Genomic DNA, 144,179 nt, shown 5'->3' with positions numbered 1-144,179 from the left:
CGGTGTTGGAGAATGTGCCTGCTTTTGTAAGGCTGTGGGGGTGTGAGAGGAATCTCGGCGGTGGTGACTTCGTCGGGACACTGAGATTCTCGGGCTGGTCTTTTTTGACGACAGCGACGGAGGTGGCAGGTCAAGTGGATGCTGTGGTGAGGGAGACTGCTGTGGCGAGGGGGACTGTGGCAGTGGACGGACTGGATGCTGTGGTGAGGGAGACTGCTGCACTCTTCTCCGTGGCAGCCCTCCGGGCCTAATAGCCAGACGGGTACCGCGGAAGGGATTTCGGTGGGGATCCCAGACGAAGTCGTCCTCATCAAAGGACTCCCAGTCCTCATCGTCGAGGGTCTCCCAGTCTGAGTCGCTGTAAGGGGGTTGATCCAGGGTCTGATGCTGGCGGCGGTTTCGGCGTCTGAGGCGTGGTGTGGGCTGTAGATCCTGTGGCGCCTGATAGTAAGGGCTTCCTAGGAGATGCCCTCCAAAATGCACCATGGGGACGTACGTAGAGGGGTCATCCATGGAATTGTCTGACGAGTATTCGCTGTCTAGGGGGTCCTCTAACCAGGACCCTATGGCGTATCGCGGCACATGCTTCTGCACTTGGTCGGTGAACCAGGTGAGGATGTCGACCTGGTCAGAGGCTTGGGCACGATGCTGTGGTGTATATGGCGAGGTGGGAAAGGGACTGGTAAACATGGTTCCCACTCTCAAACAATCCATGGCTGAGGCTAGTGGGGGACAAGAGCGAAGCTGTTGAATAACCTCTCTCTGGTTTCGCCTGAGGCGTCGAGAGGACATGGTGGCAAATAACAAAAATCTTGGGTTGTCTGTGGTAAACACTGTAGGCAAAGCAACAAAAAAAAAAATGACTGGGCACGGTTTGTACCAGGGAGGTGGAAAAAATGGGAGTGGTCCGTTTGCTTCTTTTTTAGTTTGGCTAGATCATGCTGTCAGGGTTGGTGCTGAGGGGGTTAGAAATCGGATCAAGGATTGCCCACTCTGGTACTCAAGGTTAAAACGAAACTTTATTTAGACAGAACTCAAAGAAAGCCAAAACATGAACACAGGAAACTAAAGGGACATAGGTACATAGGCCAAGGATCAAGACAACACGAGTCAAGGGGACGAGACGGGAGGGTCAAGGTCACAGACACCAAGGGGTCACTCACACCTCGGGGACACACCAGACTTACACAAACAGCCAAGGACACGGACTACAGAGACAAGCAGAAGACACACGACCAGACTAAGACATGCACAAAGAAACCAAACATGAATGAGGCAAACATGAACACTAGGATAACAAGACACGAACAAGGGAACTAAACATGAACACCAGGGAGCTAAGCAGGAACACGAGACATGGTGAAAAGCACATACAAAACAGAGGCAGATAACTTAACTTAAACTTGGGAGAACGAAAACCAGTCCATGATCAAAATCCCAAAAAGGGAAAAGGCAAGGCAACTCTGGGCAGTTAGTAGTTAAACGAAATGTCTGGCAGGAGTCGCAAACAAAAGCATGTTGAGCAGATGATCTAGCAAAGAACTGTGACTGAACAAAGGTATAAGAAGGGAAGAACACAAACGAGGCATGGGTGCAAACAATCAACTAATTGGGTCAAAGTAAAGTGGAAAAAGACAGAACAAAACCAAATCCTAAAGGAACCTACAAAATAAAAGCACAAAACAGGAACTCAAAACACGGATCCTGACACAGTATGTATATAGCTCAATATGAAAATTATGTTACAAGGTGAATCTAATGCAATTCTGGTTGTTATAAGTATGAGATAAAATACTAAATGTGTTAAGTGACAATGTTTGGGCCAACTTCAAACAGGATGCAAATCTGCCACGCCATGTAGATTTACTGTGCTTATGAATTATCCATAAATGATCTGTAATTAGCAGAGAGATTATTCATGAAAAAAATAACGTATTTTTATTATCACATGATCCTTTCCTCTGGATAGAAAATGAAAGCACTCTGTCAGATATTGTCAGATTTCAAAGAAAGAGGCTCTTATCATTTGATGTAAACACATCTTCAGGGGCTACACAAGAGAATGAAACATTCAAAAGGAAGATCTTGAAGTGTTTACTTGTTTTCTATTGAGCAGTCAATCAAGTGATAACTTGGCTAAACTGTCCGTGGGTTTAGAGAGTGAATTGGTCTATTACTATGTAAATCCTGCCAAATTACCATACATCCCCAACACTGCTGTCCAGCTGGGACCTGCACCAATATGTCTGTGCATGCTGCCTGTGCAGTATATTATTTTTATGCTTTTTTTAATATGTCCATGGTGTTTTAGGTTTATGGCTGCATTGAAATATGGACATGGTTTTAATGACTCTCTCTCACTAAGCATTGTGTTAACACAGATAAACAGTCAGCCAAACTCCTTTTCAACAGTCAGGAGAGGGAGCATGCTTGTTTTTTAAGAGTTGACTTTGTGTCTCTTTAACAGGTAAAACTTGTTCCAGGCAAAACAGCTACTATACTTTAGTTATTGATATAAGGAGATTCCAATTGGCCTTATTTACAAATTCTTAGTAATCTGATATTTTGGGAGATACTTTCCTGCAGAGAGTTAGATGATGATAAATACCAACCTCCTCCCTATAAATCAGAAGCTACAGCAGCTGTCAGGCCATCTCTAAACATGTGTAACTGTGGAAGTCATTTTTTGAAAATCACAGTTGTTAAGACTTGACATTGGTTGACTGCAAATATACACAGATGACTCAGACTGGACCAGAGCTAATATTCAGTAATAATCTAACTCTGGGCCAAATACTTCAGTCTGACTGTAGGCTATAACTTGTTCAGCTCCACACACAGTATCAGAGAGTACCAACAACTCACATGATCACGCTAAACATTCCCATGTGACACTGAGCAAGAGGCGCAGCTGTCACAGGGCCCACTGGGACTCAACTGCAAACTCTGACAGTTGAAAATTAAAGATGAATTAGTCAAGATTTGCACTTAAATAAGGCTGGTGTTATTTATGGTCTCTGGTGGCACTCCGAGCTCACAATGAAATAAGTGATTAAAAGTTTTATTTCTATTATTAGATTTTCAAATCAATCTCTTGCAATGATGCAGCAATGATTAACAAGCTGAGACATGATGAGAAAGAGACATCTTGTACAGAAATAGTTTGAGGGATCGCTGTGTCTCATTAATGCACATAATGAACTGACAAAATGCAGGATGTAAACACTACAGACTGTTGCTTTCCACTGTGATCAGTGAAAATCTTGCATTCAGTATGCAGACATGTACATGTTACCATGGGTATCAAACAACACAGCATATTGCTTATATAGATCAAATATATGATCCCTTGCTGAATAATTCATAAAGAGCAGATTAGTTTTTGAATTCATAATAAAACCACATATCTGTCCTACATACTGTACTGGGACTGAAAGTTTCAAGTCATATGGATTGAGAGAAATGTGAAAAGTGAAATAATTTTAATGCCACATTATTTTTAATTGTCAGTGAGCAAAATAAATTAATACAATAAATATATTATAACAGGAGTAAAAGTTGGATGCAAGTACTGTACAGTAGAGATCCATATATATTGAAATAATGGGGGCTCCTGTTTCTGGGAGCTACTTTTACTGAAATGATTCAGGTAAAAAATATTTTACACCTTTCTTCATTTCACCAAATCATTACAATCAAAGTCACAAGAGGAAAGTAAAAAGCAAGAAGCTTTTTCGTGCCCATCTGCATGTACATGAAAGAACAGTGCTAATGGCTTATTGCAACATGCACCATACAAATCCTCAGCCCTCCAAATACTACAAAACCCATTCAGGACTAAAGATGAACCTCTTTGCAGTCTAAGCTCATAAAATGTGGCTTCAAACTTGTAATGTGTCTGAGCTACGTGTAGCCTCCAGCACGTTACATTACAGTCAGAGTGCCCTAGTGATCGCAATGTAGGAAAACCTTGTAACCATGTAAGATTAAACTTTATTATTCCCTGAAGGGAAATTTAGGTAAATATGTCTGTGTGTTATTGTGTGCGTGTTATTGCCAACTGTATCTACTCCTCAATAATAGGCATCTCAACTCCGCCTTCCAGCACAATCAATCAAAAACATATTGTCTTATATTGTGACAGATAAAGCAAATGTCTGCAAAAAAGTGTCAGTCTTCTGTGAGGCTTGGCTCACCTGTATTGGACACATTGGTACGTGTTATGATCTTGAATTCGCCACAGTAACATTACCTGTGAAGTTATCTCGATGCTGTTTGGTCAGGTAGCTAGCTTTGTAACGCTAACAAGAGCCCAGCTGATAACTAAGCTCTTATTGCTCTGAGCCAAAGAAAAACATGCAGTGTGCAGTCACCTCAGACCTACTTGAAAAGCATCACCAGTTGCCATTTTTTCTTGGATTTTAATTACTGACATTAATTTTTCACCAATATTGAAATGACATTTTACATGAGTCTATTCTGCCTAAATACATGGACCTGGGGTCATTTCAAGTGCATATTTTTAATCTACGAAGAATTCCTTATCAATACATTTTAAACACTATCACAATGCTACAATGTACATCAAATTTGACATGCTAAGTCTGCACACTTGTGATGTGAAAATTTTAATTATTTAATTTTAAAAACATGTTATGGTGCCTCCTAGTGTTAGTGACACTTCACCATCAAGTAAAGTCATGTAAATGGAAGAAAATGAATGAGTAACACTGTGCAATGTAATTGTTGATAGTCGGCTCCAGAGAATCATCACTTTGTCCCGGGGTCAAAACACAGACTAGTGTGAAAAAGCTGTTTTGCATATTTTGCTCATTTGTAGGAAAAACAAAACAGGCCGATGGACATGGCCCATACCATGAGGGTATGCACAACCACTTTCAATGCTTGGACACCTAAAAAAAAGCCATTTGCAACATGCTTGGATCACTGCTGGAACATAAACACTTAAAACTATCTAACATTTAAAAAACTAAGTAAGGGTTACAAAGAAAAAGGAACAACTAAGTAATAAAACAGAGCTATGAGTTTTTTCCTAGTGACAGTTCAGCTAAGGTAGGATCTGATGGAGTCAGAGAATATACAGGTGACTTAGCACATTAACTGAGTTTCCTGTAGACAACCGTGCCTTGTCTCCACATGTCTAATGTGTAAGGGGTACATCTGGCAGTGTGGCAACACGTACATAAACATGTGCTGAAGCCAGGGGGATTCATAACTTCAGCTGTGCAGTGACCTATACCTACCTGTGTGACCCGCTTTGCCTGAAGTAAAGAAATGGTGAACACAAAAGCCACGGAGCAGTGAAGACGGTATAGTACAATAATAAATCATTTCTCTAGTGGTGAGTGGTAGATGTGCAGGGTGATGACTGCAATGCTAAGTATATGGCTTTCTTCATTTGTATGGTGGAACACTGTGGCTCAACCAAACGCATCATATTCTGAAAATAATATGGAGTCATTTAATTGTCTGTGGGATATATGCTTTTGGGTCAGTTTACGTCACATAATGAACGTGGACATTGGAGTACTGCAGTTTGGCCATGATGTCAAAATCATTCAACAGCCCATCATCATTACTTGGGGCTCTGGCAACCGTCACTGCCTTTTAGTATTCTCTGCCGACAGTATAGCCACATTGAAAAGCAGCACCACAAACTGGCATGTGTGGATGAATATACAGGGTGATAAGGTCAGTTGCCCCACATCTCTCAGTAAGATAGCATTATCACTGTGGGTATGTTAGCCTCACCGAGCTGCTAGCATGACTGGTGCTTATTAACATTCACCTTTAATCTTATCTGACCAACGATAGTTACTTCAGAGTCAGTCCCCTTTTCCTCTATAATCTCCCCTACAACTATAATCCTTGATACACAGTATATCTTATTCCAGTTACCTTTATTTGGTAGGTCAGTGAAATATGCATATTCCATGTGTATTGTACTATATAATTTGTTAGCCAGTGGGTTCCAAGTGTTAAATGGTGATTAATGGGAGAGTAATGAATAACTTTCTGTACTTTTCTAAAATACACATTATAGTAAGATGAAAAAAGTCTGGCTCTTTTAGTTATTTAAATGATATTGCTCTCGGTTGGATGCTAACAACTCAGAGCTGTTCTGTAAAAAGTCATATGCTAAGACTGTTGCGAACCCCTGATAACCTCTATAGTTCTGTATTTCAATTATGGTCATATGATATTCTTTATTGTAAAGGTTTACTAGGAATTAGTAACTACTAGCTGCAAGTGTGAAAGAGTAAAAAAGCACAATATTTGCCTTTGAAAGTAGCACAAAATGAACTCACTCAAAGTATCTCAGAACTATTCAGGTACAGTTCTTGAATAAATGTACTTTTGGCCATTGGATATGAAGACACCGTGAGGCCATACCATACATTCCATAGGCTAGTTTTGTGAGATCAGCATTTGTTTTTTTGTTTGATTGTTTTGTTTTGTTTTTTAAATATTCCTTCTGTAAGCACTAGGTCAATTGTGCTGCAAGTTTCTATCAAAGCCAACTGATCAATAACGGCAGTCAACAAATACAAAAAATTCCGGCTGTCATCTTTATTTTTGAAGAGACCATTTTGTGCTCTGCATCTCTACTGCTTCCTCTTAGCTTTCTTCGATGACTTCGTGTTTTGCTGGGATTCAATTAGTTTAAGGCTGCTTTGTTTCATCTCCTCACGGGACAGACAAGAGTCCTCTTCTTCCTCATCGCTTTGTGGGGGAGTGTCTGTGAATGATGTACACATACATATATATATATATATATATATATATATATATATATATATTAAGGCTGTCAATCGATTCAAATATTTAATCGTGATTAATCATATGATTGTCATGAGATGACTCGTGATTAATCACAACTTAATCACATATTTCTATCTGTTCTAAATGTAAATCTGAAAATCTAATTTAAATTCATACTTTTCAAGTTTTTAATACCCTAATCAACATGGGCATGGACAAACATGGATGCTTTATGCAAATTTCTGTTGCTGCTGCACTCTTTACTGTCTATGGTTGCATTTTCAACTTCTCCTACTATGGGCTAGGCCACGGGTCAAACAGGAAATACGCTCTGTGTTAATTGCGCGTTAATAAAATGAGTGCCGTTAAATTGAGTTTGCGTTAACGCATTACTATGATAGCCCTAACAGACACACACACACACACACAGATATATATGTGCATATATATATATATGCTGCTCCTCACTTGGAGCAGTTGGCCTCTTGCTGTTCCTTGAATCCATTGTGTTGAATTTGTCCAACAAACTCAAAAACTAACAATGAAGAAGACACAGAGGTTAAGGTTGTGCAGATTAACAGATTAACTAGAAGCAACAGAACCATAATTTACTAGATAACTTGAATCTTTCCCCAAAAGAGTGACCTTGATGCTAAACAGTGATTAGCATGTCAACATTTTAGGTTACCAGTAAAAAAACTTTTTAAATTATTTTTTTAATGGAAAATGGATATGGAATTTAGACCACATAAACAGCAGAAATATACTATACTCACAAAATAATAGATACACTGTGGAACTTGCCACAACCACACCTTAATGAATGTTGTCTATCAGTCCTCATACAGAAAACATGTTTTCTCCTCGAACTGTTAGTGTACGCCTTTGATAGTTACATAAAATTGATAGTTGGCAGACTGAATTGTAACACCTTCTCCTGGTCCAGGCCACTGATCTCAGGTTTCTGCTTTGATGCTCTTTGGAGTAATGTTGGCAGACGGGCACTGATGTCCCTCAGTTTGTCCAGGCTGTCAGTTCTGGGATTACTGGGCAACCCCTGGCAATGAGGAAAAACATGTTGAATATATAATCAGTTAGTTAGGGTTATTGTCCATATGTGATGACAAATCAAAATGGCCAAAATGCCTGGTGTGAAGAGTGCTCAGCTTTGGGTTGGCAAGATTTATTTAGAAGGACAAGCTCTGACAGAAGAATAAAATGCAATACTCATTCAGTAAATACGCCAGGTAATAAAATTAAATGAGACACATATGCATACTCAACATGGTCAGTGCACTGTCTCTCAATGGAAATTATTCTACTACAATGCAATGTAGCTACAGGGGTCGGTGCCCTGTAGCTACATTGCACAGGCATCTGGGTTGGATGCTTTGCAAACAAGTGCTGTTAGAGTAAAACAGGAAACAACATTCACTTTTTGTATAGTGTTAATATAGTATGCCACTGTATTTTGTATAACATACTGATTTCACATGTAGTGGGTATTTGGGTATGTGAATGTGGCTATAGTGTCATCTGCTTTTAAGGAAGTAGTAAACAAATACATACTGTAAAGATAAGAAATAGTACAGAGAGCAGTGTTTTAGATCCACACCTCCACAGGGACACAACTCATCCTGAAGTAGATATTGCTGACACCTTGTTCAACAGTCTCCAGTAGATCCTGACCCTGCTTCAGCTTGGCCTGCAGTTGTTCAACCCGATTCAATGTCATATCCAGCTTTGTTTGTATTTGTTCCTTCGTTTTGCCACACCTTAAAACAAACAGATGCATTTTAAGCCAATCACCCACATTATAAAAGCAGCCCATAAACAGCATTAAAGTGTCTCATTCTGTAGTTTACATAACACTTTTAATGGCCTTATTTGAAGATGACCCAAAATTCCTCCTCATTTTGTTCTTTTCAGGATAAATCTTTTCTGTTTCCATTTGTTTTCCAGGAGAAAGTGATAAATACAACAATGTGATCAGATATTGATTGTCATAGCACAAGAATGACCCAAGGTGAAGGGAAGGGGACATGCTGTTAGAGATTTACTCACAGTGCCAGTACATGAGCAATGTATGAGGGCTGCTAGCACCAAAGTGCTTTTTAATAGCACACAGCTACAGGCATTAAACTATGGCCTACCAAGTGAGTACAAAGAAGCAGTACGGCAGATTGATGGCTCATTGCATGTGACAGTTTAGCATCCTGAATAGACTGGGTATAGTATAATGAAAATACAGAAAACTCAATTTTCATATCATTTCTAAAAACCACTTTAAATATTTCCTCCCTTACATTTCATACAGTTTCCAAACTGCACTTTCCAGTGTACCATGGGGTTTTTATGTACATTACCAAAAAAAAAAAAAAAAATATGAGTGCATCAGGAAGATGGCCCAGAGTGATGGGGAGCTTAAGCAGAGGCCCGAGGAGGAGAAAGAGGAGCAAGAACCATCATGGCAGGACAAACCCCTGCACGGCATGTACCACCGACAGATCCAAGAAGTGGCTGATATCGAAAAGTCCTACCGGTGGCTGGAAAAAGCTGGACTGAAAGACAACACAGAGGCACTAATCATAGCAGCACAAAAACAGGCCCTGAGCACAAGATCAATAGAGGCTGGGGTCTACCACACCAGGCAGGACCCCAGGTGCAGGCTGTGCAAAGATGAGCACAGAAGTTTAGAAGAGCACAGTGCTAGGAACAGCTAAGATAGGACCCGAGATTGAAGGAAAAACACACACATCTATTTATCTCTCTCTCTCTCTGTCTCTCTCTTTATACATATACTGTATATATATATATATATATATATATATATATATACACACATAGAGATACATAGATAGACAGATAGATAGATAGATAGATAGATAGATAGATAGATAGATAGATAGATAGATAGATAGATAGATAGATAGATAGATAGATAGATAGACAGATAGATAACCCCAGCTATTGTACATTTGTAAAAAACTGAATATGAATTAATATAAATGAGACCCTGTAAATTCAGTTTGGGCTTGGAATTATACGCTGTTCTCATTACTGATTAATGAGAGTAAGCATCTGGTCTATAAAATGTCAGAAAACAGTGAAAAAATACCTTTCTTGTGGAGTAACTAGCACAAAAAAGGTTCTTATATTGTCATAAAGCACATTGGTGTTAGGCAGGAAAATAAAAGTACTGTCACCCATTGTGTCTGAATTTGACTACAGCTGGTCCTCATTGGCAACAAGAAGACAACTATCATCAACTATCACTTTGATTTATAGAGGTTGTGCGCAAAAACTACCTCACTTTTCAGTTTAAAACTACTGCTCACCAGACCAGATTTCAGTATGTTTATTGTTACCCCTTGGGTAAATACTTTATCTGGGAAGATTGCCTTTCACGACTTTGCAGCTGATAAATGGAATGAATTACAGAAGCTTTTATAACTTTTATGTCTCATCCCACTGGCTGATTTTGAATTTTTAACTTCAAATCTATTCAGGAAAGTCTGTGGCTGTCTCAGTATGTGCTTTTGTTGTGTATGGATGCAGGAAAATGTAAGTGAAGCCTCTGGAATAACCTGGTTTTCTGCAATAATGGATTGTAAAATAGGATCTGACCTTATCTAAGTCACAAGTACAAACACAGTGTGCTTATTCTAGGAATACCTAAAGAATTATAAGCATTTGTGTCTTTGTACAATATACCAGTTAAAAATTTACGCTGCTTAGGGAAAAAGTCAGTGAAGCCTTGGATTGAATAACTGGTGGAACCTCTTTTGGCAGCAGCAATTTCAAACAAGGACTTCCTTAAGATTTGCACAGTCTGAGAGACAGTACTTCACTCTACTTTTGGATATTTTTGTTTTAGTAGTATGAAACAACCTTTTTACACCATGAGTAGTTCTGCATGTTCTTCCCAAACAATTCAATCTACTCATGTGTCCACAAAACATATTCCCAGTAGGATTTGGAATGTCAGGGTGGTCTTTGGAAAACAACACATCATGATTTTTGTTTGACGACTTCATGAACAGAAATGTTAACCAGCTCCAGTGATTCCATTAAGCCTTTAGATGTTAGTCTGTGCATCTTTTTTACCCCACTGAACAGTCTATGTTGTGCCTTCAAATTCATCTTAGCTGGGTGTTCAATTCCAGGGACAGCAACCACTGTAGGAAATCACCATTTAAAGAGAGCAGAAGCTTTTTCTGAATAGCAAGCTCAAAATATTGTGTGTCATAGCACCTCTAACACACACCTCCAGTAGGGCTTGATGATGTTTGTTGATGTTGTTAGCCTGAGGGTTCACATACTTTGAATATCTGTATCATCATCATCCTAACATACTGTAGATGTGACCATATAGTAAGAGAAATATAAAGTCAAACATAAATAAATGTAAATCTACATAAATGCATGAAATCTAAAAAGGGATCACTTACTTTTCATTGCTGCTGTGTCATAGCAACTTGTAACAGTTTAAAACTCAAAGATTTGGTTTACTAACAGAGAAGACTATGGAAACCAGCAAATATAGCACACTTTATATTAACATGGATATTCATAAAATCTGTTGTAAACTGTGACCAGAGAACGTGTAATGTGACGCTTGAGGAAGGAGAGGAATAGGACATAAGTGCAGACAACTTAGTTTTTATTCTCCATACAAAATGAAACTTGGCTCAAGATCAGGAAAACCAGGAACACAGGAACTCACTCAGGTACAACTTAGTGCAACTCAACACTAACATGTGCCTCTTGAATGCAATCTTACACAAACTAATGCAACTAACAATAACCTCCAGCAGAGAACAAAAGCCCCAGACAGGTATAAATACATGGGAAACAAAAGGCTAACAGAACACAGGTGTAATCAATCAGGATAATGAAACGTGAAGCTACCTAGAACAAAACCGGACGAGGCAGGAAACGAGAACCAAAATAAAAGTTCCACACAGGAAGTCAAAATACCAGTCCATAACAGAACTTATAGTATTTTTGCTTTAAGCAGTAGGCTACTTAAACAGTCATTCCATATTGAATGTAGATTGATTGTCACTCAGTTAATATTTTCACTCCAACTTTAGATATAGATTTTGAATAAAATGCAGTGGGCCATATTCAAGTAGGCAGGTATTTTAGGTGGCCATCTGAACTTACCCCTCTCTCTACAACTACCACATATTTATGCCTTTGCACTGGCAATAGTTACAGCAGGTGGGATTATGTTTTCAGTTATCGGTTCATCCATAAGCGTGTCCCATTCTTGCGAACACAATACCGCAGGAACACCTTAAGGGTTAATTGCTTCAAATGTGGGGTCTCACAGTCAGTAATGTTGTATCGTCTAACATGCATGTAAAGTGTAACCTGGCTGGTCGGTGGAGGTGGAGGCAACCAGTGTGTTACTATTTAAAATTGGTGACAAGTAAAGATTGAATATGACACACTGAATAGGCAGTGTAGCAGACTTTCAATGACAATACCTTGTAGTTGCAGGTCTCTCACTGAACCTGAGCACGTCATACTGGAGCTCCCGATCACACAGGGTTTTTTTCTTCTCCTCAATCAGTTCCTCATAGCGGGAAATCTCATTGAGAAGCTTCATCTTGGTGGTCCACTGTAACACCACTTTGTGAACTAGGTCCTAGACAGGTAGACACAATATGATAGGCTCTACAGTTACATAATATACCAGTATTATTATATAACCATATAATAGCAGTGAGCATGACTTAATATCAATTAAGCCACAGAGGGATCTGTAGTCATTTCCTGTGGCATAAACACCAATACTGTATTTTACCTATTTGATTTTTCTCTTTGTATCCTTGCTGTTCATTTTGTATATCTGTATTGAGCATGGAGAAAACTGTATTGAATTCAGAACCTGCACAGTAGCACAGCCAAGAGCCTTTCTCAGAGCCTCCATATCTTCCACCAGTTTCATCTCAGACTCTGAAGCACCACAGATGTCATAAGGGTGATGATCTGCAGAAGCACACAGAGCACATTCCAACACTATTTCATTACATAACATTAAATGACTTTTATTGTACGGCTATTAGACAGATGAGCCTTAGTTGTTACACTGAGGAACTAGTGATAGTATTGTAGTGATAATGTATTTTTATGTTAATTTGAAGATGAAAAATTTTCTGTGGTACATAAAATTATTCTAACTACTCTTTTTGTGAGTACTTCACTTTTACATTAGAAATAGAAAAAGAAAATAAGGCCCATGGTCATCAAAATTCACTGTAAAATAAAGCTGTAGAAAGTGAAGAATAACATATTTTACCAAGTATCTGGTTCTCAATGTAAAAGTAACTTTTGAGAGAATACAAATTTTCATTTTTAGCAGTTTGATAAATGTGGGCCCATGGTTACAAGGTGCTTCAAATGTGCACACTAAATACAACACCTTGAAACACTGTACAATAGGATTTCTTGGAATGGTTCATACCAACAAAACAATAGTTATAACAAAATCTTTGTTGCAATACCATTGACAGGAACTGAGTGACCTTCTGTTTCAAATTCCTGCATGTGAAAAAAAGAAGCAACAACAATAAATAAACCTTAGTTAGTTATTTACAAATGGATTCACCAAAATCTCAATTTAGCTCCTTTTCCATTTTTACCTGGCCTTTCAGTCTGCTCTGCCCTGCAAGCCCACCAATTGTTTCCATTTGGCTGTTCAGCTCACACTCACTGTTCATTTCTCTTCTCTTTTCCATTGTCTCATTTTTCATCTGAGCCAGCTTGCTCTGATTAGTTGGATTAAAAGAAAACAACATTTAATCTTTAAAATACTTGACGTAGCTTTGAGAATCCCTTCTATTTAAGACATTTTAGATGATCAAGTCCAAATACAATACACATATTTGTTTAATAACATTTTGTTCTGTATGGAGCTCTCAAGTGGGAGAACCTTGTTCCAGAAATGCCATTCATTTTTTTCATTGATTATGTTGTGTGACTCACTGTTGGAGCTACAATACAATATGAGTTGGATGAGCATAGAACTGTCTAGTCATTACAAAAGATTTAAAAATAAGTTTGAAAATATCCAGTGTTGTAATAACAAATTTAAGATAAACCATTCATTCATTCACCCTTCATCTATAGACCTTATTTAGGGTCCCAGGGATCAGCCGGAGCCTATCCCAGCTCTCTTTGGGTGAAAGACAGGGGTACACCCTGGACAGGTCACCAGTCCATCACAGGGCCACATAGAGACAAACAACCTCACACACTCACACTCACTCCTATGGGCAATTTAGAGTCACCAGTCAACCTGACATACATGTTTTTGGACTGTGGGAGGAAACCAGAGTACCTGGAGAAAACCACACAAGCACAGGGAGAACATGCAAACTCCACACAGAGAGGTCCCTGCTGGGTTGTGAACTCAGGCCCTTCTTGCTGTGAGGCAACAGTGCTAACCACTAAGCACTAAGTCACAAATGTTGACTACTACTCCATCAGTGCATTAATGGGGCAGTGTGGGACATTGTGCATTAATTACACAAGAAAGCCTGCACCTCTAATATATATATAGCATGTTTTAAAGGTTACGATGGCTCGTATTACTACTGTGACTGCGCACAAGAAAGGAAAATTCTGAAGACCTTATTTTATCTCTAGACTGCTTTTCCTAGACATCTGTTTTAAAACCAGTGTCTGCCATACTAAGACCTTAAGATGTTCCAGATTTTATCTCACACCTTCTGAAATATTTCAGCTCTTGAAATTCTGAGAGCAAGACAAGACAATCTTAAGGTGAACTCATACAAATTGAAGGGGAGTCAGGGGCCTTTCTTTGCACTTTAGATAATGTGTGATAATATAACAAGAAAGTATCTAAAATAGTAAAAAGGAAGTTTGATATTCTGGAGAGTATTCAAATGAGATAATATATAATTGTGCTAGTAAAAGTGTTTATTATTATATGTAAATATGAGCTTGTTATTGTTCTAATCACTTCTTAGGGCCACAAACACTTATTTGAAAAGGTGTAGTAGATATCAGTTGATACAGTTGTTTCCAGTGGAACCTCTGAACGTTGCCTGTAAGTCTCTAAACACCACTCTGAAATCCACATCACACCTTTTATCTGTAGTCAGGTGAAACTATCTTGGTGGAGGTGAGGTCTTACCAGCGCGCTCGCTGTTGCAGCTTCTGCTGATTGGAGCCTTTTTTGAGCTTTGTTTACCTCTACAGTTCCAAGGGCAACTGCACGTTCTTTCAGGTCCAGGGTCCGGTACATACAAGAGACCTCCTAATTGCAGCACAAATACAAATCATTAGCCAAATCCATAATGACAATATAACCAAGGACCAGTAGTAGTCTACACACCACTAATGGCTGTGCTTATGGCAGTTTACAAATTGATATTTTCTTTTCATTCACATACTTTCTTTATTTTGTTGAGCTTGGTTTTATGAAACACCTCAATATTTAAAAAATAAAAAAACATAAATAACCTAATCAGGAAATTATGTAGCATTGATAAGAATACATTTATACCCTGTGAAACAATGAAATTATTAATACAGCTCATTACTATGAAATGTTTTATTTCATCAATTTTATTTCTCTTTAGACAATTTTATTTTAATTTTAAAATGCTCCTTTACAAAAGTCTCTTTATATTATCACATAGCTTACTTTCTGCAGGTGTTCATAGATGAGCTGATAGGCCATCTGGATTTTCTTAGCACCTGTGATCTTCATCTTCATCTTTTCTCGGCCGTTCTCCAGCTGCCGTATTCGCTGATATTGGAAAATGTGCCATATTTTACTGTAAATAACTACATTCAAATGTTTGTCATTCTACAGTGGCACTACATACAGTGGGTACGGAAAGTATTCAGACCCCTTTAAATTTTTCACTCTTTGTGTCATTGCAGCCATTTGCCAAAATCAAAAAAGTTCATTTTATTTCTCATTAATGTTCACTCAGCACCCCATCTTGACAGAAAAAAACAGAAATGTAGAAATTTCTGCAAATTTATTAAAAAAGAAAAACTGAAATATCACATGGTCATAAGTATTCAGACCCTTTGCAGTGACACTCATATTTAACTCACATGCTGTCCATTTCTTCTGATCCTCCTTGAGATGGTTCTGCTCCTTCATTGGAGTCCAGCTGTGTTTAATTAAACTGACTGGACTTGATTAGGAAAGGCACACACCTGTCTATATAAGACCTTACAGCTCACAGTGCATGTCAGAGCAAATGAGAATCATGAGGTCGAAGGAACTGCCCAAGGAGCTCAGAGACAGAATTGTGGCAAGGCACAGATCTGGCCAAGGTTACAAAAGAATTTCTGCAGCACTCAAGGTTCCTAAGAGCACAGTGGCCTCCATAATCCTCAAATGGAAAAAGTTTGGGACGACCGGAACTCTTCCTAGACCTGGCCGTCCAGCCAAACTGAGCAATCATGGGAGAAGAGCCTTGGTGAGAGAGGTAAAGAAGAACCCAAAGATCACTGTGGCTGAGCTCCAGAGATGCAGTAGGGAGATGGGAGAAAGTTCCACAAGTCAACTATCACTGCAGCCCTCCACCAGTCGGGGCTTTATGGCAGAGTGGCCCGACGGAAGCCTCTCCTCAGTGCAAGACACATGAAAGCCTGCATAGAGTTTGCCAAAAAACACATGAAGGACTCCCAGACTATGAGAAATAAGATTCTCTGGTCTGATGAGACCAAGATTGAACTTTTTGGCGTTAATTCTAAGCGGTATGTGTGGAGAAAACCAGGCACTGCTCATCACCTGCCCAATACAATCCCTACAGTGAAACATGGTGGTGGGAGCATCATGTTGTGGGGGTGTTTTTCAGCTGCAGGGACAGGACGACTGGTTGCAATTGAAGGAAAGATGAATGCGGCCAAGTACAGAGATATCCTGGAAGAAAACCTCTTCCAGAGTGCTCAGGACCTCAGACTGGGCCGAAGGTTCACCTTTCAACAGGACAATGACCCTAAGCACACAGCTAAAATAACAAAGGAGTGGCTTCGGAACAACTCTGTGACCGTTCTTGACTGGCCCAGCCAGAGCCCTGACCTAAACCCAATTGAGCATCTCTGGAGAGACCTGAAAATGGCTGTCCACCAACGTTCACCATCCAACCTGACACAACTGGAGAGATTCTGCAAGGAAGAATAGCAGAGGATCCCCAAATCCAGGTGTGAAAAACTTGTTGCATCATTCCCAAGAAGACTCATGGCTGTACTAGCTCAAAAGGGTGCTTCTACTCAATACTGAGCACAGGGTCTGAATACTTATGACCATGTGATATTTCAGTTTTTCTTTTTTAATAAATTTGCAAAAATTTCTACATTTCTGTTTTTTTCTGTCAAGATGGGGTGCTGAGTGTACATTAATGAGAAATAAAATGAACTTTTTTGATTTTGGCAAATGGCTGCAATGACACAAAGAGTGAAAAATTTAAAGGGGTCTGAATACTTTCTGTACCCACTGTAGATTGAACATGATTCAACATGTGGACCTGTGGCCAGCATCCTTAATGTTTATATTTTATATGTCTTTATGTCGCCTTACTGTAAAAACAATTTGTTCTTATGGGACATCAGGGTTATGACCTGAGCTTGTGTGAAAATCCTACACAAGTTAAAGTAAAATTTGCCTGAGCCACAGTTGAACAGCCAAACTGTGATGCAACTCAAGCTTCAGATGGAGTGGGTGCTTGTGCAGGCACTGTACGTTAATAGTAGGTCAACCTTAGTACATCATTAGGTTAGTCTTATCTGACTTTCAAGTTCAAGCACTCTCATGATGTGTGCATGAGAGTGCTTGAACAACGTATAAACTCTAGTTTATACGTTGTGATGTTTGCACTAACCAAAATAATAATATTGTTCTGCTGTCCCTAAATGACTGCTATTTTAAATATTTGAAAGTTTAGTTGCAGATTTGTTGTTTTTTGGGGGAGGTGATTACAGTGAGTGAGGCTCAGAAATGCCAGGAAAGGTTCATGAGTGCAAATTCACCTGATTCAATGTATCTTCAATGATGTCATTTACAGTCTGAAGTTTCATTTCCTTCAGTGACTTCTGGAGCTCTTTTAACTTAGTTTCTTTTTCCTTCACAGCATGTTTGAGTCTGTTGTGCTCCTTGATCAGCACATACTGCCTCTGCCTCTCTAGATTGTTAATTTTCTGAATGACGGGAAAATAATTACAGTTCATTGAATGTTGAAACACTAAATTCCTCATTCAGTCAGAAAGTTTCATAAGTTAAAAACACTTCAAATATTATGGATTCATGTCTAAAGGACACAAGCAGGTAGCGTTACCTCCGGAGATAGTCGCTTGGACAGCGTCTTAAGTGTTGTATTATGTTTGTCCTGTTTATCCTCTGCTCCAGTTGGTTTCACTGAAAATGAAAATGGAGCTTTATTGATACAGTGGGTACGGAAAGTATTCAGACCCCTTTAAATTTTTCACTCTTTGTGTCATTGCAGCCATTTGCCAAAATCAAAAAAGTTCATTTTATTTCTCATTAATGTACACTCAGCACCCCATCTTGACAGAAAAAAACAGAAATGTAGAAATTTTTGCAAATTTATTAAAAAAGAAAAACTGAAATATCACATGGTCATAAGTATTCAGACCTTGTCCTCAGTATTGAGTAGAAGCACCCTTTTGAGCTAGTACAGCCATGAGTCTTCTTGGGAATGATGCAACAAGTTTTTCACACCTGGATTTGGGGATCCTCTGCCATTCTTCCTTGTAGATCCTCTCCAGTTGTGTCAGGTTGGATGGTGAACGTTGGTGGACAGCCATTTTCAGGTCTCTGCAGAGAAGCTCAATTGGGTTTAGGTCTGGGCTCTGGCTGGGCCAGTCAAGAACGGTCACAGAGTTGTTCTGAAGCCACTCCTTTGTTATTTTAGCTGTGTGCTTAGGGTCATTGTCCTGTTGAAAGATGAACCTTCGGCCCAGTCTGAGGTCCTGAGCACTCTGGAAGAGGTTTTCTTCCAGGATATCTCTGTACTTGGCCGCATTCATCTTTCCTTCAATTGCAACCAGTCGTCCTGTCCCTGCAGCTGAAAAACACCCCCACAACATGATGCTCCCACCACCATGTTTCACTGTAGGGATTGTATTGGGCAGGTGATGAGCAGTGCCTGGTTTTCTCCACACATACCGCTTAGGATTAATGCCAAAAAGTTCAATCTTGGTCTCATCAGACCAGAGAATCTTATTTCTCATAGTCTGGGAGTCCTTCATGTGTTTTTTGGCAAACTCTATGCAGGCTTTCATGTGTCTTGCACTGAGGAGAGGCTTCCGTCGGGCCACTCTGCCATAAAGCCCTGACTGGTGGAGGGCTGCAGTGATAGTTGACTTTGTGGAACTTTCTCCCATCTCCCTACAGCATCTCTGGAGCTCAGCCACAGTGATCTTTGGGTTCTTCTTTACCTCTCTCACCAAGGCTCTTCTCCCACGATTGCTCAGTTTGGCTGGACGGCCAGGTCTAGGAAGAGATCTGGTCGTCCCAAACTTTTTCCATTTGAGGATTATGGAGGCCACTGTGCTCTTAGGAACCTTGAGTGCTGCAGAAATTCTTTTGTAACCTTGGCCAGATCTGTGCCTTGCCACAGTTCTGTCTCTGAGCTCCTTGGGCAGTTCCTTCGACCTCATGATTCTCATTTGCTCTGACATGCACTGTGAGCTGTAAGGTCTTATATAGACAGGTGTGTGCCTTTCCTAATCAAGTCCAATCAGTTTAATTAAACACAGCTGGACTCCAGTGAAGGAGCAGAACCATCTCAAGGAGGATCAGAAGAAATGGACAACATCTGAGTTAAATATGAGTGTCACTGCAAAGGGTCTGAATACTTATGACCATGTGATATTTCAGTTTTTCTTTTTTAATAAATTTGCAAAAATTTCTACATTTCTGTTTTTTTCTGTCAAGATGGGGTGCTGAGTGTACATTAATGAGAAATAAAATGAACTTTTTTGATTTTGGCAAATGGCTGCAATGACACAAGGAATGAAAAATGTAAAGGGGTCTGAATACTTTCCGTACCCACTGTATATTCAGTAATGTAGCTACTCATAAAATCTAGCCTTTGAGTATTCCTACAACTTTTCATTTGCACTAGATTTACTACAGTAGGCTTAAAGGTGATTATAAGATGGACATTATTTTACACAACAGTTTTTTTGATGGCAGAGGTAGACTTACACATTAGCAATAGTGTAATGTATTTTCTGTAACAATTGACCATAACAGAAATTAGATAGCGAACAATTTACATATGTATGTAGCTAACGTTAGCTCAAGAATTGCTCACCTACAATATGTAACAGTAGTGTTACAGTAACTTACAATGTTCCTAGATACATAACAACTGATTTGAGCATGTGTAATTTGAGTTTAGTTGGAGATTTGTTTATACATATGTATAAATATGTATTTCCCAGTGGATTGTTCCTCTTGTTCCAGACTAAAGGTTGAAAACACCCAGGTGGTTATCCATGCTAACTATCTTCATTAATGACAAATGTTGAAATACCTGAGGTTTTGCTCTGACAGAAAAATTGAGTCCTTGCAACTTTCTTCTTTGTTGAGGAATTAAAATCCATTTTACTTTTGATTGTACTAACACGCTGGTACTTGCTACTTCAATTTGTGTTTTGTTCTTTCTAATGTTCTGTGTGTTTTCAAATCATTCAGTTTCAAATGATGCTCACTCTCCCCTGCACACCTTGGATACTGTTGCTACGCCTGTCAAGCTTTCCATTTTACACTGTGACAAATGACCATAAAATTTTAAAACAATGAATCCCTCATTTCAGACTAGCTATTTCTACTGAGTGACAATCAGTTTTATATGTGCAAATGAGAACCAATTTATTTCTCAAATGCAACCACTTGGCTAAACAGGCCCATGCAGGAGTGGTTTCTGGATCAGACTTTTTCTATCATAGGAGGGATTGGTCAAGCCCAAATATACTCAAGTAGAAAACAATATATACTAATCTGGTAACAATGAGATTAATAATAATTATTATATTATAATTATTATAATAATTAGATAAAGATGAACAGAGTGGTATAAATAAATGTAAGGTGAGGTTGGGTGGAATCCATGTTTGGTAACAGTTTATCAATACACTGCTTAGTTATGTAAAATCACAGTGGATCCTGCTGCCTTGGCATTATCACTGGTGTTGACTATCTGTCTGATTCTTGCACTCCCTCTCTCTGCCAACTCCAACCTGCTCTCTCTCCTTCTCTCCCTCTGTCAACCAAAGGAAACATAAACAAAGAGACCATTTCTACTCTAATAAGAGGAATAAATTGATCCATATCAATTTATGACATTACTGTAGCTGAACATTGGACTGCTGTGGGTAATGCAATCAGGAAATAGTACTTGGACCTTATTCTCTACCCTGAACTTTCTTCTTTTTCTTTGGGAAAACATCACGTCCAGTGACTGAGGGTTTGTTCCAATGCTTCAATCCATAAATGTACTGTAAATATACCATAAAGCTGGTAAAAAGGGGAAAACCCACTGACCTCACTATGGGTACAGTTAAAAGCATGACCTATTCTCTCCAGTGACTTTTTCCAGTCTTCCTTTTCTGTGTCTGTGAGTGTCTGCAACATGGACAGCAGTGTTCTGTTAAAGAGCTCCACCTGTCCATTACCTTGTTAGTGATAGCAGGTAGTGTGAGATGCTCACACACCACAACACTTTTGCAGCTGGTACATGAACTGGTTCTCGAATTCCTTACCCATACCATGGTGAATCTTTTCTTGGAATCGGAAACGTAGAGCAAAATCATTAAAAATCTTGTCCACCACTTCTTGGCTGCTTTGTTTTTAGTGGCTTATGCAAAACGAGTATAATGATCAATGATGACCAATATGTACTTGTACCTTCCCTTGCATGTTTCTACGTGTAAAAAGTCTATGGACACTAGCTCAAACATCTGTGTGGTGACAACTGAAACAAGAGGACCTCTCGTGGCCTTGTGAGGTTTCTTTCACATTAAATATTCACATTCATTGGCAATGAAATGCTCTGTGTTACATTGCATACAGGCCCAGTAAAACCGATCACGAATCAAATTCACCATCTTCTCTGATCCTAAGTGTCCCATTTCTTTATGAAGCTCATTGAAGACAGTCAGGTGATACTCTTTTGGCAACACAAGCTGATCTCTTCCAACAGCTTTCCTGTTCAGTATGCCATGATCATTGATATACCATGTCTATGTAGATTCTCGGTCATCCAGGGGAGGTTATCTAGAGGTTGAGTCATGGCAACTGGACTTTCTGTTCATTAAACCTGAAACGTTTCGCCACCCATCCAAGTGGCTTCATCAGTCTGAGAGAGGCTGGACTGGATCCTCCAAATTTATTTCCTAGGTAGTTTCATCCCTTGTCCCATAGGCTCACTAAGTGGGCTAAGCAAATCAGGTGAGAGTCGTTAGACCCACGCCCCTGAGTTGATTTCACTTCACACCTAGTCACTCATTAAGTGACCAAAGGAGTGAGCTCAGGTGAGGGTCGTTAGGATCTACTGGTGGACTCCTTCTGATTCCCCAACTGTCTTCAGAGTCTGTCCTTCCTGAGAAACATAGGATTTCTTCCTTAATTTGCTGGGAACAGATGAAAGGGCAGCCTGGTATATTGAGGATAGATTATGTCTTAGTCCTCCACCCCTGTTGAGAGAGGGTTTCTCCACTTGGACATATATAGCTTCTCTGGCTCCTCTTTCAAACCATCTATCTTCCCTGTCCAAAATGTGTACCTCACTGTCTTCAAAAGAGTCCTGTAGGGTGAACCAGGCTCTGTCTCAGTGTGTTGGTGGGTTTGAAGTGAACTGGTATCTGATCAACAAGGTAACATCCACATCGGGCAGAAAAACAAGAGACACAGCTGAGCCTCAAGCTCCACAGAGGAAGAACCTGGTCATTCCATATGTAGCAGGGGTTTCTTTAAGCTCTGTTTGTCTGCATTTGACCTGTGTTTGCTTGTATTTCCCCTTTTCTGGAGTCGTCATACCTAACTTTGGCTAGTGGTCAGCAGAAATAGCTCTGTCACTAAGGCCCAGCAGCAATCAATCTTCAGTCATCCACTATTGGCACACCAGTAAATTCTCTGTCAGCAGGCAAACTCCAATTACAGAAAACAGTAATGTACAACTGTATTTACACCTAGTGAAAGCAGGAGGAGCACTGTTTGAAAATACTGATTAAGCTCTAGACTGGTGACCTGTCCAGGGTGTACCCCTGCCTTTCACCGAAAGAGAGCTGGAATAGGCTCCAGCAGATCTCCATGACACTGAATAGTCATAAGTGGGTATAAACAATGGATGGATGGATGACTAAGCTCTTGCGAGAGTCACAGGTTGTAGCAGTATGAGTCAGGCATGTCGTCTGTCTTGTTTGTACTTCCAGGAATGGAATGTTCTTTACCTTTCCCTATGTTGCTGTAGACATCATAGGTATCTCCTTCCAAGTATCAATTAAAGGCACACCTTCACAGCCAGGCACATTCATTCTGCCTTTCTCAGCACTTTAAGGGTCAGTAATTAGCAGGAGATAAATGAATACTGCAGGTCCTTGTGGGAGTCCCTGAGCCATAAATTGAATAGCTGGACTGCTGAGCGCTTAATGCCAATGACTCTTCCCCAGGATGTTCATATGACCCTGGAAAAATCTTACGTTAAGGAGTTTATACGCAACGATCATGTACATTATCTTTAATGCAGATGTGTGTGGACTGAGACACAGTATAAAATACTTCTACAGATGCTGTATGTGATTTTGCAAAGCCTATACATTAAAAGCCATATTTGGTTTATTGATTTTAATTAAACGTAATAAGGATGCACTGATAAGACTTTTAATCCTGTTATATAGTCTCCAACACCCAACATCAGTGTATTGGCATACAGAGTGCTCTTTTATTCTAAAATGCACACCATTATACAAATAATTTTATCTTGTCTTGTTTAGGAGGTCATTTCATCAGTACAAAATGCTCCAGCTTCATTAAGACACTGCATCTGCCATAATAAGCAATGATCGGAGTCGATCCTATGCTCACTGTCACTCCATGTCCACATGGAAGACTTCTTTGTGTGATCCTATTTGTCCTCAGACAAAAACTGCTCTGACAAGCAATGCGACCCCTGGAATAGTATTTTTAACTTTACTAGTTCTAAAAGTACTAAAAGTGTATTGATGACATGTAACATCAAAACTAATTTGATGAGTGGTTTTCCTTTGTTAAACATGGTAAAATGTACTTCATTCTTGCTATGATTCAAAGCAACCTCTCATCAAAAAGGGCAGAAAAATGTTTAACGGCATATTTTCTGCATTGTTTCATGGTTAGTTTTAGTTATTTTCATGTTGGAAGTAACAAATTTAGCGAATTTATATTTTATCTTAGTTGTACAAAATGTCCTGTACTGTACAGTACAGTACAAAAATATAGCTTGCCATAAAGGCAAATGAGGAGAGAGGACCCAAGTGCAGACACATAAGGCAGAACAGGCTGTCACATGCAGTTGAGCAGTTTGTCTGAAATACAAGAGAAAACAAGGCTTACACTGAGTTGAGGCAAACAGAAATATGCAATCAGTGCAAACTGAGCAACGAGCTCAGGGGGGAACAGATGACAGTGCAGGCAGAGTCCACAAATGGGTAAGTAATAAGAAAACAAGGACACAGAAACGGGTCGGGAACACTCGCTGTGGTGAGCACAAAACACAGTCTGGCAAAGCACAAAAGAGAAAACAGGTATCAGGTAAGTGTGTTAACATGTTTTTTATCGTATAGGGTATGTAGCATAAAGCAGTTGTAGATCCAGTGACAACAAAGATAGTGCTGCTAAATGTATACTTGGTAGCCTGGAGAGATTCCAAATAGGATTTCACATCCCTGTGAGTCTGGAGGTTTGGAAACATGAGTCTGTGCTTGGCACTTGCCAATTTAGATGGATAAGGAGTTGGCTCCCATAGTGGACTGGTTGTCTGTTGTCAGCAGGCTTTAAGGTGACACAAAAATGCACACACTGCTGGTCTGTTAGCCGCCTCAGACTGATACAAATGCCCTTCCAAAAATCCATCCTCCAAAATTGATTGTGTTCCATTCTTCAATATAAGGTCACCTTTGTAGTCCTCTTCTGCAGACCAGACAGTCTTCTCTTGGCCCACTTTTCAGACAACCACACACAGAAAATCATGACTCTTGACTTTGACTTGAAAACAAAAATGAACCTATTTATCAGAAATATTTCATAATTCTATTAAGTTCAATTTATTTGTATATCCCCAAATCATAATAGAATCATCTTTATGTCATCAGTTACTTTACAAAAAAACCCAACAAATCCCTTATGAACAGCACTTGGTGACAGTGGAAAGGAAAAACTCCATTTAATAGAAGAAACCTCCAGCAGAACCAGGCTCAGTTTGGGCGGCCATCTGCCTCGGCCGGTTGGTTACCCCTTGTGTTTTTGTTACTTAGAGAAACTCGCCATGTTTAGTTTAGTTACCTGTTTTCTGGTGTCACCACCACCAATAAAACCTCATGAAAGTGTCTTATCTCTCTTTTTTGTTGTGTGTCGCATTGGGTTCATTATTTAAAACACTCCCATAACAGCAGGTTGCAGTAACATGGTGTTGGGGGTGGGTTCTTCCTGCTTCTTTGAATTTTTTTTTCCACCTGTGATGTGCCATCCCTCCACAACACTATTTAGCCTTTTAAGACTAATTAGTGTAGGAAAATTGAGTATTTATTATTTCTATCTAGATTTGTTCAACCACTTTTCCTTGCACCAATGTGCATTTATGTGCTTTGGAAAAGACTGCAAACAGGCATAACCTCAACATAGTCAGTCACCTCCTACCTTCTAGCTGCAGCACAGCAGTGATCACATATATACAGTATACACAGTGTCCTTTGCAGTCAGTATAAACCTACCTAAATCACCCATCCCTCCCCTACACACTCCCATTATCACCTCAATTCTACACACAACATTAAACTAGAAGACATTCAATCAAGCCTGCAGTGATTACTGCACTGATAACATCCAAGGAAATGAAGATACAAAAAAAAAAAAAAAAAACAGTGCCTTTAATACTGCAATTTAACTTCAGATCTTTATGATACACATTAACAAACATATACATGCAAGCGGTCCCTCCAGGAACAGAAAAGCCTGCACCTGAAGGAATATGAATACACACCATACACATATACAGGCATGCATGCGCATGCAGTATAATATACACACTGAAACAAACAGTACACGCTGTACCCAATCACTAAGCTACACATTTGCTCAGGTTACACAAGCCCACATATCTTCACAAACATTCTCTCAAAAATATACACAGAGGTCCTCTTCGTCTTCACACAGTAGGATCACAGGATTCCTATGGCTTTCTACAGGGTCTCATCGAGACAGAAGAGAGTTCATCTTTATAGTCTCACCCACAAGTCCACAAACTCATTATTTTGCCAGGTGTGGGCTAATCACATTTCAAATCTATGTATTGAGGAGGCATTGCAAACATATCTACAGTATACATATACCTGAACCCACACACACACAAACCTTTACAACTCATTACAACCTCAAACACCCAACTGGGGCAAACCCAGCTGCATACTATAGCGAAGACAGATATCATAAAGGCTAAATAAGAGGACTGTTTATGTATGCACACACAAACTAAACACACCTCAATAAAACTGGTAGTTATCAGCAAATGTGAAATAAAGACAACTGAAAGCCTGTGATACCAAAAAAGGCCTTAATGTTTCACCTTTTGAAAGGAATCATTCATGTGGCTTTTTATAGTACCTAAAAATACATTTTAAGTAAGTGATATTACTGAGGAACTGATATTTAGGCCACTTTGTTGTGACTTGCAGCAGGAATAGGTTATGAACAGTGAGATACACATTAACAGGGCAGTTTATCTGCTAAAGAGCTAGTTCTATGCTACCGTTTGTTTATTGACCTTAGTGCAACATTTTGTCTGTATGTGGCCCTGTGATAGACTGGTGACCTGTCCAGGGTGTACCCCTGCCTTTCACCCAAAGAGAGCTAGGATAGGCTCCAGAAGATCCCTGTGACCCAAAGTAGGAATAAGCGAGTATAGATAATGGATGGATGGATGGATGGATGGATGGACGGACTATCACTGCTCTCACATTTCTGTCCCAGCAGCCTCATAACACAGCGAGTCAAGTTGTGGAGTAAGGGGTAAAGGGAGTCTTAAGCAAACACTGCCATTCTGTGGAGAGTCAGGGTAATGTCTATGAACAATATACTTGCTTCATCAGACTTCAACCTCTGAATGTACACTGTAACAACCTGACTGTACAATTTACAGTAAATACCTGGCAAAAAAAGTTGAGAATAAAGTTTTGTAAAATTTGCTTTTAATCACTGTAAAAAGAATTACAATATATTACAGGATACCTTTTACTGGATTTTGTTGTATGTAAATTACAGCAATGTATTGTTTTTACAGGAAAACAATTAATTTTAATCCAGTTTACAACATTATCTTGTATTTCTGTTTTTTTACATTAACAGCTTGAGAAATTATACATATTGTGAAGTGTTTTGAATGAGACCTGGCTTGCCGAGTACAGCAAGGTTAACAAACTTAGCTTACTTGAGCTAAGGAAGCTGCTAAATTAGCATAGAGCTCATTCTGAATGTCACAGAAAACAATTACACACTCAGACGCAATCACATAAATGGCAAATATTCTCACCTCAAAATCTTCTTCAGCGATGTGTGTTGGTGATCAAGCATGTGGTTTCCCTCTACACTAGCTAAACGATACAAAAGTTGCACAACACTCGTTAGCCTCACATTCGCTTACCAATTAGATGGGGCAAATTTACAAGTTCATGTCTGTTTATGAGTCGAAAGTAATCAGAAATGATCTTTTATAAGTAGACATTTACAGCAAAACTCGGCTCCCTAACAATGTTACCTGTCCTGCTGTTCGGCGGGCTAATGCATGCAGCTAGCTTTAGTTAGCTTCACTTAAACTCGTTTTAGTTAGCTAATGTTTGCAAAAAAAAAAAAAAAAAAAAAACACTGCAGACTGTACTTGTGCTGAGCCCATGTCTAGGGATCTGTTTAAGTTCCTGACATGGCTTAGCTAAGATAAATACACACAAATAACATAATATTGTTCTTGTCACACCGCCTTTTGACTGTTATAGCATCATCTACAATCACAACACAGTTTGCCTGTAATTTTGCAACATGTTACTGTAGAAAAATGCTGTTAGCTACTGTAATTATTTTGGACCCATGATGCATTGCGATATACCGTTAAACTGTAAAATGACAAGAGTTGCTGTAAAATTTTACTGTAGAAATTACAGCAATTTGTTACAGTGTAGGGCTGTGCAATTAATCGAATTTTAATTATTTCGATTTAGATTTTGATCTTAACGATCACAAAAACGATGTAATCGAGAAAAAACAAATATTCCATTTTATCAAATTATTTTGGCCTGTGCTCTTAATGTCGCGCATGCGCACTCTCGCCCCTCAGGAAGCCTGAGCTCTTAGGTTCTGCTAGTGATTCTCAAACTGTGGGGCGTGACGCCGTGACAGGTAGGGCGCAGCGAACGGGAGTAAATTAGTCTAATTTTGTGTATATCCTAATTCATAATTTTCTTTACTGACAAACACCATACACGCAAAATAGAACAACCACATACAAAGAAACGTGTCATTAAAAAACACAAAGAGGGAAACAAGAGGAACCATGGTGTGGAAAATAAATGTTTAACGTCGGGATTTAATTGTAGCGGAACAATAAGCAAACCTTCACGCAGCGACGCAATGATTAGTGGGCATAACAATGGATAAATTTGTTACACGGACACCTAAAAGAGGAGGCGACTCCACGCCAGCAGACAAAAACACGACACAGTAAGGTAAATCAAGCAAAAAGCTGATTTACAAAAAAGAAAATACGATGAAGCCTACCTGGGTCTTGGATTCACAACTCTGTATTACTCATTTTTGAATAAATTTGAAAAATTTAAGTTTAAAATAAGTTTGTCATTTTTTGGGGTGAAGTGGGGCTTGAAACTTTATGCTCAGCTTTAAGTGGGGAATGGCAGAAAAAGTTTTGAGAACCACTGTGCTGCCCCTCGCAACACGTTCCCTATGTTGTAAGACAGCCAGCGAACAGGTAGAAAAGAAGACTCCACACAAGGCGTACGTTTCTTGCTTTTACTGAAGTCTGTTCTCGTTTCTTTTCTTTCAATGTTTTCTTTTTTTGTAACTGAAACAAACAGTCCAAAGAGAAAAAACACATCACCAACCGAAATAAACGGCCTGTATGCTACATTAGCTTAGCTCGATTAGCCAACATACCGAATACAAGCTAAAAACTTAAAACGAAAATACTTCCACCATAAATGCAGTGCTTTGGAACACCCCAATACTCACAAAGACAAAGATTCTCTAAGGCACAAGATTTTGTGAAGTACAGAGCACGTGAGCCGCTTAAGTCCGCTAACGCTAGCTTCGTACATGAAGAAAAGGCGTCGAAGATCCCTAACATGGTGTGAGCACTCACTCTATCACATCCACGATCTCCGAAAAAATGTCATACACAGACCTCTCACTCTGTTCTTTTTTGTTTGTTTTTTACTACCAACATTTTTAAACTAATCCCAACATGAATTCACCCATATATGTAATTATTTGTCTTTAACCCAAAGACATTACAACCACTGTATTAAAGGGAGTTTTTCCTCTCCACTTTCACCAAGTGCTGCTCATATGGGATTTGTTGGGTTTTTTTTAAAGTGCCTTGAGGTGATTGTATTCTGATTTGTTGCTATTCAAATAAAATTGAAATTAATTGAATACAAATCACATTTCAGCCATTTGTACTTGATAATAAAATGATGTAGTCACAAATGTCAGTCAATACAGAATATACAAGACCCCGTCTGACAAGGTAGAATCACATCCTCTAAGCTTCTTAAGACGAGAAGAGGGAGAAGCCTGCATATTCAGATAGGGCTGTTCAATTATGGAAAAATATCATAATCACGATTATTTTGGTCATTATTGAGATCACGATTATTTTACACAATTACTCATTGACTTTGGAAATATGCTGCATTTAAAATATATTCAAATGTGCAAATATCAGTGCCGACACCATCATGTAGCAAATCTTTTACATTGTATGTTTGTGATCCACGTCTGCTTCTTGATTCTACCTCTTGTTGACCAAAGACTTCTGTGGCTGCTCTCTTTCTGCCATCTTCACTCGCGCTGTTGATTAGAAGAATGATTTACTGCAGATTAAAGAATGATTAGAAGTTTCTATAACTCGCGCTGTTGTTATAGAAGGTAGGTATACCTCAATGGCGGCTCCTGACAAATCTCTCAGTGGGGGCAGCTGTTGCCATGATGGCTAGGGTGACCCATTAAATGGGTAAATGAACAGCCATCAAACTACACATTGTCACACTACATTGAACAATTTGTTTTTTTCTGACCCCTGCATATATGAATACAACCAGAGTAACCGCTAGATGGAATCAACCCAAAATGTTCTCCATCAGCTACACAGTCTACAGTATTTTGTAGACAGCTACATCCTGGAGTTCATTGACAGTGTCTTGAATAATAATTCGGCTCTACAACGAATGAACATACCAGTGATCATCAGCAGTGGGTTGCCATTTATTGGTTCACCCTCAGAGACATGTTTGGATGTAAAAGCAACACACACCTGTCGTTGTCTGTGTGTTGTCAGTGCCAGTGCCTCCATCAGGATGAAACAGAATGCAGGGGTAGCAAAACAAAGCGTTAGCTAACGTTACTTCACAGCCCGCTAGCCCTGTTTTCCGCTCATACCAGCTCCGCTGTGGTTTACCCGATTATACCCCCTCCCCTCCTTTGTAGATACTTGTTTTATGTTTAAATTTGGTCTGGGTGATCCTGATTCTTTAGTTGCCAATTTATCCTGATTACTATCGTGTTGCTCTAATGTAATGTAATGTAATGTTAGCCATGTTGACCGTGAATCCCGCTAGCTTGCTAATCCCGCGAATTGTAACACCAGGTTACGTATGACGAAAGCACGTCAGTGCAAGCCCTTCCGGAATCCATACAGAATACATTGCAGCGTCTACAGTTTGAAAATAATAATAATAATAATAAATATAGCCGCAAGCGGCGATGATCGGCCCTCGCCTCGAGCGGACCGCCTCCCCCGGCGCGCCGCCCCCCGCGAGCGAACCGCGTCCCCCAGCGAGCCGCGTCCACGAAGGAACCGCCTCCCCCAGCGAACGGCCTCCCCGAACGAAACGCCTCCCCAAACGCCCCCGCACTCCGAATCGACCGTCCCCCAAAAATCGGCGGCCCCCCCAAAACCCCTCCCCCGAGGAGACCGCACCTCCCCAAGTGGACCACGTCATCCAGTGGACCCCCACGGAGGTCTGTGTCAAATTTGGTACAGTTCTGACAAAGTAAGTGCAAGTACATAGGGGGCGCCATCCGGCCCCCCCACAGCCCCCCCAAATAGACCAAGTGCTTCAGTGGACCCCCACGGAGGTCTGTGCCAAATTTGATACAGTTCTGACAAAGTAAGTGCAACTGCATAGGGGGCGCTATCCGCCCCCCCCACACTCCCCCCCAAGTAGACCATGTGCTTTACTGGACCTCCACGGATGTCTGTGCCAAATCTGGTACCGTTCTGACAAAAGCTGGACAAAGTAAGTGCAACTGCATAGGGGGCGCTATCCGCCCCCCCCACACCCCCCCAAGTAGACCATGTCCTTTACTGGACCCCCACGGAGGTCTGTGCCAAATCTGGTACCGTTCTGACAAAAGCTGGACATTTTGCAAAATTCCCATAGGAAACGAATGGCGAGATCTGGTCACCGCCAAGGCAACCACATGCAAAATAGGGCACGGGTCTGATCGGCTTTTAGGATCAGGACGCCCTAAAGGACATGTGTGCCAAATCTGGTACAATTCTGACAAAGTAAATGGTTTGGTTTGAATGGCAATTTTCAAATCGTTATACAGGGGGCGCTATAGGGCCTATTTCGATTCAGTTTAATCAGATGGGTCCAGGGCGGCGGGGACTACAATTCATCAATTGGTCCGATTCCAATCCGACCATGCGTGTGAGAGTTATTACATGTTGAAGAACTGGCGGCGAGCCAAAAGCCTAGGCCAAATTGCCGCGCCCGCCAATGGAAAACCGTAATACTTATTCAAAGAATTTGGATAACTTTTGCAGCCCCATGGGTCTAGGTGACGCCGGCCAAAGATGAGCTCGATCGGTCAAAAGCCCAAGGAGGAGTTCGAAAGAATACGAGGTCAGCAAAATCAATGAACTCAATGACCTCGAGATAAACCCCCAGCTGGTGGACTTCCTGTCGGTCACACGACCTGGACACGATAAGCTTTCTTGCTTGGCCTATCATGAAGAATAAACATGCCAAAGCTGGTGACTGTACAATGAAAAAAGTGTCACATGACCTCCCATAGGCCCAATGTATCTCGACCTCTGTCGGGGGCGCCGCAGAGCCATTCTTTTGAGGTCGTTTATGAAACCCATAAAATATCAAATTTTCACGCGATTCTGAGGGGCCTGCAAATTTTGGTGAGTTTTCACACACGTTCAGGGGGTCAAATTTGAGGTTGAATCGGTAAAAATAGAATAATAAAAAAAAAAAAAAAAAAAAAAAAATAATAATCCTAACGATTTCCAGGCCCACGGCCGCGCGGCAGCGACACACTATACATTTTCGGAAAGGTCTAACACCCAGTAACGTCATGGTGGGGTGTGGGGAGACAGTAGAGGAAGCCAGAAACCGCCCCCCCCGCTTATTCGTCCCTTGCCCATTGAGCAATTATAATAGTCCCTGCGCTGGGACCTCGGTCCTTGCTCGGGCCTAATAATCCTAACGATTTCCAGGCCCACGGCCGCGCGGCAGCGACACACTATACATTTTCGGAAAGGTCTAACACCCAGTAACGTCATGGTGGGGTGTGGGGAGACAGTAGAGGAAGCCAGAAACCGCCCCCCCCGCTTATTCGTCCCTTGCCCATTGAGCAATTATAATAGTCCCTGCGCTGGGACCTCGGTCCTTGCTCGGGCCTAATAATATGACAGTATGAAAACCATCTGGGCGATTTTCACCCAGACTGAAATCGGCCCAAATGGGGCGGGAGCAGCACTCCACGGAACAAGCCTTGACGCTGATTGGACCATATTCAGAGACAGGCAGGATTAACTGCCTACAACAGTGACAGATAATGTTAATGTGATTAAAAATCTTCATATAATTTTTTTTTTTAAATCCTCTCTTTAACCCTTTGGTGGTGCGTCGCCCAATCGCCCTTAGGAGCAAACCGCCCATGGTATACCTACCTTCTATAACCACCTACGCGTTGCAAGACGATTCATCGCCACCCGCCTCCAGCTGACATACAACACAAGCCACTGCACTTCTAAGGAAGAGCTATCGCGCATGCTTAGAATAGCAAAGAGAATACGAAAAATAAATAATTTTTAAAAATCGAATCTTTTTTTTTAATCGACATGTCTTGCATTTCTTCAATAAATTTTGATAGTTTGATATAAAGCCAACTTTAATTTTTAGAGATGGAAAGATTCAGAATTTCATCAGATTTATTGCCAAGTATTTCTGGACTATAAGTTGCACTTTATTTTACTCCTTGGCTCAACTGAAGATAATACTGTAATGCCGAAAAAGTAACTGCATACACTGTGGTTGTGGCGGAGCATCTGTGTGTCCTCTATGCTGAGTGTGTTCTCAGCCATTCCTGGACCTGTTTCCCTGAATAAAGAACTGTGTTTTGGTCTTGCATTTGGTTCCTACGCCTCTCCTTCACTCACCACCAAACACAACAGGTATAGTATTCTGAGTATTCTGTGGCACCATCCAAAGGGGAGAAGTTTGAACATTGTGTGTCCAGGATGGCAGGAGTCTACAGAAATCTTCTCTGATGTCCTTCTGACCCATGAGGTGTACAGGTCCATGATAGAGGGCAGCTTGGCACTGATGATTCTTTCTGCAGCCTGAACTGTCTTTTGGAGTCTGTTTCTGTCATTTTTGGACGCTGAACCAAATCACACAGTGATGACAAAGCAGAGAAAGGACTCGATGATTCCCCTGTAGACCTGTACCAGCAACTCCTGGGGCAAGTTGAATTTCCTAGACAAAGCAGGAGGTGCATCCTCTGCTGTGCCTTCTTGATGAAGGGGCTGATTTTGGATGATATTAACCTTTATATTCAGTGGAGGTTCATACCATTCTTTAATGCACTCAAAACACTATTTTGTAGATTTTTCTCTATAAATCTGGATTTTCTGGATAACTATAACAACCCCCACAGACTCACCGCTGTCTGAATGCAATGAACACAGACTGCAAAATAATATCTTGAGCCAATTTTACCTTCTTCACTGTTCCTGCAAGGGTTCTGTCAGTGGTCAAAGATTTCTCACAGTGCTAACTGTCACGAATGCGGGTGGTGTGGTGAGAAGGAGGAGAGATGAGGACCCAAGTGCAGGCAACAAACACGCTTTATTTTCCAGGGTTCAGGCAGGAAACTCAAAACTCCGCTGTGCGGCGGGCAGGCAGACAAACACGAATAGAAACACTTACACTAGGCGCTGTAGACACAACTAATGATCCGGCAAGGAACAAAGGAAACCAGAGAACTTAAATACTGAACACAAGACACAGGTGAAAGCAATCTACAACTGATAACGTAAAGTCACCTGGAACAAAACAGAACAGAAACAGGAAACTAACCAAAATAAAACGTCAGGCAGGGCTAAGGACCGGAAACCCGGTTCAGATCCTGACACTAACAGGAGCTGTTTCTTGGGCATTTTTATTTGCACTGCAAAAGCTGAGCTGAATAGTGAAGGACACTGTTGTTGTTTTTTCGTGCAAAATAAGCTCAAAGTAGTCAGAAAACATTACTGTTTTACATTATTGTTACATTACATTACATCATTGTTTTCTAAGTCCACACACTTTAGCAGTGATGTGCAGTAGATTTCATTTAAAACTTCCCCTTCTTCTTGCCCTGTCTGACATTACTCAGTCAAAGAGCTAAATTATTATTACCTGTATTAGACCAAAAACAGATCAGTGTCTGCATAATTCCGTCTCATCAAGCCTATTCTTTCTATTCTGATGTTGTGGGAGAAGTAGAGGGCAGACAGAGCATGCTGTCAAAACCCTGAATGTAGCTACTGAACCTTTCATGATCTTTTGATGTTGCTTGTGCAGTGCTTTTATGTCAGGTAGGCATTGGGGCTGATGAATGTATCTGTGTGTGGGGGGGGGAGGAGTGAAGGAGGCTGAACAGTATTAAAAAGCAGGAGAAAACTTGAAGAACTGGGTGCTTCATAATGGCTCAAAGGGAAGCCTCGCTTTGGTCCATTAATTGGAATTTTTTCTATTATATTTCCACACTCATTATGCTAAAAAGCTTTGCTTCAAAGACACATAATTAACATGGTCCACACCCCCCAGGAAGGTGCTAAGAACTCCAGTAGCCGAACATGAAAGCATCTAGCCCATAGCCACAGCAAGATGTTTGTTAGATCCTAACCTAGAAAAATGAGAAAATTTACAATGGTGGTTTGTTAATTAGACCTGTGATGGACTGGTGACCTGTCCAGGGTGTACCCCTGCCTTTCACCCAAAGAGAGCTGGGATAGGCTCCAGCAGATCCTGTGACCCTGAATAGGAATAAGCGGGTATAGATGATGGATGGATGGATTGTTTGTTAATTATGTGATTGAGAACTTTAAAAGTAAATTAGTTTCAGCAACGATTTGTCACGTAAACAAATAGTTGTTTAAACAGCAAAGATGAGTAAGCAGCATTATGGTGGCAGTACCGTAGCCTCACAGCAAAAAGGTACTGATTTCAAACCTTGGGCCTTTCTGTGTAGGGCTGGTCTGTTCTGTGTGGGTTGTCTCTATGTGCCAGCCCTGTGATAGACTGGTGATCTGTCAGGTTAAACCTCACCTCTCATCCTGTGTGGATTTATAAGCCTCCTTTGGCATAAAAAAAATCCAATATTTTAGTACCACCCATATAGTGCAGGTCATATACTGGGTGAATGTGGGCAGAGTGGAGGACTGAGACACATGGCTGAAGTCTCCATGGAAAATAAGGAGGGCCTGTGGGTGCTGTGTCTGTAGTCTGCTCACAGCTGAGTGCAGGACATCACAGGCAACATCTGCTTTAGCAGAATGGAGGACATGCACAGCCATTACGATAACGCCATTGTTCCGTCCGGCATATGAGGTGGCCATCCAAAGCATCCTGGACAGTGGCTCTGATGCTCACTAGTCCTTGACCCCCTTCCTTCTGTTTATTGCACAGTCTCAGGATGCTGGATTTGGGGTGAAACCCTGTGTGCATTGCGTGAGGAGCTTCCTTTTCTTGATATCAGTGTCCTCTATCTCCTCTTTTTGCCAGTTTATTCTGCCACGTTTCTTCTTCTCAGTTGCTGCTGTCCTTGTAGCCTGTTTATGGTTCCCATATGCCTGTGCAGAGCAGCAGCAGGGACAGTGCATCTTGGTAGATACTGCAGTACTTTACACTACAGTCAGTACAGTGACTTGTGTGAAGTTGGCCTCTAGGTTTGTTTGTTTCCACTAGCCACTGAACATTGTTGTTATTGTGGTAATACCAAGGGGGAAGATGGATACAAGAGTGGGAAAGGATTGGCATAAACCAGTGGTATTCAACTAAAATTTACAGAGGTCCAGTTAGAGACAATTTCTTGAAGCAAAGGTCTGGAAGATCACAATGTCTAACTATTTAGTGTGATATATATTTAAGTAACCTAGTAGTTGTATCAACATCTGCATGTAATCAATACCTGTTAATTCAAATGAATTCAGTACAACTGTCATGATTCCCCTTTGGGACTTCCTGCCGGGGAACCTTTACTTTGTAAAGACTTCCTTTTTCCCCTTGTACTGGTCCCACTTCATGTTAGTTATTTGTGTTCATTAGTTTCACCTGTGGTCTATTATGTTCATGCCGTTCACCTGTGTGTAGTTATCTTTGTGTTTCTCCCTGTATATACCTCCTCACTTCCTTTGTTCCCTGCCGATGCGTTAGTCAAGTGACAGAGTGGTTTGTAGTAGAGTGGGTTTTTGTGATGACCGTCTCACCCGGTCTCTCGTAGTTTTTACCGTCTCATCTGGTTCCCTTGGTTTTTTTGTATCTTATTTTGCCCTGGAGTTCCGAGGAGGAAATAAAGCTTTTGTTGTCCTGCAATTGGGTCCTACCTTCTCACCCACACTTCCACTCCGACACCAGCTCATGACAACAACTTTTTGACAGTATTTATTGTCACGTAACATAGAACATATATTTATGACTGCTGGTATGTATAATGTTCTCTCATTTACTAAATAAAAGTAGGACTGCATTTCAAGATAAATAAAATGTCCATGTTCAAATAAAGTGCTTAATTTCAGAAAAGTAAAATAAAGGGAGGAGCTTGAACTTCCCTTTTTCTGTTTCACATGTTGACCCAACAGTCAACCAATTTAACAGATAACTCTCAACACATCTTAACAATTGTATTTATCAATTTGTAATTTGATTTTAGAGGCTCACTTTCTTCCCCTCTTATGCTCAACTCCCCCACTTTTTTGCTCAGTGAGAGAATTGAACTCTAGCTTTTCCTGCCAGGATTTAAACCTGGATGGAGTCAGAGCCATTCTCATACACATGTGGAGGTGGTCATTGGTGAGCCTGGAATGATATTTAATTTTGATTATGTTCATTGTCGAGAAAGCTGCCTTGCAGTTGTGGAGCCAAACATGGTCAAGATGTATAGGGATACTTTCCTCAGACCTGGGAAAGCTGTTTCAGGCTTCCTTTGGAAACCACCTGACATCTGTTATGAGAAAGGGGTTGTGAATGAAGATGACGAGCTGCTGTCGAAAGCTGAAGCTGTCACAACGGTTGCTGAAATTCAAAATCAGCTTATCAATAAAGTCAACAAAAGAAGACACATCTCCATGTCCCTGAACCTGTTCCTGCACTGCTGGGACAGGGACAGACCTCGGACAGACCTGCAGGTCTTCCTTGAACACCTCTGGTTTCCTCTGAAATAAGCTGAAAGCTGTCAACTGTTTACAAATTTAAGAAACTGTGTTGCCTTCTGACATCTCAGCTCTGCCAAAAACAATGCTACTTTTATTATTGAAAGTTACTGAAAATACTTTTTTTGGATCTATTCCTCTATTTGTTAACATCGCCTTAAAGGCCAAGTAGATGTCTTCTCAGTTGAGCACTATCACACATCAGTGCACTCATCCACAGCTAAGCCCACCCATGGTGCTTTATGCACGGCTTCATCTAGCTGCGTTAGCATGTCCTGAGTGAATATTTCACTTTTCTTTGTGGCAGATGATGCTGACAAGGGTATTTGCTATATTTTATCACAACGCTCTTGTTTTTGTTTTTCTCTAAAGTAGTGTTTCAGCTTCTGCACTCATGCACCCTGCATTCTTGACAACCTCTCCATCAGTAAACGGCTTTTTGTGTTGACCTAAAATCCAAGCAACTCTGAGGGAACATTCATAAGCATGTTGTTGGGAAGTGAATGGGATCCTGGTGGATTGGTCATACTGGGCTCTAAGACTATTTATTTTCTGTGACTTCAGATTTGAGTGGGTGTGTCTTGTCTCATAATGGCATTTCACATTGAAAATTAGTCTGTCCATTCTGGAATAAAGGCTCTATTTTTGCTTTCAATTTTTCCTTTTTTAAGAGAACACATTCGTTTCTTATTTTTGTCTCTCTTTCTTCGTCTCACCCATCTTTTTCTCAGGTTTCTCCGGCTCAATCGTCTGTATCTCTATGAGGTGAGAATAGGGTCACAATCAGCAACACTGAAAACTGGGTCTTGAATGTTTGAAAATACATTTTGAATGTGGAAATTTTGGTTTCAGAACTGAAAGCTATGATTCAAACCTTTGATAATAAAATTTAAATAGCTGCAAAAATACTTCATTCTTTCCAGTGTTACAAATCAGTCTCTTCATGTTTTTTAAACTTGCTTTGCAAACATTCAACTCTGTCCTTTCAGACATTCAACTCTTTTTTTTTTTCAGAGTTTCAGATCTGTTCATTCTGACCCTGTCTCAGCAGGTAAAATGATCTGAAACTTAAAAAAAAGGTCCACACATACAAAATGGTTTTAAAACTTTAAACTGTTGGAAAGTATGATTTGAATGTCTGAAAATGTGGCTTTATTCTTTTCAGTGTTACAATTCTGTGCCAAAAAAACGGTTTGAAACATGTTCTGAAAACATTCATCTCTGTTCTTTCAGTGTTTCAACTCATTATTTTTGCAGAGTGTCAGATCACATTTCTGACCCTGTTTTCACGGGCAACAGATCTGAAACTTTGCAGAAGACTGGGGTGTGAGCTCACAGATGCTCTGCCAATCACAAAGCTTCTAACAAAATAAGCCAATCAGCTAACAGGGATAGTCTACAGGGTTTGATTAGTCCCACTGGTAGTCAAAACAGTCTTAGTTTCAGTACCTACTCTACCTTCTCTGACACATGTATCTCTCCCTCTGTTTGTGTATGTATTCTGCTGAGGCAACAAGGTGATGAGCCACACCTGATGGAATTAGGAGGACCTGGCATATAAGTCAGTTTTCCAATATCTTGTTGCCATATTGTATAGTAATTTTTGCTCATCCCGGTCATCTTGCCGCTCTGCATTTCCCAGATGTTTCTGCTGTCCCTTGTAGGACTGAGCAGACTGTCTGAGGATTCTCCATCAGTGCACTGAGCTCCTCTCTCCTCTCTCTCCCTCTCTGCTCTTTTTTCTATCCTTCTCTCATTTCCTGTTCTTCCTCCATTATGACGTAGCACAGGCCTCTGGCACATGTAGACATCATTTGGTGGACTTCCTGTTTCAAACTCAAATTATTTTTATTTTAATAATTTAGTGGGGAAAATTAATTTATCTCATCTCAAATGTTTTCTTAAGAAGAAGAACTTAAAAGGTGTAACTTCTGTCCAAAATTTTCAGCCTCAATCTGTTATTTATATTGTGTCAAGAATTTGCATGTATTTTTCCATTTCATGTGTACATTCTTACTTGCTTTTCTTTTGTGAAATATATTTCAGCATCTATGCTCTAATAAAATTAAAATTTAATTCATTCGAAATTGTGGTTATTTATGCTGTATGCTACTGTATTAATTTCCACGCTACTCCATTTTTTTCATCCACGCAATGCATGGCAGTCTATTCTGATCGCTCTGCATTTAATCCATCCCAAAGTGCACACACACAGCAGTGAACACACACACCGTGAACACAAACCTGGAGCAGTGGACAGCCATGGCTGCAGTGCCCAGGGAGCAGCTGGGGGTCCGGTGCCTTGCTCAAGGGTCTCACCTCAGTCATGGTATTGAAAGTGGACAGAGCGCTGGCTATTCACTCAGCCCCAATGACAATTCCTGTCGGTCCTGAGAACCCGCAACTTTCAGGTTACAAGTCCAATTTCCGGGTTCCAAGTTCGACTCCCTATCCATTAGTCCACGACTGCCCCTGGCAATATATCCATGTATAGAATATGAATGTGTTTATTATGTCTGCTGTATGAATTATGAATGTCAGAAACCATCTTCATAATTTCAGGGCACCAGATCCTTTGATGGCAGATCAACCAGTTGAGATTTATTCAACTATTCACATGGTAGATACATACTGTTGGATCTGACTGCTGCTTTTGACACAGTGGACCATGTGATCCTGTTACAAAGGTTAGAGGACTGAATAGGGATCTCTGATACTGCCCTTAAATGGTTCAAGTTCTATCTTGAAGACAGGAAGTACTTTTTTGAAATTGGTAACTGTCTCAGACCAACTGGCTCGATATGTGGGGTCCCCCAAGGGTCCATCTTGGGATCACTATTGTTCAATCTTTACATGTTTCCTTTAGGCCAGTTAATACGCAGAAATAATGTGACCTACCGTAACTATGCAGATGACACTCAGATTTACATATTACTCACAGCAGGTGAATATGGACCAGTCAATTCACTGTGTCATTGCACTGAACAGATCACTGTGTGGATGCCAAACAACTTTCTCCAAATAAACAGAGACAAGACTGAAATAATCATCTTTGGGTCACAGAAGCAAAGCGAAAGTGTCAGCAGTCACCTCGAGTCTCTGTCTCTAAAATCTAAAAATCAGATTAGAAATTTTAGGTGTAATCACAGACTCAGACTTGAATTTTAATAGCCACATTAAATCTATAACATTGTCAGCATTTTACCACCCATGTGCTCCACCCTTGGTTGATTGGTTCACAGTCCCCTGACTGTAATGGTGCGGTCTCACTGGTCTGTGTGATGTGACAGATCAATCTTTCTTTTAACTGTTGTTTTTAAGAATGTTTTCTAAAATGGGAACAATATGTTTTTTTTCCACAGACAACACACTTAGCAACTAATCAGAGTCAATTCCTGACAGTGATGTTGTGCATAAGTCTGGTGATATATGTTACATACTTAGCAATCAAAGCAAACAACCAACAATTTTGTCCACATGTGTATATATATAGTATTTAGGGTGAAGTACGTGTTATGTGATATGAACAGTGATATGAAAAACTATTTGTCCCACATTGGAGTATTTTCAAGCATGAACGGCCTGTTTAAGGTCGTGCCACAGCAAATCTCAATCAGATTTAAGTCCAAACTTTGACTAGGCCACTCCAAAATCTTAATTTTGTGGGGTTTTTTTCTTTTTTGAGCCATTCACTGGTGGACCTACTGCTGTGTTTTGAATCATTGTCCTGCTGCATTACCAATATGCACTTAAGCTTGAGGTCACAACCTGATGGCGGGACATTCTCCTTCAGGATTTTCTAGTAGAGCAGAATTCTGGTGGTTCCATCAGTTATGGAAAGTTGTTCAGGTCCTGAAGCTGAAAGCAGCCCCATACCATCACACTACCAGCACGTTTGGCTTTGTATGATCTTTTTATGAAGTGCTGTGTTTTAGGCCACATAAAACAGGCCACACGTACCTTCCAAAAAGTTCAACTTTTGTCTCATCAGTTCACAGAGTATTTGCCCAAAAGTCTTATGAATAATCAATCAATCAGGATAATCATTATTTTTGCAGTCTGTTTCTTATTGTTGAATCATGAACACTGACCTTAAGTAAGACAAGTGATATTCTGGGTTCTTTGAGCTCCTGGATGAGTTGTCGTTGTGCTCTTGGAGTAATTTTGGTGGGACGGCCACTCCTGGGAAACTGTTCCAAGTTTTCTCCACTTATGGGTAATGGCTCTCATTGTGGTTCACTGGAGTCCTATAGCCTTAGAAATGGCGTTGTAACCCATTTCAGATTGATACATGTCAGTTCCTTTGTTTCTCATCTGTTCTTGAATTTCTTTGAGTTGTGGCATGATGTGTTACTTTTTGAGATCTTTTAGTGTGCTTTACCTTGTCAGACAGGTGCTATTTAAGTGATTTCTTTATTCAACAGGTCTGGCAGTAATCGGGCCTGGCTGTGGCAAGTGAAATTTAACTCAGCTTTCCAAAAACGTGGTTAATCACAGGCATTCATGATTTAGCAAGGGGGACAATTACTTTTTCACATAGGGCCAGGCAGGTTTGGACACCCTTAATAAATGAACTGCATTTTGTATTTACTTAGGTTATATTTGTGTAATATTAAAATTTGTTTTATAATCTGAAATGTTTTAGTGACAAATATGTAAAAATATTTTTTAAAAATCAGGAAGTGGGCAAATAGTTTTTCACAGCACTGTATTTACATGCACATTCTCCACACAAAGTAACTCCCTAAACCCAAAAATAACAGCAATATCTGTATGCTGACAAGGATCGCTTTCTGTGATTTTTATTGTACGATAAATGTAGGGTACTCCAAAGCAAAATCCACTGGATAGTTCAAAAAGTCATATACTTGCATGGAAATAATAGTTTCAATTGAAACCAAGATTAAAAATGACCATGAATATGAACTGCGAACCAGAACACATAGCAAATTTAAGTGTGACTTCTTCAAAACAACTTAAAATTTCTTCAATTCCTGTTTCCTTAGTCCTGCATTTGTTGTGTTAGAAGTGATGTGCTGTGGGTTATTTTGCCCCAGCAGAGACACACAATTTGCCCTCAGTCAACAAATGTCCTTTACTGTTGCCGAAGGACCAAATCAGAGTCCAGGCCTGCAGAACTAGAAGGGGCAGGCGAGCAGACAGATAAGGCAGAAAATACATAATACAACAGGCTAATTTATCTGTCTCATTGGTTACAAAACAAACTTTTCATAAAGAACAAGAAAAACAGGAAGAAAGGGTAACATTTTAGTCAAGTAAGACATGCGGCTAACTACAGTAGTCTTCATATGTACACAAAACGTGTCAAAGCCAAGTGTCCATGAGTAATCAGGACAGTTTCCATGGCTGATTGCAAACACATCTACTGTAATACCACTAATCCTGTGTACCACCTCAGTGAAATCTAGTTCCACCAGGGTCAGATGCTAGGCAGTGGAGGAGAGTGATGCCAAACATGGTTGAACATCTGACCAGGTCTTTTATTTTATTATTATTATATTACTGTTGTTATTTTTTCTGCTCAGGTGCAATCAACTTTCCTGTCCAGGCAGTGACAAATGATTCCAGGCCTTCTGCTCCTGATGCTGGATACATGGGCTTTCCAAGTGAATCACTCAGCTTGTGCTCAGATCAGGTGTGGGTGGTGGCTCCAGGCTCTCAGCGACCTCTCCCAGCTCGTCCAACACCTCTGTGAATGCTGGCCGTCTGAATGACTCCACCTTAGTTTGAACAGAAGAGAGTAGCTCTGATAGGCTATGTCTGGAGGAATTCTGGTATTTTTATTATTACTTATGTCTAGTGATGTCTTCATTGCAAGGAAAGAACAATTCTTCACTCTTGTATTGTGTTACTGTGAACTGTGTAAACTTTTCTGCCTACATACCATACAGCAGCTGGCTGCCAACTCCAGGAGACGCTGTGGACAGTCAGTCACCAGCCCCTTGAATGAATTCACGTCCAGACCATAGTCCTGAAATATATTAACAGCCACTGCAGTTACAGTGCACATTGTACTAGATGCTTTCATAAGGCACATCAATCTTAACTCATCTAAACAATGAACATTTGACTCCTTTTCACAGCTTGGTATGATATTTGGTATGGTATTCAGATAACATATACTGCTCTTTACATGCTGTACTGAGGAAAAACATTAATTTGTATTTGCTCATACATTAAGTATGAGTTGACTGTGTTTTAGGTGAAAACATAAAACTAAAAATAATGTTATTTAATATACATACATGATACTATAGTATTTCCATGTCCTAAAATTGTAAATCTATATTTTTTTTAAAGCAGTAGTTTGACATTTTAGTTAATAAAAGGTGGACACAGAAGACATTTAGCACCAACATTATGTGTACTGTATATAGAAGCAAGGTCTACACAGCGGGCCTGGTTCTTGGCAAACTTAAACTCTACACTTGCCAACCCCTTCAAGAGTCACTAACACACTGAACACACTGTCTGTTTATCAGCACAGAAACACACATGAACAGCATTGGGTCATTAAATTTTCTTTACACTTGTTTGAAAAAAGATTAAACCAACCAGGCACATTGTGTTAATTATTAAACTTGAATTGTGTTTTCTAATTTTGAACTCCAGCTGCTTCTCTGTGCTACCAATCCATATGCTAAGATAACTGCCCACTGGCTTTAGTCTCGTTCATAACTGATGGACTTCTGTGTGAAAACAATCTTTCCACCTTTGTCTTAGCATGACAACAAATGCATCCTTGGACAACAACGATCAACCCTCTGTTACAGATTTTAATAAAACAAATGGCCGCATGATGGTGGCAGAAAGCATTAAATAAAATGTATTCCTACTTAAAGGAAGGGTATCATCTGCTACTGATAAATGATTTAAATGATTTACACCTACAACTATAGTTAGAACAACTGGTCTAGGATAAAGTATAGTCAAGGTTCCTTACTGTGGGGAGCTTTAGACCATAACATTACTATACAATTAAAATGTACAGCACATAAAGAAAGTTTCATTTGCTGATGAGAGCCATGACAAATTATAAAAACCTCTGTTAGGAAAAAATGTGTGTTAACTTACTCAGAATTTAACTTATTGCTGGTCCCAGCATCTAACATCTAACAAGGGGCAGTTTTGTTGTTTAACTTGACTGTTTAAGTTTTTAAATGGAACAATTTTGGAGACATTACATTAACAGTAGCACCTATAAACTTAATTTCATCACATATTTGTTAATTATGGTAAGAGCTATTAGTATGCCATAATCCTTAGTTCCTCTTTACCAATGGGTTAATATCATGTAAGGTTAATATCGTGAGTTTCTGACTGAGGTCCACCTGTGATCTGGGTAGTATCTCTGGGTCAGCGGGAATCCTGGCCAGTATTTCACAGAGCACAATACCAAAGGAGAAAACATCCACCTGGAAGATAGGATGCAATCATCACTGATACTGAACTAACTACAAATACATTGGTTGCTGGAAAGCAACAAGCTGTCCGAAAATATAGAATAATGTGTCTAATAATACATGTAACTCTTAGACAATCAATCAGCCATTTTATTTATTTAATTTTTTTTTTTTGCAGAAGTGCCAGACATTCTGTCTAGCTTCTCACCTGTGAAAATTTTAAATTTTAAAATCACTCAAACTCAAATCACTTTGAGTTTTAGACTGTTGGTTGGAAAAACAAGCATTGATACCACTATAGGCTTCAGGAAATTGTAACATGCATTTTACAATATCTTCTGACATTTTACAGACCAAGCCATTACTAAATGAACTGAGACAATAATTCATAAATTATTACTAAAAATAATCATTATTGTTAACATACAGTAAATCTATATCCTAAACAGTTTTTCCACTACCTTACGGTCATATGGCTCCCCTCGGAGCATTTCAGGGGCCATCCAAAAGGCTGAGCCCACTAATGAGAGTTTCCTGCCGGGGTCTTTAACTGGCAGCTCCACCACCTCCCTGGCCAGGCCAAAGTCTGTCACCAGAGCCTCCCGTCCTCGAGACGTCACCCGGATCAGACAGTTCTGGAGAAACACAAACAGGAATGCTACTGTCATGTGATAATGTGTCAGCAGATGGCAGTGTAAGGCTACTGTTTGCAGACAGCATCATCAGTTCCTTTCATCCACATTGGTTTTAATTTGAAAAGACTTTGAATCTTTGAATGTGCTTCCAATGGACTGTATATGTGCTCTGTGGAACAAAGTGCCAGACAAAGAGTCTCTTTAGTCGGTCCACTTATCAACAGGCTCAATAGGATCTGCTGTAGCTTCTTTCCAGCACTCTAAATAATTCCCCCACCTAACATGTGAGATGCACAACAGACTCAGTCTGTTTGCCTGTGTGATGTAGTAGTCTTAAGCACACTGACTGGCAGGCTGATATCTAATTAAAAAGGTAAACATCATAAATTGTGAGAAAAAGGCAAATCATGGTTCACTGAGTTAGCAGGCTGAGAGCTGTAGGTGTGATGCACTGTGTGGCAGTGGTAGTTGCATAACAACAGTGGGTGGCCTGAAGTATGTGTATCAGTGTCTGTGTGTAACATGCAACCTTTCTGTAAGAGTCTGTGTGTGTGTGGGTGTGTGTGTGTGTGTGTGTGTGAGATTGGGTGTGTATGGAAGTGAAGAGACGTCCCACTGCACCAAAAATCATTTCCTTCAAGTAGCCTGTAATTATGAGGCTGTCCTTGGAAAAAACATTTGACCCAAACTTCACTACTAAATTAAGCACTGGTCCGTCCCCTCGCTGCAAAGGAAAGCAACAGTTTGGCAACAAAAATGGAAAGCTCTTGCAAACACAATGCAGCAGATGCAGCTTTTAAGCCCTAATGAAAAGAGGCTTTAACCTTCCAGGAGCGTCAACTGTGATTCAAGCTAACTTTCTAAGGCATGTTCACAATGACTGCATTAGTTCAGGGGGTTTTGGAATGTAATTTGCCTTTTGGATGTCCTCACACACTGACGTCAGAAGCTTTATATGTCCAGTGGACAGTGGTTTGACTTAATCCCACTAAACCTTCCCCACATTTTCAAGTTTTTAGGCAGGAGATAAATGACTTGATCTTTAAAGGAAACAAAAGTACACATTCCTTCTTTTCAAAGGAGAGCTCTGGTTATGTTTGTGAACAACTTTGGGGACCACTTTGTCACACTACATCAGATGATCCCAATCCACAGACAAACAGGCCCCAGGAAAATATGCCCAGTGAGGCTTTTGGCTTTTTTTAGTCATGGAAACTTGAATTGGTGTTTATTTTTCCACCACAGATGCTTTCATCAAAGTAGAAAGACTTTTATATTTTCACTAAGAAGGATCTGTGGTCATGGCAGAACATTTGTACTAGCTGCTATTCCACTAGCCTTTGTAAATCAGACGTCACGCAGGATGGCGACTGTGGATGTAATGGAATTTGTTTTGCACGCTGCAGATATTACGCTAGGGCTATAGAAAATCATCTCCTGAAATTTGATACAAAAGATGAAAAGAAATGGACTAAAGAACAATTAATGTTGGACACTGAACCAGAGGGATATTTTCACGGTCTGCGTACACCTAAAACTTTATGCCAAAGGGATGAAACAGTTTCTGATACAGATATTCTTTAGGTTATCTGTGAGTTGAAGAAGGTTTCTGTTTTTGAGCAGAACTAAAAAGTAAGCAGATATCAGTTTGGTAAAATGGATAGTTTTTCTGGTGAAGGAGACAGAAGATAAAAATGAAAGAGACTTGGAAACAATGGCTAAGATTTCAGGTTTTAAATGAATAATTACAGACACTGTTTATACAGTGAATTTCACAGATGGTCACAGATGTTTTGTTTACTCAGTGGAAACACACTGACTCCAGCTAGAATCAAGCAGTAGTGGCAGGCTTATAGAGAATGGAGATAGTGTTTTGTCAGATTGCACAGTACAATTGTCAGGACTGCCAGATGGAAACAGGAGTTTTAAATCAAGGGGCAGAATCACTCGTGTTAATGTTGACTGGAAAAATAAAAACAAAAATATTGCCAATTGAGTCTTGCAAAGATTGCTGCAAGTCTGATCAAGACAAGTCTTGCCTGTGCTAAAAAAAAAACAAACAAACAAAAAATACACCTGGGCAGTAAGAATACTTAGGTTGCATTTCAGGTCTTGTGAATAATGTCTCATGCTCATGTCTCTGTCTCATGCTGCTTTAAAAAAAATCTAATCTAATATGTTGAAAAAAAAGTGCAGTTTCAACTGCACATAAATAATACCATAGTTACTAGGGCAACTATGTAGATGAATAACTTAAAAAATAATATAACAAAGAACTTTGCCAAAGGTTCAAAAACATAACCTGGATATACCAATTATGCTGATAAACAAAATGTTATGGCATCAACTTTAAAGCAATATGGCTAATGAGCAAAGCTCCAAAGACAAGATGGAAAAACCAAAACAATTAGCTTAAAGAGGCTAAAATGTTCTGTAAAGCTTAGAGGATAACTGTCAGGGGGTCTTGTCACTATAAACATCTGTTTTATACATAATCTTTGATGTATTGATGATATACATTTATTGATTAGTGCAAATTTAGTTTTATCTGCAAATTAATTTTTACCATTCAGTCTAGCTCAGTCCAGTTCCTGCGGCCAGAGAGTGACATAAATCAGCTATGGCCTCCATGTGAATTGGGACAAACCCAAATGAGTTGCCTGAGGAAGATGTGCATGGAGCGACGGTTTGGGATACAGGGGAGAGAGCTAGTTATATACGTAGCAACAGTACTTGCTTAGCAACAATCTATTAGCATGACAATAATGACTTTCATGTTGCCGTGTCCCTTTGCATTACTGACTGTTTGCTCTATGAAGCCTGGCAACCAGGAGAGACAGACAGCACCTGCATAGCTCTCTCTCTCTCTCACACACACACACACACACGCACACACACGCGCACACACACACACACACGCACACACGCACACACACACACACACACACAAGCATCACACCCAAATACACACAGAAACAACCATATTCACTTATATAAGTGTCTTGCACTACAGTGTGATTCATAATAACAAACAAGATGGAGATTAGCCAAACTACAAGACAAAAACCTGATAAAGACGTGAAACGTTTAACACGACTATTGGGCAACAGAAAATCAGTGTGTAAAAGGCACATTCAGAACATGGAGATCACAAAGACAGTCTATTTAAGGGAAAAATATAAGTCATTAAGATTTTCCTATGGACAAGCCCAAAGCATGTGGCAGTTAAAGACACTACAAACAAACCACAAATTACTATTGTGGGAAAAATATGTTCTGGGAAGAACCAGGCCAGAGACCTGAGAACTTGGTCACTTTAGTTATCTTCAAAAAGATAATTTGTTGGGTAAAGAGAGGCTCAGTTTATTTTTAGGTGACTGGTTAGTCCACAATATAGTACCAATGTTTGGATCATATCTGATGCTTTTTTGGGGTTGCCTCTTTGGAGGATAAAGATTTTAGAATGAATACATAATATATTGATATTTAGAACTTCAACATGATCAGTGTGTCCTTTGAGAATTAAGCAACCCAGTGTTGCACCTTAACCCCTAGGCCAGCAGGGGACAATTTATATAAATTCCAAGATATAAAGGCTCTAACGGAACATTGAAAGATATTGAAATGTTCCCAAGTTATCAATCAGTCCTGGTTTTTAGGTGTAGAGCTGTGATGGACAAGTATAAACCACTGTACATCCCCCTGTGAGATCACTGTGGTGGCAGACTAAGTAGCTATGATAGCAGATGTTGAAAGACGAGATGAAAGTTTAATGAACCCCCTGGGGACACTGGACTGTTGCAGCAGCTAAATAACAGTAGGACAGAGACTGAATGTCTTACCTTGGAGTTTAGATCTCTGTGGTAGATGTTCTTGTAGTGCAGGTAGATCATTCCCCTGCTTATGTCACAGGCCAGGTCCACCTTCTCTCTCCAGCACAAGGGAACATCTTTCCTGGCCAGAAGCTCCTCTAGACAACCACCATTCACATACTGAAACAGCCGACAAACACCAGGTTACTGTAAAAATAAAAACTTAACAAAATAGATGCAATAGACACTGGAATGATAAATAGTTGGTGCTGGTAGGCCATATAAAGTAAACCTGTAATGTAAAAGTGTAATGTCTTATTATGCATGCTAAGACTGACTTAACCCGGTCACCATTTCATTATCACAATTGCCTCCCATCAGTGTTATCTGTTTCGTTTTACCACACACAGACCACAGCCAGCCTGTGAACATACACTAAGTGACTCATAAGTAGCAAGCAAAACGACAGAAACAGAGCAGTACTCACCTCTAAGATTGGATAGAGTTTGTCTTCTTTTACACAGATTCCCAGATATCTTGAATAAGAAGAAAATATGGTGTTATTAATTGTTCCTTAATAGTAAAGTTGAGTTTAAACATAACAAGCTATGGTAATTTTTGTTTTCAAAGGTAAAGTCTGATAAGTGTATTTTGGTCCTCCTCTCAGCGCTTTCAAACCTTCCTACCCTCACAACCCCAAGTCAATTCAATCCAGTTTATTTGAGTATTCCTGACAGCATGGCAATGTGTATGGGATTGGCAGGTCGAAACAATTACAATGTTTTTTGTCATTTTACATTATATTCTTCAGTTAAAAAGGGCAAATATTGTAACTGTATGTTTATATCAAGAAAAATAGTGGCATAAATACTGTTGTGGTCATACACTGTTCTCTGCTATAATGGTGGCCATAATAATTAACAACAGTTAATTATTAAAGTACTGGGTAACCCACCCCTTTTCAATTTTAGAATTTTCAAATCCATGTGTTAACTGTATATTCTTCAGGAAACATTTTACATCTGATAACAGATTATTATGAAGCTGACATTTTAAGGAAGAACAATTGAGTACTAAGTACAAAGAACAATGGCTTAAACAAATATCACTTACACTCAGTGTGTGCTTGGTTTAGGCCTACATACAGTGTGAGCAGGTTGTGTGTATCAGGTACTGACATCATGGCCTCAGCAGATACAGTGAACTAATCTGGAGAACACAATGCTGTGACCTTGCTAAATGGCTAAAATAATATTGCTAAGGCAAACATTATGTCTGCCTGGTTTCATACCTTACGCAACTGCTGGTGGTGACAGCGTCGGTGTTAAATTGCACCAAGGTCTCATTTTATTTGTGTTGATTGCCACTCAAAGCAAGGCTGTGCTTCAGTTATGTGACAAGTACAGAAAGTAATGTCATACATGCAAGTTATCTGATTACTGGTAACAGTTTCTCTGAGTTTATCTGAAATGTTTCTGTTATTTTTTTATATAAATATATATTAACCAACTGTTCACTAATTGCAGTCACTATATTGAATAATAAAGTCCTTAGAATGTTGTATTTACTCTCATTCCACTGCCACCATGTGGCCAAAAAAAATCCATAAATATATCAAATATGTTGGATTGGCATATCTAATATATTTTTCCTACCATTCCAGGCAGCCTTTTTATTCAGGTTTTTTATTAATAATAGTAGTAATTTTTATTCAGGCAGGTTTTTATTCATTTCCATATGGCATTAAAATCAAATGGCAAAAACTTGTATCTATCACAGTAAATTTCATGTCTGTGCTGAGTTACAGCTGTAGAGTACAGCAGTAAAAACTTCAAATCAATCATTATGGTGGAACAATTAACTTTAACAAAATCCATATAGACTTACTGCAGTATATTGTTAATTATTGTTAATGGATAACAGGCTCAAGAAAGTCTAAGAGTCTCCTAAAGGGAACATGCAAAACCAAATATGGTCATTATAGAGATTGATATGTGGCTGTAAAGCTCGAATATATATACGGTATATTTAAAATATTATCTTTCACTTAATTATAGTGTGCGTAGATAGAGCAGAAATATGTGTTTTACCTTCTTTTTTCAGTAATCATCGACAAAATAGCATGGTATTCCCATTTTACTGCTCTGTATCTGTGTTGCCATAAATACTGCTACCACATTACAGATTGTGAGATTGAGACATAGACAGTTAAAGTGGCAGTTAAAGTGTGATGTGTGGGAGGGTGTAGAGCCTGTAGAGACACAGAATAAAGACACACAAGGATTCCCCTAAAAGCAAATTCAGTTTCTTTTGCTGCATAAGAATTTAACCTCTTAGAGAAAAGAAAGTTCAGTATGAAGTGGGCTACTACCTGACGATGTTGGGGTGGGAGAGTTTCTGCAACAGGCTGATTTCACGTACAATGCTGTCTTGGTCCACGTCATTTTTGTAGATCTTCACCACCATCACTTTCCGACTGGTGCTATGCATCACCTAAAAGGCACACTTGTTTCTGTTAGTAGAAGAGACATTTGAAGTATTAACAGTAATATCAGAGGTAGTTGTAGTAAGGGTGGAGGAGTGCCAGTTGACATAAGAAGCCAATCTGCCAAAACTCTGACCTCCCCAATCACTCACCCATTCTGTGGCCTCTTTCTAGCTCATCTAGCTCATTTCATCATGGAAAAAAGATAAATGTGTGAAAACCTGCTCTGCCTGTGGCTCTGCTCTAGCTCTGCTTTCACATTAGGAGTTATGTAAGGTCTCAGCTGGGAATGCGTATTGTGCCCCCATGGTCTCCAAAACTGGTGGGCCAATCAAAGAATGGCAAAAATGTCCCAGTTAGCTGAAACAAAGCAAGCTTTGATGGCAGCTCATACATGATGGCAACAAGGCAAAAGGGGAGGGGTGTTGGTTGGGGGGAGGACAGAAAGAATACCTTATAGACTTTGGAGAAGAAGCCACTTCCAATTAGCTCAGCAGTAAAGTTTTCCCAGAACTCGAGTTTGCGGACAGCAGTACGGAGCTTCTGCCAGCGGTCCACATGATAGTACTTGTCTGAAGACTCACCATATAGGGTGGGACTGGTGGGTTCTGAGGACACATCCACATCACACATCCTGGAGATATCCACTGGCAAAGTAGAAACACATAATAAATATAAACTTTTAGTATAAAATGTGTATAGCACCTCTAAAATAACATAAGTAGATTTAAAAGAAAAGTAAAAGAAAAATATGTTTTACTTAAAAAATAGGTTCGATAAAATCCAGAATTCCAAATAATTACACTAAATGGAAATGTGAGTTTTTCTCCAGGTACTCTGGTTTCCTCCCACAGTCCAAAAACATGTATGTCAGGTTAATTGGTGACTCTAAATTGCCCATAGGAGTGAGTGTGAGCGTGTGAGGTTGTTTGTCTCTATGTGGCCCTGTGATGGACTGGTGACCTGTCCAGGGTGTATCCCTGCTTTTCACCCAAAGAGAGCTGGGATAGGCTCCAGCAGATCCCTGTGACCCTGGTTAAGGAATAAGCAGGTATAGATAATGGATGGATGGAAAATGAGTCTTTACATGCTTATTAAAACTAACTAGAGAAGTTTTGTAATGTACATTAACAGGAAAGGGTTGTGTTGACAGTTCTGGTCAATAGTAAAAGAACAGTCCCTCCATGCCTCTTTGTTTTTGTGTTGTTAATACATTTAATGCTGTAGTATTCAATGTCCCACGGCAACGAGGGATGTGTGTAAGAAAAGACAGTTAGCTAAGATTGAGGTGGAAGTAACTTGTTTTTATCAAGTTACTTGTTACAAGTTTTATCAAAACTCTGGCAGCTGCATTGTGTACAAGCTGAAATCTAGACACTGGTTTATCATTTTTGAAATATGTCTCATGTATCCTTAATTCATGTCAAATACACATCCAATGTAAGATATTTAGGGCATTCTGTCATATAATATAAACTGATCAGAGTACCTGCTGCTAACAGTCAAGCATTCAGTAAATGAAAGCATGGACTGAAATAATGGAAAAAGTTGTGCACCACGTAATGAACCTTGTGGAGCACCCCATGGAATGTAGGTCAGTGGCAAGAAAAAGTATGTGAACCCCTTGGAAGTAGCTTTTTAAAAAAAATTGCCATAAAATGTGATCTGGGCCCATTTTCCATATGTGGCTTAACAGATCATCAAATGAGTAATGCTTAATAATCTAATCATGGATCAGGATATTCAGTTATGTTGGTTCCTTAAACATGCACCTAAGACGTAGATTACGAAGAAGAAATTCATACACAACGTAATTCTGCAAAAGCCGCAGAATGCAGAAAGATGGATGCCAAAAATTGGCTGACAAATTAAATAACTACCTTTTCAGTTCAACCCTTTCTGTTGCCACAACTGCACTTCATGTCCTCTGCACTGACATGACAGTAGATCTATAATTTATATTTATCTGCATTCAAGAGAGTAGTAGTGAAAGTAAAATATACGAATAAATTAAATGAATTAAAGGTTACATTAAAGTTTTCTTTAAAGCAAATAGAAAGAAGTTAGGCAGAAATTGACATGTCCCCGCTAATGCTTTTATTTTAAACCTGTGTACATTCCAATGGTCCTGTCACATTAGGAAAAAGTTTAAGTCTGGTGCTAATTTGCATACATACAATTGATGCCCACACATGTATATTACCTGCAGTGGTAAGGGCAAAAAGCCTTCTTTGAGTAGTGCACACAATGAAAATGATGAAAAACAGGAAAAATGTTTATGTAAAGTTTTATTATTGTGAACACTTTTCCCTACATGTTTTGCATTTGGCTGATTGTATAAAAGAAACTGCTACTTGCTAAGAAGCGCAGTGTAATACACACTGAATTGATTTCTTTTACAGCATTTCTTTTACTACTTTGTAGTAACACAGATCACATATAAACACTTTTGAAGTTGGAGATGGACAGCCAACATGTCATATCAACCACTTCTTTTCTAGTATAGCCCTAGCCTGAGTTTGTTTCAACTTGATTTATTTTGAAAAGCTGACAGTCCTAGTGGGTAGAGTCCCACTAGAGGTGAAAAAACATTTTTTGCCTTTAAAAGTAAGAAATCATCCCTGGAGGAATTAAAAGCTCACAAAATGTGAAATTTCACTCTCCCACTTATTAGCTGGAATGGATTAGTAAAGTGACCCCAGTTTACAGACTGAAACAAAGATAGTGATCAGTGTTGAAATAGAGGCTGGAGTAATGCTTAACAACACTGGTCACTGTAATGTTTGTTCTCAAGATATGAAGGTGCAATCTCACTGCTGAATAGGGCACAGAGTTTGTGTATTAACTGAAAGAGACTGATAGCAAAGGTACACTGAAGACAGACTTTTGTATGGACATGATAACTTTTTAATTATTTGTATATTAATTCTAATTTCTCTTTGTATTGCATTACTTTTCCTATCATACACATACATACATACACAACTTTTGCTCCCCCAACAGTCCCTGTCCCTTCGCTGTCACAGATCATGCGGCAATCTGTCTTTCACAGCCAATACCAACTAGAAGCCTCGGGATGACAGGAGTAAGAGACGAGAAGCACATTCAGACACTGATTAACAGCAGTGAGGTTGCACCCTCGGCTTCAGCCTTCTCTGACTGGTTTGAAGGGTTAGGCTCACTGCATTTCTACCAGCCTGGTCAGTGAGTGAGTCACAGTGGCCCTGCACATTACCACATGTTTTGGAGCATATTTCAGCTATAAAAACTAAAACTAAAAAATAAACTGAAATAATAATAATCTTTAAATAATAGATTCGGCTCCTTTGCCAAATAATTTTTAAGTAGAATTAACAGGCTTCTTGTGAAGACCTACGACCTGTTGGGTTGCTTTAATTGAGGCAGAGCAGCATTTACGTATAATAGAGGACTGGTGTAACAACATTGAAGGTGCGTGTTCATTTTTCTCCTTATCAGCCTCTCTTGCACAGCATACACTGATACGCTAACACAATTGGCTGGATTTTGTCAATCAAGTTGGGGGAAACAGCCCCAACAGCAAAGAAAAAAAAAACAAACTGACAGACATTAAATCCAGTAAGTACACCAGTTTGTGCAAAGCTGAGTGACTTGACACACCTCTTGTCTCTAAATGCAACTGACATAAATACAACCTAAATCTTTATGCTTCTACTGCCATTTAAAACAAAATGATAAAGATGTTAGCAAACAGTTATCATCTTTCTGTCTCTTTAGCTGCTGAATAGCCCACTGTGTTCACCTATCTTGTTGCTACATTTGTCTGCACAGTGGGGTCTTAGAGCTTTTTCACTAAACTGTTTCTGCTGAAGACAGACACCTACTGCAGTTTGTGCCTCCCTTCCTCCCTCTCACTCCATTTCCCACTTTGTCTGCTTTTCTTGGCTGTTCTGTTATCAGCTCTGACTCAGAAATACTGCAAGCTAGCCAAGACATGATACTTCACCAGCTCAGTCACTGTGTTTTTTTCACACATGGGATTATAAGGTTACACAGATAACATGCAGGAAATATGTCTGCCTGCAGTGAAGGGCGACACACTGTGAGTTTGACCTATGTCTGACCACACACCGCATCAACAGGAATATCAGGGCTAGCCATCGCCACACTGACGTCCTCTCAGTTGATATGGAGTGCCACACATGAGTGTTTCACAGTAAACATCAGATCGCACCAAAGTGAGAGTTTTCCTCACAGCTCCATCACACACAAGGATTTTATCTGAGGAATTTCCCCCCAAAAAATCATACTGGGATGTGAAGTTAGCTCAAAGCAGAGAGAAAGCATGTGTGAGTGTGTTTATGCACTATAATCAATGACTTTTGAACAGCCATGAATGACCATGTCACCTTCATACCAACAGGGATTAACGTCACTAGTTGACGTCAAGCCAGGTACTCACTCTTGGGTTCACACTTGAAGCCTGATATAGCCATATCATGTGAACCAGAAAACAGCTTACTTACCCTTTTTTCCCCACTCAGCAATTAATGAATCCAATGGCACATTAACTTCCACATACACTGCCTGACACCACTTCAAATATCCAAGCACACACACTAATGTTTGTAATTTACAGGTGCACATCAGTGAGGATTTTTTTAATAAAAGCTATGGTGAAAATGAAAAACAAGGCAAAAACTAAATTAAGCTACTTTTGAGGCCAAAAAGTACAACAAAATTATTACATTTTTAATTAACAAATAAAAACTGATTTGGAAAGATGAATAAATGCCCATGAAGTATTTCTTGTCTTTTCAACAGGCTGCATGCATCTGTGGTATCACACACTCCTGATAACAAACGTGTCCTTCACCACCCAAAATACATTATCTTAGCTGGCTGATTTATTGGCTTGACCACTTGGATTACCATCTATAAGAAGCAGCTGACATCACCTGATGTTACTGATTCTTGGAAGAGATGGCTTTGAAAACTAAATAATCTACATACAATACACTGAGAATTAGACAAAAAGACATATAGGATGCCTGAGATTAACTATTGAAATCCACACAGCATACTGACATTTCTAATTTAACAGTAAGTGATGCAAATAAAATGCTAACTTTGCTTCCAGAGGAAGCGATGCTATTAAAAGGAATGAGTAAGTTCTAGGATTAATGTCGATGGACACTGTGTAAATTGTCCTCTAAAGAAAGCTCCTTTAAAGTTGACTGACAGTTTAGCTTCTCCGTTCAAGCTGAACCCAGTGAACAGGATTTCAGTCACAACCGTGACTGAATCGAGTTTTTGCATCACCAATTTTCCAATAACCTTGCTGTAGACAATAACATCTGTAACAGTGGTAATTGCACACAACAAATATGGCAACAGCTGGATCATCAAAATACTGAAAAGACGTATATACTAAAAAAGCAGGACAAAAAGGAGATTAAAATGGTACTGACAAACTAAGTAGGTGCCAAAATTAAGATTGCACTTCATACCACACTTGGAAATTAATTAATGCTAAGTCTAGAATTCTAATTCTAGACAGAGGTTGGGTGCAGAACAGCATCCTTAGAGGCCTAATGATTTCAGTCATAAAGTATGTATGTGCAACTGCACCACCACAGCATATTATTCTACCTTAAACTGTCCTCTAGTCACCACGTTTTTGGCTACAGCCTGACTTAATAAAGTCAAGCACATAAACTGTCCTGAGCCAAACCACAATAGCTAATTGCCATGTAGATTTTCCAAGGTAAAGCAATGCTCACTTTAGAGCCACAGCATCCTCTGAGTTCTGCCTCTATCTGCAGGTTTTTGAAAGCAGAGATTACAGGGAGGGATCAGTGACATGTCAAATAGGTTGACATCAGATGAGTAAGACAGCCAGAGCTAGACCACACATAGCTGTGGTTCCCCATTCCCATGCACCACTGCCATGGTGGATGCAAAAATCATGAGTAATGCCACTGTTGCACAACATAAAACATGTATTGACACACTGGGCACAAACAATACGTGCATGTTTAAATAAGCATTTCCTTTAGCTTTACATCTCTAAAAAGAAAAATAGAAAAAATGCACTATTAACACTATTCCCATCTGAACACATCTGCATGTCAAGTATTTGGTGCAATGAATATAGACTGTATATGAAAAATATGCAGGTGATGTACTGTAACGTTAAATAATCTTAATTGATTTAAAGAATATACACAAACTAAAGTAGCTAATAAGCAGCTGAAGTTCATGTTTCCATTTTAGACAACTTTGTGTAGTGATTTGGAAGTGAACTCTGGGTGCCAGGACACTGGGGTATCACTGCCGGGCAAGGTTACACTTGCAACATCAAATTTGTGACCAAAACGACCAAACCGACCAGTGACTCTGTGTGGTCAGAGGTAAAGAAAAGCCTGTGACACATTGCTTTTCAACCTGATATTGATGTTGTTATTAAAGCTTAATTGATTTTTTTTTCTTACTTAGGGACAACAAAACAACCTGAAAATAACAGCACTGACGCTTTATTGCCACACTATTTGTTATAACATAACACATTAGAAAACAATCACATATTTACACATCCAGCAAACCTGAATAAATATAGTCATTTACTGTAAGTCATGTTTTTATCAACCTGATCAATATAACTCCATTATTCACTTTTCAATTCAATTTTTATTCAAAGATCTGGCCCTTAATCTGCTAAATGCTCCAATATGTTCATCACCTAGTCCCTTTTTTGGAGGTTTTTTTTTTATTACTGACAACAGCTTCCTGCTGCAGCCAGAAACAACGTGATGACAGTGAACCAAAACTGTCCTTACACTGGCCTATCATCAGTATGTCTGTCTGAACTGACATGAGTATGGACGTGGTGGAACAGGCTATGCACTGACGACACACCGCATAATGCAGGTGAAGCTTGATTATGCTAGACCTTCATGCTGATGTCATCTAAATATCATACTGCATTTCTAGTTTAGCTGACAGCTTTAAAAATAGAAATCCTCATGCTCTGTGCTATATGCCTGAGGCTGGGTCCTGTAGATCAATCACTTTAAATCCATTTTCAACTAGTGCAATATTGACTTGGTAATGACAACTTTGGCATGATGACTCCAGTCTAATATGTACATGACATCAATCCACCATTTCTCTACTTCTACAGAACTGGAGTTAGATGAATGTGCTGTAAATTAGACCTGTTGAAGCAAGCCTTAATTTTAGATCAGTCATCAGTTAACAGCTCTGCTCCTCTCTTAACCCAAGCATCCAAAACATACAGCTGCATGCTCACAATCTGTCTTTATCTTGAGGTGTTCTGGTACCAGGAACACTTAGATACCTAAGTGGTTGGTTGCTTGCACCACAGGGGAATAGCACCATGTAACATGTTTTTCAGGTTGTGCCGGGCCTGGCCTAGGCTCTAGGGGCTCGCCACCATGCTCCCCTCTCAAATCTGGCTCCAAAATAGGGCCCCACTTAACTCCGTGAGGTGATGCCACTAACGTCACTCACTCATTCACAGAGCTCAACCTCCCATTATTTTGTTTGTTTTTTTCTTACCCGGAAACTATTTTTGCAGTGAATGCATGAGCCACATCATCTAACTCACATCTGTCACTGTTTTGTCTCCAAATAATGCCACCTTTAAGTGTCAAACAAAGCAAAGAGGATAATTTAAGAGTATAAATGGTAAACACTGGTAATTGATTCAACTGCACAGCAGTTACATCATAACCATCATGAGGATGGAAATTCTCATACATAACAGAAAGCAGCCAAGCTGGTTTTGGCTGTAATGTGCTCTGCCTGTGGTACACCTCCTAATACCATGTTGAAGTGGTAATGTGGTTACTGTTGCAGTCCTAGCATGGAGGAAAAAGACAGTTGTAGACTCACTGACTAAACGGTGATTGCTTGTAAGTCTTGTTCTAAGTGACTAAAAAAAAAAAAATCAGTAGGGTTAGGAGTCAAAAGTGGGAGAGTATCTTAATGACTTTGGTGATCTTACTTTTTCAGGTAGTTCCCCACCATGTGGACCTCTGGTGCATAACCACAATTAGCCTTAACTGGATATGATAAGTGAAATCACCTGCTGAGGTGATCTGAGGTAAACTGACTTTTGCTGCACTGGTCACATGTTTGGGTTTTTTTTTTTCTGTGTAAAAAGACACACAACAGCACAGCAAACTGATTCAGACCAGAGCATATCAACAGCCTGTGTTCTAGGTTAAAAATACCCCTAACACATGGTACTGTATGTGTAACTTTGATGAGTGTGGTTTCTAACAGGAAGGAACTGCTAAATTACAGCATATTGTCAACCATCGCTCTACCAAGGATAGGGTTACATCCAAAGCCCTCATGGAAAATACTGAGCACGCACAGTGCACAGTGAGACAGCCTCAATATGCTAAGATGTGAAGTTCACAGGATGAAGTTCAACACTTGTCAATGATCAGGGTGATCCCTGCATTAACATTAAAAGCGGGAGAAAAGGTGTATAGGGGAGTCAGCGGGATTCCCCCTCTATCCATCCCTGCATACATGCACACGCTTCCACAGCACATCTGCATTTACATCCAACCTGTCCAGTATGGAATAATTTTAGCAGTAAAGTAAAGTGTGCTAGAAAACAATTTTGTTTTTGTAATCTTAGTTTTGTAAACTTTGACATTTTCAGTTGTAAACCTAGTGTGGTAACCTTGTACATTATGCTTCTGCCTGTAAACTCTGTGAAAAACTCACAGGTGTCCATGTTCGCAGACACTTGGCAGGAACACATGCAAGTTTTGTAACCAGAGCTGTGTAAAAGAAGTGCTCAGTCTGTAAGAAGGACAGGGTAAAACGTTTAGCTACTGGCCAATCAGTGTCTTTGGAGCCACTGCAGCTAATGTAATTGGCTTCATTCTTCAGTCAGCCATGAACTGGGCAGTGAAACCCCTAGTCTTTACCCAGATAATATGACCTGTACTTCTGTGTATTCTGTGTCACTCCACTGTGCTGGGGTTAACTGATGAGTTTAACCTCACTTCCCTCTTTTCAGAGCAAATCAGTTTTAATGATTTGAAAGTAAGCTGCCTCATACGTGGAAGCCTACTGTTTTATATTCATTTAGCATTCCATTGTCAGGCCAGATGTGTAGGCCAGAGCTGTATGTTACTACAATTATTTTTGATCATTTATGTAGTCTGTACTATTTTTCACAAATGCCTAGAAATACCCAATATTAGCTCAGCCCTGTCAATCCTGAGTTACATAATCGATGTAAGGACAGCTGGAAGGCCCATCAGGATCTCTGTTCCCTCCTTACAGGACACGGACTAAATGAGATCTTTACAAAAACACCCGAATTATCAAAAATGACTCTGCCCAAGTTATTTTCTTTAACTTAATGTTTTCATATCAGTGTTGGTGCAGAGAGGAGCAATGTAGATTTCTGTATTGAGCAAACTGACAAAATGAGGTTTGTGGGTACAATCCTAAATGTACAAGCTTGCAACTAAGGTTACAGCTACATAACTATACACTATTTTCAAGCATGTTTCTGTAAATGAAGCAATATTACACCATCCTCAGTAGGGGGGAGATGTAGGTGACACAAATGTCTTGCTAAGGGCTGCTGCAGCCTACAGATCCAGTGCAAATATGCATCTTAGGTAGCCATGTCTGCAGGGCATGGCACAGGCACTAACAGGAATCTGCTAAGTTGTGTTATTTACATTTACTTGATATTGCTTACTATTATATATCATTTGAATGTACTTCAGAAAATAAACACAAGTAGACAAGCCAGTGGTCACTAAAAACACACATCTAGCTATATGTAGTTGTTTGTTTTGGCCTGGGATCAGCACAATCTGATACAGTTTGTACTGCTGTGGTTGTATTTCTACACCAAACCGCAAACAAGGACAATCTCTGGAGCTCAGGAAAACTTCTTTCCTATGTGTAGCATCTGAGTGCTCGACTGAAAATAAATAATGAAATAATAATTTGTCATACGTATAAGCTGTCCAAAATAAAATGTGAAGTGTAAAATATCTAAATCAAACAACAATTCATTAATTCCAAATAATTCCCCCTTTCAGCCTTTCTTCTCTGAAGAAGAGAGAAAGAACACAAACCTGAAGGCTGTGTTAAGCTGGAGAGCAGGTGACGGAAAAGTCAGAGAAGTCTTGATACACCGTCTTTGCACACATTTAGAAAGGATGCTGAGCAAAGGTCTTTCTATTTCAGAACAAAGCAGAGCTACACACAATTACTGCATGGCAGATTCTCCTTCTTAAGGCTCCAGTTCATCAGAGTAACATACAGGTGACACAATGTTTTAACTTCTGTCATGGATGTGAGACACAAGCAATGCAGCGCAGCACCTACAAAGATTGAGACAAGTGACAAAGTTGTGGTTTCACAGCTCAGTGGGACATACTGTAACTTTACTTTGGGTAAATCTGTCGCTGACATTCACATAGATGGTGTCAGAATCGTCCTCCTGGTAACACATGATGCATGAAATGTACCGTGAGAAATGCAGAAAAAGTATCTGAATCATTTACTTACTCCATTGATTTAATAAGCTATTCATATGCATCCTGTTGCTGATGGGACAAATCTGAGGTCTCTGTGAGGTGCAGAAACTGGGAAGGAACCACATACATGCAACAACAAATGAGGGAAAACAGACAGAGGACAACACATATAGACTGTCAAGCAAGCAACATTGACACTGGCACGAAGGCTGACTGGCAGACAAGAGACAATGTTTACAGCTGTTTTTGACTATGTCCCACATTTATTTATTTCCTGGTGACAGTTATAAGGCTTTGGCCAGGACACTTTCTTTCCAAGCTTTCTAATTACGCACGTCTTTAAAAGACAGACACTGCAGACCTACAAACTGATCGCCTCCTATATATCTACAGTGACTATATGACAGTGGTTCCCAACTTTGCCATAGTTGAGGTTTGTGACCCCAAATGTGTTCCCTCACCCATTTCTGCCCAGTATTTCAAGTGTTTCTACCATACTCTGGTATTTTACTATATTCTCAGAAATCCAGTATGGACCAGTGTAACCACAGTTAGTTAATACCAATATAGGCCTGGACACTTTATCGTAATGCAACATAATTTTTTTCAGGGTATGCACTAATACATAACATTATAAGATTTCATTATTAAAGGAGCTCTATTGAAAATCTATGTATCCACAGTGGATGACAGCTCCACAGCCTTTTGGTGCCTTTAGCCCATTGTTTTGGTTTTATAGTCTGCAGCTTTAATGTTTTGATTGACTCTCCCTCGTCATCAGCATTAGTCCTAGCTCAACACTGTGTGTGTGTGTGTGTGCGTGTGTGCGTGTGTGGGTCCCAGCTGGACCCTGATACCTATACTGATGTTGTCCTGAGCCCTGTGTTGGGAACCACTGTAGCACTGTGTCACCATGATATTGGTACAGTAAGCTTGTACTGACTCTACTAAGCTTTTTGTGCCTGGGGTTAGTTGTAACATTTCTGTGACATGGTGAATATGCTTCATCTATGTCACTAAGCCGGTACATGCAGCATACTTTAAAGTATAACAACATTTGGGCCACCTGCTGTGGAACAATAGCCTGTATCTAAACAGGCTTCAGCTACTGCTCTGTCATGGAACAACTGACCGTATGTTTCCATAAAGGCTCAAACTTTCTACAAACGCGGAACAAACACAAGCAGACTACTTACATAAATTGAGTCCCAGCGTGGTGCGGCTACAGCTCAGGCTTATTGTGTGGATCAGGTGTCATCATTATATATCCGCTATACTTTAGTTTTTCTGTGCAAGAAGTTGCGGTTGTCTCAGCACAGTTCCTCTCGGCACGGTGCGTCTTTGTTCGTGCAGCTTCCCGCGGCTCACTCACGGCGCTGAAACACGCCTCGCTAATGCAAATGCATTTTTCTGGGTTGTCTTAGGAACAAGCTTCAGCAGCAGCACGTCGGTGGATGTAACTCCACCCACGGCGAGCTGAGCAGCCGGTACCGGCCTGAACAGCTACGCTGTGAATGGTTGGGGTGATTTGGAGCTGCACGGTTTGTGCTCTAACAGATGTTGCTGCGTGTGGACCGTCTGAATCTTTGATGCTAGTCCCTGTAGCACTAACAGCACTGAGTCTAAAACGATAACAGCTGACAGTGACTGAAATGATGCAGTCCCTTGTGAAAGCTGTTTGTGCTGAGCAGAAGTGTCTGGATGCAGCACAGCAAAGAGGTGGGAGTGTGGAGAACAATGTAGAGCTCTGGCCCAGAGCGAGAGCTCCCACTCAGTCAGTGTGGGACATGAATGCCAGACAAACAGTTGGAAAATGGGCAAAACAGCAGTACAGGCTAGTCTGAGCCTCAGACTCCAGGTTTACACCACTTTAATATGTAAATCAGAAAATGCAGGCATGCATGTGAGAACTCCTGAGCATGATGGAGCTGTTTTGCATTACGTTGCCATCGGATAACACCATGCATTTCACAATGTGACTCTGTAAAATGATGCCTACCTGTGAGGCTTCAATTCTGACATCACATGTGACATAACAAGTCAGGTTGGCACATTGTCATCTGTGGCTAAGGGAGCTTTGTCGTACATACAGTAGCAAATAGCTTTGCTGTTACTGTAAATAATCTCATCTTGGACTTCAAATCCTTGAATTTGCAACAAAACGCTTGTAATCCAAACTGTGTATGGAGTTAAAGAGACGTAAGTGTTTTGTTGTCATGGGAGTCTACAATTAAAAGGCCTTACTGAGTTCCAAGGAGAAATGCTGTATCAGCTTTTTTGGAGAAAGACTGATATTAGAAACTAAATTTCAAGGATGTCTGATGGACCTTGTGTTTTGCTCCACTTTATGGAAGTACAAGCTAACTCCATGGACTACTCTTAACATATTCTGATCAGGGATCAGTCATATCATGCTCATTCTAAAAGAAAAAGGGCTTTGTTTCTTACTTGTCTTTGCTGGACTCTGCTAGTTATTGCACAATGGTGGAGAACTGGCTGTTCTCAGAGTATGTCACTGATGTAGGTCAGTTCAGTAACTTTGCAGTAGTAAAACTGAACAATACTAGTTATAAACTACCAGAGCCTGCTTTATAAGTCAATACATCAGTGTTGTTTATAGTTTATTCTGCTGCCATCAGTTGGACAAAAATTATTTTGAACTACTTTTTCTCAGATTTCACCTTTTTACAAAGGTTTGGGTATAGCAATATGAAGAATGTGACATATAATGATAAAATCAGACAAAAACACACGTTACAAGTTTTTCTTGTTGCTCAAGAATGAAGCAACGTTAAGCCTAACAAAAAAGGTGTGTTGTATTTCTAAAAGGGTTTGATTAGAATTTTGATAAACGGCCAACACTGACACAACATACAGTATCAGTCTTCGCCTCCCTCTTCTATTAAAGACACAGAAGCTGCCATCTGCTGACACTCAGTCTCACTGCTGAATCATGAAGCAATAGCCAACTATTTCTGAGCCCAGCACGCTGGTCGTCACATAACATCTATTGCTATTACCCCCTGCTGTCACCAGTTCATCATCATCCAGTCTGCTGATTTCAAATGCAACATGCCTTTTCAAAATGTATGTATTACATGTTATGTAAAATCTACATAATGCAAAGTAGCCATCATTACTGCAGTGATACCAGTGCTGCAGCATAACAGGAAAACTGCAACAGCAATCTAAAAACTGTGAAAAAGAAAACAGTGAATTACCTGTTTCATAAAAATATAACAAATTAAGCCGACAAATTAAGACAATCATTATCAAATACATTTTGATAAATGTTTGATAAATATTTTCAGTGAAAAAAATATAAAAAAAGAAAGCAAACTACAGAGTAGAGGTATGTATCTCTGTGGCATTGTGCTGTACAGTACATCATTCAGCAGTGTCAGACCTTTTAAAGCTTAGTAAAAGGGAAAAGACATTATTAAGGTTTTTCTGAGGACATGATGTATTTATTTCTTACTTGTTCATAGAACTGTACACAGGTCGGTCATTCCACATTTGCACATTGAGTGGAACCTCTTGTCAGATACTGCCACCCGTTGGTCATCATGTATAGTACATTCAGAAAGTATTCAGACCTCTTCACTTTTATCAATTTTGCTATGTTGCAGCCTGACACTACAATTGTTTAAATTCATTTTTTCTTATTAATCGACACTCAGTGCCACATAATGACACATAGTGAAAACAGACAGAAATATAGCATTTACATAAACCTTCAGCCTCTTTGCAACAACACGAAAAAATTAGCTCAGGAGCGTCCCATTTCTATTGATCTTTGCTGAGATGTTTCTACACCTTGACTGGAGTCAACTTGTGTAAATTAAATGGATTGGACATGATTTAGAAAGACACACACCTCTCTATAGAAGGCAACCACAATCTGAATACATTCCAGAGACGTAGGTAAAACCATCACCGTCATACATTGTTTTGCTGATGACCTAAATAGTTAACTAACCTGTTTCAGGGCTACATTCTTTCATTTTGCTTTCAAATGAAGGTTAGATTCCCTGATCTTCAACAGATGTAATTTCCCATCTAGCTGTTTTGCACATCTCTCCATAAATTCTTCTGTTTGCTAATACAGCTAAACCCAACAGCCCCATCCCATGGCTGTGTGTGTTTGATGGCTTTCTTTCCTTTGCAGCAGGCTACTAATTGATTATGCTTTACCATGGTTCAAGTTCTGTCAGCAGCTAGTATGGCCTTTGGAGAAGTCCTTCCAAACTTGCAACAGCATTGACGGCTTAAATCCATTAACTATGATGAGTTTAGCAAAGGTGCACCTGTTGTACTCCAACTTTCCTATTTCAAACAGATTCCTGAGCATTGGCAGGCTGCGAGAATACACAGGCTGGACCCCCAGCACACGCAGACACAACCCCACATACACATCCTCCAGAGGGATCATCCAGACAAACCTGGAAGCCCAGGAAATCCTACCAGCCAGGTCTGCAGAGAACACATACCCAGCTCCAGACACATAAGGGGGGAAGCTGTCCTCAGGGTACAGCTCCTCTGGTATGTGCCATTTGCTGTGACTGTCCCTCCTCGGCCTGCCGTCACGTATCACTGACCCTGTGATGAAGCCTTGCTGTGGGGAGCTCCTCAGCTGACTGATGAGGTACAACACATTCACAAAGATGTCAGAGTCCACCTTCATGACGTAGGAGGCATTTGGACAGTGGGTCGCCACCCAGTTCATCATCATCATGGTCTTGATTGTCAGATTCTGGTAGGTGTCCTGAAAGTTCATCTGAATAATGTCTGCATGTTTCCTCTTTTCTTCATCCAGCTGTTCCTGGAGGCTGGACAACTGCCCCCCCTCAGGGAGCCCGAGGAAAAACAGGGTGAGGGTGTCCTGTCCTGGAGCACCCCATGTCCTCCTGATGGCCTCCCTTGCTACAGCCTCCTGAGGGGCAACTGCGACCATAAAAAGCAGGAAGGGGCTTGTGTCCCAGCAGGCTGCAGGCTGGTTTCTGAGGTACTGATACGTGTCGGGAGATAAGACTCTGTAGTCCTCGACAGGAACAGCACTGGGCTTTGGGAGTTGTTTACTCACCGCACTCAGCAAAACTTGAGCAGACAGGACCAGCCCAGCTGAGACGAAGAGTAACTTAACTATCCTCCAAGACAAAGTTGCCCTCATTGTACTCAGGGAGCAGCTGCCTGATTTTCCCAGCGCGTTTCGATGACAGGTCCAGGAAATGCCAGGAAATCGGAGCGGGGCAGACCCGGAAAAGGATATATAAGCAGGCTCAGCCGATGTTGTGGTGACGTGTGTAACCTGAGCCCCACCCGGGGTCTGCTCGCTGTTTATTATGGACTAGGAGCCTCATTACTGAATGACGTTAAAAACGAACGTTATTTATAACCTGGGCCGGCTGGATAATTATTCTGCAGTGAGGAAGTCAGGCTACCAGTAGCCTAACGACAGTGAGCTTTTTATTTGTTGGAAGACTACTGCTACTACTACCGTGCCACTACTACTGCTGCTGCTAATACTACTGCCAGGCCTGCTACTACTACTGATGATGATGATGATGATGATGGTCTTTGTTCCTCTAAAAGGACTTGTCTTGGGAGCCCACTGTGTTTCAGTAACTACACTTAGAGCCTATATAATGCTGAGAATGTAACGTGGATGTGGGTCTGAGTGTCAATACAATGATTGAGAGACTTTTTAAAAATCCAGCTGTCTCTGGTTTGTTTTTACAGACCTCACTGTACAGATAATCATGACCTGTCAGTCCGAAGTGTCAGGTGTGGCCTTCATATCCCACTGTGACTTGAACATGCTGTGTCACAGCTGAGTGGACTGTCAGTGGAGGAAGACCATGAGTTTGGTCAAAAGCCCATGAAAAACTAGTGCACTGACCTTTAGGATTTTTTTTGTCAACTGTTCTTTAAAATATAAAAGTACTGAAGAAATGTCATTTTAAACAAAGTGTTTTATTGTAATACAGTTTACAAAGAAACACCTGTTGGACACCCAGTTATAAACAAACAAAACAATAAAAACAGACTTAATTTACACAGGCATTCCTTTGAAGGTCAGTGGTTTAGTGTCCTGCTGTTGCAGGGGATGGGGAACTGGGGAATAAAAACAGTAACTAGTTTTGTCATGGCCAAACACTATTTTCATCAACATAACCATTGAGACCTCACCATGTCAACTGGAATTCAATTGGAATAGCTTATTTTTATGTTTCGAGCATCAATATCACATAACATTTTGTTGTTCCACATGTACTGTATTCACATTTTACAAAAAAAATGTCACCACTGCATTTCATTTTATACTGAGTACTAGGTCCTGCCTCGAATTCATAAGGGGAACAAATCAAAACACTTTCATTTTTAAAACACAATACTGTCATTTTAGCATGATGCCTTCAGGGGGCTCACATAATGAATAGAAACACTGATGGATACTTTTCAATATTTTTTTTCTCGTTTCACTTCCATCTCCATCACTTCAGTTGTTGGCTTGTGCTGAGGGAAATGAGGGAACTTGGGAAGGATAAAGTGACACACACACGTTAAGTCACACAAAGACAAACAAGTGGCAAGTTATATGAAGATATCTGACATCTGAGGAATATCCCTTTTTAAAATGTTTAACTCAGATTTATACATGTACAGTATTGTACAATGAGTAGAATTTCTGTGATACTCCATTTGAATTTGAATTATCACTGTATTATTGTATTGTATTGAGACCCTGAACCTAAACCAGACCACACTGTACTGCAAACAGCTTGTCCTTTCTGAAATACCCCAAAAGTGGCTTGGGTGTGAAAGAGGGAAGTGTATTAATTACTGTATATAACATAATGGCCAAGCTGCACTCACGCCTCTCCACACACGCTGCAACACAAGAAAAAGAGTCAGAATCAGGTGAGATGGAGTTGTTTTTCTCTCTTTGGTGTGGGAGTAGAATCTGTGTGGGCTTGATTTAAGTCCAGTTTGTAACATGCGCATTATTTCAGCACTGCCAGCATTTCCACAACCATATCACAGGGGAATGGGGGTATGGAGTCGAGGCTCGTCTGAGAGCAAATGGGAGGGAGGAAGGTATGTTGGTTTTGCGTGGAGGCAGCAAGGCTCTTGGCAGTAGCTTTGGTTGCTGCTGGGTGGGTGGGTTGTGGGAGATGAGGTGGTAAATGGGGTCCAGACAGAGTAGTAGCACTGCTGTTGGTGGTGGTGGTGGTAATGGAGCTCTGCAAAACATTTATGATCGTTTCCTCCTTCCCTCCAGGTTTCTGAAGTTGGAAGGCCTGATCTTCATCTCTGCAAACTCAATAGAGTGCTCATGGCCTTTCCAGTGGAACCAGTTCACACCCTGGAGGAGAGAAGGTACATAAATGATGTTGATGAAAACATGTGCCATAGTGTCGATTTTGATTTAGAATTCAGCATCTGATTTGTCTCACTGACAATACCTATGCAATATATACATCATTTACTTGATACAGAGCATTGGTGGGCTATGCACATAGTTGTTTACAGCACCAGTCCTCTCCAAACCATCTGCAGGACTCAACAGGGCCTCTATTAAGCAAACTGCTCTCTGAGTTCTGCTGGAAACAGCCATACTGTACCTTGCTGTGGCTGTTGTCTCCATATCGTCCCATGAGGTTGACACGGTGGCAGTTTTTATACCAGAAGGCTCCCTTATAGGACAGGGCACAGTTGGTGACAGCAATGTCATTGTCATGGTCATAAGTGGAGAATGGACGATTATGGTGGTAGGTCATGGAGTCACCTACAAAGACACACAACAGAGATAAAGTTAACAAAATGGACAGTGCTACAGTTTCTGAAGGAGGAAGGAGAAATGGATGAATTGCAACAGCACAGTGTGTACTTGCTGCTGTCAACCTAACTAGGATAGTGCTACTGAAAATAACTTAACTAATTCAAGACAAAAAGTAAAATGTGCTTTAATTTGACTACAATGCTTAAGGGCCTTAAGAGAATACTGGCAGCTGTCTACATTTTCTTTTTGTTGTATATTTTCTCAATACACAATATTGTGTGTGTTTGTATCTAAAATGTATTCAAACACAGCAGTGAGCCACACTGGGTGACAGTGTGCTTCATTTACTTTGATTCAGTCCTACACACAGTATACCATCCTTCTACTGGAAATGCTCAACAGAGCAGCAAATATGGAAACTAAATAGAGTATTTGTGAGTCCTGGGGCGACAGAAGTCAGCTTTACCTGCTGTTCCACTGTATCCTCCTACATGGACTTTGTAGCGGGTTCGAGGTTCAGACACAGAGAACTTGTCGTACTGGGCATAGGCTGTTTCTCCCTTATCTCTCAGGTCAACTCGTAGCTCATACTGACCTCCAGCTGTAATCTTATGTAGGTTGGACAGCCCTGAATCAGAGAGGAGATTTTCTATGAGCTAGACCTACAGCAATCATGAACAGCTTTGATAATGATGGCTTTGATAAAATATTATCACATAAATATATATTTTTTATTTAGATAACAAAAAATATATTGTGGCTAAATAATATTTAAAGTTTAATTATTGATTATATGTACAGTTTTATGCATTTCAGTCTTACATAGAATATTTTAAATTGATCAGTGAACCCAGTAACCTAGTAACACTTCTTATACCTATCCACACATCTATAGGGACATGTATGTATTTTGCAATAAACAGACAGATAAAATATATCTTATCAACAATGCATGACACAGGAAAAACTGAATACTATTCATTTTGTATAAATCTCCTTAATCATTGGATAAACTCAGCGGTGTGTCCATATGTGTTATGGAAGGCTGTGGTGTTTGCTAGAAATTACCCAGCCAGAATTCATCATTCATGTCTCCAAAGCCGGCTGTATAATTCTTCCAGTTGCGGAAAAACTCCAGTTTACCACTTTGACGTCTGAGGAAAACCTGCAAAGAAAAAACAATACTGTAGGTGAATAATGTGTGATTCTGCAGTCCCAGTCCTAATTATGTGTACGTGAAACATCTAGCAACTACATCCTTTTACAAACAACTTGAAAATACTCCACTACGCCTGGGACAAAAGAGTGTCTTTATTTGGTAAATGTTCCACGCTTGTCACCACCTTTGTCAGAGCTTTTTAGCTTGAAACAGCTGCCTACTGTTACTGGATACATGGTTGATAGGAGCAGTGATTAATCAAAACAGTAAAGTTGTAAAACCAAAACAATGAGCTGTAAGATGTGAAAATGCTCAGTGGTGCTGCAGAGAACTGCAGATTAAGGTGACTGAGTCTGAGCAACACCTTTCGCTTTACACATACACATTTAACCCTGCATTAATATAGAAATATTGATTCATGCATATTTGAATATTGAATTTTACATTACAACTCTGCTAGCCAGTGACTTACAATCCATCCACCCCCATCAGTGCTCATGTCACAGTGGACCTGGATGGCCTGGCTTTCATCTCCTCCCAGATAGATAGTGTACAGGCCTGATGAGGTGTCACCATTCAGCAGTGCCTGAGAACAGTCCCTGGGGTGTCTGTACAGCACACCAGCTACGAACACACACAATAATAATAAATTGGACCACACAGGCTGAGACTTTGAGTGACTGCCAGAAATACAGACCACCTGGGGTGAAGGTTCTCCACAGTGTGCACATGAATCTACTCACTGGTGGTGAAGGTTGTAGTGATGACTCTGCTTCTCTTGGGACCAGCAATAGCCTGCAGCTTGACTGAATATTCTGTGGAGGCGCTGAGCTGAGCCATGTTGTATGATACAGCGGTGGGACTCAGGACCACATCCTGTTGAAAAAAAAAACTTATTTCTTATTCTCTTATTTCTTTATTTTCTTGTTTTTTTTTTAGATAGTTTCTATATGTCCTACTGAGCAGATAGACCATTATCAGAGGAGCCCTGGTTTCTACTCACCCGGATGGTGCCATCCGCAGACTCAAAGCTGAGGATGTAACCAGTGATATCGGCACGTGGTGGCTTCCAGGTCAACATAGCGTTCTCTGTTTGAATGTTACTAGCAGCTAGATCATGAGGGGCGTCCACGTCTAAATACACAAAAACACGTCATTTAAAATGATCTAATACCATAGACTAGTTTCACATCACACGTATTTGTCCATTCAACTAGACTAGACAGTTACTTTGAGTGTAATGTAGTTTGAATCAGTAAAGCTAGAAAAGAAACAGATCAACTTTTAGCTAGCTCACCAGTGATAAACTCAGTTGTAGTGGCTGCACTCTTGGCCAAGTCCCTCACAGCATACACCTTCACAGTGTAGTGTGTCGCTGGCGTCAGTGAACTCATCTCAAACTCCACCACATTTCCTGAGACACGCTCCATCACTGGAGCCACTGACATGACACAGACAGGTAGCCTTCAGTTAGATCACAGACAAACTTGCAGGGTAAGCCAAAGCAAACATGGTTTAGATTTGTTCTCAATAAAAACGGCTGTACTGTAGGATGTAAACACTTTCTCCTTACTTTTCAATGTACACTATTTGTGTTTATCCGTATAGTTGCATGTTCATATACTATATACCTGAGTCTGCACTGTAGGTGATAACATAGCCATCTACAGTAGCAATGGCGGGCTGCCAGAGCAGCAGAGCTTCAGTGTCTGTGATGTTCACTGCAGTCAGGCCACGGGGCTTATCTAGAGCTGTAACACACAAACACACATACAAAATATCTGATTTAAATATCTCCCTGTGGACAGAGCTGTGGTGTTTGGCTATTTTAGAAGCAAATGAAACCTCTACACTTTTAAAACACTAATTACCATACATGTATTTAATGAGAGTGCTTGAATAAAACATTGCTGCTTAGCTAACTGATTGCTTATGTTCTTTGGTAGACACCACAGTGAAGCCTTCTTACTGGATGTTCAAGCTCATCAGTACTGCATGCAAAGCATTATTTGAATTCAATTTGAAGCTTTACTGATTGTAAATTTTATTAAGCAGGCGTTATAAAAGCAAACCAATATGCATTTTACATCTGTTACAATGTGCCTTAAAATAACAAATCAAGTTATAATGCAAGTTTTCCATGAGCTTTACTGTACCGGTGGTGACGCTGTCTGACCCAGGCTTGCTCTCCCTTTCGCCCTTGACTGCAACAATAGCGACCTCATAGATGACTCCAGGTGTCAGGTTGGGCAGCACAGTGTGAGACTCAGACCCATCCACTGTCAGTGTCTTAGCATTACCTGGCAGTCAAAGCAACACACAGGTGTGAGGTTCTCCTAAACATCACCTTTTCTGAGTGAGCTGTAAGCTGATCCTCCAGACCAGATTTTTTTCCACTTCTAACAATTTAAGTTTCTTCTCTCATATAGAGAGTAGGGAAAATCAACAGTTTTTGTAAATGTTTTTATTATGTGTTGTGCATGTCCATAACAATAAACTTTATATCAAGCTAGTGTAGATAATCTTCTGATTATTTTCTGTACACCTCTCCAGCCCTCATTCAGGGGAAATAGCTACAGTGAGGCACTAGGGGGCAGAATCAATCCACTGCTGGAAACGAGTCACCCTGCAAATGATGTAGGATTAAAATGAATGACAGAAGACAGACAGCACTGAGAACTTTCATAGTGGCTACAAAATCATTAACCTTAATCCTGAGCTGATTTCAAAATTATTTACTGCAAAATCTCTCTATTTGAGGATGCTTAAGCATTAAATCTTAAAATCTACACTGCGGTTCAACTTTCAGAGTTATTCACTCATGGACTCTAACCTCCATGAGCAGGCACGTAAGTGACTTTGTAGTTGTCCACTCGAGCTCTTGGAACCACCCAATGAACAGTGGCGGACGTGTCAGTGACATCAGAGAAGCGGATGCCCTTGGGAGAGCCCATGTCTGCCATGAACATCACAGAAACAGGTTAGAGAAAAAACAACAGTTAATAGTCCATATGTGTACAAACCCTCACAGCGTAGTGAGGAGTGGAAAACAACATACAGTATAAAATGCACAGTGTAGACATATTATAGTGAGTAATTTCTGTTTTAGAATTAAGCAACAGACAGAAAAAAACACACACATATTCTGTTTTAGTAGCCAGAGCAGATCTACCACTGAAAGGCACTAGTTTGAGTTAACATAGCAATAGAGAGAGTGTGTGTAAAGAGAGTGAGGTAGACAGACAAAGGGGGCCTGGGGAGGCTCAGGCTCATGGAGAGACATTTCCCAGCTAACAGCGATCCACAGTATCTTGCGTGACAGACCTGAGGAGATTAACTTGCCCCCATTTCATGGAAACACAAAAGTGAAACATGTACCACGCAACTCAAGAGTAAAGCCTTACCCCCAGGCCCAGGGAGGACATGGGACACAGCCATACACACACATTATATGAGACACAGACAATCCCCCATCCCTTCTTCCGATCCCACCCCAACTCCTTTGCAAAAAAGACACTGACACATGGGCCAAGGCAAAGACATTTGGGAGGAGGACCGAACAGACACGACTCAGAGTAAAAAGCTGAGTAAATGTCCTGAGTGGGGGTAGACTGACGTGAACCTTTGAAAGGCCTTTTCTTCAGTTTTGGGTTGACGCTTCAAAGCCAATACACAAATGTTCTGAAAGTATCTTGGACCCTTTTTATCCAGAAATCTACTCATTACAGGGTGAATAGGCATCTGAAACTGCATTTAGAACATCATGGGATACTTTTTGCAGTTTTGCACTAAAACACTAAAAAATGCAATTAAAATAGTACAGTAATTATGCATTGAATCCATATTATCAGACTGGCCAGGACCCATTATAGTCGAAGGTTTGTATCAGTAAACCTGTGTAAAGGTCTAATACTGATCAAGCAGCAGTCTGCAGCCCTGAGATCAACAACCAATAAGCTGTCACATGGTCCACTGGACCCCAGGGTCTGTGTTCTCTGCTACTGCTGTACATTTCAGTTGTGATGGGAGGTCCACTACTTTCTGCTCAGGAGCACAGACAGACAAGTTGAAACATGAATTACCCCAACATATAACTGCAGACACAAGGAACACCATGCAGCTGCATCCAGGCACCATCCAAAACATCTGCTTTAAAACGGAGGCAATCTTTTTTCCATTTTTTCAAACTGCAAAACTAAGTACCTTAAACACAGAACTTTCGTTAATCAAAGGTTAGTGAATAAAAAGATATGTTATATTAAAATATTAGAACACAGGTATTAAAGATTTCTCATGCTGTTACCATAAAAGACAAAACTGCTCCCATCCTTTCCTGTGTACCTGTTCTCACCCCCTCGATTACAGACTTGGAGCGCCTTCCCAAAATAAGCCCAAAGATTTCGACTTTGTACTCGATGTCCTCAGTGAGATCTGTCACTGTGGTGCTTCGCTCCTCGCCACCCAACACCAGCTCTCTTGGTTGGCCTGGGCCCTCAGCCTGGCTCACCATTATGACAAAGGTGTCGAAGCTGTCCTCTTCAGCCACCCAGACCAGCCTAAAGCTATCGGTGCTGACATCAGAGACTAGTAGAGACTGCACCTCCGGTTCTGTCTCTGAATGACAGGGGAAAGTCAGGTTTCTCCTCTGTGGAAGAGTGTGTTGGCATTTGCGGAACTTGGCAGTAAAAGCAAGTGACAGCACTGGTTATGTGGTAGTTCAGCATCAGACAACAAATAAAGACGCCCAAGTTTGCAGAGTTGGAAAAGAAAAGATGAGTTTTAGCACAGTCTGGCTAAAAGCACAGGAGGAAGAAAAGAACTTGCAGCAACAAGGGGTCAGTTATGAGTCAAACCAAAGTATCCAGTGGTTTTTATTCAAGGCATAGTTAACTGGCCTATCAAAATCTCTGTGGTTAGCAGGATGAAAGAGTGGTTTAGTTAAGACTGTGATTGTTACCAGAATTCAATCGCAGTAAATTTTTAGAAAAAACAATACATTAGTCAAACCCAGAGATGCCACAAAATTTAAACTGTTGACTCATGATCAATAAAGGAAGGACATGGCCTCCCACCCAACAAGAACAACTTTTAAAAAGGAAATACTGAACTTCAACAGAAATTAAATTTGTTAGCCTCTTGCACAGTATTGAGTTCTAGGAAGTTGGCTAAATTAACACAGAGTTTATTCATCATATCCACCACTGACTTCTTCTGATCACTGTTTTTGCATTTTACACTCCAAAAGAGGAGGTTAAAAAAGTGGAGTGTGCCACACAGCTAAAACTGAAAAGCTGTCTATGGGCCTCTGTTGAACCTAAAGGTCAGCACTGTCACGGTGCCTTGCTATTGGCCAAAGGTGTAAATCTGTGGTCAAAGATGAACTATAGCACTAAAGCACCAAAAAATGTGCAAGGATTTACTTTGACACAAATCTTTAGTCATCTTTGACACACATCATTAATCATAGTGTTTCCATTTGGGTTAATTTAATCATTTTAAATGTTGGTGTGTTTAATTCTAAAATAATTCATAGGATTGACTATGAGCTCAGCTTGTAATTCTTTAAATGAATTCATATTTTATTTAACTATTTTGTTTTTTGAGAAACAGCTACTTTATTAAGAATAATGGTCAAATGCAGCCTTTAAGTATGTGCATACAGATAGAAGTGTAAAGCTACCAGATAAGCAGTCATTAGCAGCAGCTAATAAGGGCAGTGATAAGATGGAGAGAGCGCAGGAGCCCACTGCAGATGGAGAAAAAAGCTCTGTTTCTCCAGAGGATGAGTCCGCTGCCACTAATTAGCTGGTGAAACTTCCGACTGCAGCACAGATGGATACATAGACTGGACAGAGCTTTTAAAGCAGCCTGGATAGAAGCAGATATAAGTGGGCTCAGGAAAGCCTCAATAAACCCAGTGCCACTGCTCATTAAAACACTACACCAAATGTGAGGGTCTCAGGGGTACTTGAACTAGCCTGAAACCCCCTTTTTATTGTGAGGAAAAACGCATGAAGCATTTGTTGTGAAAAGAAGCAGTGGAAATGAGAAGCAGAGCGGACAAATCCCAGGGAGCTGTCACTCTTCATTAGTTGCTGGGCGGCTTTAGCTGGTCAGTGAAAGCAAGGGAGGGCCACATCCATCAGCTAACATGTGCTAGCTTGCTGCTGATTTCACCCTCCCACCACCACCACTTACCCCTCTACTCTATATCCATCCACAACCCCCCAAGACCTAAGGGAATACAATCCCTGCTCACAAAAGGGAGCCTGTTATTGGAAGAGGTACACATCGGCGCCAGCTAACCTGCTGAAAAGGGAGTCTGCGAGCAGAACCCCAAAACTGGTTCCAGTCTCGCCTGATAACTTTACAAGAGCAGCTTGTGGTATGAATCACAACTCAGCCGAGCTTGTTCTGGATGCTGTCCACATCTTTTTGTGGTTCCATCAGTCATTCGTTGTATAAATCTCTCTTCGTTAATCAAAGTTTCCTCGCTCTCTTTTCAGCAGAGGACTTTATTTTGCCTACAACTTTGTCCTCCAGCAGGCCGACAATGACCACCGTGCATAACATAATCAAATTAGTCAGCACTTGTATTCACAAGTTGGAATGCTTTATGGATTGAGTGATGCTAATGAAAAATGTTAAGATGGTTAGCCATTAGCATGCAGACAATGGGCCATGTTGAGCGTATGCCATATTCTGCTTGGCCTCAGAAGCCCCTGGCACCCTAGCACCAGAGCCCAGGGGCAATGGCAGCATCTGAATGAAGAGCAGTCTAGGCTTGGGGGAACTGGGGATGCATACAGAAGAGAGGCCTCACACAAAGTGACAAAAGCGCCTCAGGGTTTTCTTTTTCCTCTCTCAGTCCTCCCATTTTTCTTTCACTTGACAGATCAGTAAAACGCTGAATGATAATGCCCATAGATATGGTAAAATTAAGAAACTGTCAACCACCCCAAAACTGGTTATTTTTGACCTAGTCTGGGCAAGTGGCTTTATAAGGTCACAGCAAAAAGATATTTCCCTGAGAGTTTGCTCCATTTGTAAAGGTGGTTAGAGGTCATTAGAAGGCAGTATTAGCAAATTCTGGTTTTGCTGTTCACGGCCCATTTATTAGGCACATTCTGTAATCACAGCATGGTAATCACTGATAATGACGGTGATTGGTGTAGTGGGTGGGTAAAGTAAAGCACCTGTTTAGTCCCAGTTAAACAGCACGCTGACTTTTTTTTATGTCTTTCTGCCTGTTCACGTAACACAACTGGTGCTGTTTCAGACTGGACATGAACCAACAGGTGACTGATAATTCAAAGGTGGATCAAACACTGATCTGCGGCTATTATAGACAATGGATTTTGTCATCAAAAAAAGGGACACACGCATGATGGTTTGTTGTTTGAGGATTTGGATTGTTTGAATTGTAGATCTTGTTTACTATGTAAAGAACAACTTTCACCATAGTGGCAGAGAGGGAGCTTTTACACTTTTTTTGAAATGTACTCCCAATGCTAAATGTAAACACTTTTAAATATATATATATATATATATATATATATATATATATATATATACACTATATATCTTGGGCTTTCTGACTGCATACAACAAAAGCCATATTCACTACATCCATTACCATTACTTCTAGTTTTGTTGGAACAGTTTTTTTTTTTTTTTTACAATATTCTAAAAATATTGAAACTAATTACAGTGACAATGTCTCATTAAGACTGACAATTTTTAAAGTGCAAGGCAACATTAATCTATGTCTGACAGTCTGAAAATGAACATGAACATGTGTTTCCTTAACACCTATCAGAGCCAATTTAACACTTAAACAGCACCACCAGGACTCTGTGAGAAGACAAATATCATCTGACAACTGTAAGTGACTAAAGCTGGAAACTGGAACTGGAAAGTTCACATGGAAAATCACTGGTTAATTAAATGTGTGAGCAGAAGAGAAGGAAGTAATGGAAAAAGCTAGGCCCCAGCGTGGAAAGCATGGATACCTGTGATGGTGTCTGCACCAACAGGGCCTAAGAGGGCCCCCCTGTACATCCCATACAGATTGGTCCTGTACCAGGTTGTGGGAGAGAGGCCATAGATGGTGAGGCTGCGAGCATCAGCGGGCAGCGTGTGGTTTTGCCACTCAGCACCCATCTCTGCATCAGTAACCTCGATCAGAAAGGCGTCAAACACTCCATTGTCAGCAGACCAGGACAGCAGGAAGCTGTCCCAAGAAACATCGCTGACAGTGAGGTTGTTCACCACAGGTTTCTCTTCCTCTGGGTGATGACAAACACATGACGTTACAGGACTGAGACACACATACAAGATGAGCAAAAAAGGTTAGACCGATACAGGCGCCAGAGGTGATCCTAGACTGAAGCTAGACTGGAAATTGTGCCCAGCCTTACAACTCACAACATACACAGACACAGATGATAGTTAGGTATTTGAACCTTTCTTGCTGACAGTGTACAATGAGAAACATGTAAAACTACTTCTGCTCAGCAGTGGATGTGTCATTCTTGAGAATATCTGCTGCAAAAAAGAGGTCAGTATTAATAATCTCTCATTTATATTTCAGTCATTTCATTTCGCTGTCAATAGGAAAAAAGAGAAAAGGCCTTTACTTTGTCTAGAGTGTAAATGTATTACTTCCACTACAAAAGGCCAGAAGAAACAGACAGCCTCATTATCAGTGGCTGCCTAGAGCCTTCTCTTCTTTATTACCATATAAGTGGGAAGACTTAAAGTCAGAAAGTGGCAGCCAGACATGCTGATGCAATTTGTGCACATTAATGGCTATGAATGAGCCATTAACATTTGAAGGTGCAGCGTAGTCCAGCCAATATGGCAAATGTACACCACTCACTTCAACCCTATACGGACGTCATGCAGGGCCACAAACTTTACAGCAGCCTAGAACTGGAGTCCATTGTGTGTGCAAGAATTTAGACAATAGATCAGAAAAAAAGTTGGCACAGATAAACATCAAGCCTTCCATTGTCCCCATTTCACTGTGGATACCAAATAGGATGGGAGAAAACAGGAAAGTTATGGGAAAGGTGGGTTTTTCTGAAATCAGGTGTTCATTGCTTATGAGGGCGCATATGGACGAGGAAAATGTACTTGGTGTATAATGTTTCTGATGAGCTTTTGGCCCTGTGGTCTGAGGAGAATCTGAGTTAGCGTCATTTTTATACCTGCAAGTCATTCTCCTGAAGCTGCAACAAATACGGACCGACTTTTTTCTGAGATAAACAGGAGCAGTAAAAAATACTAAGTACAGCAGTGCCCCTCTATTAACATTAATAAACAGTTGGCAAAATGTTCCTGTGCCTGCGTGCAATGACATTATAGTGTTTAATACATCATTTATTGCATTTTTGTATACTGCCTATAAATGTTCAATAGGGGGGCTTAATAAATGGTTTCAGATGTCAGATGTCAGATATTTGAGTACAAAATATTGACAGAGGTATTTCCATTTTAAGTATTCATGACTGATTACATTTCACTGGAGATTCATGCTGGTGATCAAACATAAAACACATATGCTTTGTGTTTTAATCATGTACAATGGCAGTCAAACACATTTCATTGTATTTATTTGTACATATACAAATATTACATGTAGGCCTACTGCTGAAGTCATCGTTTCCATGTCTGCTGGCATTGTTCTCCGAGCCTAACTCAGTCTGCCATTCTCTTCCAGTCAGCTAATTAGTTTAGATTATGATAATCCTGTCTTTTGTTTTCTGATTCTCCTGTTTTCATTATATTGGTTGTTTCTACGTATTTTATTCAGTTCTCAAAAGTATCTTGATTTTTAGGGAATATTGGCTTGGTATTGATTCAGCAGGCCAATCCAGCAGCTCTTCTCAAATTCTCATAATCCTTTCAGTGATTGTCAGACACAAGTAGAACTCCCAGCCTCACTCCAAACCTCATCCCTTCAATCCTGCTTATAAAACGAGTGCAGTGTGTTTGTGCTACATGTCTGGAGACAATAAAGGCTGCATATCGTCCAGGCTGTGGATTAGAGGGCTGCTGATTCCTGAGACAGTGTTTTAGCAGGCGTCCCAGCATGTGGCCTTTTATCTGACAGACCCACAGTTCATCGTGGTCAAATCACACAAAACCAGAGGGGAGCAGGGCTCACGCCAGCAATTATCACATGAATGAACATTGTGCAGTGCGCACAAATGTCCATACAAACCCCCAGCCTCCCACACACAAGTGATGCACACATATCCAAATGTTCATTCTATCTCAGTTTTTTTAGCCACTCATGGCACACATGAGCACACAGACAAGTGGACATGAAGAGTAGATGCATGCATGTGCAGGCTCACCCACCCACATCTCCCCAGACACACGCACACGCACACGCACACACACACACACACACACCAGAAGTGTATATTCTGCTCTTCTTGGCAGCATACAGTCCAAAATAATGTGACAAAAGACAGTTACTGTATTCTGAAGTTTTCCCCTCATGCTGTATTGATTTCTTTTACTGTAGCAATGCATTTATGGGCAGTTTCCGCATAACTGAATGTTTGGTTTGAGGGCAACCTGAAAAATATTATGCTAAAATGACATCATTTGGCTTTTCTTGCTTTGTTTAAAAAACAGGGGAAAAAGGCAAAATAACTACACATGATGAGTGTGCGTGCTGTGGTATAGCATGAGAGACCTGCATTGAGAAGCTAACAAAGAATTCAATTCATTGCCTCAGTTTGGCTTTACTACTGAAGGACAAAAAATGCACCTATGGTCACTGAGAACTCACTATTCTCTAACCCTGCACAAGCAGCTAGAAACAGGGAGATCTGTTCCGAGGAGCCACTGTCCCAGATATATTTTTCACGTACTGAATGTCGCTGATCAGTACTGTTCAGCCTAGTCAAAGTCAAAACTTTAGTCTTCCTAGAGGTTAGTTCCCCCCAGAGAATCCAAATATATTCCAAGTAGTACTTCCAAGTAGTATGTGTTCGTGCAGACAGTACTGGTTGTATGTACCAATTTAACCCACAGCTTTAATAACCTCTAATCTTGTTAATGCTAGAGAAAGGTTATTAACATGGCTGTATAATATTGTAGGAATAAATACAAGCAGGATAAATATAAACTTGTAGACTTGCACAAAAAACCTCATCTGTCCTCCAACATTACCTCACAGACAAGCCACTACTACAGAGTCAGAAAAAGTGCTTTTGAAGATTTGAGATTTTTTTTACAGCACTGACCTGTGGGTGCTGAGATTGTAGTTGGTGCGCTGGTCCTGCGGCCCCTCTCTGCAGTGATGCTGATGGTGTATAACATACCAGGTGTCAGGCCCTTCAGGATGAAAGACTCAGAGCTGTCTGGGACCACATCCTCAGCCCTGTGACCGTCAGCGGAAACATAGACCAGCCGGTAGGAGTCCAGTTTCGCCAGGGGGCGCTTCCATCCCAGCACCATAGTGGTCTCTGTCACCTCCGTAACGGTAAGGTCTTTGGGACCATCCAGAGCTAATTAGAGTGGTAGAGAACAAGATGTGAAGGAATGTTTAAAATGTATAGAATTACAGAGAAGGTAAGTTTCCCTTTCATTTTCTCCACAGCTGTTCACTACAAAGTTATTGAATTTTTTGTGGTAGCAGATAGATTGATAGATAGTCTATTCATCCCCCATGGGGGAAATTCAGATTGTCCGGCAGCTCTTATATTTACTTTACATAAAAGTTTTACTATATACAATATCAACAGTTAATGTTAAACAGTATAATGGCTGTGGGGACAAAGGATCTCTTCAACCTCTCAGATCTGCAGCGCAGAGAGATGAGCCTCCCACTGCAGCAGCTACTCTGTTTAGTCAGGATGTTGTAGAGGGGGTGTTTATTATTGTCCATTATAGCAAGCAGCTTCCTCCATATCTGCTGCTCCACCACAGTTCTGAGAGGGTCCAGCCTCCTGCCTAGCAAAGAACTGGCCTTTTTCACCAGATTGTCCAGGCGCCTACAGTTCCTGTCCATAATGCCACTTCCCCAACAGTGTGGTAGAACATGCACATGTCACTGCAGACACTGTACGAACCGAGTCATCTCAAGAAGAATGCATCCACATAGGCAGACCACTCCAGTTTTTCATCCAATACCACCCCCAGGTACTTGAAAGTCTACACAGTCTCTATCTCCTGTCTATCAATGCAGACTGACTGGCATGGCGCTTTTCTCCTAAAAACCCTGTACTCCCCCTTCCGTCCACCATGCAGACATGCCACAGCAGCCATATCATCAGAATATTTCTGCATGTGGCAGGACTCTAAGATATACCTAAAGTCCGAAGTGTAGACCGTGAACAAAAAAGGAGCAAGAACAGTCCCCTGTGGAGCCCCAGTGCTGCATTCCAGTGTCCCAGAAACACATCTCCCCAGCTTGACATACTGCGGTCTGGATGTCAGATAGTCCATAATCCATGACATCAGGGAGGGGGCCACGCCTATAGAAGCTTGTCTCTCTCAGTATGGGAGGCCGTATAGAGCTGAAAGCACTGGAGAAGTCAAAGAACATAATCCTCACATACGAACTAGGCACATCTAGATAAGCATATGCCCGGTGCAGCATGTACAGCACCACATCTTCCACTCCCATGTGTCTCTGATGGATAAATTGAAGGGGATCAAGATCCTCCTCAACCTGCAGCCTCATGCAACGGATAAGGAGCCGCTCCAAGGTCTTCATGATGTGGGATGTCAAAGCTACCAGTCTATAGTCATTCAGCTCTACCAGCTGCCCTGTCTTGGGCACCAGTATTAGACAAGTCTTCCACAGTGCCAGGACTTTTTCCAACCGAAGGCTCATATTAAACAGCCTCTGAAGAGGGACAGCTAGTTGTCCTGCACAGTCCTTCAGAAGCCTTGGACATACTCCATCTGATCCTGCTGCCTTCCCTGGCCGAAGTCTCCTGAGCTCAGCTCCAACCTCTTCTGTTGCTGGAGACAGGAGAAGCTGTTCAGATTGTAACAGAGGGATGGTGAAGCTGTAGAGGTGGAGGGAGCAGCTGCAGAGGTGGAAGTGGAGGGAGCAGTCATAGATAATGAGGTGTATTGAGGAGCTGCAGAGGTGGAGGGAGCAGCCATAGATAATGACGTGTATTGAGGAGCTGCAGAGGTGGAGGGAGCAACCGCTGGGGTGGTGGTGGAGGGAGTTGCTGCAGAGATGTAGGTGGAAGTAGCCACATTGTCAAACCATTTCAATGTTCGGGCAGCAGACCCTCTCTCGGGGGTTAATCCATTTCTGGTTAAAGGGTAGGACAACTCCACCACCTTTCGTCCTTCTGCTCATCCTTGGGTCTTTGCCCGCTCGTACAGCTGTGAAGCCAGGTATATCCACACGTGTCAGGTATGTTGTCCTTCAACCAGTAGTTAGAGAGACATATCAAACTGCACTCCCTGTACAGCTTCTGGCTCCTCACAAGCACCTCCAGCTCATCACCCTTGTTATGCAGCGAGTTAACATTCCCCATGAGCACAGAGGACAGAAAAGCCTTGTATCTTCACCTTCTGTTTTTCATCTTAGTCTGGGAACACACTAGACGAGTTTTAGTCCGATTTATTGCTCCAGTGATCGTGGGGTCGTGGCCCGATTCCAGATTTGTCTCCACCGACTCTCTGTCTAGAGAATCCTCAAGTAGTTGTAGTTGTGGTGTCGACAGGATTATTTTACTGCTTCTGATCGGTTCAGGAGGATATCAAACATGTTTAATATTTACGATTCCTGGTCGGGGGACGCTCCAACGGAATGCCCTCAATAGCCAATGAGAGAGAGCGGCCTGGAAAACGTCACCAACCGGATGTAGTGTACCTTAACATCTCACAAATGTCATAGTAAACCAAAACAAAACCAGCATTGCAGACAGGCTTGTTGAATCGTGCCAACAACATGGGTATTGTATTGCTATTGTATTGTATATGATATTGTGTATGAGATAACGTTACTACAATAGGGCCGACAATGAAAAGGCGTGCGTCACGACGTCACGTTTGATCCCACGAGTGTCTGTGAAATCTCGTGTCTGTGGAGTCGCCACACGTCTGGTTGAGTCATGTAGTGTGTGCGGTCCAAAGATTGTAATATTAAAAATCGGCGGAAACTGCTCTTATGTAAGTGGTCCCCCAGGTTTCTAAAATTGTTTAAGACTAAAATCGTCTAATTTGTGTGACCATCCTTCAGTCTTTAGCCTTTAGCTTTTAGCCTTTAGCCTTTAGCTTTTAGCCTTTAGCTTAGCCCCGGCTCGACATCCACGAAACGGTCTTCTCAGCTTATTCGGGATTGGGTGGGCAGCAGTTCGTCTTTAGTGTACACTACTCCACCTGAGCACATTGTAGGACAAAACATACGAAAAGACTACAAAACAATTACAAAAAAAAAACACGGAGCTACTCGGACTTGCTGCCATTCAGCATCTTCTGAATTGTTGAGGACATTAAACAAGAAACAATTATTCTGAGCCCACCTGTGAGAACAGAGTTTGTTTGTAAGTATTCCAACAAACTACTAAAGCTGGTGATTGTCATAGAAGATTTCTCAAAAATGGTAGTGTTGAGGCTTCAATCGTAATATGGTAACAGGAGAACAGTCAGAAGAAATCCAGTGGGACTAAATAACATGTAAGCATTAGAATGAGTATTTGCATGTAAACGTAGCTACTCAAAACTGATGCATTAAATGACTTGAAACAGTAAAGACATTTTACCATATTTTCCAGACTACAAGTCACTTCAGTGTATAAGTCTAATTTCTAATTATACTAATTATAGTCTAAATTAGTCTATGACGAACTAGACATAACAACAAGCAAAAGTACATTCTGAAATTCATTCATCTGTGTCAAGTAACGTTAAACAACTGCACCAACATCAGGGTGTGGGGTGAAACAGCATCTCCTCCTCCTCTCTCTGGTTGTCTCAATGTTGACACTCAGCTGCAGACTTTACTACCTGCACTTTGAAGTCTGCAGTATAGCTCTTTATTTTGGGCAGCATTTTCACTTGTGTTACACTAGGAGTTAGAGTTTAGTGTGAACATAAACGTCTTTACTTTTTCTGTGGAACAATATTATCTTCAGTTGAGTCCAGAGTGCCGTCTAACGGTAGCGACCACTGGACAAAATTACTGTAAATATGCACATATAAGTTGCAGGACAAGCCAGAGGAGTAAAAAAAGACTTGTAGTACAGAAAATACACAAGTACAATTGCTTTGTGTTCAGCAGAAAGAAAAAGTTCTAATATATATTAATACTGACAGTTTATTGTGACCTTTTCATTAATTTTCTTGTATAGCTGAATGACATTTCTTACTCAAACACTAAGGGATCCTCAAAGCGGAATTGCACTGGTGTTTGCACTGTATGCATGGCAATGTTTATTTTTGGTCCTTTAAAATTACAGTATTTCCCATGAATAACAATGAATGTTTGAAAAAACTTGGTAGAATACTAAATTATCTAATGATTTGTGAAACATAATATTAATTTAACACAATAGACAGCCCAAATTTAAATTGGTTGGATTTAATAATAAATTCTAAATATCTGTTGGGCCCTATGAAATTGTGTTGCACATTTGCAACAGGTAAACACTATAAGTGAAAGCATCTCACCAGTCACTGCATTGGTGGTCGCAGGCAGACTCTCCCGCTCATCTTTCACTGCTGTGACACCCATCCCATACTCCGTGCTGGGTCTCAGGCCTGCGTAATAGGGTGAAATAAACACACTGTGATATAGAAATAAAAAGCAATGTCATGTTTTGTTTGTACAAATCCACTGAGGTGTCACTAAATGGATGATGGGGAGGCTCGGTAGTCAAGTGGCCAGCTGTTTCAGCTAATGGCTCCAGTGCCTATGGCAAACACAAAAACCCTCTCATGAGGCTTGATTGCACAATAGACAATAATTGTATTTCATGGTAAGCCGTGCTCAGTTGTGTTATTTTTGCATTGATGGAACTATAGGGCCCTTGTTACAGAGGAGAGCAGCTATGATACAAACAATTAGGCCTTCTCTTAGCCTGATCGCTTCTAATTCCTTTATTAACTCCTACAGAGGTCAGCACACAGAGTCTTGCAGCATGAAATTATACTTGATAGCCAGGAACTCATTATCAATAAAATCATGAGCGTGAAAGCAATTACTGATAATAAGCGCATGAAAGAAGTGCTGAGACTGTGTGTGGAGTGGAGGGGGTGTTAGCTAAATGGACACAGTGCTTTATTTCCATAGGATGGGCCTCCCAAGGACAAAGAATTGGGCCAGACAAAGACACTATTAGGCGTTTTTGTTTGTTTGTTTGTTTGTTTCACATTCACCTCAAAATGTATAATGTCAGCGGTGCAGATAAATAAAAATGTGCCCAGTTTTCTTGTTTAAGCAAGATCTCAGTGAAACAAGCAGCAGTATTATTCCATTTAAAGTCTGAATGCCAACGCCCCTGGGTGGTTTTTTTAATAAAGTGGTTCTTTTGTAGATGGGCAAACATTTCACAAAACAAAGGCAACCCTGTTTTAGAAATGAGCAGGTTGAATATAACACTGACTATTTAACACAGAGCACTGCAAACATTTGTCTGAAGAATTAGTACAACACTTCACATTGTATAGTTTTTGCTACAGATGCTTTTCAGCTGTGGTGTTTGGATGCAAATCATTTAAAAGAATGAAAACAGCATGTAAGAAGTTAAACAGCCCATTTCTTTTACTGAACAGGACTTAGCTCTTTTGTACTGTAGCAGCAATCAATACTAGTCTTACATAGTGGCATGGCAAGTGAGCACAGGGCCTTAAATTAATTAAAGTCTAATTTTCTGCAATATTCCTCCTTCTTTGAACCCAGACACATTAGCACCACATGTATCATACGTTTTACTCGCCTAATGAAATGCCTAAGATAGTTTGGTTCCACTCAATAAAAGGGTACTAATGGCTTTATTACTGGCTGTCAGACAAAGCTGCAGTTCTGCTATGTAGTTATTGTACTTAGAAAAGCACTGTGTCATAGCTTGAGCACAGATAGTGGTTATGTTAACCTGGATGAATTCTTATCTGTGCTTGTGAATGTGGCTTTGGTGGCAGTACCAGTGATCTTGGCCTGTGTGGTGTCCTTGGGTCCTCGGGGGAAAAGCAGCTCTCTGTGGTCACCTCCAGACAGAGGTCCATACTTGATGCGGTAATTGTCCACCTGAGCTTGGCTATTCTTCCACTCTAGGGTGATGCTTTCATCTGTGACTTCCACCATTTGCAGGTCTCTGGGGGCATCCAGGTCTAACACACAGAACTGGACTTTAGACAGGTGTAACCTTACCCTAATCTAAATGTAACTGCATTTCAAATGGAGGACCAAACATTAAGTAGTTGATTTAAAAAGCCAAGACTGAAAATGGGAGATTTTCCTTGTTATTCTATACTTAGGAGGACATTTGGTCCTTCAAGGAACACATACACCCATGTGCACATATCAGCAGGATATTGTCTGTTGTAGACACATAGCCATAAAGAAAGCATGTGCAATCCAGCTCCCCCAGCTGAGACAAAGAGCATAGCAGTTCATTGCACTTGACTATAAAAATGTTAATAGCTGATTGCCTTTCATCTAAGAAAATGGATATATTAGGACTGATCTTTTTTTGGCCTATGAAAACAGCACAGCAAATTCCTAGTAGTACCTGTGAGGAAAAACTCAAGGAATGGAATACTGGTCCTTTCTCCCCTCCGAGCTGTCAGAGACACCTCATAATGGGTGTCAGGGGTGAGGCCTCCCAGGTGGTACTGGGTGTCAGTGGAGGACAGATCCACCATGCTGCGTTCAGCAGGGTTCAAGGTGGGCCAGTAGGAGATGCTGACCCTGTCCACCTCAGCCACGGGCTGGGACCAGGTCACCAGGGCTGTGGTGTCAGTCACATCACGCACATCCACCTGACTGGGTGTATCAATCACTAGAAGAGTAAGGGGTAACATCATGAATTTCAATTTCCTTGTATTTGCATACACATATTGTCCAAGGTATGTGATTACAGATGAATAAAGTCATTTTTTTAGACTTATTTGCATAATAGTCGCACAAACATAATCCACATTGAGCATCATGCCTGCTATTATTAAATGGAGCTGTTTACTTTTATATAAACAGAATTGCTAGGAGAGAGGATTGAGCTGAGATGTGCCAGTCTAGGCAGTGAGGTTGATAAAACTGTTGCTTTTTTCATATAGAAAAATATGTGCAGTGTTTTGACACACATATGTTGTTGGCTGCACTGTCTTGAGAACTGGCTCACTTGTGTCCCCATAAGAAAATGAATATGATTACAAAGTAGGTTTCACCATGCACTACTTTAATTGTTTTTGTCACTTTCACTGGGGAAAACAAAGCTTGTTTGATCTGGGAAAGCCTCAAATTGTAAAGCTCAGTAAACAATCACATTTTAAGAAACTGCAACCAGAAACACATTGCAGCACAAAGGCTGAGTGCAGTTAAGTGCAGCAGCTTCCTCTGAACCTATTCTACCAGATTATATGCCTAGTGATTTAAATTGTGTGTTGGTCCATGCTAGCCTTGTCAGCCAGACTAACCCTTTTTCTATACTGTACAGAGAATTAGTCTGGAATGTCATTGGTTGAGATCGATTGCCAAGGGGCGGGCCAAAGTACGCAGAATAAACCAGTCAGAGAAATGAATGATATGATGCAAAGAATGTGTCAGTGAGTGAATGGTGTAGAAACAAACGATATGGTCAATAAACAAACCTAGCGCTAATCCAACATGGCGTGTGTGCAGAGATGCTAGTGAATGACTGTTTTCGTTTTCGCTGTAGAAACATGAGAATACACAGTGTTATCGCCAGTATAGTTTTTGAACAAAGTAAACAAAGATTTGCAGACATGGGACTGACATTTAGAAACATTATAAAGAAGTCAGTGCATATGTACAAGGCTTGTTTTAATCAATGGACGACTGCAGCGTAAAGCCCACCCCATTGCAGATAAACAGCTGTGATTGGCCCGGCTCTTTTGAAGCTGGAGGAAAAGACTATGGCAGGGGCTCCAGACCCACATTCTTTCACTAAGAAAGGAGTGGGTCTGACTGGCCAGGCTATGTCCATGCTGGACCTTTTAAAGTATTCTGACGTGAGGACATGTGTGCAGGAATTTAACATTCATGCTCATACCATGATCACACCAGGACTTTCTATCAGTATATGGATGAGAGAAGAAAAAGAGTGCGACTGGATGAAAATCAAATGAAATGGCGGTCCAAATCTGCGCAGTCATACAAGCACACACAGCCATTCTCCATGTACACTATTTCATGGGTGTGCAATGTGAGCAATTCTAATTTCTGTACAGCCAGTATATTAATAGCTGGGGTTAGGAGGCACAAGTTAAATCAGGAGGGCTGGTGTGGGGTAGAGGCACAAATACATGGTGCTGTATGCATGTATACAGTCAATTCAGAAACACAGGTCCTGAAAAATGTGCCAGCCGTCCTGCATTTATGAGATTATTTAAATTATTTACCGACTGAATTCCTGTGCCCACGAAGGTCGTCTCTTCACTGGTGCTTAAATTGATTTGTCACACGCAAGCAACTTTAGGAAAGTCAACCCTCTGTGCTGGGCTGATAAAATGAAGAATCTATGTTTGAGCTTAACACAGATTTGTGTTCTGAGAAGGCTGCATGTGTGACATTCATGTGTCACAGTATCATTCTTCTGGGAGGCTGACGGTGCTGTGAGCCTGACTGCCTGACGTCTCCCAGACGTAATAGGGATGGGTTGGAGGGGGAGGATAGTAGGGATACGAGCAAAGGTACACTGGAGATATTGAGACAGCAACACTGAGAACCTCATAATTCAAATAGTGCTGACTCATGGGCATACATACATTTATAAGCATGAGTAAATGCAGGCATAGTACCCATAGAAATATTCATCCTCTTTGACTTTTGTATTAAAGTGCTTAGTACAAATAGATCCATTAGGTGCTTGTGGTCAAAACACAGATAAAAACTGCTGCTAATGAGGAGAAATTGCACCATTTTTCTGCCAGCACAAAATGGGCATTCAGCACAAAGATGTTCATGTGCAAAATGTCCAGAATTGTCCAAGTTTTACACACAAAAGTATTTTTTATTGCTGGCACCATGACAACATATTTATATGTTGATCATTTTTATCATGAATTGATATCAACATTTTTTGGTTTTAATAACTTTCTTTGTATAAAAATGGTAACACATTTTGGATTACTGAGTTATAATTCTATGGCTATATAAAGTAATTTTATATTTAGATTTAAAACCTCAAGTGGTAAGAGCGTGTATTTGTCTTAATTCTAAGATTTATCCTTTCTTCTGGAAACAAAGGAAGATATGTTTTACAGGACCACCAGGAAACTTTAACATGTTTTTATACTCTAACATCTAACGACAAGAGCATCTTAGTTCATCTTGTAGCTTACATGTTTATCTTCATCTTTATTGTGGCATAAAGCAATTTCAGGATTTTTGCATTTGCATTAGTTCACTGTTTCAGCACTCCATTCCATAGATAACGATATCTATCTACCAGGGCCCATCTTGCTGTGAGGTAACAGTGCTAACTACTAAGCCACCATGCTGCCCCCGAGAAAGAACATTTCTCATTCCAATGTTAATTTAAAAAAGTGTTCCAGTTTTACTGTTTTGCAAGAAAGTTCTAATCCGGGTCATTTAACTAGGAGAAGTGGGAGTGCAGTGAGCATGTTCCTTACAATGAAGAACAATAAACGCAACACATCAGAATAAGGACTCCAACCACTGCAGTACAATTAAACTATAAACATTTATTTCACTGAACTTCCTTTTCTTTGGTTTAACAATACAGTTCACTGATGCCAAAAACATGAATGTCCTCTACATTTAGTTATTGCTGTAATTTACCAGCTGTGCTCTTATTGCTGGCTGTAAATAAAAGGTTATGACAGGCCTCTAATGGCATTTCCATGCACCCTTCTGTTTATTCTGGCACACTGCAGACCATTTCACACCACAAATAAGCAAAGTTGTGGCCAACCCATTGCTGGATGACACTGCTAATTATTAAATTTAGTGCTTAATACAGCGAACATAGCTGTGCCTGCTGCATCTGCCTTGTTTAAACACAAGTCTCCCTGGGGTTAGAGCTAGTACAGTCTGAGTCCAGGTTTAAGTTACACACAGTCAGTAGACTTACTGGTACAAAAAAACTATAAAACGTCAGCAGGAGTTGCACCATTGTTTTAACCTACCCCTCGGTCAAGACACATAAAAATAGCTTGAAAGTTGGCAGTTGCTTTGGCAGTTGAAGTCACACATTCAATCCTGTTGTCTGTCTTTTTATTGATTCCCAGCCCTTCCTCAGAGTGTTACAAGACATTGGGTTTATAGCATGACAAAACTATGGAGATTTCTCATAATTTGCCATCCAACATGACAATGTAATGAAATCTAATGCGCTAATAACTCATGTCAGACTATTCAGTACTTGCACTGCAGGCTGCAAGATGAATAACCCAGCCAGAGAATCAAGTGACCCTGTATGAGGTGAGAATCTGTTTTAGCATCTATTTTTGATAATGCTAGGTGAGAGTTTGTTCTATAATAACCTCATATTTTCCCAGAAGAGTAATAAAAATCACACTGCAAGGTTAAGTTAAGTTAGAAAACCTACTGCAAAGTGAATGTTTGTTCACCCTGCTGGGAAAAAAAAACATTCCAAAAGGACTAAAACAAAACAATGATAAACCAGTTAGCAGCGTAAATGTGTCCACTCACTTGTGACGACATTTTTGGATGCAGGCGGTCCACGCTTGTTGTTCTTCACAACCTCCAGTTTGACCTCGTACTCCTGGCCAGGGCCCAGGCCCGACTGCTCAAAGGTGGTCTCTGGGCGGCCAAGGGAGTTAAAAATCTCACCATCCTCCTCTTTCTGCCAGCACCAAAAAACACCAGTCTTCAACCACTACAAAGTCTAGTGCTGGCATAATGTGATGAGTGGGGGGGAACAGAGTCAAATCACACATAATGACGCTCTGGGTGGCGTTTGGACTTAAGAGTGAACAGGGAAGTCGGTTTTAATAGAGTGTGTCTTTAAGCAGATCCTAGTAGCACTGTTTGGAAAAGTTTCTATGAGTTCTCAATGGGAAAATAAACATTTGCTATGTGTTGTAGGGGGTCATTAGAGCTGTCAGGGCATGTCAACACTTTTAACTGCTGTGACTTTACATTCCTTTGACTTGACTAAACCATTTTCCACAGGATGTTCAACTGGAATATATTTTTGTGTATTCCAATTAGGTAATTACTAAATATGAAAGTGGAGTGTGTGGGGTGGGGTGGTCTATTTGAGGAAAATGACAGAAGCTGTACTAGGGTCTAGTGTTGACCTCAAGAAATACAGATGACCCATTTACATATTAGGTAGCAGAGCTCACCGTGTTTCTAAATATGAGGTTCCAGCCATCAAAGGGAATGTCCAATGGGTCCCACTGGACCTCCACTGATGTGTCCCTCACTGACTTGAACTTAAGTCCCTCTGGCTCAGGCAGATCTAGAAGGAATAAAGAAAGATTTATCTGCATTTGATGTATATTTACACACTGCATTTTGGAAATTGTCACAGAGAAACGTCACATACGTGTTGCAACTCTAGCACTGACAGGAACACTTCTCTTGTTGTTGAGGACAGCATAGACGCTGATCAGGTACTCAATTCCAGGTTCTAGTTCATGAATGGTGGCCATCTTCTGGTCCCCAGGCACCCGCATGTCCAGCTCCAGGCCTCCTGCTGTTGTGGGTATGTAGGTGATGAGGTACTCAGTGACACGCATCTCATTCTCCCAGGACAAGTCCACCGTTTCTGGGGTGACCTCCACCACTGTCAAGTCCTTTGGTGGAGAAACTGGAAAAATGCTGAAAGTCATTTATATGTATCAAGGCTTTTACAGTGTCAGTAACATAGTAATTGGTGTTTTGTCCACATATCATGTCCCACTGGGTTGATACAGTGACTTGATGGACATTTTTATAAGTGATATTATGAAAAAAAAGACAACATCAAGTGGATGCCTCTAAAATTTCAAATCATATTTTGCAGAAAATATACATGAGCTGTTGACATTTTCAGCTCACTGAAGGCTGATACTAATATAACAGAGATAACTGATTCTAAAACAGCTATTTGTCTAGCTTCTAAGCTTGTTTTAAAGCCAATAAGAGATTTGGATTCATTTCTTACTCTTTGGGAATGCAGCTCCTGACAAAGACCTTTTCATCACGCTCTAATCCTAATCTTAAAACTTTCTAGATTTGTTTCTCAAAATATTTCTCTGTTAAACTGGATGGACTCTGAGGTACCACTAAGATAAAAAGAAACTTTTTTCTATCTAAAAATACCATCAGATTTTGTTTTTTATAACATTCTTACTGAGAGATAAGATATCTTATATAAAGTAGTATTATATTTATTTTCTATATTTTTATTTTTATCTGTGTTTTTAGCCATTTTGGTAATAAAAAAGCTCATATGCATGAGGTTTCTCTGCACTTCCACATGATTTTTGTGGCAGGCATTATTAGAACACTAAAAATGGACTGCAGCCTAAGAGTTATTTTCTAATAAAATTCTGAAATGTACCTGCTGAAAGCTGTACAGTATGTATGCCTGGTCTGTCTTACCTTCAGAACAGTCCTCTCCAATGAAACCAGTGTCACAGATACATACACCATTCTCACAATGTCCCTGGTTCTGGCAGTCTCCTGGGCAGGTCAGTATGGAGCAGTCCAGCCCAGTGAAACCCTCATAACACACACAGCTTCCATCTACACAGTAACCTCTGTTGAGACAGTTACTGGGGCATGTCTTCTCACTGCAGTCCTCGCCAGTGAAACCCTTATGACAAACACATTGTCCGTTCACACAGTGGCCACGGTCCAGGCAGTTGTTGGGGCAGGTCATCTCGCTGCAGTCTTTACCTGTGAAGCCAGTGAAACACACACACTTGCCATTCACACACTCTCCGTGTCCCATGCAGTCTTTGGGACAAGTCTTGATGCTGCAATCTTCACCAGTGTAACCCTTGTCACATATGCACCGTCCGTTAACACACTGGCCCTTGTCTTGGCAATTATTGGGGCAGGACAGCTCACTGCAGTCTTCACCTTGGTATCCTATGTCACATACACATTCTCCGTTAACACACTGGCCCTTGTCTTGGCAATTATTGGAGCAGGACAGCTCACTGCAGTCTTCACCTTGGTATCCTGTGTCACATACACATTCTCCATTAACGCACTGGCCCTTGTCTTGGCAATTGTTGGGGCAAGACAGCTCACTACAGTCTTCACCTTGGTATCCTGTGTCACATACACATTCTCCATTAACACACTGGCCCTTGTCTTGGCAATTGTTAGGGCAAGACAGCTCACTGCAGTCTTCACCTTGGTATCCTGTGTCACATACACATTTTCCGTTAACACACTGGCCCTTGTCTTGGCAATTGTTGGGGCAGGACAGCTCACTGCAGTCTTCACCTTGGTATCCTGTGTCACATACACATTCTCCATTAACACACTGGCCCTTGTCTTGGCAATTGTTGGGGCAGGACAGCTCACTGCAGTCTTCACCTTGGTATCCTGTGTCACATACACATTCTCCGTTAATGCACTGGCCCCTATTGCTGCAGTTGTCAGGGCATGACAGGGCAGAGCAATCTTCACCTTCAAATCCTGGATTACAGATGCACTTCCCATTGAAGCAGTGGCCTCTTCCATTGCAATGTTTGGGACAGGTGAGTTTTGAGCAGTCCTCTCCACTGTAGCCATTCTGGCACACACACTGGCCACTCACACACATGCCACGGTTGTTACAGTTGCCAGGACAGGTGAGATCACCACAGTCTTCTCCAGTGTAGCCCTCTTCACAGTAGCAGGTTCCGTTGATGCAGCGTCCGCGGTCATAGCAGTCATTTGGACAGATGAGTTCAGAACAGTCGAAGCCTGTCCATGGCTCGTCACAGACACACTCATCCTCCACACAGCGGCCACGGCCCAGACAGTTGTTGAGGCAGTTGGTCTGGGAGCAGTCTTCACCGGTGAAGCCCTCCTCACAGAGGCAAGACCCGTCCACGCAGTGGCCGCTGTCACCGCAGTCCAACAGGCAGAGCTCAGTACTGCAGTCATCCCCACCAAAGCCCTCAAAGCATTCGCATTTGCCATCCACACAGCGGCCCTGGTCTTGGCAGTCACTGGGACACTCAGATTCAGTACAGTTGGGGCCCTTCCATCCGAGGTCACAAACACAGCTGCAGGTGTCAGTGCTCCAGTTCCCATGCCCATTACAGTAGGGCTTTGTGGACACTTCACCTGGAGCAATGAAAGACAGGAAAAGGAAGGATTTTAAAAGTTCCCCAATGGGATTAGAAATCACCCAGTAAATAAAATCACAGAATACCAACAAACTGTACCTTCGGATGAAGTGGAGGATTAAATTTAAAAGAGAGAAATTGTTAACTGAAATTATGGAAATTCATATCGTTTGGCAGAGATGTGGCATTCAGTGCAAATTAGTTGGGTAATTGATCGGTTTGCTAATTGATAGTTTTACTTATGGGATTTAACATGTTTAACCCAGTGTCTCGTATATTTTTGGTAAAGTCACATTGTAGTCATATGTTTTCTTTTCTTTTTTGGTTGTCTGCCATTATTTGATAGTCAGAGATGTAAAATACATGGCAAGTCACATGAGAGAATGAGATGAAAGTCAAATGTTGATGCTAACACATCAGTTGTGTCAGTCCTGTGATAGAGAAACTGTAGGAGTTTCCAGTCCGCATCAACATGTAACCATTCAAAAAAAGTGCAACTCATTGGACCTATGCATGTTTAGGAAAGTGGATGAGAACAAAGTAAAGTACAATAAATATGCTTTTGTATGAGCTCAAATATGCTACTTATTTGAATCTGTATTTATGTATTTTCTACTCTTAAACATGAAGCAAATTAGAAACACATTTCACTTGTCTACATACACAATAAATTTATGTTAGAGTACGTTAATTACAGCACACAGCACACACTGTTAAAGGTATACCTGTAATTTGAGCTCCACAGCAGCCAGCCCCAGTGCTGCACTGCTCCCTCAGAGTGGACAGTTCAGACTCCAGCATTTCCAGCCTGTTCAGGATGTCCTTGATGTCTGGTAGCTGGTTATCGCAGCCACATGCCTGTTTGGGGATACTGATGCGGTGGGTGAAAACAATCTGATTGTCACCATCCACAGTGTGCTCCATGTGCTCGCTGTTCTTTATATCCATTGGGGTGTTCTTGTGTTTGAGCTCTGCACCCCCAGGTGAATCGAGGTCCACAGAGCAGAGGGATGTGGATGGAACATTGATGTTGTAGATGTGGTTGAAGACAACAGGCTGGTCAGGGTGGGGCAGAGTGAGGTTTTCCTGGGTTTTTTTGGGCATCAGGGCCTCTCTGCGGTGGCGGATGACCTTCTTCACCAGGCCAGCGGTAGAAAGGTGAAGCAGAAGGGCCACAATCACACTTCCTAACAAAAAGCCTTTGACCCACATGATGATGCCCTGGAACTGCAGCTTTATGATGCAGTAGGTATTCAGGTGGCAAATCTGTGTTTTTTGTCTTGAGTCCTAATATAAACAAAAGTACAGACAGAAGTGATAAAATGAGGAAAAGAAAAACCAGATACAACACAGAAATTCTTATAATCTTGTGAGATCTTCATTTTTCTGCTTCGCTTGTGCCAATTAGGATAGAATTAACATTTCGCATACACATAAACCCACACTAGTGACCATATCTGGCCTGAAATTTTAGTCTGTCACTAAAAGCCAATTAACCTCTTTCTTTTGCGCCTAACAAAAGACCACTTCCAATCCTGATGCTGCCTCCAACCCATTTTAGCTTGTACTCTCAATGGAGCAGATACACACTCAGTGGATGACATCGGGGCAATCATGGCAGTGACTGCGTGTGACCTTGGGGATCTGAAGCTTTCTGTTTCTTACAATTCCGAGATAGGCTGCCACAAGCAGTTCGGTAACATCAGCAAGGCTGAAAACCTCCTCTTTACTGTGCAGTCCAAACTACAACTCAAGGTGACAGTTTAAAACCTGTGTAATTTTCCTGTACAGCACAGATGACTACACAAACCTTCCCGCTACCCGTAAGCCGGTAGGTTAAAATTCCCAGACTGCTGTCCTAACAGCCACTGGGTTTTCTTTTAGTGCTGCAACATGATTCTTATTGCTCTTACCGTCTGATACATGATTGCTTTAAAAGATGTGCTGGAAAAATATACTGATGCTGATGTTGGAGCACAAAAGCCAACCTTAAAACTTATGTTTATGCTTGTCTGTTCTTAGTGTTAAATTATATATCGCCACCTTCTTAAAATAATGGCCTAAGTCATTTTTTGACAAAAATGATTTTGAAGTGAGATCTTCATGATGCTGGCCACCTCTGGTAAAATCACCAAAATCTTCAGTTGAACAGATCATGCAATTCTAACCCCATAATATGCCTATGTCAACAGTGTGACTTAGGCAATTTTAATTTGCCCAAGTCACAAGACAGAGTGACTCAGGCAACTTTATAAGCTTTTCAAGATGGCGGCCACTTCAAAAAGAAAGAAATTCCTCCTAGCTAGCGAAGTTATTGCCATAATACAGGACCCAGACTCCATTGGTAAGTGATAAGATTCAAAAACCCAGCAAAGATAAAGTGGAGGGAGAAGTGAGGAGATGCATGTTTCCTTTTGTTTAATTGTTTAGTTATTTGTTGTGCACAGAGTTGAACAGTCATTTCACATTATCACAGAGGAAAATATTACCTGCCATTTGTTTGGTTTATCTAAGACTGATTACAGTTTTGCTGTTTGAGTTTAAATTTACTGAATTAAAGGGCCACTCACTGCTGAGTTTCTGTGTGCTCCACTAGTATTTTCAAATGTTTGTGGCTTACACTTCCCCCACGGTCTGTCACACTTTACCAAAGTCATTTATTCCAGAAGTAATTGGGCCAAAGTCAGGTTCAAAATTGAGTAAGTTGCAAAGGCTGGCTCATAAATTGGCCTAAGTCATCTAATCCTCTTATGTTACATAACTGAATGACAGCATTATTTGTATGTCAATAGTCATGTGTTGTCATAACATATTTGTGTGAAATGATTAATAAATATAATATACTGGATATCTGATTCAGTTTTTTCAGTTTTTTGAAAAACTTGAAAATATGACTTAGGCCGTTATTTTAAGCGGGTGACGATATACAGGTTGGTTAAAGGTATGTCCTTGCTGCAGAATGTCTGGTACATCTGATGTTAGGTATTATTTATAAAGAACAGCATTGTGATTCTTTAATAATTATGATTCCTGAAATGTATACACCAAAAGTTGATGACATAAAGTTTATAACATTCTTTGACTGTTTATATTCTGCGTACAGTCAGAGACTTCCTGTTTTTCTGACACCCTACCCATTTCCTACCTCTAATTAATCTAGTGTGCGCCCAGGCAAGGTTAATAGCAACTGTTAGCAGCCAACATGAAAATGCCTGGATAAGCAAATGAAAATGCATGATTGCAGGAAGCGTATTGCAACCCTATGGTGGAGTATGTGTGAAGGGCTTTAATTCTCTCCCCTGCTTCTGACTTAGTCACACTGATGAGTAAAAAAACAGAGGGCAACATAGCTGAGCAGGGAGGCTGAGCAGTCAGTAGGTATATTCCAGGAAGAGGCGCTTGGTCTCCTCACCCCAGTGATTGGAAAAGCAGGCAAATAGCTCAGCTTGGATGGATCCCACAGCTTCACCCCCCACTGTCCCCAACCCTCCCTGGACCCCTGATTAGACAGGCAGGGATGAGCTCCTCTTTAAGAGGTAGGCCATAAAAGTAGTGTAGCTTGTTGATGGGAGCACTGAGGATCTGGGCCCCCAGGGGTCCCGAAACAGCCCTTTCCCTCATTTCACTTGCCAAAAAGCTATATCACACATGCACAGTCACACCACTGTGCCCAAGCATCACAAACTAGGGATTAAATCACAAAATAGCCAGAAAATTGCTTTAAGTTGCTGCTAAGGTTTTAGTTTTGGGTGGATGGTTGGCTTTCTCACTTTGAAAGCTGGCTGCTCTCCACATGGACCTCTGAGCGAGGCAACTCTGAGAGACCAAAGCAGGCTTTGTGTGAGAATCTGTGGCTCTGGCAAAACTCAGCATTATTCAGAAATAGATTAAGAGAAGAAACCTTCATAGAGTCTGAGAAATATTTTCTCCTATTAGCTGCCATCTACTAGTCTTTAGTATGAAGCACAACAATCTCAATAAGAGAATCTTAGTGTGAGCCTGAGAAACAGAGCTGATCCCCCTGTTTGGACTTCCTTCATGGGCACCCTGTGGACCTGGCACTATGCTAATGCAGCTGGTTGCTGGCAGTGTAGACATCGACTTGATACAATCTGACTGCTATGCTTTGTTATTCCCTCACTTTGTTTTGCACTATAGTTAGTTTCTCAAATAGCAACAAAGAGTGTTGCCTGCCTTGTGGTTGAATGTGAGGAGAATTCTACCAGGAGAACCTGCTGGCACATATGCATTTGGTGCAACTGATCTAACTTACCCTGCTTTATATTAGTGCCAGGGAAACACTATGTTTTACAGCTCAAACAGTGAAGAGCTGGAAATGCTTTAAAGAACCATTTGGGATAGATTTCAAAAGTGATTAAGATTCTTACTGTCACAAATTTTCAATTAATGAATTTATAGGGTTGTTGCTGCAGGATAGAGTGAAGGGATACACCAATGAAACAACCAACCATAAAGTAGAACCTTGAACCTACCCCTAACCCTATACTCACTCATCATAAATCACAACCAACTAGTCAGTCAATCTAAATATCAAAATAAATTACCATTCAAACTTGGCTTTATAACCATGTCTTCTCTTACCATGACATTAAAATCCAGATTCTCCAAACATACGTGTAAACATCCACACAGGGAAAGGTGTTATTAGCATTACCTTACCCAAACTTCAGTAACTCAACTGGTGTATCTGAGCATTGCATAAACTGAATATCTACTTAATCTGATTGTTTGTCTGTATCTATGTGTCAGTCCTGTGACAGACTGATGATCTGTCCAGGGTGTACCCCACCTCTCACCCAATGTCAGGAAAATGTTAAATGGTTTTAAACAACTAAGGTTATCATTTCTCTGTTGAGGAAAGTCAAGCATTTAATATCAACAAGGTGCTGTGCATTACATGTTCAATTCTTAACATGTGTGTCAGTGGTATGTACAACCCTACCTTAGGAATAGCTGAAACAGTGACACCCAGAGCCTAGAGAAGTGTCTCTTTACAAAAATCTGTCATATGTCCCTGATTTTCCCATTAGTGTAATGCAGATATCATGACATCTCCAGACTCTTCAAGCTGCAGTGACTCCCTGTAACCTTGGAGGTTTTCTAAGCATGTCCCTAAATGTTGCTTTTTGTTCCACTGCCATGTTGTTGAAGTTTAGAACCATCTTCCTTGAGTTGATCAACAACATAAAAGTAAAACCAGGACAATCCAGTCAGCACAAATGCCATAATCTACCAGATAGCCCCTGTCCAACATGGCATGTAAAAATGTGTCTTATTATAGTGATCTTCTTTCCATTTGGACAGTGCTGTTGAAATGAAGAGTGTATCCTGGATGGATGATTACTTTACCAGTGTTATCTGTTCCTCCTGCTATCAGTAGGTTGAGAGATTAATGGGCAGACTTTGTCTGGGGAGGACTGCAAATATCTTCAACAAAAGTTGGGATTTTCTTCAAATTTAGCCAGTGCACCATGCGGACAAATTTAATCATATGGCAGGGCCAAGATAAATCGGAAGAGAAAACTATTACCCGACAAGCATTCAGCAGCAGTTATCTGTACAGCTGTTCTGAAGAGAGAATGCCATTTGTTTTGGCACAAAAGAAAGGCAGGTTTTATCAGTGTGTGCAATAGCAATGTGTGGTGCATTATTTAGAAGCAGACCAACAAGTTCAGTCTGGGTGTTTTATGAAATGCACAAAAAAAAGCTTTATGGACTGTCGGAAGATAACAGCATCAGTGTGAACAGACAACGCAGCATCCGTCTGCTAACCTGACAACAAACAAACTGAATAATGAAGCAAGCTGCCCCACTTGGTTTGTAAAAGCGGTAAATATTCAATGACTACAACTACAATTCCAGTCCCAGGACTGTATGTTAAACAGATCTCATAGTATGCACATACTTTCTTTCATTTCTGAAGAATTTATCAAGCTTGCCTTGTTTTGTAGGTCAACTCAGTTTGCCTTCTTTGCTACAGAATCCAGACACTGTCAAATTGTAACAGAGTAAAATGACCAAGAAATGAGTCCTGAGTCACAGACACAAACTTCCATGTCAGGGATCATGAAAGAAACTAGTTAGACCTTAGAGTTACCTCATATCTTAAAACAGCCACAAATGCCAATGGAACTGCAACGGCTGATGAACATATTTTATTTAGCACAACTTCTGCAAGGTGAATAAATGATCCCATATATGTCCTGAGCTATAGCAGGTAAATATTGATTTGGATCCTGGATCTCCACCAAGGTCATAGCTGGGGAGATAGTAAGCTGCTGAGGACAGCACTATGGCTGTGAGTTATAATCACCTAACACAGAAATGAATTTCCAGGAAACGCCATGGCTTGAGTTTACTGCTTGATGTGCGATCGATGGTAAAGTTGTTGCTGCTTCTCAGACAAGGTTTTTCAAATTTTATCACTTCATGCTCTAGAAGATACACACCATTCTTTTCTTTCTGTCTTTTATTACTGATGCCACCATTGCTGTTGTGCTGAACTACACAAAACCCTGGTGGCACAAAAAAGCAAACTGTTAGAAAAGCTAGCTGGGTAGCATTCAGCTTAGATTCATTCGATAATGAGGGAAATGATCAAAGTTAAGACAAGGCTGAGAACAGTTTGGCAGTGATGGGGTCAGTGATACTCAATAAACCTGCTCAACCTAGTCTGTGCAATTGGGTGCTGGATCCTCAAAGACAAAGGTTAAAAATAGGGCAGCACTCATAAAAATGTTTATTTATGCGCTGCACAGACGTTTTGGGCAATCACCCTACTTAAGTGTGCAAACTAGCAGCAGTGCCACACCTAAACATAGAGAGGGAATACAGTATATAGCATAATGAAGCACGACAATGTAGACAGTAACAGGATAAATAACGTGACATCCAAATCAAAAAAGAACACACCAACAAGCCTGCTCTCACTCTGCTGCTCTGGAAAGTCTTCCAGCTTCTGTCTTTTTTGACAGATGCATATTTCAAAAGCAGGTTATGTTCAGCAGGTTAGTGCATAATTACACAAACACTAAGTATCTTAGGTCTATCTAAGTATAAAACTATGACAGCCAATAATGAGTCAGAGTCATTACTTACTGCTTTGTTTTCCAGCCCACAGCTTTACTAGTCAGTCATCATCATTCTTATTGTATAGTTCCAGCAGCAGCAATAAAATTCTCTGTTTGGTCAGACAACAGTCCAAAATCGAAACATATTGATTTTATTATTATGGAAAGTAAAGATAAACAGCAAGTATTCCCATGTACATGGCTAGAGCTTTGTGAACCCTTCACAACACTTAATTTAGGTTCACATAAAAGGTAATAGAAAATTCAATTCAGATTCCTAAAACTGTATTTTTCATTTGTCAAATCATTGGAACAATTAAAATTGTGGACTAATTTATTTTCACTTTTAGATCTATGGAATGTTTGGTAGAAAAACCGGAAACGACAAAATCAGAGTACTTTTATTTAGTTGGCAACTCACGAGAAAGTCTGTGGACACTATCTTTGCACAGCCATACACTGCAGCATAAAGCTTGATGCTCTATATGATACAGGTACATGTGTTGGCCAGGAGTGTTAACTTTGGCAAATCTATGTTTTGCAACATTTGCATTTATTCAACATTGAGGTGCAGCTGCATCAGGATAAAATAGAAACAACCTGCAATCCAAGTTTTTGAGATTACCAAATGCTGATTATCTTACTGTAAAAAGAATTTGAAGGCAACATATGTACATGACCAAATCCTTTTTTTCACTTCTAATTGAACCAGATCTGATCTTTTCACAGGTGTGAAATAACCAGATTTCCTCATATCAGATCTGTGCTACTTGCATATATGGTCCAGGAGTTGATTCATATCCAGTCTCTGACTATGTGAGAGTCGTCAGAATGGTCAGCCTGCATATGATCCTGTCATCATCATTCAGTGTCAGCACCTCACAGACCAGTATCAATAAGCATGCAACAGGATAGGTCAGATTTGTTAAACATTTTCTAATCAGCCAGCTGGAAGGATCACACTGTAACCGAGCAGTCCTTGAGGGAACTGCACAATTTGACTTTCACACAAATGATATTGTTATTATTCTTGTACATATGTGGCTCACATTTCAGTTCAGTCTGCATGTGTAACAGTTTAGGAGGTCAGCAGTGTTCACACTGGAGAAGAAACTTACAGATATAGTTACAGATTATTGAATCTGACCACAAAAAAATCTGAATTGAACTATTTAAAACTTTTTTAAAGTTTCCAAATGTAAAGTTTCAGATAACACAGGGAACTCCAAATTTGGTTTTGTTCATCAACAGGAAAATCTTTATGTGTTTAAGATGAATGCTCCTCACTGTCAGATACAGTCTGTTAACAACATCAAGTCTTTCTCTGTCCAGTCAGTTGTCTGCCATATATCTAGTAGGTCTGGTAAATTTGTCTAAAGCTCTGACATGTTAAACTAACAAAAATCATGGACAGATTAATCACTAATGAAAATAATAATTAATAATAATTTGTTATTTGTTACCTCATGAGGTGACAGCACGTCACTCTTAACAGATTGTTCTGCTGCCCCTAAATAGCCCAAACCAAATGATCATTGTCAATTATAATAAAACACATTATACAGTGTTGTTTTCTTAAAAAGTGATAGAAAGCATTAAATTTGAAATATTTCACGTTAATTTCACTGGCAAATTTTTCTCATGTCACGTATATAATGCTTTCATAGAGGTTTCCTTTACTTGTTTCACTTTAAAATCTTCTATCCCAACTACTATCTATACCAAATCTGACTGAAGGAACTGACCTAAAATCAATAATCAGTATTTTCACTAGAACTCTCTCTGTTATCATTATTTCCCACATGCTAAAAAAATTATAATAATTTGACTTGCTAAACAGAAATGAAACAGGGAATTCGCTGTTTTTGATGGATGAAAAGAAGACTGATTATATCAAACCAAGGCTGTGCTCAATGACTCTCCACTGTGACCTCATTGGATCCGATGACACAGATAGAGGGGGAGTGGTGGGGGTTAGTGTGTTCATAGCTGATAAGGCGGATGGGGAGCCTGGATCTGAGATATGAGCAAAAACACTTATCTGGATACTCAGAGAGAGCTCTCTGCCAAGGGAAGCGCCAGAATGATTTGGAGCCAGAGTTGACATGTCTGACTGATACCACCCCAAAAAAGTCTATTTCTATTTCTTTCTCTTCAAAAACCAATTTGCGACTTTGACACTAAGATACAGAGAAAACAAATGTTGAGTGAACAAGCATCCGCATAGGGTCGATCACAAAGCTGACAGTCAAATCTCAATTCAGATCGAATTTGTTGGTGATTTGACTCATGTCTCGCCATGAGACCCATCAATATTCTTTATTGCTCATCCCCTGTAGTGCCTCCGTCTTGTGCTGCTGTTCTCACTGGGTCCAGATGGAGAGGTTGGATGCTAGTCATTGTTCATGAGCTTTTTAACATGCTGGGTGCTGGTGACATACTGTTTATTAGTCTAACCCCTGCGTGGTGTGGAGGCCTGGCAGCCCCACGTTCAGCCTTTGCACATCCACCTGCTGTTCTCTCCAGACACTCCATTCTACCCCCTCTCCAGTGCATTCACACTGCTCTGCAATTATCGTAAAAGCAGCATCATACCTGATTGCAGCCTGTATTGTAATGATACACAGCAGTATTGATGCTGACTTCTGGGACTCATCGAAACTCATCATGTAACTAAGCCTTCCCTCTCAGGTAGTCAGCTGCAAGGTGAGAGCACAGGCTCCTCATAGTATCAAAAGCTTTGGCTGGCTTATTTGACTGACTGTCACTGCCAACAGCAAACATAACGTAAAGAACAGTGGAAATTTGTCATACAGAACATGTCAGGTGACCTACAGACTGATATAGACAATGAATGACCCAGAACTGTCTGGAATCAGGTTTTATGTTTCAAAAAATCTATTTTTAATGGTAGTCACTGGAAACTCCCCTCTGTCTGTGGAATATTTTACACCTTTGAGTTATAGAACAGTAAATTCAGACACTGAAAGGAGAGATTTTTTTCATCAAGTATTTAAAATGCCAAATAAACGTGTATGTTTTGACGGCCTTTCAAAGACTGCACATTTCACCACTTTACACTGTAGGTTTATTGGTTAGGTCCATTCAGGAGAATGGAAAGGATTTTTCCTTCCACTAAAAATGGAAGCAAGCATGTTGGCTGTGATACCCAGACATCTGTTTGTCCTTGTCTGTGATGAAAGCCTGAAGCATGTTGCATGTCCAAATTGGGAGTGCCTTCCATTCAGGCACTTGTAAAAGCCTAATGACCCAGGTCCCGAGGGTTGGCTCTTCATTGGCTTCCCTGCTTTTTGCAATTTTTTTCCAATGTGAATTGTGTGCCCCTCTCAAATAGGCCCCCATCTTGTTCCAAGAACATTATAGCTCATGCCATATACAATATGCAAGGTCACTGGTGGAGGCAGAGTGTCAGAGGGAATTGTCTAACACATGTGTTCATCTATTGGCCGACCCAGTGTAGGGTTGAAAATACAAAGGCATCCAAGATCCTCCAGTTCCAAAACTTCGAAAGCTTTCCTGTCACACATTAGCATCAGAGCAGCATTAAAAACCATCTGGGATACTTAAAACACTAGATTTCTTTGAGGGGGGTCTGTGTTCTGTGGTAATGACTAATCTGTCTCTGGCAGACTGGGAAATGACTGTGGTGACTTTTGTGACTACATGGCATTCAGTGCTGCAAATTTCAAGCCTTACAAACATTTATTTACACCAAAAAGTAGTGGAAAACAGGAGGCACACCAACTCTTGATGCAGTCCATCAAGCTCAGACAATAATCTTTCAGAATCTGTGTTCCATATTCAGATGAACTTTTAAATATTAAGCATACATCATGTAAAAAAAAAAGTGACTTCTTATGAACTTTATGATACTCCAAATATGACTGATGATTTTCTGGAAGAAAGAGCAAATATCCCAAGTATCCAAATGACAAAATGATAATTCTCTGGTGTCAGTGTCATTGCCTTTACTACATTCACATTGACACCCATCTGGACTACAGGTGGTCATGTCCACTGGGCAGCACAGTTGAAATTATTCAAAGATGTACCCATAAATTTAGTCAAATATGGCTAAATTTTATGTAGAGCCAGGAAAACCAGCAAGAGTGTTGAAGAAGAGAGGCAAGGAGACAGATAGAGGAGAATGCAGGGATGGGAAGCTAGATCAGGCTCAATGAAAAGAGATAGTGATATTGTCCATCCAAAACATCTCTATATCTCGCCTGAGTTTTGGCCATGCAGCATGTGTCATCATGAATACCCATGATTATAGTTTGTTCTTCATCATCAGTGGAGGAGTTAAGTGGGGTTAAAGACAGTCACCCTCTCAAAGAGCTTTGTGGGCTATGGGGTGTTGGGAGCTAACAGCTGTCCAAACAAAGGCCTGTTTCCCACTCATCATTATGCTGAATGTCACTGTCAGTGGCTACTCATATGTGTAGTCAAAGCATCATGAAATATTAATGCACAAAGCTTGCATTGCTACCTGGAGCAGCCTGTTATGCAGAGGTAGATATATGAGCAGAAACTTATCTTTGACATGTCTGTAAAATGTTAATTTGTGAAAATATATGGTACTAAATCTTTCTAAGAAATATTTCAAAATGACTGACAAGCCTACAGTGAACCTGAGGTTAGAGCTGCTGAAACACAATCTGGCTGGTTCTCCTCAGCATATACAGTTACCATCCAGTAGGCACTGCCCTGGTACCCTGTGGGTCTCCTCCATCATTGCCCACTTCTTCATCCACACCAACTTCTCTCTCCTCAGTGAATCACCCAATTTCCTCTCTCCCACCTGCTAACCTTTTTAAGATGTACATCTGGGTTCTAAAATGAGCCACCCCAAGGATAGAGTTTCCCTCAAACAGCTTCAGGAGTATTCATCGTAAATCTGTGACACCTACAATAAATTCCGCCTAACCCTAACCCACTTTATAGAAATTTATTGGCTCTGAGCTGAGATGTTTGCATTCCCACTACGCTATTTATGCAATTTACTGTTTTGTTTTTTTTATTTTGCTAATTTTGAAGCTTGACTATGTATTTTTGAAAGCAGAAAAAATATTTTTTCTTTCAAATGAAAAGATGAAATTATAAGCAATAAATTCAGCTGGAAGTTGTGATGCCTTAAACGGTTTGGTATAGTATTAGAGTTGCTAATGCTCATTAATGTTAGCAAACTCATTGCTGTGTGACTGCTATAACTAAGTCAGTCTGCTGACTGACTTAAATTAGTGTTAGTTATGACTCTCTTCTACTTGTGCTACTGCTATACTATATTTTAGTATTTAAAAAGTATGTTAGAAACTTGTTACCACAGAGGCTGCTGTTTTACTTAGGCTCATTTAATTCGTAAAAACTGTCAAGCTGCTGTCAAAACCGATATTAGTGAAAACCAGTTTATTTACTAATCCATCAAAAATCTTTCCTTCATACTGTCTTATTGTCTGTTTCTTTTTCTGCAATATCCCCTTGGGACATAACTGACAAACAAATAAAGCTGACCTGGAGACAGGAGCCTGGAAAGCATATGGAGATGAACAGTGTGTGTGTGTGTGTGTGTGTGTGTGTGTGCGTCAGTGAAGCTGCCAGTTTACAGCTCACAGTTTCTATGCTGGAGATCTGGGAGAGGAACCAACCAGCAGCATCTAACACAGAGCAGCTGTCTGTTTCCTGGGTTACACAAGCCTACTGTCTGCTGGCAACCATAAAGTGTACAGCTGGACTTGCTCCGGCAAGTAGTTCACACACACACACACACACACACACTCGCATATGGGCACACTAACCCTATCCACCGCTCCTCTGCTATTCCATCAGACCACGATTCAGCATCAGCCCTAATGCAAGCCAAATAATACAGCAGATCATCACAGACCTCCATCTCCGGAGACATGACTCTTTTTTAACTGCTCTGGTAATAAATAGAAAAACAGCCAGCAAGAGGAAAAACTTTCACAGTAAAAGATAATTGCCATCCAGGTGCACGCAGTAAAGGGTGAAATTAAGTCGGTCTCTGAAGTCCTCGCTTGTAAAACATGAGGATGAATTACAGAAGCTGCTGTGGTGACTGGAAATAATCTTTTTTTACTAACATCAACCACATTCTTCACACAGCATGGTAATGCTAATGTTGCATTTACCATGAAACAATCAGTTAATTTACATCCATTTTTATAATGAATGAATAACCTATCAAGCACATCTGTCAGATTTTGGTTGGCTTTAGCTTTTCATATTGGAGAGTGTCAGATATTAGCATTCCTCACTTTTTTGACATTTTATAGGTTAAAAATATAATAATTCATAGAAAATAAAACAACATAACAAAATACACCTCACTTGCAGCCACACTGTGCAATTCATAAAAATAACTAAAACAGAAAATAATTCCTCCAGAAAGTTTTTACATTAGCATATATAAAAAGCTGACAGCAGGTAGTTCAAGTTATTAAGTTGTCAAGTCCTGCTGTTCAATTTTTCGAGTCATCTTAATTAGATAAAGAAATCAGCCCATTCATTCTGCTCCAATTCAAACACATCAGCTCCCTGCAGGTAAAGATGGTGACTTACCTCACACACAATGATCAGAAAAGCAGAAGCAGTGTTGAAGAGAGCCTTATCAGCCAGCCCTGAGAAATGTTCTCACCGGTCCAGATCTCTCAGAGTGCTGACAGCTCTGTCATCTTCCCTCTTCTCTCTGTTCTCTTAAAGTGTTTACCCGAGTCTACCTAGAGAGCCGGCTGATGTGCAGCCAGTGAGGAGAGAGAGAGAGAGAGAGGGACAGGGTGAGAGAGAGAGACGAAGTGTGGCAGAGAGAGAGAGGGTGAGAATGAGTGAGTGAAAGAGAGAGGTCCCTTTCTCTTAAACAGTAGACCCTCGGCGATCAGACTCCACTCCCACCTACTGCTCGCTCAAATGCCCCCCACCCATTCACCCTCTCCACAGCATTGTGACTGAAAGCGAAGGAGCTGAAACAGGACGCCTCAAGGCTGGAATGAGGGAGAGAGAGAGACTGAAAGAAAGAGAGTGTAGGAGAGGAAAGTGGGGGTAGTGGTGGGGGTAGAGAGGTGGTGGAGGGGAAGTTGGGGGGGTTGGACCATTAGCTGCAAATTGCAGTGGGCAAGCCAATGGAAAGCAAGATCTGAGTGAATGCAAGGCCTGCATTAACATAGCATTGAAGAAGTTGAAAGCAGAGTGAGCAGGGGCTGCCTCAGCTCCATTTGTGAGATTGATGAGGATACATATCCCAGAAAACACTGAATATGTATTATGAATTATGTACTGGACCAACATTGCCATCAAACTGTGTTGAGTATCACATAAAGGCCAAGTTATATGTGACACGTTAAAATCAGTGAAATTCTCAGCACTTGACAAAACATGTTATCCTGGAAGCTTCACAATGTAAGAGCTACTCACAGTGCTTGTAGAGATGGTGGGTGAACTAACTGAACTGTAAGTTCACACTTGGTTCGGACAGTCATCATCACATGTGCAAACCAACTCTTTTGTGGAACGTTTAAATAAAAATAGCTGGCACAACGCAAATTAAAGCTAACTCAATTTCCTTAGGAAAGTTAGCACAGTTGAGATGTGAATTCGAATGTGACTGTTCACCAATGTTGAACTAGCCGATAAATATTTGTAGAGAGGTCCCTTTCCCTTCCCTTTCTATACATATATATATATCTATATATATATAGATATATATATATATATATCTATATATATATAGATATATATATATATACATATGTATATAGATATAGATACATACAAGTGCACAAAATGCAGTAATTCATTCTGATCACAAAACAAAACTATTCCTCTGTGGGGTTGTGGAGTGGAAAAGTGACACCATGCTAGTTATGGGCTGCAATGAATGAAAGAGAATGGTGAAATGTCACACCATCCCATACAGGAACAAAGTATTGTGGATTTCAACTCACCTGCCCCCTCTCCTCACCTGGCACAAGTCTTTCAAAGAGCATGAAGGAATGAAATAATGCGTCTGAATTAGATCTTAATGTCACTCTAATGCACAGTAATTTATTGTTAGATTACAATAACACAGTTCATAAAAGTACAAAAGAGTTTTTGTGCTGGTGTTGGACGTGCATGAATTGTGAAAGATGTGGTCATTAATTATATTTAGTCTGTGCTTCATGCACAGGGTCTGGTTGACTGAAGTAAGTGTAACTAGTAATTGTAGTTAGTAATTGTTAAAACAAACAAAAACATCAATAAAACAATAATAATGTTGTAACGGCCTTTATGGGCTAGATGTTTCAACTTAGCTTGGATTCATGCAGGTATGAGACATATTGTCTCAAGATCCACTCCCACAGAATGGAAACCTACCCCTGTGAATCCTGTGAACTACTCTATAGATAATGCAATTACATTTACAAATGCAGAAAATGGTGACTGCAGGCAAAATGTCAGCCACAAATACTACCAAATATGGGTTTTACTATGAAGATCTTATGAATGAGGACTTTCTTTAAGTTTCACTTATATTCTGAAAACCGCGTACTCATTTGACTGTCACTGATCTGGCCTTTTTTGTCACTGATTCATCCATTCAACCTCTGAGCCGGGTACAACCAAATGGAAGCCTTACACTGTGGATCTGACCGTGCAAATCACACAAACCATATCTTGATTAGACTTTGCTTGGGGTATCAAATGTATGCTGGTTGGAATTAAAAAGCCCTTCACCCGTATGAATTTGATGTAAAAAGGCAGGACTGCCTGAAATAAATATAAATACATAGAGCTCAGGAGAAATCTGCATTACACAGTTAACAGCCTTTACAAATGTGGAGATTTTTTTTTTTCTTTTGCTTGATGTATTAAAAAAAAACCCTCAAAAACTGGAATTTGTTGAGCAAACTTTGAAAGGTGCTCATGATATCATTTTGTCTGACTTATGTGAAACAGCCTTTGGGGAAATATGCTTTTCCAACCTTTCAGATCCTTTGCATGTTTATAAAGATTGGTGGTATGTGAGTGAACATTCATACTGAACACTGGTGGAGTGTGTGTACTGAGGGTTTTGTCTAAGCTGAGTGGAGCTTTTCTCAGTCAGGGAAATGATCCTCATCTTGCTGCTGAGAGCTGGTAGCCAGTCAGGCAGAAAAGATCCTCTCTAATCCCATATACAGCACAAAGGCACATATGTAGCACGGCTATTGGATGATAAAAAGCGAATTCAATGACTTGAGGGGCCCGAAATTCATTTTCAACATCACTCCCCAGGGAGAAGGAGGAAATCTATACAGTCCAGGGGGAAAGATATTTTTTTAATGACTTCTGCCTATAATGATATCATTTAGCTGAGATGATGGGTTGAAAGCTAGGCTATGTATAGCACCTGTTTTAAATTACTGTAAATGTAGACTCCCGGCATCTCTCCATCTGTTCCTGTTCTCACCTTCCTGTCGCATTCTCTCCCTCTCTCTGTCACTCTCCACCCTTCACAGCCTTGCCAGGCTTCGCAGAGAATTGCTGTGGGAGTTCTCCACCTCCTTGTTTGCAAAGACATACCTGTTCACGGACTTTCAGAGCAACTGAACTGAGTGGGTTTGATTTCCCAGATGACACCCCGTATGTGCATCCTCGCCTGTCATCCAATTTCTGCCGCTCTGGAACCAGACGTCTGCTTGAGGAAGCTTTTTTATTTCCATTAGAGCACAACAATGTTCAGCTTTATCGGCTGTCATTGAACATAGAGAGATGGAAGAATTCTACAGTAACATGCTGTAGATAGAACCTGCACTGAATTCTAGTACCTTGATATTGCATGAGGTTGTAAATACCTCCAGAGATTGCAAAGGGACAGGCTATTTTCAGAAAAACAGGTATTATTACACTGCCTTTGAAAATTCAACTACATGCTGCAATGTGTGATGAAATCAATTGTGAAACAATACACAGTAACCTAATTGTACTGGTGATATTGATTTAACTTAATCTAGAGGCAGCGAGAGAAAAAGTAAGGCAAAGGTTGCCTGCAGCTTATAATAAGGTCTTCTTTCCACTGCATAATTGGTGGCATCTAACTTGAAGGAAAGGAAAGGGACTCTGTGGGAAGTGAGAAGCGTTCTGTCAATGACAGTGAGACCTAATTATACTATGGAGCCCCTGCAGCCATGGACGATGTCAAAGTGGGCAGCAATAAGGCAACCGATGGAGAAGACACACCACCCTCCCTGGGTGTGTGTGTGAGCTTGCAGGTGACCTGGAAAGACCTGTTTACCTCATTAAAAATGAATCACAAGGTAATAAGGGACTCTGCTCCCATTCCTCCCCTCCCCCCACAATGTCTGTCCTTCATCCATCATGCAACAGCAAGGTGAGATGTGTGGGTTAAGTCCTCGGGGAGGGTCACTTGGACAGAGACCCAGTCTGCCTCCTCTTCCTCAAACTACTGAAACCCTGCTTTGGTAATGCAATAATGAGACAATATCAGCATGAGGGGAGGAATAATGGTGGCGATGAGCTTCGAGGTAGGAAGTCCAAGTAGAAGCAGCCATCAGTGATAAGCCCGTGGCCATGATAAGTTAAACAAAGGAGAAACATCCTATTAGCAGCAATCCATAATTCATAGCACAGGGAATAGATGGGTCCCTCAATGAGATACAGCAGCAGAGTGTTTCTGTTCTATCTTTTAGCAGCTGTATGTACAGCTATTTGCATCATATTTGTATAAGAAATTTAATTCTAAAGGGATTGTAATCTAGTCACCTGACTGGAGACATTTGATAGGAATGAAGTGGGAGGCAAAAGAAATAGTTGAACATTTTCTACAATCCTCTAATTTCATTTTCTAATTAAATGACATTAAGACGAGTTGAAACAGCTGTTTTCTGTACCGTTTTGATAAACCCAGCACACACTACCTGCTCAGCACCAAACAGCAGACTACTGAACATTTAGCAGCTAAAAAACTGATATTTCCCTTAGGAGTTCATGGAGAGCTAAAAGGGGAGTAAATAAACTGTTTACATCACATGGGCAGAAAGATGACTCTAGGTGAGTGATGGTCTGTGTCTATTGAATCAGGGTTTTTGGTTACAGATTCACCAACTTTGGAGAAAATATTAATGATGTGGTTTTAATTTGTTTTGGTTAGCTTAGAATAAAGAGAGGAGACCAGGCAACACACATAGCTTGGCTGTCTCCAAAGCAATGAATTATGCCTGACAACACCTTTGAAACTTGCTAATTAACACATATCTTAACCTGTAATACTGTACCTGTTCATGTGCAGGTCGAAAATGCAAAATGTCTGTAAGACTCCTTTAAAGCTGTAAGTGTTTTATTTCTTGACTGGAACCAAGCTGGCTGCTTCTATCTACTTCCAATATTTAGACTAAAGTAGTGTTATGTACAGACATCAGACTGAAGGCAATCATTTTGCCTTCTTAGAAACAAATCCAACAAATCCACTTATTCCTGATAGGTTTGAACTTTTGTGTGCAAGAGAAGCTTTCATTTCTAGTTGAACTTTCTTAGCTGCAATGCTAAGGCTGAGAAACTGCCACTGAAGACCACACACAGACACAACTGCTGCACCCATCTGTCTAAATCCCCAGTAAATATCCTCCGCACAGTGTCAGCATCTTGTGTCTGTGCTGTAGTCTCTGACCTCTGACCCTATAACCATTCGCCACCTAGCTTTTGTGTTGCTACAGTTGGCACCCTGTTCTCTCTTACTTCCACCTAGGTTTGACATCTGCTTCAGTCATCCAAGCTGACAGAGCACACACGATACCTTTGCTCTCTGCATCTGTGTGATACACCAGACATTTAATGCAAGATTACATGGAATACACTTTTTCAGAATGCGGTCTGATTACAGGCCACAGTTTACACAGTAAACACTCGCCCCTCAATTATTCCACAGTGGCATTTATCTTTTTATAATAAATGGCCCACTTTAACCACTGAATGCCACCATCCTTCTATAAACAAACACAGGTCTAACAGAGCATGTCAAGTAAACCATTTCCTCCTGACTAGCTGTCCACAAAAGATTCTTTGTGTTTTACACTGAATGCGAAGGATTATCAGTTTTACTACTGTTGAAACACAGTAAATAAAATGAAGTGATCCAATACTTTTCTAAATTACTTTAAGATAGGAAACAATCCGTTTTTTGAAAGCGGAACAGACAGCAGGTGTGACCAAGTAAAATTAGCTGTGCAGTCAATTTGCAGAAAGCTTAGCAATGCGTCCAGAGAGCTGGGGGACCTCCCGTGTGAAATGACCTCCCAGAGACCTGATCTCACAGAGGAGTGGCAGGGAGAAAGAAACATGACATGAGCCCAGTGATACTCTAAAGGGAGCCCAGATTACAAGACTCTCATCTTTTGACTCCTCTCTCCTCCTGCTGGGTTAGACTAGACCAAGACTCTTCAGAAATGAATGTGGACAGATTGCAAAAGACACCATATTACAATGCACCACACAGTGACACTACAGAGAACTATTTTTCTCTGCTTTTTGTACAAAATAATGCAACTGGAACCCAAAATCCAACAATCAAAAGCTCCTAGAATTAACTAAAAAAACACAGACACCAAACTGAGACCAAACTGCAGCAATATGCTAACATGACCACTTACTGTCAACTCAATGAGTCAACAATTCAAGTCTGACTAAAATCTATTAAGAAGCTTAATGAGAAATCCAAACATTTTTTGTAGTGATTTGCTGGACAACTGATAACAAGCTTCAGCCTGCGACAGACTAGCGATCTGCCCAGGATGTACCCCACCTCTTGCCCAGTGTCAGCCGGGATTGTTCTTTCAAAGGAAAACTGCATAACTAAAAGGGACAAATGTAGGATTCCCAAGAATGAGGGGTACATGCCCCCTGAAGCAGCTCATTGTTTCACTCATGAGTTTGTTATTTCCTGTGGGCAGATGTTTAGCTGCTGGTCACGCCTGATTAAACTGGGGAGTCTTACGGTGCTTGTTGAAGAATGTTGATGTACTTTGATACCTAAATCATTTTATATGAATAGACATTATCTTTAAGACATAATGGTTATCTCATTTTATAACTCTCATTTTCAGCCTACGATTCTGCACACTTCATTTGTGCGTCACACACATGCCAGCCCACGCCTTGGTTTTGTTAATAATATATAGCAGCACGAATGTCTCCTGAGAATCAGTCCTCATCTCTTCTATTTTAAGTTATGATGAGCCGCTATAGAACAGTATGACAGATCTTATATGTTGTCTCCTAACTGAACCCGCTTATATTTAACATCAGACAGGTGGAGGCAGAGACACAGCTACTGTGTATATCAGACTTTGTAGATTAATATGTCAGGGAGTATTCCTGCAAGCCTATAAAGCCTGAGTTACAGTAATATAGCTTATGCTTTATAATGTGTTTGGTGCCAAAAACCATAACCAAAGCATAAGCTGCAGGATTCAGTCTGACAATACACATTCAGATGTGATATTTTACTCGAATCATTACTAAAATATTTATTCAAATATTGCATCTTGCTTCCTCAGCAGAGTAACATAAAACTCACACACTCATCGCTGTTTGCTGTTTGCTGTAGTGGTCCTCAGAGCTCAACACACTGCAGCTTTAGAAAACACATGCAAATAGACAAAACCCATAGAAACACAGAACATAAGGCTTCACAAATTTGACAAGAATTTATAAAAATGCAGCAGAGAGATGAAACACAGTAAAAGATTCACAGTAAAACAACAAGACAGATTCACACCTACAGACAATTTAGAGTTACCAGTTATCTAATCCACGCAGATATGGGGAGAAACTGGTTGGCCATGGGCACAGCTTCTTGCTAATCACTGCTTCTGCATTTTTGGGTCCATAGAACACGAGCACTATGCAGTCCTATATACAGTCCTTCTTTAAGAGCTGCATGTCTAGGTCTACTAGCTGACCTCCTGTTGGCTCCCCACACACATGAGCAAAAATCATTTAATCATACAGCTGTTTCACACTTTCAACAACAACAATTTCTGATAATAAACAGTTATGTTAGGGGAAGTTTTTCTTACAGCCACAGTGCTTTCTGGGCCAGTAATATTAATATCCCTGGGAAACCTTGTTTGTAATGTAATTTTTTTGTGCAACTTGCAACATGACTGAATTTTCTGTTGTACTTTTTTGTTGTCTTTTTTATTTGCTGTTTTTTTTTGTTGGGTTGTATTCTGTCTTAATTATACATATTGCAGCATGTTTCTGTGTTTAATTTTCTATATTTGCAGCACATTTTGTTGCACTGCAAATGCGCTAAATTGGGGATGATGTTTTTTTCAGCTGCAGTGCACTGAGCTTTCAAGGCCACAATAGTTTATGAGTTAGCTGAAAAATGTGACAATTCCATAATAATTAAAGCTTCTTTCAACACAGTGGAGCTATGAACAGGGTGGGGGTGCACATCCTCACAGGCAGAGGCTATATAGTTAAAGTTAGAGAGCTTCCCATCACAGTGCAGCTCCATTCAAGCTAAACATGTCTTTATGGTCGCTTTACCACACTCTGTCTGGGCAAATGGTCCAGGCCTGTGTCTTTTTCTCTTTTGTCTGCTCTCCTGGGGGACATGAATGGGAGGTTGGGGCCCAAACAAAAGACAGATCATGGGTCTATTGGGGGGGACAAATGAGCTTAGTTTGGGTAATGGCAGCCAAAAGGAAAGGGAGGTCTGGGTAAGTATTCAGGCTCACCTAGGACCGGAACAGGAGGGGAGATGAGTTCCCCAGGATGAACAGCTGAGATCCTCCTTCCCACACTGCACATGCTCCATCACTATCTGTCAACAACAGGGCTCGTACTGTCTAAGGTACTGGTGGCAGAGGGTGGTGAAAGCAAGAGAAGCACCAGCTGATTGCATGTTTCTCCATGGCAACTGTTAGCTCTGATCAGTGATGTGGTCCTAATAAAAAGGAGGCTGAACTATGACCTCTGGCTGGCAATCATCACCACAGAATCAGAACTTATTTGTTGGGTTTTTTCCATGTAAAACACCCTAATCTTATGAAGCATTACTCTCACTTCAGTACTATGTGACGATGGATCGGATGAGTTTATATCACAGAGTTCTATCAGATTAAATAATAGTAAGAATCTTTATTCAGAAACATTCAGGGTAAACTCATGGGTTTATCCTCCATTACATTAAAAGTGTTATGTACACATCAATTCAATCAATTTTAAATTGACTTATATTCTGTTGGAGTATTCTATTACTAGGCTATACAGTATAATGTAGATCCTGCTACATCCTTATGAGCAAAAGCTAAGCCCTTTTTTTCTTGGATCAAGATAAGACCTTTACATTTAAAAGGAGATGGAGCTGAGATTTCTCTAAATGTCATCTTATCACAAATGCCATTTGAATCCTAATGTTCTGCCGACCTTTGCTGCTTCACAGTTTAATTTTTTGTTGTAGAAATATTTCTTTGTGACCAACCCCCCCCCCAACACACACCTCATCATCCCCATGTCAATCCTGTCAGCTCCCTTGTGGTTTCCTTGCCTGCTGCTGCTTTTAGCTTATAACCCCATCTCCCGTGTCACTAATCCTGTGGTAACAGCAGCCAAAATATACAGAATAATGGCAGTTTTGAGAAAATCTGTGTATGTTTATCAAATGTTGTTTACAAATGCATTAACTAGTCCCTGTACATATACATATCAGATATTGTTAAATCATTGTAGTCACTTTCTGATATGATTGGTGTCATGGTTTGATTGATTACCTACCTGTTGCTGACCTATGACCTATATGGCATTGCCAATAAGTGCACTTTGTTATATTAAAGTAGCACAAAGTGTTCAAACAGCACTGGTCATTTGTTGCTCTGTATACTAACATGTTGCATGTGCTATGTCTCCTGTATAGACATGGAGTTAGGATGGAGGGTGGAATAGTTGATTTATTGTAATGAGTGCCTGACTGGATGACACAGACTGCTGTTCTCATCCCATCCATTGTTTGGTTTAATCCTAACCGTTACCTTTCCTTCACTGTAACTAAGATGTTTTACTCACCTAAAGTTTATCAAACCTTGACCATGGCAATTCAGAATTGTGTTTCTAATGGCAATGCAGGTTATTTTAGGACTGCTTGACTTCCTAACTTTTCTTACCTAGTATGAGTCAAAGTCAAATTAAGTCAACAACACTGGATCCTGCATTAATGCAACCCGATAGTGTCTTTCACTAGACCACCCAGACTAGAAGCTGCCCATGTCTTTAATACTTCATCAACTCTTACCACGGCCTCTGAGACCAACCTGAGATAACTGTGGTGACATCGTCAGGGTTATTTATTGAGACTTTAGAAAACTCCTCCAGACTTTTTGGAGCGTCCAACCATCTAAATGCTGTTCACGTGTCTCAGTTTAGTCATAAAAAATAGTGGGTGGGCAGGAGGGTCAACCATAGGGAGATTTAAGATTTTTAGACATGAAGAAAAAATCTAAATAGTTTTAAATGTTCTTTGTTAAACCTGTATAATCCTGTTGTCTTTGGTGTTGATGAATAGTATATTTATGCCCCATGCTCCTGGGTGACATCTAACAGCACCTTCTAAAACAAATGACAACACAGTGTTTGGGCAGCTATAAAGACATGATGTAGGAGATATGACTGATCACTGGCGCTAACCTCTAGGTGCAGGGCTGGCTGATGGGCTGATGAGTGAAGCATCAGGAGAGGAGATGCAGAATAATAGGCTCTTGCCAAAACCCTTTGCCTTTGTTTTAGATGAGTTATTACACAAGATGCACACTGGCTCCCATGACTGATGCGCATCTTGGGACTGGGCTCTGGGCTGTTGGTGGTCTCTGTATGTGAATCAGATGTAGTTGTTGTTTTAGTCTTGTCACAATGTCACAGCTATCCACAATATATTCACTTGCTATAGTGATAAAGGCATTAAAAATGCCATGTTTTGCAAACCTATTTAAGCTCTGTGACAATATCTGTGAGAGGAACTGGTGCACTGAATTTTAATGAGACTCTCATAGAAATACTATGAAAGAGGTGTTTCTAATGGAAATTGAGGTTTGGGGATGTTAACTTTTATAGCTTATCTCCACTGTTTATACTACCCACCAGTATAGTGGGTGGCAGGCGCAAAAGCATTTAGGTTTACTTTTTTTGTCTTATTTTCATCTTTTCTTACTTTTTATGTAACCATCCTATCTTTCCATTTATCAAGCAATGAAAAAACACTGCATGAGCCAGACTACAGCATTTCAAAGTGGTGTGTTACTTACCACTACCAGTTTTAAATAAATCATCTGTTGGCCAAAGAAGAGAGCCTATAACTCTGGAGGAAATATCCGTCCATCATAACACTGCAGCAGCTGTGATGGATAGAGGTGAGAGGTGAGGGCAAGCCAGGTCAGCATAAAGCAGAACTTTGACTGCACAGTGCAGCAGAGTGTGTGGCCTTGCTGCTTTGGACAAATTACATGTAGCAGCTGCAAAGACGTTTGAGTACTGCTCTGCTCTCCACATCTATTATACTGTATCTGTTAGCTTTGAGAGGGATCAATTATGGTGTTATTCTGTGTGTTGTCATTGTGATTTGCCAGAGTGATGTTCACTAAATGGCGGTAATTAGCCTCTCACTGAATCTCTAAATGGCATTCTGTTGTTGTCTTTGGCCACTAAAACATATTTAAATTCCAAATTAAAATATGACTGTGAAGTCAAAGTGAAATTAAAATGTGACAGTTTTGAAAATCACTGTATAAGCAACAGTATCTCTTGGAGTTTATTATATGATAATTTTGGACACAATTTTATTCCACAAAAATAATCATTTACTTTTTTTTTTTTTACTGGAATGGCCTACATTGGTATGAATTTTTGGTTCATACTGTCAGTGTTGATTGTACTATAATATGGTTGTGAAATAGTTAATTTGGGATCCTGTGATTTCAGAGGTAAAACTTTAGACTTAGTTGGAACAGTTCTACAGCATGAACTCGCTGCTAGTTGCAATTCCAAATTAAATGGAAAAATGCATTGATTGTTGATTAGAAAATCATTTGTAGGTTTGATGAAAGTTAATTATGAATCATATTGGACAGGGTTAGGGCAGGATCAGCAGTTTTATTAAACCAAGTTAAGGAAAACATCATGGTTTAAGTTAGAGGAAGGATTTATTTGTCGTCATGGTTATAATAATAACTATATTAAACTGCTCAGTTCAGCTTAAGGGCACAGTCTCTGAGTGAAGGAGAGACTATCTCTCTATGTCATTGCCTATTCGATAAGTATGGGAAGGCCCCCCCGGTGGCCACAGACTGACACACCAGCATGCCTCACCACCACCCATAGGCTGCTTATAAAACACCTGTGCTTGGCATAGACTTTCCGATCTGCTCTGAGCTGTCTAAAACCAGGGATATAGTCGCTTCAGAAATCAGATCTAAGACCACATAGTTAAGAGGTCTGATCTGAAGAAATACGATTTGGTTTATTCGCACATATGTGAAAGGATCAGATCCGAGTCACTTGGCGGGGGAAAAATGAATTTGGGCCATTTCATTGTATAATGTGAATGTAGTCTCCGCTCTGGAACAAACCTCCAGAAGATGAAACCTATTTATGTTTTTCTCTGCTTTTGGCTGGTTCTTCAGTACTCATTATTCACCCTCACATTATTTCTGTTTCGTGTCTTTGCAAATGTTTCGATGTTTGTACTTCTCTTTTAATGTTCAATGTCATGTTTCTTTTTTTATGTTTGAAATGTATTATGCACAGAGAGTGAAAGCACAAACTGCCTTTGTGTATACAATGTGGTCTACAAATAAACTTGCTTACTTGACTTAAGATACAATATTTCTGCACAGTATTCTTCCTACTGTTCAACACACAAAGAATGTGCTTGCTGTATTAAGTGCCAAATGTTGTCATTTCTCTCTCAGCTTGTAGGCATGTTCCTCTGTACAAAACACTGTTAATGATTCATCCTCTCCCGTGCAGAGATGGAGTGATGGAGGTAGAGAAGCAGGGAGGGAGGGATGGAGGCAAATGGGGACTACTAAGTGTTTATTAATGATAAACTAGCTTCAGAGACTCCAGAGAGCTGAGTGATCTCCCGAGGTGTAGAATCTGCTGTGTTTATTCTCACAACCTGTCAGCCATTTGCAAGTAAGTCAGAATTTATCTGGAGCCCTGCTGTGGTCACTTATGGAGTCTTGCAAATGTCTCGCAAACATGACTTACATCCAAATTTCCCCCAGAGCTTTTCTTTAATGATGGCAAGTCTGTTTCAGTCCTAATGGATTCAAATTTTGGATGACAACAAAATAAAGAAAAAGCATGTTGGCTTTCTTTTCTAATGGTGAGGTTAGTGACACAGAGCATCACTCATTACACACACCAATAGTTCCAGACCCTGGCTCTCAGCAACCAAAGCATCTCAGACTTCCTGTCCCACCAGGTAATGACTTTCCAAATATAAATCAGGCGTTGATTAGATGGCTACCTGAAAAGCAACATGAGACTGAGTCCTATGGACCAGGGCTAACATTAACTGATCATGAGTAATGTCACTGACCTATTAGGTAATAAAAGAAGAATAGCAGTTGTTAGTGTTTTTATGTTTTTGTGGTCTTGTGCGATCATGAGAGTAATTAATGTTGTTTCACAGTAGGAAATGTAGTAGTTGTGTGATGTTTTTTTTTTTATTGCTGCAAAAAGTCTCAAAGGTCAGTTATGTGAGCAGCACTGCTTGCTATTTAGTGCTAAGAAAGTAGACTATGCTGGATTTAGTAGAGCTTTTCTGATGAAAATAGCTGGCTACTGGTGTATTGAGCCATGATATCCAAACAGCAAGGCTGTGGGTTGTAAAATTAAAAAAGGAGCTATAACATCCTAAAAATCTCTGTAATGCTGAGAAAAATCATAGAGTCAATTCATGGTTCTCCGTGGGCTTGCCACTACTAGTTACCCTTCTGCCCGCCCACTCATTTTCACCCATTGTAAATATAAAATGCCAATAATTGCTTGTAGCATAGTTACTGTCCTGAGTTTTGTTCCTCCTGACATGCTTCGCACAGTCACTAGAGGTGACATATAGAACACATATTCATAATATGTGTAAAAATATACTAAAGCATAATTATGGGTGTGATAACAAATGACAACAGATATTTAATGAGGTAATAGCATTTTAATGAGCTGCAAGGGCAAGGCTTGATATTAGGCACTTTGCAATGTCTTTTTATCTAGAAAAAAGAGTGGCAGTAAGATGCTGTTAAGAAACCTGATCTTATTTTAAAACATTCTGGCTAATTTTAAAAACTCTTATCCAGACAAAGTTATCTACTGCTCTAGAAACCAATTTGACTTGATTCAAGCTAGAAATGTCTAAAATGTTTTCTTAAATCAGATTTTTGCAGTGTCGGCCATTTGGTTATATGTGCTGATGCTGTGTATGTGTACCGTCCCTGAATAAACCCTGAATAAACCCTTCACAAAGCCATGTTGCTGTATTCCTCTCACAGCTCACCCTTGTCTGACCTGGATCTCAGCAACTATACTGCACATCTGTATGCCACCAGCACTGCCTGCCTGGAAGGAACAGAGAGGATAGCTAAAGGTTTCTGTGCTACACATTCAGGGTAATAATCAAACACTGCTGAGATGCACTCTTTGGAACAGTAGCGGAGGAATGTAATAGCTTCCATGTGTTTAACATGTGCCTCTGCTGCTGTTCTCTAAACACTCGTCAGTCATCTACACATTTTCTCTCCTTTTTTGAGCTAATACACATTGCTTTTAAGCGTATAGCGTGTCTATAGGTTTCGTCATATTTCTCAACTGTGTGCCAGCATGTACATGTCTACATTGCTAACACAAGGTCTGGTGTGCTGAGAAGCAAAACCATAGCCTCAGTATGAGCAGCCTATAATTACGGAGGTAGCTTCAGTGTGAGAGCAGAGAGCCTGCTGGATAATTGCCACTCAGAGCACCACAGGATGTATGGCTCCTTTGCATTCAGCATTTATTCAAATGGATCAACTTGAGCCATTCCAGAAATTGAACAGGGTCAAAAACACACCACACACCAGCAGCCCTACAAGACTCTTTGCAGGAATCACCTTTATAAGTGTCTAATAATGAATGTTTAACAGACTACTGGTAGCCATGGATTATATAGGAGACAAAATTGTGACAACAATGTTCCACAAATGTTATGAAGTGGTGGTGTGACGGTGGTGAAGGAGGAGAGGTAGGACCCAGATGCGGAACACAAAATATGTTTATTATTATTTCCCGGATCTTCCAGGACTCAGGCACAAGAAAACAAAGGATTCCTGTCCAGTCAAGGCCAGGCAGACAGGCAGACAGGCAGACAGGCAGGCAAACAACAATCACAATAATACAAAATAATTTGCATACCTGATGATGTTATACGGACACAAACTGACACTACATGTGTGATGCTGGACAACTAAAAATATGAAATATGACTGCCAGTTAAACTTCACAAAAAAAGGTTTCTGAGGAATTTATACTTTTGTGCATTAAGATCTTTTTGGAGCTGTTTCACCACCATCCACAATTTCTTCACTTTCATTCTAGTTTCCATATTAACACAGTGAGAAGGACTGTGCACCACAGATGATGGACTCAGGTGCACAGACATGCCATCTGCTGTTGTGTTATTTTAGGCTGGTTGACATGTAAGACAGCATAGAAAAGGTGGAATGGTCATTACAAATATTACCCTTAAAGATAAATTCCACATATGGACATCTAAGTAAACAATGGTAAACATATTTGGTACAGTAGACTGCACTGGATGTATCACTACCAAATCAATATTGATGCAGAACACAAAGTATATGAAACAAAGATGAATGAATGAAAAGTGAGTTTTACATATGATTCGTCTATCAAGTCTCATCATTCTGGTATGGCCTCTTCAAAACATGCAAGACAGTTACTTACAGCACAAGGTGATACATACACACACACCCACACACACTTATGCAGTTGAGGAAGTTAGTAAAATTTGAGAAATCCTACATAGGATCATAAGAAGTAGGACTGAAACTAACACTTTACTGCAAGAAAAGTCGTTTGCTTTCTGTAATCTGCAAACCAACTCAAACAGCTCACTGTGACAAATCTGAGGGGCTAACAGAGCAGAGGTAGCAACAACACAGCCTGTAATATGTTGGCTAGGTTTCTCTGAAGGAAGACTACACCTCATCAACAGATATAGAGAATCCAGCTGAAATAGGTCATGTTGGCTGTTTCTCCTTTGATATAATTTCTTCTACTGTATACTGGAAATGTATACTTGGAGGAGCATCACAATGAGTTATATTTCTGTGTTTCAACATACAGAATGTTTTAGATACACCTTTTTTTAATGTTTTCATATTTCAAACTTGTACTTAGTACTGATTGATATCAGATTGAATGGTGTATTCAGAAAATGCAATCATACTGATGAAAAAATTACGACGCCCTAATGTTGAATCTTACAAGAGAGTTTATTTGTCTGAGCAAATCTCATAGAAAGAAGTAAGAATAAGAAAATTAACCTCATCTGGGACAGATTTGGAGTTTATTTGTGAGCCTGAGCCATACCTTGTAAGTTATGTGAAAATTAATTTTAAAATGGTGGAGCAAACCCCTAAAATATTAAAATATCGTCTTTCAGATATGAAATAAAATACACAGTCTAGATGTAAATGTTTCACTATACTTTCCAAACTTTCCAAAAACTGGCAAAAGAAGGAATGTCAAGTTATGAAAATTAAATATGTTATGGTCCCTTAATTAAACTGATTTATTCATTCTTGTCTCACAGAATCCATTAAATGGGTAGAGAACACATGTGAACACACACACACACGCACACACACACACACACACACACACACACACACACACACACACGCACACACACACACGCACACACACACACACACACACACACACACACACACACACACCATGATGAAACCCCTCTTGGGTGCTCATTTGCACTAAAACACAGCCAGTCAACTGACTTTGTCTTGATTTACAGACAGAAGCCTTTGAGCTGGTTGTGTAATAAAAAAACAAACAGTGACCTTGTTCTTTCGTGCTCTGACCCTGGACCATTTCACCAACCCAGCACAAAACTGGTTGTACATCAGGATCCTTGGTTTGCACAGCAGTAAATTATATTCTATTGCTGTGCCACAAAAAGACAGGGAAAACACTAAAGTAAAATCCACACAGACTTGGCCAAAGCCTTGTAAAGCTGAAGAAGATCCGATTCTAGCACTTATATGAGTGACTTCTGAGGTGAATGGAAATCACTAAGGGAGCCATCTCTACCTTCAACATCATTCTTTATTCAGGGCTGAAGCCCAGACACAGTGCCCTTTCTCTACTGACTCTTCTCACTTTCTGTATCTAGAGGGTCCACACTCGAACATGTAAATAGACATATTACAAATAAATTTGGCTTTGACCTGGCTTGTCTCTTTGGAGAACCTCTGTATCAATCCATCATTCACTATGAATACTAGTGGACAGGGCTTAAAAACACTGTAGCAGAAATGTTGTGGTATCAAACCAGCGGAGATTTGTTAAATTCAAACACTTTCAGGAGTTCAGTTGGCAAACTGTATCTGCAATGGGCTTTGGAGCCTCGCAGCATGATCTCACCCCACCAGGCCACAGCAACAGTTGAAAGTGTAAACTTCAGCAAACTTCTGCAAAACCCTGCAGAGACAAAACATAACTTTTTTGGAAACTTTAGCACACTGATAGCACAGTGCTGCATGTCAGTCTCAGCTTTCCAAACTGCTGCCCTCAGATGACCAAGCTTGGGTTTACATCTTATTTTTGTATGTATGCTGTTTTGTGTATGTGAGCGTGTTCCGGGGCATTGACTTTGACAAGTCTGAATATTTTACTGAAATGTGAAGAACCATCTTTTGCCTTTTCATCACTGGCAGCCCAGGAAGTTTGGGTATCACTGAGGTTCCTGTTGTGTGATTGACGAGTACTGGTGCTTCTGTAATCTCATAACATGGCTGACTGGCGTGATCTTTGGAGTCTTTGGAGTAGGCCTTAACATTGGCATGCTAGGAGAGCCCTGGGACTGAATGGATGAACACCACTAGGTTCCTCACTGTTTCCCCGTTTTCTGCTGACGGCAGTGATACAAAGAGCTCAGTGCGTGAAGCTCTAGGAGGTGAAATGAGGGACACTTTACGGAGGCACACTTCAATGCTAATTCCCCAATCCAATTTAATATAAACATGTGAAGTGTTTGAAATATTTAAGTAATTTTGCAATGCTTAAAAGAAACACATGGAAGCCACACTCTTGGACTGCAGTGAATCACTAGTACCCTTTCCAAAATGGCTGGATGGTAGTGTGCTCTCCAGTTCAAAGTGCTGTGAGCACCAGCCCATAGCCTTATTGAAAGGCTTTTCACTGACTAAGCAAAGGACTTTTTCTGGGTGACCGATCCTCTATGATGACATGTCAACCCAAGATGAGATGGATTGCTCAGCATCTCGTCAGTGCATCAAATAACCTTAGGAGTAGATCTACTACACGCAACAATCTCAAAACTGATCTCAAATCCCCTCATAGTAAAAACATATATAACAGTGAGCAATCATAGAAATGAAATATTGTCCCTTTCACATGCCTTCTCATATTTTCCTTCCTTATACTGAGTAGGAGAGAAGTGACGCAGTGCAACCTGTCATCTTTCTGCTGACTCTCAGACACATTTACAGCAGAGAAAGTTGAGTCTGTACTGGCACGTGGCTATAATATACCATCTGTCTGGAGTCTGAGAATTTGAGGAGACATAAAATGAATATGTCCCTGAATCTTTTGGATCAATGCTGACAGCTTTTTGTTTTGTTCATGTTTGTTGTTAATATATATGTTGCAATAATTTATTTTGCACAACCAATATACTGTAAATCTACAAAATATATCAAACTAAGCACTAAATTCCAACCTATCCCAGTGGACTCAGACTTGAATTTTAACAGCCACATTAAATCAATAACATCGCATTTTGCATAGCATTTTACCACCTCAAAAACATTGCCAGTATCAAAGGGATCATGTGTGAACTAGACTTGGAAAGACTTATCCATGCATTCATCTCCAGCAGGTTACATTACTGTAACAGCCTGCTCATGGGGCTCTCAAAACGAGCTGTAAGGCAGCTGCAGTACTTTCAGAACACTGCTGTTCGGGTCCTGACTAGAACCAGGAAGTACAACCACATTACTCCTTTTCTCAGATGTCTGCAATGGCTTTAAAACAGCACTGCTTGTGTACAAGTCTCATCATGGCTCAGCAGCACAGTACATCTCTGACATGTTGGTGCCATATGAACCATCTCGGACTCTGAGAACATCAGGGACAGGCCTTCTGAGAGGAGACACTGCATGGTTTGAGGGACGTATGGATTCCGCTCAGCAGATTTTTGATGCCAATCACACAAGAAACAATTCCTGAATTCCTGAAACTCATTATAGAGTATAACTCAGGCAGACTGTCAACACTGGGAGCTTGAATGAGCTCTAAAGAGGTCTGTGTGATGGGTGCTGTAAATTACAATAACAACAGTGAGCTGGGATGCTATATGGAGGCATAGTGAGCCTTTTCTGCCTAATGCAACAATTACAAAACAAATTTTAGACATGACCTGAACGTTTGCTGAGAAGTAAAACTGTTTTCTAACAGCATCCCTCCACACATCCACGTCAGACATAACAATGACATCAGAAGATTTAATGGCAGACTTAGACCCGGACTCTCTAAGAAGTCAAGTCATGCAGCTGCAGAACAGACACATCTGCATATAGTCTGGGAAGACCACATTAGTGTCATTATCAAAGCCAGGTTTAAGCTCAGTCACTAAGGCTGATTAGTAAAATATACAGTTTGTAAAAAATATGGATTCACAGACACAGAAACTATGTCTGAAATCTGTGGCTAGTAGCATAAATTGAACTTTATGACCTGACTGGTCACACCAGTTGAAAACAGGCCTGTAGAACAGTCACTGCAGTTCACCAGTACCTACTGAAACCATATTGACGGCTATTGGTTTATCAGAACTAAAATAAAATTCTGTTTGGCCTTTGGAGCAGACCAGACACATTGCATCTTGGAGCGCAGCACTTCCCCCAACATTAGTGCTGATGGCAACACAACAGTGGGTGGAATGACACCGAGCAGCAGGAAGGCAGGTTGCACTGACACACTGGCACAGCAGCCTACTGTCTGACCTTCCACACATCATCACTTGGACGTTGACCAGGTGGAAGGGAGGATAAGGGCAGTGTTTTAACAGCCACTTAGTGAGAGTGCACTGTGGAGCCAAACATGCTATGTAAAGACATTTATGCTGGGCTGTGTACAGTGTGGACATGCTTAACTCTACTTCTCTGGCAGTTTACTGGTATGTAAGGTGAATCAACATTTCACAGCAGCACTTAGATATCACTAAGGCTCATCATTATCTATTAAATTAAGCAAAAACATTGCACAGTCATGGGGCTTATGTTGTGTGAGTGATCCTTTGGCATTCTTTTTGGCACATGCCTGTGGGCTTGCACAGTAAAATAGCACTTGAAATGGACTCTGCTATGAAATACTGATCATCTAATGTGAATTGTACCCAAATCTTTTGGCAAAAGATAAACATCTCAAAGAGAACCTGCCTTCATATAACCAACAGACAAGAGGGGGAAAGGGTAAACCACACATTTCAGCATTTTTCAGGTTGCAAATTTTACGACTGATAGGGAAGGGAAAATCCTACAAATAGGTAACTGATTTAGATGAGGTGGAGGTTAGCTACCCGTTACAATCTGACATCAGTGCTACTGGAGAGTTCATACCCATGAAAGCAGGAGCATGAACTGTTCTTTTCACATTAGTTGTAAGCAGAGGGTTTGATAGTGTGATTAGATAGCTGATAGCTATCTCTGATGGAAATTTCTGGGTTTTGGAGCAAATAATTTCATCCATTCATCTTTGGCCACTGCAAAAAGGTGAGGGAGACAACCAGCTTTATTCATCTGCATCCGAGCATACTGTGTTAATGCAGCAGGATGCAAGAGAAGGCTCAATGTTTAACCTCCCCATCAACCACCACTGTAGAAAATGTGACAGAAAATGAAGAGGGGAAAGATGTACCTACTCTAGTCTTCAACTTATGTAATGGTGCTATTAAGCTATTAAGGCTCTTTTAAAGTTGAGTATGTTCTTGACAGTCTGTCCCCAAGCCAAGGATCATTTTACAGAAATTAACGGCTGGTACTGTCACTGTCTCATCTGGAGACAGCGCCAAAAGCCAAATCGTTAGCTTTAGTGGTTGTCAACATGCCAGTCAAGAAGACCCATTTTCTTTGTTCAAAAAAGATCTGATAGAAAAATATTTCTTCAGAAACAGCCCACTCACCTTTGGACCACTTTAGTCAGTGGCTGCCATTCAAGGTGCTGGTGGCTCTGAAAAGGAGCCCTGAATTGCCTGTAATAAGGTCCCTCTAAAGTTAAACTTCTGGAGCAATCATCTTACACCACAATGGCTTGAGGTTTAAAAGAAAGTTTGTAACTGAAACTGTAAGCCCCTGTAACCATACAAGTAGGGGGTCATGTAGTGTCTATTACTTTGTTATAGGCCTTACTTTTTCCTCCGAACCACTACCACTGCTACCATCAGTAGGATGGAGTCCAAATTTTACCTGACTTGACACAGAATTTCAGTTGTCCATTTGAAAAATTTGCAATGATGGATTACACTGATCACTGTGCTGCAGAAAATGCTTCACCTTCTACTGTTCAGATTGTGGTTTCGGTTGTAGTGCAGTCTGTTATGTTATGTCAATTTACACAATTTACACAGTTATATACCATTTAGGCCATTTGGCCCCCTGGTGAGGGGGAAGCTGTTTCCTGGGAAAGCGAATTCACTTCCTGTTGCTAACTTGTGCTGTGTGTTTCTGTACAGCTTGTTCACAGATTAGCTCTAGTCTAACACACCTAACAACTAATTAGATTCTTTGTACAACAACTCCTATGTCATTACACATTCCTGCACTAGTCAAGTACCATTATTTTGTTTGTTCCTTATTTCCTTCTCCCTCTTCTCCTCTCTCTCCTTCTCCCTTTCTAACAGCTGTCGCTGTGACTATTATAGGATAATGCTAAGATAACCACGGTACAAACTGTACAAGAGAAGTTAAGTCTGCAAAATGTCTGGTACAGGGCAACACCTGCACTGAGTAAGCTCAATCAGCTAACAACAGGCATGTCAGTTTATTTCAAATACATACTGAAAAAAAGTTCCTTCTTTTTTATTGTTAACATTTAAGGAACCGGATGGTGCTATTTTACTACTTCAATGGATACATTCAGAGTGGACATTACTTTCCTTTATCTAACACATACAGGTGCATCTCACTAAATTAGAATATCATCAAAAAGTTGATTTATTTCAGTAATTCAATTCAAAATGTGAAACTTTTATATTATGTAGATTCATTACACACAGACTGATATATTTAAGTGTTTACTTTTTTTAAATTTTGATTATTATAACTTACAGCTAATGAAAACCCAAAATTCAGTATCTCAGAAAATTAAAATATTGTGAAAAAGACTCTAATCAGTTAATTAACTCAAAACATACTTTTCAGTAGTCCAACATTTCTGTGTTAGAATCCTTTTTTATTGGTCTTATAGTGATAGTAGTAGAAATATTCTAATTTTCAGAGATTTTCAATTCTGAGAATTTTGGGTTTTCATTAGCAGTAAATTATAATAATCAAAATTAAAAGAACTAAATACAAACATATCAGTCCGTGTGTAATGAATGTACATAATATATGAGTTTCACTTTTTGTATTGAATTACTGAAATAAATCAACTTTTTGATGATATTCTAATTTAGTGAGATTAGGGCTGGGTGATAAATCGATTTTATCGATTAACTTGAATGTGTAGTTTACATCGACTTGAAAATCAGTTTTCTCTTTAACATCTGCCAACGTTCCCCTCTGGGCTCAGCCCCTCCCTCCTCTACGAACAAACAATACCCTGCTGCAAAGTGTGTTTGACGTCTGTTGCTGGCAAAGGTAGCAGTACGACCAATTTAGTACAGCACCTCAAACAGAGGCATGTTGCCAGGTGTGAGAGATGTTGTGCCCTACAAAATGAATCAGACAGCACAAGCACACCCGCTGGGAACAAAAAAAATTTAATTTAAATCGTAAATCGGATTTTTTATGAAAAAAATCTGGAATTTTTTTTTAAGGCCATATTGCCCAACCCTAAGTGAGATGTTCCTGCACATGCCACTGTAGTGAACCTAGCCGTTCTGTGTCCAGGAATCTTCTACCCCTGTTTTTCCTCTGTTATTTGGAGTTTACTTTCTTTTTTGGCTCAATTTATGTCCTGTGAGTCATACAGGTTTATGTACAGAATAAATTGCTAGAGTACCCCTTTCATCGTACCCATAACGATACTTACAATATAATCAGTGAAAGAAAATAACAAGTATCAAAATATTTATTCATGTTGTTCTCATGCACATCATAATGCTGAGCTACCTGGTTTTTGTTTGAGTTTATTAGTCACCTGACTGTGATCCAAACTGAGTTGATAGGAAAAGAAACTCTAGAAGCTTTTGTCCTATACTCCAAAGACTCTTCCTAAACACCCCAAAGCCAATGGTGCCTCCCCAAGCCACCCACCCCCCAAAAGTGAAGTGCAGCCTGGAGGCATCCAAAGGTAATGCAGGGGGTATTCGCCAATCAAATAGCTGTGAGGGGGTAGCGCTGCTGAGCGACAAGGGCTTCCTCTGCCTGCAGCGCTCTCCTCAGCTTTGTTCTGCCCGTTATCTTTGGCAGCAGATAATCCTGAATGTGCTGCATGGATCACAGCTGCTTCACCAGGAATCAACCACCAGCTCATCATGCATATTAAACTCATTACATATTCAAAGGGGAACTAAATCTCCTGCATATCTTCTCTCTGTAGGGGTCTGTGTCTGTGTGTATGTGTGTCTGTGTATGGGTGTGTGTGTGGTGTGTGTGTGTGTGTCAGCCTCCTCCTACTCAAACTGGCTTTGCTACTGGCATTTTCACCCCCTATTTACCCTTCCCCTTTCATCCTTCTCCTTTTTCACTTCCACTCACACACAAAGACTTGGAAAAGAGTTTGATTCAAACATCACTTTTTAGACTCTTTTGTGATGAACTAAAACAAAATAGCTATTGACACTCACTTAAAGACATGTCTAGATGGACAGATGTGTGTGTGTGTGTGTGTGTGGGAAGGGGGGGGATGTTACACAGGGTCTCACTGCCACTTGTTCCCAAAGGACTTGGCAGTATTTGGGTATGAACAGATCACAGAGTGAGATAACTATAGGGGTGGAAGGTCAAACTGGCCACCTGCACTAATCAATATTTTTATATTCCTAATGAATCAAATGACTAAACATATATTCTACTGGGCCACCTCCATACATCTAAGTGTCAGCTAGATGCTACTGTCTCCTTCAGCCTCACAATGTTGGCAACTTTCACACATCTGGTTGAAACATCTGCTTTCAGATATTATCTCATGCTGGCAAAACAAAACCTAAATGTGATTGACCTCCCATCTGTGTGTCACACAGCAACAGGATTGATATGTGTGTCTCCACATTAAGAGAGGGGCTGTGCACAGGTTGTTGTGGCAAAGCACATGACAAAGCAGTGGTAACTCCATTAGTGATTCAGATCTTCTGCGGCGACACTGGGATCTGACTGCAGCCTTATGAACCTGAATCCAGCCCCATTAAAGATGTTGCCACAGTTTTATTCTCAACAATTCTCTATTAGCAGCAATTTGTTGAGTGGTTTATTACAGGTGTTTTCAGTTTTTCAGTTTAAACGCATTACTGCCATGGAACTTGCTATAGGCATTGGTGCACTGATCTCCCCTACTCTTCTCTCCCCTCCTCTCCTCCCCCCTCACATGTATATGTCACCACTGCTCTCTGCTAGTTTGTGCTCTCTCCCTCTCTCTCTCTCTCTCTGTACCTTCTGCAGGTGTCCCTGGTCCTGGAGCTGTATATCGCTGATGTGCAGTTACTGGTCCCACCAACCTGCAGTGTCTATTTGTTGTTTATTGTTGCTGTTCTTTTCTCTCTGCTCTATCCACTCACCCCAACCGGTCGAGGCAGATGGCCGCCCAAACTGATCCTGGTTCTGCTGGAGGTTTTTTCTTCTGTTAAAGGGAGTTTTTCCTCTCCAATAAATGCTTGTTCATAAGGGAATGTTGGGTTTTGTTTTTAGTAAAGTGCCTCGAGATGATCATATTGTGATGTGGCCCTATACAAATTAATTAAAATTGAATTGAAATTGAATTGATCTAAGCACTGAATATACTAGGCTATATGGCATCGGGTTCAGGTGTAATAATGGAACTCAGTCTGCATCTTTGCTGTATCTTAGCCTCAGTGCAAAGATATGTATATACATTAATTATGCATGAACAAGAATTTCAGTTTTGCAAGCCATAAATTTGAAACAAAAGCCAACAAATACCAGACAAAAAACAAAGGTAAAGGTGACGGTGCTTGATATTAAAAAATGTATTTACAACTTCACTGATCATTTTTGTTTTTTATCCTTTTATTTAGATTATTATAGACATTGAATTTCATTTAGTTATATTTTCACAATATATTGTTTTTTTCTTAAAGTTGGCACAACAAACAGCTTGTCAACTAACCAAATGATGCATTTAAATACTGTCATTATGACCAATTGAACGACAACTAAAGTATCAATCGGAGGCTTATTACAACCTGTAATATATTTCTACAAATATTTACTTGCACAAAGTGCTCAGGCAACAGTCCATTTATTTATGCTTAGTTAATTAGCTTACTAACAAGCTTACAGATGCTCTAGCTATTGCCACAGAAACTCAATTAAGAAATCCAGCTCTAAATGGATATATATTCAGTATCCCATCTAATTACACTACATCCCAAGTATCCTGTTTTGATTTCTCATAAGCAGGATGAGAGCTGATCTGGGCTTTTGTAACAGCAAAATGATAATGACATGAGCTACCTTTAAAATGCAGTAGCTGAACTGCTCTGAACAATGATAATCCAATAAGTGAACAACATGTTGAGCTATGGGTTAAATAGAAACAGTAAGAAGTTGAATGCATCAGCCAAATCTGGTTAAAGAGATGAAAGAAGTTACCACTGTATTCAATATTCAAACAACAGACCTCACTGGTCCCATTGTTCAACCTGATATGTATGGTTTACTGGTAGCACTTACATTTTATATGTGTGAAGCAATCACATCATATTCTGGGCCCTACCCTGAATGGATTAAGCAGCAGATCAATCCACAGTGGACATGTGTTCAGCAATGTGAGGTTAATTAGTCCCGTTGATAATGCACTTGTTTGCATGTATGGCTTGGTCAGTAGACGCTGATCTATCTGCAAGTCCTCACCTCCACTGCTAATCCTGTCCCCAGACAGGCTGATACCAGATCAGCAATGAAGGACCCCCACTGCAACAAAGAACCCTGCTGGCCATGGACCAGCCTTCATAAGTCACCAATGTAATAGATATTTGTCAAGTGTGGGTGAAATTATCAAACTACACTTCTCTTTTCGACCTGTGCAGCTTTACGCTAAAACACAAACCTTTCATACAGTACAGCTCACCCAGTTATAGAGCAGTATACTATTCAAAGGAGGTAAATGGATCACTGTGAAATTGGGTCTTTAAATATAAATCTTCACATTCATTTTTTATACAACATCTAAAATCCTCTTTTCAAATGCAAATGACCTGAAAATGTCATTTTTAATTAACTCAGGATAAAAAAAATTGAAAGAATGTTCATTCTATACAAGTGGAGTTCAGCTTTTTATAGGATAGACAAGCAGTTAACTTATATTCAGAGTTGGTAAATGGTAAATGGTAAATAAATCCAGTGAAAGGACCAAAATCAAAAATAAATGTATCCCATTAACGTGTATTGTCTGTGTATCCTCAACCTGATAATCTGTTTGTGCTGTTGAGTCCATGTTGTCCACAACTATCAAACTCGAACAGTCAGCCACACTGGTCATTAGAAAAAATTATGTATTGTTGATTTACTGATGAATAGATCCATCAACTAATTGCAGCGACCACACAATCTTTGGCAAGTAGGTTTTATTAGACAGAGGCCATTTTAATCATAAGCCCATGGAAGTATAGCATGGGAAAATAATTAATATCACAATCAGTTTGTCTTTGCCTTTGCAACTTGTACAGTGTTAGCATTTGAAAACAAAGTGCTCCATACCAAGTTGTAGGAACACCCATCGTACAATTATTGACTTTGATTTTTTTGTGTGGCTTCAAGTGTGCAGAGAAGTCAGAGTGGTGTGTAGCACATGAAAGTCTCTCCCATTTTACAGCTTTACATATACATATATATATATATATATATATACATACATATATATACATATACATACATATATATATATATATATATATATATATACATATATATATATATATATACATACATACATATATACATATATATACATACATACATATATACATATATACATACATACATATATATTTACATATACATATATATATATATATATATATGTGTGTGTGTGTGTGTGTATGTATGTATATATATATGTATATATATATATATATATATATATATATATATATATATATATATATATATACAGTGGGTACAGAAAGTATTCAGACCCCTTTAAATTTTTCACTCTTTGTGTCATTGCTGCCATTTGCCAAAATCAAAAAAGTTCATTTTATTTCTCATTAATGTACACTCAGCACCCCATCTTGACAGAAAAAAACAGAAATGTAGACATTTTTGCAAATTTATTAAAAAAGAAAAACTGAAATATCACATGGTCGTAAGTATTCAGACCCTTTGCAGTGACACTCATATTTAACTCACATGCTGTCCATTTCTTCTGATCCTCCTTGAGATGGTTCTGCTCCTTCATTGGAGTCCAGCTGTGTTTAATTAAACTGATTGGACTTGATTAGGAAAGGCACACACCTGTCTATATAAGACCTTACAGCTCACAGTGCATGTCAGAGCAAATGAGAATCATGAGGTCGAAGGAACTGCCCAAGGAGCTCAGAGACAGAATTGTGGCAAGGCACAGATCTGGCCAAGGTTACAAAAGAATTTCTGCAGCACTCCAGGTTCCTAAGAGCACAGTGGCCTCCATAATCCTCAAATGGAAAAAGTTTGGGACGACCAGAACTCTTCCTAGACCTGGCCGTCCAGCCAAACTGAGCAATCATGGGAGAAGAGCCTTGGTGAGAGAGGTTAAGAAGAACCCAAAGATCACTGTGGCTGAGCTCCAGAGATGCAGGAGGGAGATGGGAGAAAGTTCCACAAAGTCAACTATCACTGCAGCCCTCCACCAGTCGGGGCTTTATGGCAGAGTGGCCCGACGGAAGCATCTCCTCAGTGCAAGACACATGAAAGCCTGCATAGAGTTTGCCAAAAAACACATGAAGGACTCCCAGACTATGAGAAATAAGATTCTTTGGTCTGATGAGGCCAAGATTTAACCTTTTGGCGTTAATTCTAAGCGGTATGTGTGGAGAAAACCAGGCACTGCTCATCACCTGCCCAATACAATCCCTACAGTGAAACATGGTGGTGGGAGCATCATGTTGTGGGGGTGTTTTTTAGCTGCAGGGACAGGACGACTGGTTGCAATTGAAGGAAAGATGAATGCGGCCAAGTACAGAGATATCCTGGAAGAAAACCTCTTCCAGAGTGCTCAGGACCTCAGACTGGGCCGAAGGTTCACCTTTCAACAGGACAATGACCCTAAGCACACAGCTAAAATAACAAAGGAGGGGCTTTGGAACAACTCTGTGACCGTTCTTGACTGGCCCAGCCAGAGCCCTGACCTAAACCCAATTGAGCATCTCTGGAGAGACCTGAAAATGGCTGCCCACCAACGTTCACCATCCAACCTGACAGAACTGGAGAGGATCTGCAAGGAAGAATGGCAGAGGATCCCCAAATCCAGGTGTGAAAAACTTGTTGCATCATTCCCAAGAAGACTCATGGCTGTACTAGCTCAAAAGGGTGCTTCTACTCAATACTGAGGACAGGGTCTGAATACTTATGACCATGTGATATTTCAGTTTTTCTTTTTTAATACATTTGCAAAAATTTCTACATTTCTGTTTTTTTCTGTCAAGATGGGGTACTGAGTGTACATTAATGAGAAATAAAATGAACTTTTTGGATTTTGTCAAATGGCTGCAATGACACAAAGAGTGAAAAATTTAAAGGGGTCTGAATACTTTCTGTACCCACTGTATGTATGTAGCTTACATACATATATATACATATATGTATGTAAGCTCCACGATGTCACAATGCTACCTTTTGCCTCAGTTGGCACTGGTGAACACTGACCAGAGCTAGTCTCTGCACAACCACTCTCCATAGTTCTGTTTTTGGTGCTGAGTGCCTTATTGGTCACTGATGTAATATTATTTAGTCACCTGAATACTCTGACTCAACTAAAAAAGAAAGTTAGTCCAAAAGTCAGTTGTAACACAACATGCTAGGGAAGTACTGCGAACAGAACAATGTTCCTGAGATACAATTTGTTGGCACATGCAACCCAATTTAGCCCAGGGGATGCCCTATTGCTGCTCTGCTCTCCACAACACCCATAAAGCCACAAATGTGTAAAAACACAGAAAGCTGTCATTTACAAAACATCATTTTCACCTCATGATATTTGTTTTTACAGACACTTATTGGCTGCTAAGAGAAACACTGTCCCTTGTTGGCTCAAAGAACAGTGTGTGTGTGTGTGAGAAGAATAAAATTATGGCTGGTAGACAAGGGAAAAAGAGCAAACCATTCAAAAAGGGAATTGCTCTGAAAATAAATCAACAATTTCATATGCACTGGTCTCATGCTAGAGTTAGGTTTTAAAGTGAAGCTGAAGATACAATGGAGATTTATAAAATGCTGTATATGTGAATTTGTTTAAAAAAAAAAAATCAAACATCAGGTGTTGTTCATTACAGACTTCATCTATTCTCCTTAGGTTTTGATATAGGACAGATTACAGTAATAAGATGATGGCTTCTGTCATTTACCGCGCACATACTGGACTGGGATTCACCGCCACCCTCAGAATTGCTCAGAATTTCTATCAGGTGCTCCTGTCACACACCCCACCTCGTTTGTCCTCAGATCAACATAAATTTTTCTCAACATATCATTCTCCTGCCACCACCTCCACACTTGATCACATCATTGTCCTATTATAATCCACTGCTTGAGCAGTGCACAGGAAGATCAATGTCTGATTACAGTAAATAACAGTGTGCTGTGATGTGAAAGTCAGAGCCATATACAAGCTGCAGAGAAACAATAAATAAATTACATTTTCTATAAGAGCTGAGTACAGGTTCAGGAAGAAGTAAGGTGGTACACAGAGTTTTTGACTTCACTACAGAATCTTAAAAATGCACTTGGGTCAATGAAATGCACACTTGACTCAATGGTGCATCTGAATCAGTCTTGTGGGTTTGTCTTGTCAAGAGGAAAGTGGGTTGATCAGTAAACATGACAGCATAAATACTGTATGAGACTGAAGATCCAGCAATTTCTTTTTTTAATATTCATAAAAGATCTGGGTCAAAGCCTCTTAATACTGTGATATGAAAAGATTTTTTTTTCCATGGATTGCCATGTTGCCAACATAAAGTGTCAAAAGCATGCAAAATAAAGGAACACAGCTTAATTTCACCGTAGGATTCATACACTTATATAAAAGAGCAGAAAAGATAAACAGTAAAAAAAAAAGAAAGAAAAACACCCCCCCTCCTCCAGCCTGATAATTCCAGAGCCATAAGAAGAAGTGGAAAAAGTGTACCTTATATGGAGCCAGGGCACTTCCGTAGCATTGTCAGTGCTGTATCTGCAGGGTTGCTTGTGTTTCCCCAGTGAACTAAAGCAGATGTCATCAGAGACACCTGCTCTGGCTCAGCCTCCTCCTCCGCTGCCTGCCAGCCACGTGTCAGGGGTTGCTGCTCTGCCCCAAAATACACCCAGTGCTCAGCCCCCTGACATGCTATTGTCTTAAGTACGACCATAGATATCATTAGCTCAAGACATTTTAACATACTCCTTATGTACTGTATGACCAAATGTTGTAAATTAAGAGAATGGTACCTGTTAACGTACAAGCTAAGAAGAGGTCAAGAGCACCATTATTAGTGGAAAACTTTGGACTATGACCACTTTGATGAAAAGACCTGAATTAGTGAGTGATAAGCATGAAAAAACAATTTAAGGAGCTTACATTCTCTTACCAAGAGACTAGGTCCTGGTTTGGGATGGGTGGGGGTGCACACGTGTGGTGGTGGCTGGCCATCTGTTCGCGATGTTTCATGGTGGGCTTGCATCTACACCAACATAAATGACTGACAGTTGGATAATGTAATCTCAGTCGCTCTAAGTGAGAGTCAGTAAGTGGGTGGGGCAAAGATTCTTAGTGAGAGGGGACAGCAACTCATGCAGCCTTCACAACTGCAAAAAAGAAAACAAAAAGTCAAATGTTGTGTAACTTGCATGAACAGCCTGGCAGAGATCTTAGACCTTAGGCTGCTGTTTTAATCAGACTTAGCTCAGCAAACACACGAGCAACAGTGACCTATATTCATCTTCATCTGAATGACAGATGTCCCCTGCATCTTTGCTGCAGAGCAGTACCATGTGGTCATTCTTAGTGATTACTGCTGCATGTCACACAGTCCAGGCATTCATAGCTTCTAGAGCAAAAAACAGTAAGAAGAAAAATGTGTTCTGAGTCATTACATCCACACTGTCTCCCTGAAATGATGCTTGAATATCGCTAACCTGCAACTCTCACAACTGCAGAATGGACTGGCAAATGGAAAATATGGCCCAAATACAGAACACACTAGAAAACCTGGAAGGCAGGTAATACAAAAATTATGTTGAGTTTTACTTACAGTCCAGGCAGATAAAATCAAGGGAAAATCAGTGTGAGAGTCCAAACAGGGGTGAGAGGCATGTAAACATTGCAGTCTGAGAAATAAATCCAGGGTAGAAGTCAGAGGCAACGACCAAAAGCTGGCAGAAAACAAATACAAGTGAAATCAAGAAAAACTTTGAACACTTCGAAAACCCAGAGGGCTTGGATATTGAGACTACTAGAGCACAAAAGCTATCGTAACTACATCCATTAGTTTGGACAAGAAAACAGGAGAACAGATAGTATTTAAATCCAAGGAGCTGATCATGTACAGTAAGTGGAGACAGGTGTGGTTGAACAGGGTGTCAGGATTGGACAAGAGAATGAGGGGCAGGCGTATAGGCCAGAGACTAGACAGAGAATGACAGTTTCCAGAATAGACCACTGCCAGAAAAACGATGTATGTTGATGAAAATGCTGGGGCTTTAAGCAACATTTTTACATGATATCAAGCGCTATAGTAGATGGAGCTTGTTAAAAAAGTAGTTTTAATGACAGGACAGTATATTTGCTTATATGGAGCATTTTCTACACACACACACACACACACAAATATTACACGGTATAATGTAACACTAAAGGTAACTGAAAAAGCATCACCATCTGTGAATGAGAATGTGCTGTCTAACTGTGTCCTAACCTTAGCTCTGTAGTTAGTGTATGGGCATGATGTTGATATCAATGTTATAATCTCACTCTTGTGTTGATGATGATGATGAAATTTGTTTACTTGAACAGTTCAACATAATCAGTACACAATTTTATATATCACGATATCTCAGTGGCCAAAAGGGGCAGGAAGAAGTAAAAAAACTTATTAGCACCTACCCCATATTCCTTTCTTCAGCCATAACAACTGTTGACCTTTACATTTAACTAATATAGCATATTTACCTTACAATTTCAAAACCATTCTATTCTTTCATATATGTTTACCAATTCATACATATACACATATATACACTTATACGTAAATACACACATACATACATATGTACATACGCACACACATACATACACACACACACACACACATATATATATATGTGTGTGTGTGTGTGCATACATATACATATACATATACACATACACATGCATGTACTCATGCATTGGCATACAGTAATCCTTCCTCATATGTATACTGAGTTAATGTATTTGTTTTGTCTTGTTTATATATCCTTTTAAAGTGCTCCAGTGAAGTGCTACCCTCTAGTTCCTCGTCTAGATCATTCCACAGATCTACCCCACACCAAGTGATAAACATGTCTTTTAAAGTGGTACAGCACACTGTTTTTTCAGATCATTTTTCCTCATATATTATATCTCCCATCCCTATCACTAAACATTTTTTGAATATTGTTTGGAAGTAAATTATGCCTTGCTTTATACATTACTGTAGAGTTTTGAGTTTGACTAGATCTTCGATTTTTATTGTTTGTGAACAGTGGGTTTTTGTGGTCCCTAAACCCTGCTTTATGTACAGCTCTTAGTGCTTAGTGCTTAGGTTTGTTCTATATTGTTACGCCCCAGCCTAGGGGTTGCCGGAGCGTAACACGATTGTGGAGTTTTCCTCCAAACCTCTTCCACTCTCAACAAACACGAACTAGACGAACTACAATTACCAAGAATATTTATTCTGTCTAAATACA

General features: G+C 40.3%; 3 protein-coding genes across 7 annotated transcripts; all 3 read right to left on the bottom strand.

The window, feature by feature from the left end:
• Positions 1-42,786: 42,786 nt before the first annotated feature.
• LOC113139130 (dual specificity testis-specific protein kinase 1) lies at positions 42,787-67,601 on the bottom strand. 5 transcript variants are annotated; one of them, XM_026322123.2, is made up of 10 exons: positions 64,082-64,485; positions 62,917-62,993; positions 52,810-53,003; positions 52,243-52,364; positions 50,359-50,407; positions 49,902-50,051; positions 45,886-46,059; positions 45,353-45,436; positions 43,906-43,992; positions 42,787-43,741 (listed from the first exon to the last, which is right to left on the bottom strand). In XM_026322123.2, exons 2-10 carry the CDS (start codon positions 62,945-62,947, stop codon positions 43,637-43,639), a joined length of 996 nt encoding a protein of 331 aa, XP_026177908.1. In that variant the 5' UTR covers positions 62,948-62,993; positions 64,082-64,485; the 3' UTR covers positions 42,787-43,636. The 5 variants fall into 5 exon arrangements, with proteins under 5 accessions (XP_026177908.1, XP_026177911.1, XP_026177909.1 ...); XM_026322126.1 differs by lacking the exons at positions 62,917-62,993; positions 64,082-64,485 and adding an exon at positions 67,484-67,601; XM_026322124.1 differs by lacking the exons at positions 62,917-62,993; positions 64,082-64,485 and adding an exon at positions 67,376-67,503.
• b3galt8 (beta-1,3-galactosyltransferase 8) lies at positions 66,043-68,129 on the bottom strand. Its single transcript, XM_026322128.2, has one exon. It carries the CDS (start codon positions 68,053-68,055, stop codon positions 67,096-67,098), a length of 960 nt encoding a protein of 319 aa, XP_026177913.1. The 5' UTR covers positions 68,056-68,129; the 3' UTR covers positions 66,043-67,095.
• A 710-nt stretch (positions 68,130-68,839) lies between these two features.
• tncb (tenascin Cb) lies at positions 68,840-111,108 on the bottom strand. Its single transcript, XM_026322461.1, has 24 exons — positions 110,953-111,108; positions 97,987-98,548; positions 96,150-97,259; positions 95,574-96,056; positions 94,534-94,797; positions 94,331-94,446; positions 93,672-93,825; positions 89,548-89,817; positions 88,961-89,146; positions 87,488-87,577; positions 83,092-83,355; positions 79,840-80,115; positions 76,169-76,441; positions 74,661-74,783; positions 73,984-74,127; positions 73,459-73,578; positions 73,125-73,268; positions 72,831-72,961; positions 72,571-72,703; positions 72,300-72,451; positions 71,737-71,833; positions 71,135-71,296; positions 70,511-70,674; positions 68,840-70,251 (listed from the first exon to the last, which is right to left on the bottom strand). The coding sequence occupies exons 2-24, from the start codon at positions 98,471-98,473 to the stop codon at positions 70,141-70,143; spliced, it is 5,454 nt and encodes a 1,817-aa protein (XP_026178246.1). The 5' UTR covers positions 98,474-98,548; positions 110,953-111,108; the 3' UTR covers positions 68,840-70,140.
• Positions 111,109-144,179: the final 33,071 nt, after the last annotated feature.

Source organism: Mastacembelus armatus, chromosome 9 (genome assembly GCF_900324485.2).
Source record: "Mastacembelus armatus chromosome 9, fMasArm1.2, whole genome shotgun sequence".
Taxonomy (NCBI): Eukaryota; Metazoa; Chordata; class Actinopteri; order Synbranchiformes; family Mastacembelidae; genus Mastacembelus; species Mastacembelus armatus.
This window is presented reverse-complemented; position numbering and strand designations above follow the sequence as displayed.

Bases quoted from the DNA above. Each gene is read 5' to 3' on its own strand.
- tncb (XM_026322461.1), bottom strand. From the start codon at position 98,473: ATGTGGGTCAAAGGCTTTTTGTTAGGAAGTGTGATTGTGGCCCTTCTG. The intron at 83,356-87,487 runs GTGAGATGCTTT...CACTCTAATTAG, and splicing joins GACCACCAATGCAGTGACTG to CTCTGGATGGTCCCAAAGAC. The intron at 71,297-71,736 runs GTAATTTCTAGC...TCTCTGATTCAG, and splicing joins GAATGATGAATTCTGGCTGG to GGCTGTCCAACCTACATAAG.
- b3galt8 (XM_026322128.2), bottom strand. From the start codon at position 68,055: ATGAGGGCAACTTTGTCTTGGAGGATAGTTAAGTTACTCTTCGTCTCA.
- LOC113139130 (XM_026322123.2), bottom strand. From the start codon at position 62,947: ATGCATATGAATAGCTTATTAAATCAATGGA. The intron at 50,408-52,242 runs GTAGTAGCCCAC...TTCTTATTCAAG, and splicing joins TCCCACCCCAACATCGTCAG to ATATCTGGGAATCTGTGTAA. The intron at 45,437-45,885 runs GTAGTGGAAAAA...CCTATCTTCCAG, and splicing joins GGGAGCCATATGACCGTAAG to GTGGATGTTTTCTCCTTTGG.